Source organism: Ranitomeya variabilis, chromosome 3, assembly GCF_051348905.1.
Source record: "Ranitomeya variabilis isolate aRanVar5 chromosome 3, aRanVar5.hap1, whole genome shotgun sequence".
Taxonomy (NCBI): domain Eukaryota; kingdom Metazoa; phylum Chordata; class Amphibia; order Anura; family Dendrobatidae; genus Ranitomeya; species Ranitomeya variabilis.
Window position 1 is genome coordinate 183,505,385 of NC_135234.1, and position 144,179 is coordinate 183,649,563.

Below are 144,179 nucleotides of genomic sequence, written 5' to 3' on the forward strand. Positions count from 1 at the left end.
AAATTGTGGTATGGCAGATACATCCCCCCTCCACATGATGAGGGTATCGTCTATGTATCTGCCATACCACAAGATGTCATCCGCATATGGGTTGCCCTCAGAAAACACATATTCCAGTTCCCAGTAAGACATGACTAGATTGGCTAGGGAGGGTGAGTATTTGGCCCCCATTGCTACTCCCGTTTTCTGTACATAAAATTGACTATCAAATAGAAAAAAATTATTAGACAACAAGAATTGAATCACATCTAGCAGATAATTAGTCAAGTCCATGGAAAAACCACTAAATTTGATAAGATGGTATTGTATTGCCTTTAGAGCCAGCTGATGGGGAATGCACGTATAGAGAGAAACGACATCACAGGAAACCCATGAATAATTGTCTTGCCATATTTTGCTGTCAATAATTCTCAGGACTTCCTTTGAATCTCTTATATATCCTGGGGTCCGTTTTACTAACGGTTGAAGAAGAGAGTCAACCCACTGGCATAGTTTTTCGTTACATGCTCCTACACCCGACACAATTGGTCGCATGGGTGGAATCCCTTCTTTTTTGTGTATCTTTGGGACCCCATATATAATGGGGATAATAGGATTCTCTACCATTAAGTACTCTGTCTGTTTTTTAGTGAGTACTCCTAGGCTTTGACCCTCCTTAATGATTAAATCCCTCTTTTTAATAATTGCGTTGGATGGGTTAGATTTTAATTTCTCATAAGTTTTAGAGTCAGATAATAGTTCGATCATTTTATTGTGGTAATCTAGTGTGTTTAACACTACCACCACTCCCCCTTTATCCGACATTTTGATGGTGATATCTGTCATGTTTTTCAGTTCATTTAATGCTTTTTGAAAATTTCTAGATATGTTGTTGTTATTTCTGGTATCATTATTTTGATGTTCATTATATAGCTGTCTAAGTTCTTTTTCAACACTCTCCTGAAAACGATCCATACACTCCGATCTATTCTGGAGTGGATAGAAGTACGGGTTTTTTGTTTTAAATTCCTCGGATACATCAATTTTATTTAAATCTGATACTCCTTCATTATTAAGATCCTGTAACATGACTAATGTCAATTGCTCTGTAAAATCCATATCAGCATATTCATTCGTAATTTCAGTGGCAATAGGATCATCTATTTGTTGGGTATTCTCCTCTAGTTTTTGTTCCTGTAAAAAATGTTTTTTAATAGTCAAATTTCGGATAAATTTATTTACATCCATGATGGTTGTAAATAAATCGAAGTTTTGGTCCGGCACAAAATTGAGACCCAGAGATAATACTTGGATTTGATTCTCAGTCAAAGACCTACTAGATAAGTTTAATACATTGGTAAAATTGTCTATTTCCTGTGGAACTTTCTGTTGCGAGTTGTCATTCCTTCCTCGTTTATGTTTTCTGCCCCCCCGCCTCCTGCGTTTTTTGCCTGGCGGTAATTGTGTTTAGGGGTAGGCATCCCTTTATCATTAGAGGAAATATCTGATGTATTGCTCTGATTGTCAGATGAATCCGGGTCTGAAGATGTGAAATAAACGTGCGATTTGGTTCTTTTTCTATAGTTGCTGCGTTTTTGGTGAGACTGGCTCTGCTTCAGTATGGATTTAGGGGTTCCATTAGTGTTAGTCCATTTGCCCCATTCATAGACCATGTTTGCTTGATAATCATTAGAGTCTCTAGTAAATTTTCTTTTTTTTCTTTCCATAATTAATTCCTCCAGGGCAGCTACTTTTTCCTTTATTTTCGTCATTGATGAATCATATGATGTATTAGATTTATGTTCCATCAGCGTAGCGTTTATTTCCTCCATTTCTTGCTGTATATCCTTTAGTTTTATTTCCTCATATTTGATGATCAATTTCATGAGGTTACTGGAGCAATTACTTAGGATAGAGTTCCATTCCTCCGAAAACTGTTCAGAGTATATGGTCGTTGGTAATTTCTTAATACGTAGCCCCCTGGGGATCATCTCTTTTGATATATAATTTTTCAAAGTGGTCTGATCCCACCATACTTTAGTTTCCAACATCATAGTGGTCTCCAACTTATTCAAATTATCATACAAAGCATTATTCTTTGATATATCCATTTGCTGAATAGAAAACACTTGTGCAGCTTTTTGAAGCCGGTCTCTTGGTATATCCGTAGCCATGCTACTATATAGAGTGAACAGGCACCCTCTCGTTTATGGGAGTATAAATGAGTCCTATGTATTTATATAGTAAAATACACACATGTGCAAAGGGAGCTTAACGGGGGCACGGCAATCCAGCAATACACTAATATGAGAAAACACAAACAAGTTTGTAAGCCAGCTCACCGTTAATGAACGCAGGTGCAGGGAACTCCGCTTGCAGGAAGTCGAGTAAGATCCACAGAACAAAAGAAAAGATTGAGTTCCAGCTCCGTAAAACATCCAGAAGTTTATTTAGTCCAACATTAAAAATAAGACAGATGCTCCCTTGCAGGGCCGGACTGGCCATAGGGCACTTCTGGCAAATGCCAGAAGGGCCGGTGCCAGTGGTGGGCCGCTCAATCCGCCGCCCCCGCCGTCGCATTCAACTATACCGGCGTATAGACGCCGGTACAGTTGAATGCAATGATGGAGGAGAGAGCGTCTACAGACGCTCCTCTCCCATCATTCCCCGCTCTGCCTCTGACACTGCGGGTGCGCGATGATGTCATATCATCGCGCACCTGCTGTGTCCCGGGCAGACTGCAGCTGCTGAGACAGGAGCAGGAACCAGGAAGCAACGCTGGGCACGAGGAGAGGTGAGGAGAGTTTTTTTTTTTTCTGGACTGTGGGGCCATTCTCGGAGGAGGTGAGGGGAGGAAGAGAAGAGATGTGGGCTGTATATAGTTCTCTGTGGGCTGTGCTCTGTGCTGTATACTGCTGTGGGCTGTATATAGTTCTCTGTGGGCTGTGCTCTGTGCTGTATACTGCTGTGGGCTGTATATAGTTCTCTGTGGGCTGTGCTCTGTGCTGTATACTACTGTGGGCTGTATATAGTTCTCTGTGGGCTGTGCTCTGTGCTCTATACTGCTGTGGGCTGTATATAGCTCTCTGTGGGCTGTGCTCTGTGCTGTATACTACTGTGTGCTCTGTGCTATATATAGTTCTCTGTGGGCTGTGCTCTGTGCTGTATACTGCTGTGGGCTGTATATAGCTCTCTGTGGGCTGTGCTCTGTGCTGTATACTACTGTGTGCTCTGTGCTATATATAGTTCTCTGTGGGCTGTGCTCTGTGCTGTATACTGCTGTGGGCTGTATATAGTTCTCTGTGGGCTGTGCTCTGTGCTGTATACTGCTGTGGGCTGTATATAGTTCTCTGTGGGCTGTGCTCTGTGCTGTATACTGCTGTGGGCTGTATATAGTTCTCTGTGGGCTGTGCTCTGTGCTGTATACTGCTGTGGGCTGTATATAGTTCTCTGTGGGCTGTGCTCTGTGCTGTATACTGCTGTGGGCTGTATATAGTTCTCTGTGGGCTGTGCTCTGCTGTATACTACTGTGGGCTGTATATAGTTCTCTGTGGGCTGTGCTCTGTGCTCTATACTGCTGTGGGCTGTATATAGCTCTCTGTGGGCTGTGCTCTGTGCTGTATACTACTGTGTGCTCTGTGCTATATATAGTTCTCTGTGGGCTGTGCTCTGTGCTGTATACTGCTGTGGGCTGTATATAGCTCTCTGTGGGCTGTGCTCTGTGCTGTATACTACTGTGTGCTCTGTGCTATATATAGTTCTCTGTGGGCTGTGCTCTGTGCTGTATACTGCTGTGGGCTGTATATAGTTCTCTGTGGGCTGTGCTCTGTGCTGTATACTGCTGTGGGCTGTATATAGTTCTCTGTGGGCTGTGCTCTGTGCTGTATACTGCTGTGGGCTGTATATAGTTCTCTGTGGGCTGTGCTCTGTGCTGTATACTGCTGTGGGCTGTATATAGTTCTCTGTGGGCTGTGCTCTGTGCTGTATACTACTGTGGGCTGTACATAGTTCTCTGTGGGCTGTGCTCTGTGCTCTATACTGCTGTGGGCTGTATATAGCTCTCTGTGGGCTGTGCTCTGTGCTGTATACTACTGTGTGCTCTGTGCTATATATAGTTCTCTGTGGGCTGTGCTCTGTGCTGTATACTGCTGTGGGCTGTATATAGCTCTCTGTGGGCTGTGCTCTGTGCTGTATACTACTGTGTGCTCTGTGCTATATATAGTTCTCTGTGGGCTGTGCTCTGTGCTGTATACTGCTGTGGGCTGTATATAGTTCTCTGTGGGCTGTGCTCTGTGCTGTATACTGCTGTGGGCTGTATATAGTTCTCTGTGGGCTGTGCTCTGTGCTGTATACTACTGTGGGCTGTATATAGCTCTCTGTGGGCTGTGCTCTGTGCTGTATACTACTGTGGACTGTATATAGTTATCTGTGGGCTGTGCTCTGTGCTGTATGCTACTGTGGGCTGTATATAGTTCTCTGTGGGCTGTGCTCTGTGCTGTATACTACTGTGGGCTGTATATAGTTATCTGTGGGCTGTGCTCTGTGCTGTATGCTACTGTGGGCTGTATATAGTTCTCTGTGGGCTGTGCTCTGTGCTGTATATAGTTCTCTGTGGGCTGTGCTCTGTGCTGTATACTACTGTGGGCTGTATATAGTTCTCTGTGGGCTGTGCTCTGTGCTGTATACTACTGTGTGCTGTATATAGTTCTCTGTGGGCTGTGCTGTATATAGTACTCTGTGAGCTGTGCTGTATATAGTACTCTGTGGGCTGTGCTGTATATAGTACTCTGTGGGCTGTGCTGTATATAGTACTCTGTGGGCTGTGCTGTGTATAGTACTCTGTGGGCTGTGCTGTATATAGTACTCTGTGGGCTGTGCTGTATATAGTACTCTCTGGGCTGTGCTGTATATAGTACTCTCTGGGCTGTGCTGTATATATTACTTTGTGGGCTGTGCTGTATATATTACTTTGTGGGCTGTGCTGTATATATTACTCTGTGGGCTGTGCTGTATACTACTGTGTGGACTGTGCTGTATACTTCTACGTGGGCTGTGCTGTATACTACTGTGTGGTCTGTGCTGTATACTACTGTGTGGTCTGTGCTGAATACTGCTGTGTGGGCTGTGTTATCTACTACGCGAGCTGTGCTATAGTATGCAGGCTGTGCTGTATACTATGCGGTTTGTGCTATATAATATGCGGGCTTTGCTATATACTATGGGGAGTATATTATATTCTATGGGGGAGGCCATGTTATGTACTATGTGGCTGTGTTATATACTATTGTGGGGGTATATTATATTCTATGGGGGAGGCTGCGTTATATACTATGGGGGGCTGCATTATATTCTATGGGGGGCTACATTATATATTATGGGGAGGTGGGCTGTATTATATTCTATGGGGGTTACATACTCTGGGGTGGCTGCATTATACTCTGTGGGGTGGCTGCATTATACTCTGGGGTGGCTGCATTATACTCTGGGGTGGCTGCATTATACTATATGTGGGCTGCATTATACTGTATCGAGGACTATGGGGAATACGTTATACTATATGAAGAACTATGGGGTGCATTATACTATGGGAAGTGAATTGTACTACATGGATGACTGTGGCGGTGCATTATACTATATGGAGCACTATGAGGATTGTATTATGCTATATGGAGGACTATGAGGATTGTATTATGCTATATGGAGGACTATGAGGAGTGTATTATACTATGTGGAGGACTGAGCAGTGTATTTTAATATATGGAGGACTATAGGGAGTGTATTATACTATATGGAGGACTATGGAGCACATTATAATATATGGAGGACTATGGGGTGTATTTTACTAAACAAGTAAAATGCTGCATATTCGGATTGTTTTTGCTGGAACAAAAAGCCTTGTTGTCAGCAGCACATTGCCAGTGTAAACTGTAGATGTGCTGCTGAAAACATGATACTGTATGGTGATCTATTAGTGATCGTTCTGTCTCATCATTATTCCTCAGCTGGTGGAAAGAGGCCGGGAAACAAGCGTTGAACAACTTCAGTATTGTCGATCAAACTCGTTTAGCGGCCTGAACTCAGCGCACGTAAATACAACAGAAAGGCTTTTGTGTGATGTGCAATATGTTAGCATTTGGGGACCCATTTTAAACTTTGCCTAGGGCCCCACTTTGCCTAAAACCGGCCCTGCCTACAAGTGTACAAAGATATTATACAGTCACCATGTGACAAGTGGGCCTGTGTAACTTCAAATGCCAGGGCTGAATTTTAGTCCCAGTCCGGCCCTGCTCCCTTGCATGTGATGACTCCCAAAGAGAGGGGCACACGGCAACGCGTTTCGATCCTAAGATCTTTTTCAAAGCCATGTCTAGATCAGTTTTAGTTCCTACTATATATGGGAACCCACCAATCAGATTTGATTATTGTATCACATGATAAATTAAAACGTCATACTAAAATCATCAGTAATATATATAGACAAATATAAAATATTCACCCTATATTTAGCAATAATGCAGCATGGTCTCTACACGTTTATTGAGACCCATCGGATATCTAGTATTGAGATGAAATATCCAATACGCCTCCCTGGTAAGGAGACGTCTTCTCATATCACCGCCTCGCCGAGGCACATTGACTTGCTCTATAGCTTGGACCTGAAAGCTTACCGTACTACGTGCATGACAATTGACAAAATGTCTGGAAGCAGCTGATATATTTCTGTTGTTATTAGCTATATTATTAATATCATATAAATGTTCTCGAACGCGGGTTTTTAATTTCCTTGATGTGCACCCGATATATGATACATTACATATATTGCAATCTATTTTATATATCAAGTTTAAGGAGTTGCAATTTATATACTGCTTAATATTAAATTTAATTGTTTTTTCCATATTTTGAAAAGTTTTAGTTACTAAAGCATGTTTACATGTACTGCAGTTGTTAGTGCCGCATCTATAAAAACCCGGATAGTTCAACCATGTTTTTTTCTGTTCCCTTGTGTGCATCTGAAATAAACTGGGGGATATTTGGCTTCCTATACTTGGAGCCCTTCTAGATACTACATTGATGCCTGATTTTAAAATGCATTGTAGTTGTTGATCCTCATATAGTACCGGTAAATATCTGTGAATAATGTTTTTTAATTCATTATATTGGGGACTATATTGGAAACAAATATAGGGTTTTATAATCCTATTTGAGTCTATCTTTTTTTCCGCTGTTATAAGATTTATCCGATCTTTTTTTTCTACTATTTTTTTTGCCCTATTTATTGCCCAATTAGGATATTTCCGTTTTTTTAGTTTGTTTTCAATTTGCCTATATTCACCCTGAAGATCTTCTGCTACAGAGCAATTTCTTTTTATTCTGGTGAACTCACCTACTGGGATTGCCTTGATAGTATGCTTATTATGACTACTCCCCGCATGTAATATAGTGTTACCACTGACTGGTTTGTAGTGCGTTTTAGTGATAACCTTCTGATTGGCAACGCCACTCAATTCTAGATCCAGGAAAACAATTCTGGTGCTGTTCATTTTATATGTAAATTTAATATTATGATCGTTATTATTCAGATAATCCACAAATTGTGGTATGGCAGATACATCCCCCCTCCACATGATGAGGGTATCGTCTATGTATCTGCCATACCACAAGATGTCATCCGCATATGGGTTGCCCTCAGAAAACACATATTCCAGTTCCCAGTAAGACATGACTAGATTGGCTAGGGAGGGTGAGTATTTGGCCCCCATTGCTACTCCCGTTTTCTGTACATAAAATTGACTATCAAATAGAAAAAAATTATTAGACAACAAGAATTGAATCACATCTAGCAGATAATTAGTCAAGTCCATGGAAAAACCACTAAATTTGATAAGATGGTATTGTATTGCCTTTAGAGCCAGCTGATGGGGAATGCACGTATAGAGAGAAACGACATCACAGGAAACCCATGAATAATTGTCTTGCCATATTTTGCTGTCCATAATTCTCAGGACTTCCTTTGAATCTCTTATATATCCTGGGGTCCGTTTTACTAACGGTTGAAGAAGAGAGTCAACCCACTGGCATAGTTTTTCGTTACATGCTCCTACACCCGACACAATTGGTCGCATGGGTGGAATCCCTTCTTTTTTGTGTATCTTTGGGACCCCATATATAATGGGGATAATAGGATTCTCTACCATTAAGTACTCTGTCTGTTTTTTAGTGAGTACTCCTAGGCTTTGACCCTCCTTAATGATTAAATCCCTCTTTTTAATAATTGCGTTGGATGGGTTAGATTTTAATTTCTCATAAGTTTTAGAGTCAGATAATAGTTCGATCATTTTATTGTGGTAATCTAGTGTGTTTAACACTACCACCACTCCCCCTTTATCCGACATTTTGATGGTGATATCTGTCATGTTTTTCAGTTCATTTAATGCTTTTTGAAAATTTCTAGATATGTTGTTGTTATTTCTGGTATCATTATTTTGATGTTCATTATATAGCTGTCTAAGTTCTTTTTCAACACTCTCCTGAAAACGATCCATACACTCCGATCTATTCTGGAGTGGATAGAAGTACGGGTTTTTTGTTTTAAATTCCTCGGATACATCAATTTTATTTAAATCTGATACTCCTTCATTATTAAGATCCTGTAACATGACTAATGTCAATTGCTCTGTAAAATCCATATCAGCATATTCATTCGTAATTTCAGTGGCAATAGGATCATCTATTTGTTGGGTATTCTCCTCTAGTTTTTGTTCCTGTAAAAAATGTTTTTTAATAGTCAAATTTCGGATAAATTTATTTACATCCATGATGGTTGTAAATAAATCGAAGTTTTGGTCCGGCACAAAATTGAGACCCAGAGATAATACTTGGATTTGATTCTCAGTCAAAGACCTACTAGATAAGTTTAATACATTGGTAAAATTGTCTATTTCCTGTGGAACTTTCTGTTGCGAGTTGTCATTCCTTCCTCGTTTATGTTTTCTGCCCCCCCGCCTCCTGCGTTTTTTGCCTGGCGGTAATTGTGTTTAGGGGTAGGCATCCCTTTATCATTAGAGGAAATATCCGATGTATTGCTCTGATTGTCAGATGAATCCGGGTCTGAAGATGTGAAATAAACGTGCGATTTGGTTCTTTTTCTATAGTTGCTGCGTTTTTGGTGAGACTGGCTCTGCTTCAGTATGGATTTAGGGGTTCCATTAGTGTTAGTCCATTTGCCCCATTCATAGACCATGTTTGCTTGATAATCATTAGAGTCTCTAGTAAATTTTCTTTTTTTTCTTTCCATAATTAATTCCTCCAGGGCAGCTACTTTTTCCTTTATTTTCGTCATTGATGAATCATATGATGTATTAGATTTATGTTCCATCAGCGTAGCGTTTATTTCCTCCATTTCTTGCTGTATATCCTTTAGTTTTATTTCCTCATATTTGATGATCAATTTCATGAGGTTACTGGAGCAATTACTTAGGATAGAGTTCCATTCCTCCGAAAACTGTTCAGAGTATATGGTCGTTGGTAATTTCTTAATACGTAGCCCCCTGGGGATCATCTCTTTTGATATATAATTTTTCAAAGTGGTCTGATCCCACCATACTTTAGTTTCCAACATCATAGTGGTCTCCAACTTATTCAAATTATCATACAATTATCCACTCCAGAATAGATCGGAGTGTATGGATCGTTTTCAGGAGAGTGTTGAAAAAGAACTTAGACAGCTATATAATGAACATCAAAATAATGATACCAGAAATAACAACAACATATCTAGAAATTTTCAAAAAGCATTAAATGAACTGAAAAACATGACAGATATCACCATCAAAATGTCGGATAAAGGGGGAGTGGTGGTAGTGTTAAACACACTAGATTACCACAATAAAATGATCGAACTATTATCTGACTCTAAAACTTATGAGAAATTAAAATCTAACCCATCCAACGCAATTATTAAGAAGAGGGATTTAATCATTAAGGAGGGTCAAAGCCTAGGAGTACTCACTAAAAAACAGACAGAGTACTTAATGGTAGAGAATCCTATTATCCCCATTATATATGGGGTCCCAAAGATACACAAAAAAGAAGGGATTCCACCCATGCGACCAATTGTGTCGGGTGTAGGAGCATGTAACGAAAAACTATGCCAGTGGGTTGACTCTCTTCTTCAACCGTTAGTAAAACGGACCCCAGGATATATAAGAGATTCAAAGGAAGTCCTGAGAATTATGGACAGCAAAATATGGCAAGACAATTATTCATGGGTTTCCTGTGATGTCGTTTCTCTCTATACGTGCATTCCCCATCAGCTGGCTCTAAAGGCAATACAATACCATCTTATCAAATTTAGTGGTTTTTCCATGGACTTGACTAATTATCTGCTAGATGTGATTCAATTCTTGTTGTCTAATAATTTTTTTCTATTTGATAGTCAATTTTATGTACAGAAAACGGGAGTAGCAATGGGGGCCAAATACTCACCCTCCCTAGCCAATCTAGTCATGTCTTACTGGGAACTGGAATATGTGTTTTCTGAGGGCAACCCATATGCGGATGACATCTTGTGGTATGGCAGATACATAGACGATACCCTCATCATGTGGAGGGGGGATGTATCTGCCATACCACAATTTGTGGATTATCTGAATAATAACGATCATAATATTAAATTTACATATAAAATGAACAGCACCAGAATTGTTTTCCTGGATCTAGAATTGAGTGGCGTTGCCAATCAGAAGGTTATCACTAAAACGCACTACAAACCAGTCAGTGGTAACACTATATTACATGCGGGGAGTAGTCATAATAAGCATACTATCAAGGCAATCCCAGTAGGTGAGTTCACCAGAATAAAAAGAAATTGCTCTGTAGCAGAAGATCTTCAGGGTGAATATAGGCAAATTGAAAACAAACTAAAAAAACGGAAATATCCTAATTGGGCAATAAATAGGGCAAAAAAAATAGTAGAAAAAAAAGATTGGATAAATCTTATAACAGCGGAAAAAAAGATAGACTCAAATAGGATTATAAAACCCTATATTTGTTTCCAATATAGTCCCCAATATAATGAATTAAAAAACATTATTCACAGATATTTACCGGTACTATATGAGGATCAACAACTACAATGCATTTTAAAATCAGGCATCAATGTAGTATCTAGAAGGGCTCCAAGTATAGGAAGCCAAATATCCCCCAGTTTATTTCAGATGCACACAAGGGAACAGAAAAAAACATGGTTGAACTATCCGGGTTTTTATAGATGCGGCACTAACAACTGCAGTACATGTAAACATGCTTTAGTAACTAAAACTTTTCAAAATATGGAAAAAACAATTAAATTTAATATTAAGCAGTATATAAATTGCAACTCCTTAAACTTGATATATAAAATAGATTGCAATATATGTAATGTATCATATATCGGGTGCACATCAAGGAAATTAAAAACCCGCGTTCGAGAACATTTATATGATATTAATAATATAGCTAATAACAACAGAAATATATCAGCTGCTTCCAGACATTTTGTCAATTGTCATGCACGTAGTACGGTAAGCTTTCAGGTCCAAGCTATAGAGCAAGTCAATGTGCCTCGGCGAGGCGGTGATATGAGAAGACGTCTCCTTACCAGGGAGGCGTATTGGATATTTCATCTCAATACTAGATATCCGATGGGTCTCAATAAACGTGTAGAGACCATGCTGCATTATTGCTAAATATAGGGTGAATATTTTATATTTGTCTATATATATTACTGATGATTTTAGTATGACGTTTTAATTTATCATGTGATACAATAATCAAATCTGATTGGTGGGTTCCCATATATAGTAGGAACTCAAACTGATCTAGACATGGCTTTGAAAAAGATCTTAGGATCGAAACGCGTTGCCGTGTGCCCCTCTCTTTGGGAGTCATCACATGCAAGGGAGCATCTGTCTTATTTTTAATGTTGGACTAAATAAACTTCTGGATGTTTTACGGAGCTGGAACTCAATCTTTTCTTTTGTTCTGTGGATCTTACTCGACAAGCTCCAAACACATATTTAGCAGTAAGAACAGCCAGAGTTTATCATATACATACCGGTCAAACGTGTAGGATAACAGCATGGGATGTATAGGCGCACCACCCCCGTCCCCCCGACGCGCGTTTCGGCGAATGCCTTTCTCAAGGGGGGACGGGGGTGGTGCGCCTATACATCCCATGCTGTTATCCTACACGTTTGACCGGTATGTATATGATAAACTCTGGCTGTTCTTACTGCTAAATATGTGTTTGGAGCTTGTGCCCTTATATGCAGACATATGAACTGACCGTTATTTACTTACATCTGAGCTTTGTATGCATTATGCAGGGTCATTCTATATACTATGTTATGCGATGATAGGCAATCCCCCCTTGTCCCATGTTTGAGCGTGCTGTGGGTAGCACGGTGATCGTTCCTTATTGTTGTTAATTACCTGATATTTATCTAAATAAAGTTTTTCTATGTTTTGTATACATTGGACTTCTGACTGTGGTTCTTCTTGTGGTTCATTGTCTCACCATGTCAGATTCGTACCCAACACCAGTTAAACCCCTGAGAACAGTTTTGATACAGCACTTTTTATACATACACAGATTTATGTATATAACTGGCTATAGGGAAATGCACAAAACACGTTATATTAACAGGGAGAGATGAATCGGCTCAGAATAACAACAGCATAACAAACACTCCGCCAGTGCAGGAACGAGGCTGAGAACATTTCTATCCTACACCATACAATAGTACAAGTGATATGAATTGATTAACTACAAATAAAAGGGAACTGCATATAGTTCTAATTCATAAAAGAGTCTGATCTTTGACGGGCACAAACTGAGCTGGTTTATTGAGAGCAGGTTACAACAAAACACTTTTTTTGCATTTCACAATAGCAGTAAAGTGCTGCTTTATGAGATGATCGAGCTTTCTTGAATGCTTATTTTTTACACTGGCTTTATTTTTCAACACATTTCTTGTACGGTTTTAAAATACAATTGCATTGGTAGTAGTGTGCTAAGGCTTTTTTTTCCTTTATTAATGCATTAAACCACAGAAGAGTTTCTCAACCTGGGATTTTAGGTAGAAAATATTTTGGCTTTCGACTGACAGTAACTAGAGGTGTATAGGTATTAGAGATGAGCGAATGGCTTTGGCTTCCTCCTTATCCGAATAGCTAAAGCGCTTACCGAATAGCTGCATCGGGAACCCGAATACCTGGAGCGCTCCCGATAATGAGCTGTCCGGAGCCGCAGCTGCATGTGACGCGGCTGTGTGACAGTCACAACAAACAGGCTCTCCATGTAGGTGTTGTGACTGTGACACAGCCGCGGACACATGTACTGCGGTGCCAAACAGCTGATTATCGGGGGCGCTCCAGGTATCCAGGTTACCGATGCACCTATTCGGTAAGTGCTATATCTATTCAGATAAGGAGTTATCTGAAGCTATTCACTCATCCCTAATAGGAATCGTTAGGTAATATATTCCTAGCAACCAGATTATCAGGTACGACTAATAAATTCAGAGCTAGACTGATCACTTTCTTGCCATATGAGGAAAATGGAAATAAAACAGTTCATAGCATTCCCTTAATTATTGGATGAGGATAATCAGATTTTTTTAAAATACATTTCAACTCTTTCACAGTGATGGATATATCTCATATATACAGAGCCCTGATCTCAACATTATTGAGTCTGTGTGAGATTACATGGTGATTGAAGGGTTGGAACAAACCTACATCCAGAGAAGATCTGTGGTTGGTTCTCCACGATGTAGTTTCCTCCTTGACAATTTCTTGCATAAACTATATGCAAGTGTCCCTAAAATTGATGCTTTGGTGCTGTTTTGAAGGGAAAGAGTGATTTCCTATAATCATGGTGCTTGCTGTATGGCTATAATGCGCTTTACATACTTTCCCATCCTGTGGACACACCAGCAGGACAATTGAATGATTTAACCGGGAGGACTTAATGCAGACCAAAGCAGTCCTAGAGATACCCATACAATGAAAGATTTTGTTTGACTGAGTTTGACTTAAAAACCAATCCTAAACACCGTTGAAACACGTGATGCAGTGACAATAGCTTTCTTCACACTTTTGATACCGTTCCCTTGGGGGCCGGTGGCAATGGATTGCATGGTAGTATGGCGGAGCGGATGAGCAAGGAAGAAAGCGAAAGTCTTTTACTAAAGTAGAAGTTGAAAAGACATAATATATACCTGGCATCAGACTAGATAGTATTCACATTTGAATTTGACAGAGTTTTCATATAGATGGTTAGTGATGGCATTATTTTACATTTCATCTTCAACATGATTATCTTCAATGTGCAGACCACCATTGAATCAGATCAACCTTGTCCAAACCAGAGCAGTCTCAGGACTACTAATAACTTTGCCGTTGTTTCCAACTATGCTCCCATTTGGGCCTATCCCAGCTTCCTGCTAAGCTCTACTTACTTCCTTGATAATGCTTCTGCCACTTTTCCTGGCTTCCTCTTCCGGTAGTACAGTTTTGTTTTCTGTCTGAGTGATGGTCACTGTACTTTAACTACAGACCTCTGCAGCCCCTTACTAATTGCTAACCCTTTCCTTAACAAAACTTCTGCAGCTAGTAGTAGTTTTCACAATACACTTATAAATCAATGCAGCAATTGAGAAATGCATCAACATAACACAGTGTAATTATGAAATGATTTTTTTGGGTGCTAATCATTTTTCCACTCTCTTACAGCAGTAAACACCATGATTAAAGATGCTACAAGCAGCAGAAACACGATCGTGCTTTGTTTTTGCACTGGATGTCTTATGAAATTTTAACATGATCCTATATATCTTCAAAAATGTTATCCATGCAGTTGGATTTATCTTTACTGGTTTATTTTTTCTTCCTGCCCCAAGAAGCGGCATTGATCCGGGCTCAGGAGAACTATGGGCTTATGGGCTTATGTGGTGAACTGGAGACCTCCTATTCTCTTTTCAAAGAGTGGTCTCACCAACCTACTGATTTGATTTAGATTTCTCTGTTCATGTACTTAATATTGTGTTAATAAATATAAACTATTAAGGCTTCCATACCTGACTATTGTACATCACTATACCCTAGCGAGCACTGGTCAGTGAACAGCAAACTCCTTTTCTTAATGTTAATTGAACCTCAGTGCTGCAAGTTTCTCATTTAGATCATGTAGCTAGGCTTCAAAACGTTCAGCATGCACACATTTTGCACAGCAGTATATACTCTCAAAAGATGGTTCAAGGACAAGACAAGATGTACATTGGATAGCATTGTCAATAATGGAGTTCATCTTATTAATGACGATTGCACAAAAATAGAAATATATACAAATAAATACTACCAATCAATGAATTAAACAAGCTACTATTTTCAATTATACTAATGTTTGCGATTTAAATACCCTTTCATCCAATTAGGAAAGAGGGAAAAAATAGTTTAATAGGAATGCAATTGAGATACCAAAATGATAGCTAACAACTCAGTTTAAAAATAGCAATAAGATTGAACGTCGTTACAAGTAAAAAGGTCACAAAGTCTGTATAATAATGCTTTAGATCAACAATGAGACTATAGAGTTCAAGAATATCTAGATGAGGCAAATAATGCACAAAAGTCTTTAGTTTTGCAAAGTCATAAATCAAACTGAAGATGCATAAAGAAAGTGCACAGTGCTGAAGTTGCCTCTCGTTCACCTGTTGAAAGTGCTGTTGGGGTCGGAATCAAGGGGGTTCTACCCAAGTCCTCCTTTGTTGAAATATTTGTAGCAGCTCAGGAATATATTTCTTTGGGAGCACTGTTCCGGCCAGTGACACAGGCTCCCTGGACCTCCTCTCTGGTGGTGCGCGAGCATGGCAGACTCGTGGTCAATACCTGCGATTTAGCAAACAGCCGGCAGGACCTTGTGTGACGCCAACTGTCACGTGACCGGCAGAAGTGTTAGGCACCGTAAGGACCAATTCCTATGCGTTTTGGAGAGCACGGCCTCCTTCGTCAGTGATGGTCCATTTAAGAACAGAGCTGGCTTATATATGATGTATTCCTTTGCTGCAATTAGGCAGATGCAAATAAAGGTAAATTAGGTGAATGCAAATAACTCAACCTCACTGTTCAGACCCAATGGCTTCAGTGAGTCTCAATTAAAAATCCATCTACTTTCAGCCCGGGACATTTTTTTAATAAAATCACCTTTTCGCCAGTCTTTTTGTACGATCTCCAGAACTGTGACTACTGTGCCATTAAATAACCCATTGCGGTGATCTATATAGTGCTTGGATAATGGATGTCCAACAAACGTATTCTTGATATTCCTTAGATGTTCATTTATCCTATTATTAAATGGGTGTTTTGTGTCCCCACATAGATTTTATGACAAGGGCATTTCAAGGAATAAATCAGCCTAGTAGTGGTACAGGTAATGACATCCCAAATCATAAAATCATTTGTCCCATTTGCAATGGTATATTGTTTTAATGTCTTCAATAATTTACATGTCCTACACTTACGACATGGATAAAAACCAGATATTTTAACTCCAAAAGAAGAGGTGGATTTTTTCTTATGGTTGTAGGTAGGTATTGAGGGAGCTATAGCATTTCCCAGATTCTGGGTCTTTCTAAAAGTAAACATGGGATGTAACAGTATTTTGTCACCAATTACTTTATCCTCTTTTAGTAGATCCCAGTGTCTCCCCACAATTTTTTACAAAATATGCACATCGGCATTATACTGGGAAATAATGGGGATGTTACTCATAATGTCAAACGTTTCTTCATGTTTTTTACTACCATGTAGCGCATTTTTTCGTGGCCTACTTTGTACCGTCTGTCTAGCATTTAAAAGGTGATTTTGATCATATCCCTTATTAATAAATTTCGCTGTTAATAAATCTGCCTCTGCACATAAGTCCTGAAGACGTGAACAGTTTCTATAGGCACATGTATATTGTCTTTTTGGCACATTAACGAGCCAACTGGTTAGGTGGCAACTGTCCCTCGAAATATAGTTCTTTGAATCAGTGAGTTTAAAATAAATGTGAGTATGGATAGCGCCATCTTGTATAAAGATATTAAGATCCAGAAAATTGATTGACTCTGTACTGGTAACTGCAGAAAAATTTAAAAAATATGCATTTTTATTAATAACAGTTAAAAAATCAACCAGAGATTCTGGACCAGCAGACCAATGAAAATAATGTTGTCGATGAAATGGTGCCAGAGGACCATGCTCTCACGCAGCCCACCACCCCCATAGATGGCTGTTTCTTCCCATATTCCAACATAGAAATTAGCGTAGTTGGACGCGAACCTGGTCCCCATGGCTGTTGCCCTCTGCTGGGAGTAGTAGTTATAAATAAAATAAAATAGATACAATCTTTAATAAAGGATACTTGGTCATAAGAGAGGGAATCTGCTTTGTTTAAAAAGTACATGGCTGCTTTGAAACCTTTTGTATGGTGGATCACAGAGTAAAGGGAGGTGATATCTAATGTGCCCAAAATATAGTGCTCCTGCCAGTGGATTTTGTTTAAAATCTGTAAAATATGTGCACTATCTTTCAGATATGATGGTAGTGAAGGCACTATGCTTTGTAAATGTGTATCAACATATTTAGACATATTTGCTGTGTGGCTTTGTATGCCCGAGATTATTGGTCGACCTGGAGGATTAAATGAGTTCTTATGTACCTTCGGTAGGTAGTAAAAAATAGCAATTCTGGGAAGTGGGGTATCAATAAATTCATACTCTTGTTTATTTAATATACCCATATTAAATTCCTTCTTAATTAGTGACTGCATTTCCTTAATATAATTTACCAATGGGTCACCATCCAATTTTCTATACGTTTGTCCCTCACTAAGGAGGCGCGTTGCTTCTCTTTTATAGTCGGATGGATTTAATATAACTATCTCACCTCCCTTATTCGCCGGGCGGATTACGATCTTTATTTTCCTGTAGTTGTTTTATGGCTTTTCATTCGTTAAAGCTTACATTATATGTAAAATCGAGCATTTTTTGTCACTAATCTTCAATAACATTTTTTTTGAAGGCCTCAAAAGATTCTGAGTATTCATTGAGTGGGTTAAAATTAGATTTGTTACGTAAAATAGTATTATATAGTACTGAGCCTGATTTTTTCCTAAAATTGGTCATAGCTTCATTATTCTTTAGAAAATGTTTTTTGATAGCCAATTTTCTCATAAACAGTTTGATACCAATAAAGGCCTGAAATTTGTCGAACTTAACAGCTGGAGGAAATTTCAGTCCTTTATTAAGAAAGCTAATCTCATTCCGACTGAATTCATGATTGCTGAGATTGAACAATTTTTGTTCCTCAACACTTCTTCTGATTTTTCCTCTTTTTTTTGTGAGTTGCCCACCCCTGCAGGACCTCCTCCGTTTCGTTTTGGGTCAATTTGAAAAAATTGAATATCGCTTTGTTTCTTGCGAACTTGTTTATTTCCATCAGTGATTTTGTTAGTTATTTGTACCATATTTTCTAAATTAGGGTTACTTGTTGATTACTGGGCGTAATAGTACATTGATGTCTATTGTGCATACATTGTCAATCTTTAAGGCATGCACTACTTGTTTTGCATGGTATACCCACAATTTTTGTGGTACAGGTTTTTCATGTGGCCATTCATTCCATCTGGGTTGGTGCATCACTAGCACACTTTGATTGTGAACACCTATGTTCGTACATGCAATACATTCTGCAGTGCAATAACATTGTGTTTCTTTTTTCTACCTTTATCCCTCAGCATTTGTAGTGTGACCAGAGTTAGTGAATTATTACGTCTACTGTATAACTATTGTTTACCGTTACAATTCATGTGCATGTCCAGGGGGGCCTACCCCCTCATGGGGTGTTTTCCAGGTTTTTAAATGGTTTTATAATATGTGTGTGTTTTTTGGACTTTAATAATAAAATTTGTTATTTATTTTATCATTGGTGGTCCCTGGAATTTAGTATGTCTCTTTTTCTTTAGTCTGCATTTCCATTTTGACATACTCCAGGTGGATCCTCTATATTTATACTCATAATTGTTGATGGTGCCTTCCGTTCTCTTTTGCAAGCCAATGTCCTGTTGACTGCAACATACTGATCACTACAACGGAAGCATGCAATTTTCACTAAGCAACATTCATTGTTGCTTATTTCTGGAAAATACCCATGGAGTCAAAATCATAACTACACCTGTAGATAAATCCCCGAAGGGGAAAGTTTCCAAAATGGGGTCACTTGAGGGATGACTCTGCTATTTTAGCAATTAGGGTCTCTGTATATGGAGTCCACAAACTGTTTTAGGAAAATCTGCACTCCAGAAGGCAAATAGCGCTCTGTGCCTCCCAAGCCTCTCCTTATGGCTAAGTAGTATTGTACAGTCACATATGGGGTATCGCCACGTTCAGTAGAAATTGTGGGACAATTTTTGGTGCCATTTTTATCCACTTCTTGTGTGAAAATGTAAAATCTGGAGCTGAAACAAAATTTGGGTGGTAAAAATGTAGTTATTTTTTCTTCACTGCCCAATGGTATGAAATTATGTGACACACCCATGGTGTCAATATGATCACTGCACCCCTAGATCATTTCATTGAGAGGTGTAGTTTGTAAAATGCGCTCAATTTTGGGGGGTTCTGCTGTTTTGGCACCTAATGGGCTTTCCTACTGGTACTGGGTCATAGCACCTGCAAACCGTAACAGTAAAATCTGGCGCTACTTGCCTTCTGAGCTTTGCACTGTGTCTGAAAAACATTTCCCAACTACATTTAGGGTATTGGCACACTCTGGAAAAAATGGACCTCAGTTTTTTGTAAAAAAAAATCCTATTAGTCCTTTAAAACCTCGGAGCTAAATAACATTTTTGTGGTAAAAATGTAATTTATTCTTTCTTCACAGCTCAGCAGTATAAAATTCTGTCAGGCACATGTGGTGTCAATATGATCACTGCACCACTAGATGAATTCATTGGGGAGTGTAGTTTGTAAAATTAGTTCACAAATAGAGGGTTTCTGTTGTTCTGGCACCTCAGGGGCTCTGCCAATGTGACATGACACCCTCAAACTATTCCAGCAAAATCTGAACTCCAATATGGCACCTCTTCACTTCTGAGGTTTGCACTGTGCCTTAAAAAGAGTATCCCCCTACATACGGGGTATCGGCATACTCAGAAGAAATTGCGCAACAAATTGTATGGTGTGATTTCTCCTGTTTCCCAAATGAAAATGCAAAAATTTGTGGACGAAAATACATTTTTATAGGGAAAATGTGATTTTTTCATTTTCACTGCTCAACGTTACAAACTTCTGTGGAGCCTCTGGAGCTTCAAGGTGCTCACCACACATCTAAATACATTCATTGAGGGATCTAGTTTCCAAAATGTGGTCACTTGTGGGGGGGTTCCACTGTTTAGGAACATCAGGGGCTCACCAATTTGGACATGACATCCGCTAATAATTGCAGGAAATTTTACATTCAAAAAGCCAAATTACACTCCTTCCCTTCCAAGCCCTGTCGTGTGTCCAAACAGTAGTTTTCTACATCATATTGGACTCAGGAGAAATTGCACTACAAACTGTATGATGCAAATTTCTCATGTTACCCTTATAAAAATGCAAAATTTGGGGCTAAAATAACATTTTTGTGAGGAGGAAAATGTAATTGTATTAGTTTCACTGCTCAACATTATAAACTTCTTTAAAGCATGTGGAGGTTCAAGGTGCTTACCGCACATCTAAATACCTTGAGGGGTCTAGTTTCCAAAATGGGGTCATGTGTGGGGAGGTTTCCACTGTTTAGGCACATCCGGGACTCTCCAAATTCAAAAAGTCAAATTGTACGCCTTTCTTTCCGAGCTCTGCCGTGCACCAAACAGTGGTTTTCTCCCTCATATGGGGCATCAGCATGCGCTGGAGAAATTACACAGCAATTTTTGGGGTCCATTTTTTTTCTGTTACCCTTGTCGAAATAAAAAATTTGGATCTGAAGTAAATATTTTGTGAAAGGTTAATAAACTTCTTGAATGTAGTTTTGAGCACCTTGAGGGGGGCGGTTTTTAGAATGGTGTTACTTTTGGCTATCTTCTATCATATAGACCCCTCAAAGTGACTTCAAATGTGATGTGGTCGCAAAAAAAATGTTTTTGTAAATTTTGTTGTAAAAATGAGAAATCGCTGGTCAACTTTTAAACCTTATAACTTCCTAACAAAAGAAAATATTTCAAAAATTGTGCTGATGTAAAGTAGACATGTGAGAAATGTTATTTAGTAACTATTTTGTTTGATATGATTTAAAGGCATAAAAATAAATTTCGATATTTTCTAATTTTTCACCAAATTTCCATTTTTTCAACAAACAAACATAAGTCTTATCAAAGAAATGTTATCACTATTATGAAGTACAATATGTCACGAAAAAAAATTCTCAGAATCAGTGGGATCCGTTGAAAAATATTTAGAATTGAGAGTCCTCAGTGGTTGATACCTTTTAATGGCTAACTGAAAAGATGGTAACAAATTGCAAGCTTTCGAGACTACACAGGTCTCTTCATCAGGTTGGGATCCGTTGAAGCATTCCAGAGTTATGATCTTATAAATTGATTATAGTCAGAATTGAAAAAATGTTCCTGGTCAGGAAGATGAAAACATGCTTCTGGGTGAATTAGTTAAAAAGGGTTGGAACGTTGAAAAATTGTCATCTTTTATTATCCATGGTTACCTTAAAGTCAGAGCGTGCAGTCATCAATGCTTTGCATCAAAAGGGCTTTACCAGCAAGTAGATTGCTGCTTGAAGGTTGCCACTAAATCAAGTATTTTTTGGATTATCAATAACTTTATCCCCTTTCTGCCATCGAACGGAATCGTACGTCCGCTGACATGTGCCCGCAATAGGCGCGGGTGGAATCACGATCTGCGCTCACCAAACTCTGCCAGCGGCATTTAACTAACGCTTCCTGCCATCGAGCAGGAAATGCGCGCACCGCAGACCCCTGTCATGTAATCGGGGGTTAGTGATGCATCAGCATGACAACCAGAGGTCTCCTGAAGACTTCTATGGTTGTTGATGCCAGATTGATGTGAGAGCTACCCTGTAGTCGGCGCTCATAGCAATGCTGTAAGTCAGCTACATAGGAGCGATCTGAGCATCGTTCCTATGTAGCAGAGCTGATCAGGCTTCTCCAGCTTCTAGCCTCCCACAGAGGCTATTGAAGCATGGAAAAAGTAAAAAAGAAATGTTTAAAAAATATGAAAAAAGCAATATTGCCTTGCGCTGGCGTGTACTCCGGAGGACAGAGAATGAACTTCAATCCAATATTGCGGCCAGCATGCAGCCAGCGGGTAAGGAAAGGGTGAATCAAACACCCGAAAACCCCGCCCATATGACCCAAAACTGGTCCCGCCAAATTCAGGTGACAGGTTCCCTTTAAAATACAATAACAGGTAATCAAAAGATCGTATCTGCACCAAAATGATATCATTAAAAACATCAGCTCGGCACGCAAAAAATAAGCACTCACTTGACCCGAGATCATGAAAATTGGAGAGGCTATGGGTAACATAAAAAATAACCTTGACATGTTTGGTGTCTATGAACTTGTAATGACCTGGAGAATCATAATGGCAGGACAGTTATAGCATTTAGTGAACCTAGCAAAAGAGCCAAACAAAAAACCAGTGTGGGATTGCACTTATTTGCAATTTCACCGCACTTGAAATTTTTTTCTTGCTTTCTAGGGCACGACATGGTAAGGCTAGGTTCACATTGCGTTCTGCGTGTCTGTTAAATGGACTACGTTACACCGCGGCATAACGCAGTGTAACGTAGTCCGTTAACGCCACCATTGAATGCAATGTCAGAAGCATCACTAGCGCACGCCCACAATGGGCGTGTGCTAGCGATGTTCCGTCATTGAGTGACGGACCCTGAGACGCGGGCTGCAGCGTTTCCGGGTCCGTCACCGCTAGCGCAGATAGAGCTAGCAGATGCTCTATCTGCGCTAGCGGGCAGCCATACCGGCACTTGCGCTAACAGCAGCCCGTTAACGTATGTGTTGAATGGGCTGCTGTTAACGCTATGTGAACCCAGCCTAATGCCAATGGAGTCATTTAAAAGTACAACTCATCTCACAAAAAGTAAGTCCCACATGGCCATATTGACAGAAAAATAAAAAAATTATGGCTCTGGGAAGGAGGGGAGGGAAAAACAAAAATGCAAAACCAAAAAAAGCTCCTGCCATTCTGGGGTTAAAGAGAGAAGTTTGGTTGATGTGAAGAAGTCTTCAGGATGCCCAGGAAAGTTTATCAAATGCCAGGAGCATTTCCTAAAGCTACAGGATTAGATCAACACTAGTACAGATATTGGACTGCAGAGAACTAAAGTATTTTCTGTGATGAAGCCCTCTTCAGACAATTTGGAACATCTGGAAGATTTATTGTCCAGAGAAGAAAAGGTGAGCACTACCATGAGTCCTATGTCATGCCAATAGTAAAACATCCTGAGTACATTCATGTGTGGGGCTTTTCATCCAAGGGCGTGGACTCAATCACAATTTTGCCTAATAAAGAATGATATCTAAACATTTTCCAAGAATAGCTGCTCCAAACAGTTCAGGAGTAATTTGGTGATGAACAATGCTTTTTCCAGCATTATGGAGCACCCTGTTCTGAATGCAAAAGTGATAAATAAGTAGCTCAGTGAACAAAGCCTAAGGCTGGGTTCACATTGCGTTAATGGTGTCCGTTAGATGGACTACGTTACACCGCAGCATAAACGGGGTGTAACGTAGTCCGTTACGGCCGCCATTGACTGCAATGTTGGACGCATCGCTAGCGCACGCCGACAATGGGCGTGCGCTAGGGATGTGCCGTCATTGAGTGACGGACCCTGAGACGCGGGCTGCAGCGTTTCCAGGTCCGTCACTGCTAGCGCAGATGGAGCTAGCAGATGCTCTATCTGTTCTAGCGCGATGTAAACGTCGGCACTTGCGTTAACAGCAGCCCGTTACCGTATGTGCTGAACGGGCTGCTGCTAACACAGTGTGAACCCAGCCTTAAAACCTTGGGTCCATGTCCAGGAAACATCCAAATCTCAACCCCACTGGTCAATCGTCAAAAAGCAGGAGGATGAAATACAAAACGCTGAAATTGAATATCTAGTGTACCAGGGCAAGTTGCTGAAGACTTGAAAAATAAGGTTTAATATTGTAAATATTGTGTCTTTGCATAGACTTGATATATTTGTGAAAAAAGAGTGAAAACTCATGAAATATTTATAATTGTACTTCAGTAACCACACAAACATCTGACTAAAATATCTACAAATACTGAAGCAGTAAACTTAGTGAAAACCAAAATATGTGTCAGTCTCAAAACACCAGACTCTGTGGTATTTTTTTCTATTTTTCATATATGTTTTGTAATTTGTGTTTGAATTGACTTTTGTCTCCACATTGTGGTATATTTTTCCTTTGTACGTTGTCTATTTTTCCCCTCCTGAAAACAATGCCTGTGTTAATGTGACATCATTTTTGTGGTGCTTTTGACATTGTAAATCATGTGATTTTGAGAGAAATTTAGATACCATATGATATGTAAACAGCATGACTTGTAATGTAAAAACACGAATAAAAAACAGTCAAGCAAGAACACGTTTTTTTTTTCTAGCAAGAAAAAAAATATCTGACAAAAAATGTGCGTAGGCGGCCTAAGGCTGTGTGCACACAATGCGGAATTAGTGCGGATCCGCAGCGGATTTTTTCCGTTCAGAAATGCTGCAGTTCCGCACAGTGATTTACAGTACAATGTAAATCAATTGGAAAAAAAAAAAAGCTGTGCTAATGGTACGGAAAAATCCACATGAAAACAGCTGTGGATCAAAAGAAGTAGCATGCTACTTCTTTTGTGCGAAACTGCAGCGTTTCTGACCCCTTCCATAATAGAAATCCGCAGGGGTAAAAAATGCTGAAAATCCGCATCAATTCCACAACAAAATCCGCACCTGCGTTTTCTGCCAGGAGATGCGGATTTTGTGCCGAAAATTCTGCACCTCAATCCGCAACATGTGCACATAGATTGAATCTCCACAGGGGCAGACATAGCACTGATACAACCTGCACAGCCACACAGGGCCTCCAAAGCAGGTGGAATCATGAATTTTCATGGGCTCTTGGACTGCAAATGGCTCATACACTGTTCTTATACAGAGGCCCATTTCTGTGTGTGTCCACCATTAAATTTACATATGTAATTAGTCAAAATTCATTACAAATTAATCAAAATTAATCAAAATATGTAACTGATCAAAAGAAAAACCATTAGTGCCTGTTTCTACTGTTGACTATGCGAAAATGTTAAGTTGTCCACATTACAAATTTCTTTGGATTAAATTGATCACAACTTCATTATAATATTCAAAAATATCTTGTAGTTACTTGCTATAAGATCAGTTTCTATCTGTTCAGAACTGAACCTTTAACCTTGTTTTTGGTTGATACATGAAGACAGTTGCTTTGAAGTTAATTTTATGAGGGTGAGTGCAAGGTCCAATGGAGTAATTTACTTTTAAGAGAGTTTTGTGCACTAAAATTTTTATTGGTTTCTTTTGGTTTATTTCCACAAGGCTAACTGTTTCGAATCAAACATATGGTTAAGAGGCTTCATATTGACATTAAAGCATTTACCCTTCAACACTTTTATGTCCTTTAGAAAAATCTTAGATACTTTTTCTCAAGCTTTTTATTTCCCTTTGTTTTTTTTTCTATTTTTTTTACCTTTCAGTAGCAGAAACCAAATGGATGTTTTTCCCAGCAGCCAAATCGTATATTGTAACGGCTGGAGAAGGTCGTTGTCTTTGATGACAGAATTATTAACACGCATTTAAATGTGAGATCTTGTGGCTTGGAAACGATAAATCCACTAAATGGGCAGAGCAGCACTGCTAACTCAGCTAGTAAGAAACTTTAATATTCTCCGCTCACTTCCGTTTATGCCCCATTCCAACAGGGGTTACAAAACACTTCTCAATGAATTTTTACTGGCTAATTATAGGGTTTAATCATGGAGAATATTGGAAAGGAAAGCGGTATGATGAAGCAGGAGAGTAGAAAATAATAATAGAAGCTAGTTATGCAGGCTAGACAATGATATACCTGGTGGTCCATGTCATATCTTTCAGACTTTTATGTTCTGACTTTAGTCTGTATTGCCTAATTATCATCTATTGCCATTTGCTGAGTGTTCTCAACAGCCCAGCAAGGTCAAGCAAAGACTTGCTGTTTTCTTCCAAAACCATATGCGTTTAGTGCTTGTCATGCACGATGGCAGTTCCGTTATTGCTGAAAGTAGCTTCACAAGCTTTTTAGAGCACAGTTGTGCGAGTCAAAACAAAGATTTAGATATTCAATCAATTTTTTTTCCTCCTGAACCAAATCAGTTTTGCATGTTACAGCAGATTTGTACAGCAAATTCTTTAAATCGTCATGAACTGGTATTGTAACGTTAAAGGAAAAGAACCTCTAAAATTATTTCTGATTTAAGCTCTATAATATTGTTTTAATTAAACACCCCAAATGATGAAAAAATGCAGTGTATTATTTTTATAGTATCTAAGAAATAAAGGAAAACATTTTAACAGCTAGATCCACATCAGAATTATGGAAAAGTCATTTTTCTGTTCCGTTGTAGAAAAAGAATAATTGAATTCATCTGAGGCTGCATTGTGGACACTTTATGCAGGTTGCAGTGGCATTTAACTGTCTTATTGATGCTGGCTACTCTTGTTAAACATGTGCATTAACAATACAAACTGATTTGCATTCAATTTTTAAAGGGAACCTGTCATCAGGATTTTGCTCAGCAAACTACAGACACTGTCAGGTTGGTGCTGTTACACTGATTAAAATGATAACTTGTTTGATGAAATCCGTCTTGTGGTTGTTTCATCTTTGTTTTCTGTCTTCAATTAATGAGGTTCTCGTGCTTTGGGAGTGTCTGTGGGGGGGTCTTCATTTGGTGCTTTTCATACATATTGCTATTGTATGACACCGTATATTACCACCAATCAGGAGAGACTATCATATTCCGGGTCTCTGATGATGGAACTGCAGCAGTCAGCATTGCTTCGTCTGCATGCATTGAAAAATCACTTGCTGTGTAGATACTAGTGATGAGCGAACGTGCTCGCCACTACTCGTTACTCGCCTGAGTATCACTATGCTCGGTGTACTCGGCGAGCACCGAGCATTTCCGGGATTATTTGGCGGGAGCTCAGGTCTCTAACCTGCAATCTTAGTGCTCTTTAGAGCACCAGTGAACATGCAGAGATTGTCAGCCATTCAGTGTAATACCGCAGCCATCTTTGCTGTAGTTTTACATTGATAGGCTGGCCGCACAGAGTCATCAGGTCTATAAGAGACCGGACGCCGCCCTGCTCAGCGCATTCTGCTCCGGACTCAGCAAGTGTAGGGAGAGCTGCTGCTGATATAGGGTCATTGATTGCAGTGCTAGGTAGGGAGGGGAGTCTATGTGCGCTTATCCACATCAGTGCAAGGCATGCAGGCACTGTATGTGAGTATATACACTCACCGGCCACTTTATTAGGTACACCTGTCCAACTTCTTGTTAACACTTAATTTCTAATCAGCCAATCACATGGCGGCAACTCAGTGCATTTAGGCATGTAGACATGGTCAAGACAATCTCCTGCAGTTCAAACCGAGCATCAGTATGGGGAAGAAAGGTGATTTGAGTGCCTTTGAACGTGGCATGGTTGTTGGTGCCAGAAGGGCTGGTCTGAGTATTTCAGAAACTGCTGATCTACTGGGATTTTCACGCACAACCATCTCTAGGGTTTACAGAGAATGGTCCGAAAAAGAAAAAAAATCCAGTGAGCGGCAGTTCTGTGGGCGGAAATGCCTTGTTGATGCCAGAGGTCAGAGGAGAATGGGCAGACTGGTTCGAGCTGATAGAAAGGCAACAGTGACTCAAATCGCCACCCGTTACAACCAAGGTAGGCCTAAGAGCATCTCTGAACGCACAGTGCGTCGAACTTTGAGGCAGATGGGCTACAGCAGCAGAAGACCACACCGGGTACCACTCCTTTCAGCTAAGAACAGGAAACTGAGGCTACAATTTGTACAAGCTCATCGAAATTGGACAGAAGATTGGAAAAACGATGCTTGGTCTGATGAGTCTCGATTTCTGCTGCGACATTCGGATGGTAGGGTCAGAATTTGGCGTAAACAACATGAAAGCATGGATCCATCCTGCCTTGTATGGAGCATCTTTGGGATGTGCAGCCGACAAATCTGCGGCAACTGTGTGATGCCATCATGTCAATATGGACCAAAATCTCTGAGGAATGCTTCCAGCACCTTGTTGAATCTATGCCATGAAGAATTGAGGCAGTTCTGAAGGCAAAAGGGGGTCCAACCCGTTACTAGCATGGTGTACCTAATAAAGTGGCCGGTGAGTGTAGAGCTCACTGCATACAGCCAAAGTGTCCATTACTGTCTGGTGCTGCCTATTTTATATACACCTAGCTGCAGGTATCTGTGGCTAGGATTAAGCTTTTTGGCACCTGGATCCTGTTAATTTTTAATACAAAGCAATCGAGAGCCCCCTTTTTTTCTACTTTTATTTGCTTGGTCACACTGCAGACTACAGCCAGGTCATTTTAATACAACAGCGTGAAAATCTAGCAATTTAGAACTTTTTTTTGTCCCAGGCATCAGATGTGAGTGCACAGAAAATTCTGGCCATTTTTTTGTACTGTAGTATTTTTTGGAGTGTCTTGCAACATTTTTGGACACCATTTTGCTGACCAAAAATCTTTATCTGACCAAAAAATATGTACCTACAGTTCTTATATTTATCACTGTGTTTTGTCTGCCACACACATCACATATCATTGCGCTAAATATTTTACAATTTTAATACTCCAACATTTTAGCGTCATAGCCTATTTATTGACGCAACTTTGGTGGGCCCAAAAAATTGCAGGCCACATATTTAACAGTGTTCTATCTCCATCAGATGCCAGATCTATCTGTGCTCTACAAATAGTTGCTTTTCAGACCTATATTCCAATTTTTTTGCTGTCTGCTACCCTAGGTCTATACAGTATTTTGGGGTAAAATTTTTTTTAAAAAACTCCAGGCCACATATTGAAGAGTGTAATATCTCCATCAGACGCCTGGTCTATCTGTGTTCTACAAATAGTTGCTTTTCAGACCTACATTCCACTTTTTTGGCTGTCTGCTACCCTAGGTCTATACACTATTTTGGGGTAAAAAAATAAAAAAAACTCCAGGCCACATATTCAAGAGTGTGATATCTCCATCAGACTCCTGGTCTATCTGTGCTCTATAAATAGTTGATTTAAAGGCCTACATTCCACTTTTTTGGCTGTCCGCTACCCTAGGTCTATACACTATTTTGGGGTAAAAAAATTAAAAAATACAGGCCATGTATTGAACAGTCTGGTATCGCTGTTAGATGGCTGAGCTATTCAGGGCTACATTCCACTGTATTTGCTGTTTGTGACCCTACTTCTATACACTATTTTTTGGGACAAAATAAAAACACAGGCCACATATTTTACAGTGTGGTATCTCAGTAAAAATACTTCTGTTTCAAGTTGTTATGGCTTCTTCAGGACTGTGTCTTAAATGCACCAACTACTACCACCATCATCATCGTCTGCCTAGAGGCAGTCACTGCGCAGATAGAAAGTCTGAGGAGCAGAGAGTTAATTCTTGGATGGTGTTGTATTCTGTCTCTGGATTACGAAGACAAATTTTTCTAGATTAAATCATGACTGGAAGAGCCGAAGCAAGAGCACATGGAAGAGCACGGGGCCAGGACTCGCAACTACTGAAACCTTGTGCTCCTGGGCCAGATTCTGACAATCCATCACCTACTAATTCTGAACTTGTTGGACAAGGATGTAAGAAAGGAGCCCCTGCAGTTTCTAGAACAGAAGCTAGAGATTTTGACATTTTGGCTGAATTTCAAGAGGTGTCAATTGGAGAGTGTGGTGGTCGCAGATGTGACTTCTACTACATCAGTGTTTCCACTAGACAATCCATCCAACATGTTATTGAATCAAAATGTGTTTGCTATCGCAACTCTGTTCAGCTGTGCACAAACTATGTCAAATTGGTAGCTAGACTGCAGTGGATCTTGTCACCTTGTCATGTTGACTACAGTCCACAGATGTTATGTAGAGCCATAATCTCACCTCTACTTTACCATCATAATGAATTAATAAGAAAAGCATGTGGTATTGATGGAGCTGTTGTTTTCTTGCCAAAGAAACAAAATAAGATCAATCAGGTAGTTGGCCCCACGAAATAGTAAATATGAGAATTACATTCACATTTCAGTTAACACACACTTTACCAACTTGCTTTCACTTTTACAACATTATATTCCGAAGCCGTGAAGAAAAAGATGAATATATTGTGAAACAAATAGGTATAAATAATTATCACCCAAATGATGTTACAGAAGTCAGAACAAACACAACCTATCTGTGGGGAAATGATTTTCAACCGAAATTTTGAAGTATGAGCCTAATGTCATCTTGTGGATTGATATGAGCCACAAAGTCCTTGAAAGTGAAACTGTTCTAGATGTAATGTACAATTTGCTCTTGAAAATTTGAACATGCCTTCTATGATGCTTGCATTAAAGAACTGATTGGCCAGATATGTACAGACTCAGGATGACGTCCGTTGCCAGCTATTTCAGATTTGAATTTTTTTAAATAATTCTGCAAGAAGGTCCCTCTGGTCCTCCAACATTTTAGTACACCTGTCTGCCTCTGGAATAAGAGATATAAAGTTCTCCTTGTAATGTGGGTCTAGAAGTGTCACCAATCAGTATTGCCTGTCACATAAACTTTTGAGAACGGAAGGGTGACGAGAAAGGCAGCATAACACAAACTTAGACATGTGTGCAAGAATGGTAACAGTCAATACTTCCGTGTCCTCACCAAGAGGACGAGTGACCATGCACTCCTCCTCCATAGTCCAGCATGTTCAGGGCTTCAGAGTGATCCTTGACTCTGCCCTCTCTTTCAAGCTACATATCCAAGTCCTTGTCTCCTCCTGCCCTATACAACTCTAAAACATTTCCCGGATCCCTACATTCCAAGAAACTGCACACGCCCTCATCATCTCCCACCTCGATATTGCACTCCTCCTCTTTGTCCTCAGGCCTCCACAACTTTCGACTAACCTCAGTACTATCATTGTAAATACATCATTGTAAATACACCCCTGTAGTTTTTATATCCCCCACCTCATTGTAGATTGTAAGTTGTAAGGGGCAGGAGCTTTTTTTTTTTTTATTAATTCTTGTTATCGCAGTTACTTAGTGTAGATTGTAAGCTGTCATGAGCAGGCTCGTTTTATTTTGGTTTAATTATTGTATTATTTTCATCATTGCTACTTAGGACTGTTGTGCTTGAAACTGTTAAACTGTAAATATGCTGGTGCTATATGAATAAATATGTCCACTACAGAGATCTTATGTGCGAAGTCACAACAGAATACAGACAGCCTTGTTGATGATGGTAGTGACCAACTGCCCTCTTCTGCTCACAAATCCTTTCCAACATCTGCAGTGAAGAGTTCCAATGCGTGGGGACATCACACACCAGTCGATGAACCAGAAGCTGCAAACGCTGCTGAAGCACGCCAAGGGCATAAGAAGCTCTAGATGACTTTCTAAAATAGGTATGCAGGGCATCATACTTTCCCTAGCAGATCCGGCAGCTCCTTGTCGCTTTTCATAGACCATTGAACAATGAGGTTAATCACATGGGCCAGGCATGGCACATGTGTAAGCTCACGGCAAGGGCGGCTGATGCTGTAGCTAACTTTCTAAAATGAGCAGACAGATGGCGTACTTTTACTAGCAGATCCGGTAGCTCCGGGTAGCTTTTCAGAAAATGTTGAACGACAAGGTTAAGCACATGGGCCAGGCATGCCAGATTCCAGCCATTGTCACACAAGACCATGCCTGGCTGAACACTCAGTGGTGTCAACCACAGATTTGACTGCTCTTTCAGAGCTGTCCACAACTCTTCAGCATTGTGCGGTTTGTCACCTAAGCATATTAGCTATAGCACAGTCTGTTGCCGCTTGGATGAGGCAGTGCCGCAGTGCTTCCAGCTTGTGACTGATGTGCTACTTTTGGAGATGGAGGCTGAAGAGGAGGAGAAGGAGGAGGTGCAGGAGCTGTAGACTGTGGGGCAACCCATATTGACGTAGGGCCCACAATACTCGGGGTTGGGAGGACGTGCACCATCCCAAAGTCAGACTGGGTCCCGGCTTCCACTATGTTAACCCAGTGTGCCGTCAGCGAGATGTAACATCCCTGCCCACAAGCACTTTTCCACGTGTCTGTGGTTAGGTGGTCTTTCCCAGTAACAGCATTGTGGAGGGTGTGGGTAATGTTGTGGGACACGTGCCTGTGTAATTCAGGAAGGGCACACTGGTACAAATAGTCCAGCATGTTCAGCGCTTCAAGGTGATCCTTGACTCTGCCCTCTCTTTCAAGCTACATATCCAAGTCCTTGTCTCCTCCTGCCCTATACAACTCTGAAACATTTCCTGGATCCCTACATTCCAAGAAACTGCAAAACATTTGTGCACACCCTCATCATATCCCACCTTGATATTGCAACCTTCTATTCTCTTGCCTTCCCTCTAGCACTCTTGAACCACTCCAATCTATCCTAAACTCAAAATAAAACAATAAAAAAAGTCAAACATACACATATTTGGTATCGCCGAGTTCAGAATTGCCCGATCTATCAATAAAAAAAAGAATTAACCTGATCGCTAAATGGCATAGCGAGAAAAAAATCAAAATGCCATAATTACGTTTTTTTGGTCTCCACGAAATTGTATTAAAATGCAATAACGGGCGATCAAAAGAACGTAGATGCAACAAAATGGTATCATTAAAAACATCAGCTTAGCATGCAAAAAATAAGCCCTCACCGAACCCCAGATCAAGAAAAATGGAGACACTACGGGGATCGGAAAATTGTGCAATTTTTTTTTTTTTAGCAAAGTTTTGAATTAATTTTTACCACTTAGATCAAAAATAACCTAGATATGTTTGGTGTCTATGAACTCGTAGTGATCAAAACATCCAACACCACGGAGACACCATCACGTGTTTCTCAACGCAGTGATCCAGAACACTGCCCCCATCCCTAAAGGGAAATATGCAAATGCATGTAGAAAAGCACGTGTTTCTCAACGCAAGAAATGAATAGCCAGGTCTTTCACCGGGAAGGAACAACCACGGGAAGGGCAGCATCCAAAAAGAAAACCACCTATGCCAAAACATGGTGTCCTGTTGTGAACTCTGTTTTCGGGCTCCCTCTTGTGGTCACTGGTGGTATGGTGTGACTTTTGCTTTGGGCTCCCCCTGGTGGCTTTGTTTGTTATCCTGCTGGTCTCTGGCTATCAGCTGGTTCGTTATCCTCTGGGAGGTTCCTATATAGCTCTGTTTTACTTCCACTTGTGGCCGGCTGTCGATGTAATCAGTGCTACTCAGATTCCTTCTGACTATCTTGCTCCCAGTCCATCCAGGATAAGCTAAGTTTTGTTTGCTCATTTTTTGATCAGCAGTGTTTATCATGTTTTCTGTTCCAGCTTGCTAAAATGTAATTCCCTCGCTTGCTGGTTGCTCTAGTGGGCTGAGTTTCTCCCCACACACCGTTAGTTGGTGTGTGGGTTCTTGAAATCTCAGGATGGATATTTTGTAAGGGTTTTTTATTGATCGCATAGACCCCTGCTCTATTTTCTGCTTTCTAGTACTAGTGGGCCTCTTTTGCTGAATCTGATTTCATCCCTATGTATGTGCCTTCTTCTTACTTCACCGTTAATATTTGTTGGGGGCTTCTATATCTTTGGGGATTATTTCTCTGGAGGCAAGTGAGGTCTTTCTTTCTCTTTAGGGGTAGCTAGTTCCTCAGGCTGGCTCGAGACGTTCTAAGAATTTTTTAGGCACGTTCACCGGCTACCTCTAGTTGTTTTGGATAGGTTCAGATTTGCGATCAGTCCAGTTACCATCTCCCTAGAGCTCGTCCTTAGTTTAATCACTTGCTGATCTATTTGTGATCCTCCACCACTTGGGATCATAACAGTACAGCCGGCCAGTAAAGTGTTAATTGCATGGCAGAAGCAGGAGAAAAGAAGCCTTGAGAATTTTTTTTTTTTTTTTTGTTGCCGTGTGTCTAGCTGCTGTGGCTGCTTCTCTCCTCCTCTTAATCTTGGTGTGGCTCTGAGTTCAGCTGCTGACATGGATGTCCAGAGCTTGGCTTCCAGTCTGGATCATCTTGCTGCTAGGGTTCAAAGTATTCAGGATTTTGTTATTCACAGTCCTATGTCAGAGCCTAGAATACCTATTCCGGAGTTGTTTTCTGGAGATAGATCTAGGTTCCTGAATTTTAGGAACAATTGTAAGTTGTTTCTTTCTTTGAAACCTCGTTCCTCTGGTGATGCCGTTCAGCAAGTTAAGATTATCATTTCCTTTTTGCGTGGTGACCCCCAAGATTGGGCCTTCGCATTGGCGCCAGGGGATCCTGCATTGCTTAGTGTAAATGCGTTTTTTCTAGCCCTTGGATTGCTCTATGAGGAACCTAATCTTGAGAACCAGGCTGAAAAAACGTTATTGGCCCTCTCGCAGGGGCAAGATGAGGCAGAGGTGTACTGCCAGAAATTTCGGAAATGGTCGGTGCTTACTCAGTGGAATGAGTGTGCCCTGGCTGCAAATTTCAGAGAAGGTCTTTCTGAAGCCATTAAGAATGTCATGGTGGGGTTCCCTACGCCTGCAGGTCTGAATGAGTCAATGACTCTGGCCATTCAGATTGATCAGCGTTTGCGGGAGCGCAAACCTGTGCACCATTTGGCGGTGTCTTCTGAACAGACACCTGAATCTATGCAATGTGACAGAATTCTGACCAGAAGTGAACGGCAAAATTATAGACGGCAAAATGGGTTGTGCTTTTACTGTGGTGACTCAGCTCATGTTATCTCAGCATGCTCTAAGCGCAAAAAAAGGTTGATAAATCTGTCACCATTGGTACTTTACAGCCTAAGTTCATTTTGTCTGTTACCCTGATTTGTTCCCTGTCATCTTACCCGGTTAATGCTTTTGTAGATTCAGGTGCCGCCCTGAGTCTGATGGATTGGTCATTTGCCAGGCGCTGTGGTTTTGATTTGGAGCCTTTAAAATTCCCTATTCCACTAAGGGGAATTGATTCTACACCATTGGCTACGAATAGACCTCAGTACTGGACACAAGTGACCATGTGCATGACTCCTGTTCATCGGGAGGTGATTCGCTTTCTTGTACTGCATAATTTGCATGATGTCGTCGTGTTGGGTCTACCATGGTTGCAGACTCATAATCCAGTCCTGGATTGGAAAGCTATGTCGGTGTCAAGTTGGGGTTGTCAGGGAATTCATGGTGACGCTCCTGTGGTGTCAATTGCTTCGTCCACTCCTTCTGAAGTCCCTACGTTGTCGGTAATCGGGAGCTGTTGGCTATGAAGTGGGCATTTGAGGAGTGGCGACATTGGCTCGAGGGAGCTAAACATCGTGTGGTGGTCTTGACTGACCACAAAAATTTGATTTATCTCGAGTCGGCCAAGCGGCTGAATCCCAGACAGGCTCGTTGGTCGTTGTTTTTCTCTCATTTTGATTTCATGGTCTCGTACCTGCCGGGTTCGAAGAATGTGAAAGCTGATGCTCTTTCTAGGAGTTTTGTGCCTGACTCTCCTGGAGATTCAGAGCCGGCTGGTATCCTTAGAGAAGGGGTGATTTTGTCTGCTATCTCCCCAGATTTGCGACGTGTGCTGCAAGAGTTTCAGGCGGATAGACCTGACCGCTGTCCACCGGAGAGACTGTTTGTCCCGGATAGATGGACCAACAGAGTCATCTCCGAGGTTCATTCTTCGGTGTTGGCGGGCCATCCTGGAATATTTGGTACCAGAGACTTTGTGGCCAGGTCTTTTTGGTGGCCTTCCTTGTCACGGGATGTGCGTTCCTTTGTGCAGTCTTGTGGAATTTGTGCTCGGGCGAAGCCTTGCTGTTCTCGTGCCAGTGGTTTGCTGTTACCTTTGCCTGTCCCGAAGAGGCCTTGGACGCACATTTCCATGGATTTTATTTCAGATCTCCCTGTCTCTCAGAGAATGTCTGTCATCTGGGTGGTGTGTGATCGTTTTTCTAAGATGGTCCATTTGGTGCCCTTGCCTAAGTTGCCTTCCTCCTCCGAGTTGGTTCCACTGTTTTTTCAAAATGTGGTTCATTTGCACGGGATTCCTGAGAACATTGTTTCTGACAGAGGATCCCAGTTTGTGTCTAGATTTTGGCGGACCTTTTGTGCTAAGTTGGGCATTGAATTGTCTTTTTCATCGGCCTTCCATCCTCAGACGAATGGCCAAACCGAGCGAACTAATCAGACCTTGGAGACTTATTTAAGATGTTTTGTTTCTGCTGACCAGGACGACTGGGTTACTTTTTTACCGTTGGCCGAGTTTGCCCTTAATAATCGGGCTAGTTCTGCTACTTTGGTTTCTCCTTTTTTTTGTAATTCGGGGTTTCATCCTCGTTTTTCCTCGGGTCAGGTGGAGCCTTCTGACTGTCCTGGAGTGGATGTTGTGGTGGATAGGTTGCATCAGATTTGGAATCATATGGTGGACAATTTGAAGTTGTCACAAGAGAAGGCTCAGCTCTTTGCCAACCGCCGTCGCTGTGTGGGTCCCCGACTTCGCGTTGGGGACTTGGTGTGGTTGTCTTCTCGCTTCGTTCCTATGAAGGTCTCCTCTCCTAAGTTTAAGCCTCGGTTTATTGGTCCTTATAAGATTCTGGAAGTCCTTGGCCCTGTGTCATTCCGTCTGGACCTCCCGGCATCATTTGCTATTCATAATGTGTTCCATCGCTCGTTGTTGTGGAGGTATGTGGTACCTGTGGTTCCTCCGGTTGAGCCTCCTGCCCCGGTGCTGGTTGAGGGAGAATTGGAATACGTGGTGGAGAAGATCTTGGATTCTTGTGTTTCTAGACGGAGGCTCCAGTATTTGGTCAAGTGGAAGGGCTATGGTCAGGAGAATAATTCTTGGGTTGTCGCCTCTGATGTTCATGCGGCTGATTTGGTTCGTGCCTTCCATGTGGCTCATCCTGATTGCCCTGGGGGTTTTCATGAGGGTTCAGTGACCCCTCCTTAAGGGGGGGTACTGTTGTGAACTCTGTTTTCGGGCTCCCTCTAGTGGTCACTGGTGGTATGGTGTGACTTTTGCTTTGGGCTCCCCCTGGTAGCTTTGTTTGTTTTCCTGCTGGTCTCTGGCTATCAGCTGGTTCGTTATCCTCTGGGAGGTTCCTATATAGCTCTGTTTTACTTCCACTTGTGGCCGGCTGTCGATGTAATCAGTGCTACTCAGATTCCTTCTGACTACCTTGCTCCCAGTCCATCCAGGATAAGCTAAGTTTTGTTTGCTCATTTTTTGATCAGCAGTGTTTATCATGTTTTCTGTTCCAGCTTGCTAAAATGTAATTCCCTCGCTTGCTGGTTGCTCTAGTGGGCTGAGTTTCTCCCCACACACCGTTAGTTGGTGTGTGGGTTCTTGAAATCTCAGGATGGATATTTTGTAAGGGTTTTTTATTGATCGCATAGACCCCTGCTCTATTTTCTGCTTTCTAGTACTAGTGGGCCTCTTTTGCTGAATCTGATTTCATCCCTATGTATGTGCCTTCTTCTTACTTCACCGTTAATATTTGTTGGGGGCTTCTATATCTTTGGGGATTATTTCTCTGGAGGCAAGTGAGGTCTTTCTTTCTCTTTAGGGGTAGCTAGTTCCTCAGGCTGGCTCGAGACGTTCTAAGAATTTTTTAGGCACGTTCACCGGCTACCTCTAGTTGTTTTGGATAGGTTCAGATTTGCGATCAGTCCAGTTACCATCTCCCTAGAGCTCGTCCTTAGTTTAATCACTTGCTGATCTATTTGTGATCCTCCACCACTTGGGATCATAACAGTACAGCCGGCCAGTAAAGTGTTAATTGCATGGCAGAAGCAGGAGAAAAGAAGCCTTGAGAATTTTTTTTTTTTTTTTTGTTGCCGTGTGTCTAGCTGCTGTGGCTGCTTCTCTCCTCCTCTTAATCTTGGTGTGGCTCTGAGTTCAGCTGCTGACATGGATGTCCAGAGCTTGGCTTCCAGTCTGGATCATCTTGCTGCTAGGGTTCAAAGTATTCAGGATTTTGTTATTCACAGTCCTATGTCAGAGCCTAGAATACCTATTCCGGAGTTGTTTTCTGGAGATAGATCTAGGTTCCTGAATTTTAGGAACAATTGTAAGTTGTTTCTTTCTTTGAAACCTCGTTCCTCTGGTGATGCCGTTCAGCAAGTTAAGATTATCATTTCCTTTTTGCGTGGTGACCCCCAAGATTGGGCCTTCGCATTGGCGCCAGGGGATCCTGCATTGCTTAGTGTAAATGCGTTTTTTCTAGCCCTTGGATTGCTCTATGAGGAACCTAATCTTGAGAACCAGGCTGAAAAAACGTTATTGGCCCTCTCGCAGGGGCAAGATGAGGCAGAGGTGTACTGCCAGAAATTTCGGAAATGGTCGGTGCTTACTCAGTGGAATGAGTGTGCCCTGGCTGCAAATTTCAGAGAAGGTCTTTCTGAAGCCATTAAGAATGTCATGGTGGGGTTCCCTACGCCTGCAGGTCTGAATGAGTCAATGACTCTGGCCATTCAGATTGATCAGCGTTTGCGGGAGCGCAAACCTGTGCACCATTTGGCGGTGTCTTCTGAACAGACACCTGAATCTATGCAATGTGACAGAATTCTGACCAGAAGTGAACGGCAAAATTATAGACGGCAAAATGGGTTGTGCTTTTACTGTGGTGACTCAGCTCATGTTATCTCAGCATGCTCTAAGCGCAAAAAAAGGTTGATAAATCTGTCACCATTGGTACTTTACAGCCTAAGTTCATTTTGTCTGTTACCCTGATTTGTTCCCTGTCATCTTACCCGGTTAATGCTTTTGTAGATTCAGGTGCCGCCCTGAGTCTGATGGATTGGTCATTTGCCAGGCGCTGTGGTTTTGATTTGGAGCCTTTAAAATTCCCTATTCCACTAAGGGGAATTGATTCTACACCATTGGCTACGAATAGACCTCAGTACTGGACACAAGTGACCATGTGCATGACTCCTGTTCATCGGGAGGTGATTCGCTTTCTTGTACTGCATAATTTGCATGATGTCGTCGTGTTGGGTCTACCATGGTTGCAGACTCATAATCCAGTCCTGGATTGGAAAGCTATGTCGGTGTCAAGTTGGGGTTGTCAGGGAATTCATGGTGACGCTCCTGTGGTGTCAATTGCTTCGTCCACTCCTTCTGAAGTCCCTACGTTGTCGGTAATCGGGAGCTGTTGGCTATGAAGTGGGCATTTGAGGAGTGGCGACATTGGCTCGAGGGAGCTAAACATCGTGTGGTGGTCTTGACTGACCACAAAAATTTGATTTATCTCGAGTCGGCCAAGCGGCTGAATCCCAGACAGGCTCGTTGGTCGTTGTTTTTCTCTCATTTTGATTTCATGGTCTCGTACCTGCCGGGTTCGAAGAATGTGAAAGCTGATGCTCTTTCTAGGAGTTTTGTGCCTGACTCTCCTGGAGATTCAGAGCCGGCTGGTATCCTTAGAGAAGGGGTGATTTTGTCTGCTATCTCCCCAGATTTGCGACGTGTGCTGCAAGAGTTTCAGGCGGATAGACCTGACCGCTGTCCACCGGAGAGACTGTTTGTCCCGGATAGATGGACCAACAGAGTCATCTCCGAGGTTCATTCTTCGGTGTTGGCGGGCCATCCTGGAATATTTGGTACCAGAGACTTTGTGGCCAGGTCTTTTTGGTGGCCTTCCTTGTCACGGGATGTGCGTTCCTTTGTGCAGTCTTGTGGAATTTGTGCTCGGGCGAAGCCTTGCTGTTCTCGTGCCAGTGGTTTGCTGTTACCTTTGCCTGTCCCGAAGAGGCCTTGGACGCACATTTCCATGGATTTTATTTCAGATCTCCCTGTCTCTCAGAGAATGTCTGTCATCTGGGTGGTGTGTGATCGTTTTTCTAAGATGGTCCATTTGGTGCCCTTGCCTAAGTTGCCTTCCTCCTCCGAGTTGGTTCCACTGTTTTTTCAAAATGTGGTTCATTTGCACGGGATTCCTGAGAACATTGTTTCTGACAGAGGATCCCAGTTTGTGTCTAGATTTTGGCGGACCTTTTGTGCTAAGTTGGGCATTGAATTGTCTTTTTCATCGGCCTTCCATCCTCAGACGAATGGCCAAACCGAGCGAACTAATCAGACCTTGGAGACTTATTTAAGATGTTTTGTTTCTGCTGACCAGGACGACTGGGTTACTTTTTTACCGTTGGCCGAGTTTGCCCTTAATAATCGGGCTAGTTCTGCTACTTTGGTTTCTCCTTTTTTTTGTAATTCGGGGTTTCATCCTCGTTTTTCCTCGGGTCAGGTGGAGCCTTCTGACTGTCCTGGAGTGGATGTTGTGGTGGATAGGTTGCATCAGATTTGGAATCATATGGTGGACAATTTGAAGTTGTCACAAGAGAAGGCTCAGCTCTTTGCCAACCGCCGTCGCTGTGTGGGTCCCCGACTTCGCGTTGGGGACTTGGTGTGGTTGTCTTCTCGCTTCGTTCCTATGAAGGTCTCCTCTCCTAAGTTTAAGCCTCGGTTTATTGGTCCTTATAAGATTCTGGAAGTCCTTGGCCCTGTGTCATTCCGTCTGGACCTCCCGGCATCATTTGCTATTCATAATGTGTTCCATCGCTCGTTGTTGTGGAGGTATGTGGTACCTGTGGTTCCTCCGGTTGAGCCTCCTGCCCCGGTGCTGGTTGAGGGAGAATTGGAATACGTGGTGGAGAAGATCTTGGATTCTTGTGTTTCTAGACGGAGGCTCCAGTATTTGGTCAAGTGGAAGGGCTATGGTCAGGAGAATAATTCTTGGGTTGTCGCCTCTGATGTTCATGCGGCTGATTTGGTTCGTGCCTTCCATGTGGCTCATCCTGATTGCCCTGGGGGTTTTCATGAGGGTTCAGTGACCCCTCCTTAAGGGGGGGTACTGTTGTGAACTCTGTTTTCGGGCTCCCTCTAGTGGTCACTGGTGGTATGGTGTGACTTTTGCTTTGGGCTCCCCCTGGTAGCTTTGTTTGTTTTCCTGCTGGTCTCTGGCTATCAGCTGGTTCGTTATCCTCTGGGAGGTTCCTATATAGCTCTGTTTTACTTCCACTTGTGGCCGGCTGTCGATGTAATCAGTGCTACTCAGATTCCTTCTGACTACCTTGCTCCCAGTCCATCCAGGATAAGCTAAGTTTTGTTTGCTCATTTTTTGATCAGCAGTGTTTATCATGTTTTCTGTTCCAGCTTGCTAAAATGTAATTCCCTCGCTTGCTGGTTGCTCTAGTGGGCTGAGTTTCTCCCCACACACCGTTAGTTGGTGTGTGGGTTCTTGAAATCTCAGGATGGATATTTTGTAAGGGTTTTTTATTGATCGCATAGACCCCTGCTCTATTTTCTGCTTTCTAGTACTAGTGGGCCTCTTTTGCTGAATCTGATTTCATCCCTATGTATGTGCCTTCTTCTTACTTCACCGTTAATATTTGTTGGGGGCTTCTATATCTTTGGGGATTATTTCTCTGGAGGCAAGTGAGGTCTTTCTTTCTCTTTAGGGGTAGCTAGTTCCTCAGGCTGGCTCGAGACGTTCTAAGAATTTTTTAGGCACGTTCACCGGCTACCTCTAGTTGTTTTGGATAGGTTCAGATTTGCGATCAGTCCAGTTACCATCTCCCTAGAGCTCGTCCTTAGTTTAATCACTTGCTGATCTATTTGTGATCCTCCACCACTTGGGATCATAACAGTACAGCCGGCCAGTAAAGTGTTAATTGCATGGCAGAAGCAGGAGAAAAGAAGCCTTGAGAATTTTTTTTTTTTTTTGTTGCCGTGTGTCTAGCTGCTGTGGCTGCTTCTCTCCTCCTCTTAATCTTGGTGTGGCTCTGAGTTCAGCTGCTGACATGGATGTCCAGAGCTTGGCTTCCAGTCTGGATCATCTTGCTGCTAGGGTTCAAAGTATTCAGGATTTTGTTGTTCACAGTCCTATGTCAGAGCCTAGAATACCTATTCCGGAGTTGTTTTCTGGAGATAGATCTAGGTTCCTGAATTTTAGGAACAATTGTAAGTTGTTTCTTTCTTTGAAACCTCGTTCCTCTGGTGATGCCGTTCAGCAAGTTAAGATTATCATTTCCTTTTTGCGTGGTGAACCCCAAGATTGGGCCTTCGCATTGGCGCCAGGGGATCCTGCATTGCTTAGTGTAGATGCGTTTTTTCTAGCCCTTGGATTGCTCTATGAGGAACCTAATCTTGAGAACCAGGCTGAAAAAACGTTATTGGCCCTCTCGCAGGGGCAAGATGAGGCAGAGGTGTACTGCCAGAAATTTCGGAAATGGTCGGTGCTTACTCAGTGGAATGAGTGTGCCCTGGCTGCAAATTTCAGAGAAGGTCTTTCTGAAGCCATTAAGAATGTCATGGTGGGGTTCCCTACGCCTGCAGGTCTGAATGAGTCAATGACTCTGGCCATTCAGATTGATCAGCGTTTGCGGGAGCGCAAACCTGTGCACCATTTGGCGGTGTCTTCTGAACAGACACCTGAATCTATGCAATGTGACAGAATTCTGACCAGAAGTGAACGGCAAAATTATAGACGGCAAAATGGGTTGTGCTTTTACTGTGGTGACTCAGCTCATGTTATCTCAGCATGCTCTAAGCGCAAAAAAAGGTTGATAAATCTGTCACCATTGGTACTTTACAGCCTAAGTTCATTTTGTCTGTTACCCTGATTTGTTCCCTGTCATCTTACCCGGTTAATGCTTTTGTAGATTCAGGTGCCGCCCTGAGTCTGATGGATTGGTCATTTGCCAGGCGCTGTGGTTTTGATTTGGAGCCTTTAAAATTCCCTATTCCACTAAGGGGAATTGATTCTACACCATTGGCTACGAATAGACCTCAGTACTGGACACAAGTGACCATGTGCATGACTCCTGTTCATCGGGAGGTGATTCGCTTTCTTGTACTGCATAATTTGCATGATGTCATCGTGTTGGGTCTACCATGGTTGCAGACTCATAATCCAGTCCTGGATTGGAAAGCTATGTCGGTGTCAAGTTGGGGTTGTCAGGGAATTCATGGTGACGCTCCTGTGGTGTCAATTGCTTCGTCCACTCCTTCTGAAGTCCCTACGTTTTTGTCAGACTACCAGGATGTATTTGAGGAGCCCAAACTCAATTCTCTACCTCCTCATAGGGACTGTGATTGTGCTATAAATTTGATTCCTGGTAGTAAGTTTCCTAAGGGACGACTTTTCAATTTATCTGTGCCGGAGCATGCTGCCATGCGGAGTTATATAAAGGAGTCTTTAGAGAAGGGACATATTCGCCCGTCCTCATCCCCTCTTGGTGCAGGATTCTTTTTTGTGGCTAAAAAGGATGGTTCCCTGAGACCCTGTACTGATTATCGCCTTTTGAATAAAATCACGGTCAAATTTCAGTATCCTTTGCCATTGTTAACTGATTTGTTTGCTCGCATTAGGGGGTCTAGTTGGTTCACCAAGATAGATCTTCGTGGTGCGTATAACCTTGTGCGTATAAAACAGGGTGATGAATGGAAAACTGCATTTAATATGCCTGAAGGCCATTTTGAGTACTTGGTGATGCCTTTTGGACTTTCTAATGCTCCTTCAGTCTTTCAGTCCTTTATGCATGACATCTTCCGTGAATATGTGGATAAGTTTATGACTGTGTATCTGGATGATATTCTGTTTTTTTCGGATGATTGGGAGTCTCATGTTAAGCAGGTCAGGATGGTCTTTCAGGTCCTGCATGACAATGCTTTATTTGTGAAGGGCTCAAAATGTCTTTTTGGAGTCCAGAAGATTTCTTTTTTGGGTTTCATTTTTTCTCCTTCTACTATTGAGATGGACCCAGTCAAGGTTCAGGCTATTCATGACTGGACGCAGCCTACATCTGTTGAGAGTCTTCAGAAGTTCTTGGGTTTTGCTAATTTTTACCGTCGCTTCATAGCTAATTTTTCTGGCGTTGTTAAGCCTTTGACGGATTTGACCAAGAAGGGTTCTGATGTGACTAATTGGTCTTCTGCGGCTGTGGAGGCCTTTCGGGAGCTGAAGCGTCGGTTTTCTTCGGCTCCGGTCTTATGTCAGCCAGATGTCTCACTTCCCTTCCAGGTGGAGGTTGATGCTTCCGAGATTGGAGCGGGGGCTATTTTGTCGCAGAGAAGCCCCGATGGCTCTGTGATGAAGCCATGTGCTTTCTTTTCAAGAAAGTTTTCACCTGCCGAGCGGAATTATGATGTCGGTAATCGGGAGCTGTTGGCTATGAAGTGGGCATTTGAGGAGTGGCGACATTGGCTCGAGGGAGCTAAACATCGTGTGGTGGTCTTGACTGACCACAAAAATTTTATTTATCTCGAGTCGGCCAAGCGGCTGAATCCCAGACAGGCTCGTTGGTCGTTGTTTTTCTCTCATTTTGATTTCATGGTCTCGTACCTGCCGGGTTCGAAGAATGTGAAAGCTGATGCTCTTTCTAGGAGTTTTGTGCCTGACTCTCCTGGAGATTCAGAGCCGGCTGGTATCCTTAGAGAAGGGGTGATTTTGTCTGCTATCTCCCCAGATTTGCGACGTGTGCTGCAAGAGTTTCAGGCGGATAGACCTGACCGCTGTCCACCGGAGAGACTGTTTGTCCCGGATAGATGGACCAACAGAGTCATCTCCGAGGTTCATTCTTCGGTGTTGGCGGGCCATCCTGGAATATTTGGTACCAGAGACTTTGTGGCCAGGTCTTTTTGGTGGCCTTCCTTGTCACGGGATGTGCGTTCCTTTGTGCAGTCTTGTGGAATTTGTGCTCGGGCGAAGCCTTGCTGTTCTCGTGCCAGTGGTTTGCTGTTACCTTTGCCTGTCCCGAAGAGGCCTTGGACGCACATTTCCATGGATTTTATTTCAGATCTCCCTGTCTCTCAGAGAATGTCTGTCATCTGGGTGGTGTGTGATCGTTTTTCTAAGATGGTCCATTTGGTGCCCTTGCCTAAGTTGCCTTCCTCCTCCGAGTTGGTTCCACTGTTTTTTCAAAATGTGGTTCATTTGCACGGGATTCCTGAGAACATTGTTTCTGACAGAGGATCCCAGTTTGTGTCTAGATTTTGGCGGACCTTTTGTGCTAAGTTGGGCATTGAATTGTCTTTTTCATCGGCCTTCCTGTCATGATCTCTGCAGGCAGAGATCATAGCAAGCCTATAGAGGGACAAGCTCTCGGAAGATGGAACTATACTGACCATGAACTAAGCCTGCCGCGCAACTAGAAATAGCCAGGTAGCATTTCCTATTTATCGCTAGATGCCCAGCTCTGGCCTAAGACCTAAATAGCTAGCAGAGGGAAATATAAGACCTGGCTCACCTCTAGAGAAATATTCCAAAGAAGACAGTAGCCCCCCACATATAATGACGGTGAGTTCAGATGAAACAACAAACGCAGCAGGAAAATAGTCTTAGCAAATTTGAGGTCCGCTTACTAGATAGCAGAAGACAGATAGTATACTTTCATGGTCAGCAGAAAAACACTAACAAAACACCATCCAGAGATTACCTTAAACTCTGGCATTAACTCATAACGCCAGAGTAGCAATCCCTGATCAACGAGAGCTTTCCAGACACAGTAACAAAACTTCAGCTGTGAACTGGAACAAATAGGCAAAACAAAACATGGACAAAAGTCCAACTTATCTAGTAGTTGTCTAGAAGCAGGAACAAGCACTGAGAGGCATCAGATAACATTGTTGACCGGCAAGAAACCACCAGAGAAATGAGCTTAAATAGCGACACCCACTACTGATGGAACCAGGTGAAACAGGAAAGAGGATGACAAGTCCAATTCCACAAGCGGCCACCGGGGGAGCCCAGAATCCAAATTCACAACAGTACCCCCCCCTCAAGGAGGGGGCACCGAACCCTCACCAGATCCACCAGGGCGACCAGGATGAGCCCTATGGAAAGCACGAACAAGATCAGAAGCATGAACATCAGATGCATTGACCCAAGAATTATCCTCCTGGCCGTAACCCTTCCAGTTGACCAGATACTGGAGTTTCCGTCTGGAAACACGAGAGTCCAAAATTTTCTCCACAACGTACTCCAACTCACCCTCAACCAACACCGGAGCAGGAGGCTCAACTGAAGGTACAACAGGTACCTCATACCTGCGCAATAACGACCGATGAAAAACGTTATGAATGGAAAAGGACGCAGGGAGGTCCAAACGGAAAGAAACAGGATTAAGAATCTCCAATATTCTATAAGGGCCGATGAACCGAGGTTTAAACTTAGGAGAAGAGACCCTCATAGGGACAAAACGAGAAGACAACCACACTAAATCTCCAACACAAAGCCGAGAACCAACACGACGATGACGGTTGGCAAAACGCTGAGTCTTCTCCTGGGACAACTTCAAATTGTCCATAACCTGCCCCCAGATGTGATGCAATCTCTCCACCACCGCATCCACTCCAGGACAATCCGAGGATTCCACCTGACCGGAGGAAAATCGAGGGTGAAACCCCGAATTACAGAAAAACGGGGACACCAAGGTGGAAGAACTGGCCCGATTATTGAGGGCGAACTCTGCCAATGGCAAAAAAGCAACCCAATCATCCTGGTCAGCAGAGACAAAACACCTCAGATATGTCTCAAGGGTCTGATTAGTCCGCTCGGTCTGGCCATTAGTCTGAGGGTGAAAAGCAGATGAAAAAGACAAATCTATGCCCATCCTAGCACAGAATGCCCGCCAAAATCTAGACACAAATTGGGTACCTCTGTCAGAAACAATATTCTCAGGAATACCGTGCAATCGGACAACATTCTGAAAAAACAGAGGAACCAACTCAGAAGAAGAAGGCAACTTGGGCAGAGGAACCAAATGGACCATTTTAGAGAAACGGTCACAGACCACCCAGATGACAGACATCTTCTGGGAAACAGGCAGATCTGAAATAAAATCCATCGAGATGTGTGTCCAAGGCCTCTTAGGAATAGGCAAGGGCAACAGCAGTCCGCTAGCCCGAGAACTACAAGACTTGGCCCGAGCACAAACGTCACATGACTGCACAAAAACTCGCACATCTCGTGACAGGGAAGGCCACCAGAAGGATCTTGCCACCAAATCCCTGGTACCAAAAATTCCGGGATGACCTGCCAATGCAGAAGAATGTACCTCAGAGATGACTCTGCTGGTCCAATCATCCGGAACAAACAGTCTATCAGGCGGACAACGATCCGGTCTATCCGCCTGAAACTCTTGCAAGGACCGCCGCAGATCAGGAGAAACGGCCGACAAAATTACTCCCTCCCTAAGGATACCTGTGGGTTCAGAATTACCAGGAGAGTCCGGGTCAAAACTCCTAGAAAGGGCATCTGCCTTAACATTCTTAGAACCCGGTAGGTATGACACCACAAAATTAAAGCGAGAAAAAAATAAAGACCAGCGCGCCTGTCTAGGATTCAGGCGTCTGGCAGTCTCAAGATAAATCAAATTTTTGTGGTCAGTCAATACCACCACCTGATGCCTAGCCCCCTCGAGCCAATGGCGCCACTCCTCAAACGCCCACTTCATGGCCAAAAGCTCCCGATTCCCAACATCATAATTCCGCTCTGCGGGCGAAAATTTGCGAGAAAAGAAGGCACAAGGCCTAATGACGGAGCAGTCGGAACCTTTCTGCGACAACACTGCATACTTTCTGGCGTCTTTTCCATAGACACCGCCAGATGGTGCACCGGTTTGCGCTCCCGCAGACGCCTATCAATCTGAATAGCCATTGTCATGGACTCATTCAGACCTGCAGGCAAAGGGAACCCCACCATAACATCCTTAACGGCATCAGAGAGACCTTCTCTGAAAGTTGCCGCCAAGGCGCACTCATTCCACTGAGTAAGCACAGACCATTTACGGAATTTTTGGCAGAAAACTTCAGCTTCATCTTGCCCCTGAGATAGTGCCATCAAAGTTTTTTCTGCCTGAAGTTCCAAATGAGGTTCCTCATAAAGCAAGCCCAAGGCCAGAAAAAACGCATCCACATCGCGTAACGCAGGATCCCCTGCTGGCAATGAGAAGGCCCAATCTTGAGGGTCACCCCTGAGCAAGGAAATCACAATCCTAACCTGCTGAGCAGGGTCTCCAGCTGAACGAGACTTCAGGGACAAATAAAGCTTACAATTATTTCGGAAATTCTGGAAGCTAGCTCTATTCCCTGTGAAGAACTCCGGCAAAGGAATTCTCGGTTCAGATACCGGAGCATGTACCACAAAATCTTGTAAATTTTGTACTTTCGTGATGAGATTATTCAAACCCGCATTTACACTCTGGAGATCCATTATTGTCAGGTGCACACAGAGCATACAGAGATTAGGAGGAGAGAGAGAAAAAAGACTGCAGCAAGGCAGACTGGAGGAAAAAAAAAAAAAAAAAAATTCCAGCAGACTTCTTATAACTCTCCTTTCTCAACCTGGGTCTTTAACACTTTAGGGGCCGGTCAAACTGTCATGATCTCTGCAGGCAGAGATCATAGCAAGCCTATAGAGGGACAAGCTCTCGGAAGATGGAACTATACTGACCATGAACTAAGCCTGCCGCGCAACTAGAAATAGCCAGGTAGCATTTCCTATTTATCGCTAGATGCCCAGCTCTGGCCTAAGACCTAAATAGCTAGCAGAGGGAAATATAAGACCTGGCTCACCTCTAGAGAAATATTCCAAAGAAGACAGTAGCCCCCCACATATAATGACGGTGAGTTCAGATGAAACAACAAACGCAGCAGGAAAATAGTCTTAGCAAATTTGAGGTCCGCTTACTAGATAGCAGAAGACAGATAGTATACTTTCATGGTCAGCAGAAAAACACTAACAAAACACCATCCAGAGATTACCTTAAACTCTGGCATTAACTCATAACGCCAGAGTAGCAATCCCTGATCAACGAGAGCTTTCCAGACACAGTAACAAAACTTCAGCTGTGAACTGGAACAAATAGGCAAAACAAAACATGGACAAAAGTCCAACTTATCTAGTAGTTGTCTAGAAGCAGGAACAAGCACTGAGAGGCATCAGATAACATTGTTGACCGGCAAGAAACCACCAGAGAAATGAGCTTAAATAGCGACACCCACTACTGATGGAACCAGGTGAAACAGGAAAGAGGATGACAAGTCCAATTCCACAAGCGGCCACCGGGGGAGCCCAGAATCCAAATTCACAACACCTTCCATCCTCAGACGAATGGCCAAACCGAGCGAACTAATCAGACCTTGGAGACTTATTTAAGATGTTTTGTTTCTGCTGACCAGGACGACTGGGTTACTTTTTTACCGTTGGCCGAGTTTGCCCTTAATAATCGGGCTAGTTCTGCTACTTTGGTTTCTCCTTTTTTTTGTAATTCGGGGTTTCATCCTCGTTTTTCCTCGGGTCAGGTGGAGCCTTCTGACTGTCCTGGAGTGGATGTTGTGGTGGATAGGTTGCATCAGATTTGGAATCATGTGGTGGACAATTTGAAGTTGTCACAAGAGAAGGCTCAGCTCTTTGCCAACCGCCGTCGCTGTGTGGGTCCCCGACTTCGCGTTGGGGACTTGGTGTGGTTGTCTTCTCGCTTCGTTCCTATGAAGGTCTCCTCTCCTAAGTTTAAGCCTCGGTTTATCGGTCCTTATAAGATTCTGGAAGTCCTTGGCCCTGTGTCATTCCATCTGGACCTCCCGGCATCATTTGCTATTCATAATGTGTTCCATCGCTCGTTGTTGTGGAGGTATGTGGTACCTGTGGTTCCTCCGGTTGAGCCTCCTGCCCCGGTGCTGGTTGAGGGAGAATTGGAATACGTGGTGGAGAAGATCTTGGATTCTTGTGTTTCTAGACGGAGGCTCCAGTATTTGGTCAAGTGGAAGGGCTATGGTCAGGAGGATAATTCTTGGGTTGTCGCCTCTGATGTTCATGCGGCCGATTTGGTTCGTGCCTTCCATGTGGCTCATCCTGATTGCCCTGGGGGTTTTCATGAGGGTTCAGTGACCCCTCCTTAAGGGGGGGGTACTGTTGTGAACTCTGTTTTCGGGCTCCCTCTTGTGGTCACTGGTGGTGTGGTGTGACTTTTGCTTTGGGCTCCCCCTGGTAGCTTTGTTTGTTTTCCTGCTGGTCTCTGGCTATTAGCTGGTTCGTTATCCTCTGGGAGGTTCCTATATAGCTCTGTTTTACTTCCACTTGTGGCCGGCTGTCGATGTAATCAGTGCTACTCAGATTCCTTCTGACTACCTTGCTCCCAGTCCATCCAGGATAAGCTAAGTTTTGTTTGCTCATTTTTTGATCAGCAGTGTTTATCATGTTTTCTGTTCCAGCTTGCTAAAATGTAATTCCCTCACTTGCTGGTTGCTCTAGTGGGCTGAGTTTCTCCCCACACACCGTTAGTTGGTGTGTGGGTTCTTGAAATCTCAGGATGGATATTTTGTAAGGGTTTTTTATTGATCGCATAGACCCCTGCTCTATTTTCTGCTTTCTAGTACTAGTGGGCCTCTTTTGCTGAATCTGATTTCATCCCTATGTATGTGCCTTCTTCTTACTTCACCGTTAATATTTGTTGGGGGCTTCTATATCTTTGGGGATTATTTCTCTGGAGGCAAGTGAGGTCTTTCTTTCTCTTTAGGGGTAGCTAGTTCCTCAGGCTGGCTCGAGACGTCTAAGAATTTTTTAGGCACGTTCACCGGCTACCTCTAGTTGTTTTGGATAGGTTCAGATTTGCGATCAGTCCAGTTACCATCTCCCTAGAGCTTGTCCTTAGTTTAATCACTTGCTGATCTATTTGTGATCCTTCGCCACTTGGGATCATAACAGACAGCTGTTTTGGGGTATTTGCCCCTCAGTTTGGAGTAGGAAACTGGCTATTAGGAGCAGTGCCTAGTGAAAAGACTATAAACATAAGGATGAATGACCTCGGGGAGATCAAAACATCCAACACCGCAGAGACACCATCACGTGTTTCTCAACGCAGTGATCCAGAACACTGCCCCCATCCCTAAAGGGAAATATGCAAATGCATGTAGAAAAGCATGTGTTTCTCAATGCAAGCAATGAATAGCCAGGTCTTTCACCGGGAAGGAACAACCACGGGAAGGGCAGCATCCAAAAAGAAAACCACCTATGCCAAAACATGGTGTCCATCCACAGACAGCTGTTTTGGGGTATTTGCCCCTCATCAGTGTGGAGTAGGAAACTGGCTATTAGGAGCAGTGCCTAGTGAAAAGACTATAAACATAAGGATGAATGACCTCGGGGAGATCAAAACATCCAACACCGCAGAGACACCATCACGTGTTTCTCAATGCAGTGATCCAGAACACTGCCCCATCCCTAAAGGGAAATATGCAAATGCATGTAGAAAAGCCGCGGAGACACCATCATGTGTTTCTCAACACAAGCAATGAATAGCCAGGTCTTTCACCGGGAAGGAACAACCACGGGAAGGGCAGCATCCAAAAGGAAAACCACCTATGCCAAAACATAGTATCCATCCACAGACAGCTGTTTCGGGGTATTTTCCCCTCATCAGTGTGGAGTAGGAAACTGGCTATTAGGAGCAGTGCCTAGTGAAAAAACTCTAAACATAAGGATGAATGACCGCGGTGTTGGATGTTTTGATCTCCCTGCACTGCTCCTAATAGCCAGTTTCCTACTCCACACTGATGAGGGGCAAATACCCCGAAACAGCTGTCTGTGGATGGATACCATGTTTTGACATAGGTGGTTTTCCCTACTCCACACTGATGAGGGGCAAATACCCCGAAACAGCTGTCTGTGGATGGATACCATGTTTTGACATAGGTGGTTTTCCCTTTGGATGCTGCCCTTCCCGTGGTTGTTCCTTCCCGGTGAAAGACCTGGCTATTCATTGCTTGCGTTGAGAAACACGTGATGGTGTCTCCGCGGCTTTTCTACATGCATATGTACTCATAGTGACCTGGAGAATCATAATGGCAGTTTTAGCATTTAGTGAACCTAGCAAAAAAGCCAAACAAAAAACAAGTGTGGGATTGCACTTTTTTTGCAATTTCATCGCACTTGGAATTTTTTTCCCGTTTCTAGTACCCAACATGCTAAAACCAATGATGGTGTTCAAAAGTACAACTCATTCTGCAACAAATAAGTCCTCACATGGCAATTTTGATGGAAAAATAAAAAAATTATGGCTCTCGGAAGGAGGGGAGCGAAAAACGAAAGCACAAAACCAAAAAAATCTGGGGTAATTAAGGGGTTAACAGTGTTCGTTACACTTGAACAAATAATTTTCGGCTGTGACATTTGGATATTATTGGTAATATGTATGGGTGAAGATGAAGAACCTTGTGCCACGGGTGTGTTGATAGTTACAGACAGTGCACTCCTCTTTAAACTTAGTTTTTCAAGAGCATCCATCACTTTGTTAAGTTTTCCTCCAACACTGATCTGCTTTCGCTAATTCAGCATCTCACTAACATGTTGCACTTTGCCCTTTATACGGACACGTGCATCTTTGGCAACATATTTTTAGGGGCATTTTTTATGCCGAACTTCACACGTCCATCTGTTACACCGATCTTCTGATGGGCATAAAACACATTCTGGCAATTGGTGGTGAGCCGGCTAAATGACTAATCATTGTAGGCTGTAACCTGGATGTCATACCTCCCATAGCCATCGCTGTTTTTGGTCCTGTATGTTATAATTCCTCCCGTCACCATGCCCCTTTTCTTGATCACGTCATCCAACGATTCGTTCGCCATATTTTTAATAAAAGTCTGCAACTTCCCAGGAGCCACTGTGTAGGAAACCACGTTACTGTTTTCCAAGTTGTTTATGATACCTCTAAAAAAAAATCTGTACACACTATGTTGATATGTACCCCCAGGGGGAAATGTTTGTCAGCCCATACACTTAGTGTGTGGGCATTCCAAGTATAGGGGAACTGCTCCTTTGTAATGTGAACATTTTTTTATGAAACACTCCTCCTCATTTCTTCCAAAGGGTTGTGGTGCGTGCAAATAAGGGCCAGGTCTAGCATTCACTTCATGGACAAAGTTTATGGTAATAAACAAAAAAGAATAATGGAAAATTTTGCTTCATGTGGCCATCCAGTATGTGGTTATTGGGGTGCATGTAACATTGGTGCAGGCCAGGCTTTGTAATCAGTGCATAAGCAAACAGTATGGGAGACACGCTTTCTTCTATTGGGAACAATGTTTTCCTGAGGCACTCAAGTACGTCTGCTGAAACAGTTATTGGGGTGCATGTAACTTTGGGTCAGGCCAGGCCTTGCATTCAATGCAACATTTATTCAGGAGGCCCCTCCTGTACGTCTTGTGAAAGCAGTATTGAGGTGCATCCTAATTTTTGGCACTTACTGCATAGGCAATAACAGTTGTTTAATGGCCCTTTAAGAAGATTAATGCCACCTGATGCCCCTCTAAAAATAGGATCTGTGAATTTCAGAGTCCCTCCTTCATTAATGAAATAAGTTGTGTCTGCTTATGTGTCACACAACTCATGGCCAGGTAGGGTTGTTAAATGTTACAATGACATTTTCCAGTGAATGCATTTGTATTGGTTGAAAGCAATGTAAAAGTTGAAAAATGCATCAAAAACGCTGCGTGTGAACATAGCCCAAATAGTGGAGGAACATTTTTGTTTAGGGTTAATTATTTTGCCTTATATATAAGTCATTACCCTGGAAAGGATGTTCCTTAACATATTTCCCAGCAAAATCCATTTGGGTTTTCAGTTTTGTATGTTTTTTGGTGCACTTGTAAAAATGGAGTGAAACTCTGACAACATTGTTTACAGCTGTGACCTAGGAGTCAGAAATGCTTCCAGGGACATTTGACATGATGTTCCCGTGTCATTTGAGCAGTGTTTCCATCATTTTCAGACTTTTTCAACCTTAAAAGGATCCCCAGGGGGGATCGCGGTAAAAATGCTCGGGTCTCCCGTAGACTTACATTGGCTCGTTGTTCTGTCCGAGTAGCTGAGTATTACAAATTGTTCGACCCGAGCAACAAGCACCTGAGCATTTTAGTGCTCGCTTATCACTAGTGGCGACTGAAGTTTGATCACCTTATCTATCTCTCATTACTAACTGCTTGATTACCACTACTTCTAGAATCAGCTCTAGATTCTCAATTAACATATTAAAATGAATTGTGCATGCTCCTAGGAGACCTCAGACTGTTAGACACTAGAGTTGAGCGATTTTTACTTTTTTCGGATCGAGTCGGGTTTCGCGAAACCCGACTTTGTCAAAGGTCGGGTGGGGTGAAATTGTCCGATTATTGCGAAAAGTCGAGGGCCGACTGAAACACGAAACCCAATGCTAGTCAATGGGGAATCAAAGTCAGCAGTAAGTGGAGGACAGGAAAACACCTACAGTGCCCATTTTAATGCCAAAAATATAAATTCTTATTACTTAAGCTTGTCAATCTTAATTTACTTTAGAATAATAGTTAGGCATTAAAAACTGGGGGTCATTTGGCTAAAGTTGTGGGGGGTAGGGCTGGCTCAAGATTTTCGTGGGCCCAGGAACGCGGAATACATCACGGCTGTGGAGCAGGGAGAGGTAAGTATTTCAACTTTGCAAGTGCTGTGATCCTGAGCAAGCAGGGGGGGCACACTCGTTGGCACTGGCACAGGGCTCCTCATAGTATGGCAGTGTGTTTGACGGCGGGTGGCGCCTCCCACTGGCAGAGACACTTTTGCGTACTATGAGGGGCCCTGTGCCAGTGACGTCGCCAATGACTATGTCCTCCCACCTGATGAAGGAACCTACACTTTCAACTGCACCTTCCTCTTTGTCCCCGTGTAAGGTGGTATAGTATGTGGGAAGGGGAACCTGACTTTTAGCAGGGTCAGATTCTGGCTGTGTAGAGTGCAAGGGGAATGTAGTGGTCTGGGTCAATGTACCAGCAGACTCATCTAGCAGTGGCTGGGCAATGGGCAGGATGAGGAGGAAACACAGATATAGGCCCAAATAATAAAGTAGGCTAATGCAGTTCAAAATTGGTAACAGGACTAAACAGGCGGCATTGCTTTGTTCAGTGGAGGAAAACTGTAATGAGTGGCAGACACAGTTAGTAGGCCCAAATAATAAAGTAAGCTAAACGCAGTTCAAATGTGGTAACAGGACTAAACAGGCGGCATTGCTTTGTTCAGTGGAGGAAAACTGTAATGAGTGACAGACACAGTTAGTAGGCCCAAATAATAAAGTAGGCTAAATGCAGTTCAAATGTGGTAACAGGACTAAACAGGCGGCATTGCTTTGTTCAGTGGAGGAAAACTGTAATGAGTGGCAGACACAGTTAGTAGGCCCAAATAATAAAGTAGGCTAAATGCAGTTCAAATGTGGTAACAGGACTAAACAGGCAACATTGCTTTATTCAGTGGAGGAAAACTGTAATGAGTGGCAGACACAGTTAGTAGGCCAAAATAATAAAGTAGGCTAAATGCAGTTCAAATGTGGTAATAGGACTAAACAGGCGGCATTGCTTTGTTCCGTGGAGGAAAACTGTAATGAGTGGCAGACACAGTTAGTAGGCCCAAATAATAAAGTAGGCTAAATGCAGTTCAAAATTGGTAACAGGACTAAACAGGCAACATTGCTTTATTCAGTGGAGGAAAACTGTAATGAGTGGCAGACTGTTGTGAATTCTGCTCTTGGGTTCCCTCCGGTGGTTGTTGGTAGTAATGCAGTTGTCCCTGGGTTGCAATCCTGGGCAGGTGTCCCTGCTGATTGCAGCTCTGACTGGGATATTTAGGTGTGCAGGATTCATTAGCCCTTGCCAGTTGTCCATTGTTCTTGGAGGTTTTGCATCTCTGTCTGGTTCCGCCTGCCCTGCTTCCAAATCAGCAAAGATAAGTGTCTGGTTTTGTTTCCACAGCACACATGCTGTGTGCTTTACAATTCAGTACTATTCAATGTTTTTTCTTGTCCAGCTTAGGCTGGTTTCACACTTGCGTTTTTGTCTGCAGCGTTTTTTGCACAAAAAATGCATGCGTTTTTTCCCCTATATTTAACATTGAAAACGCATGCGTTTTTTTTGTACGCGTTTGGTCGCGTTTGTAAATGCATGCGTTTTTTTTCTGCATGCGTTCATTTTCAAAAATGCAACCTGCAGCATTTTCTTGCGCGTTTTTTTTGCCGCGAAAAAACGCATGCTGTCTATGTAAACGCATGCGTTTTTAAGCACATGCGTTTGTTTGCGTTAAAAACGCATGCGTTTTTATAGAAAAAAAAACAGAAAACACACTGAAAAGCCACCCACCACCATCAAGGTGATAAAGGGATCCAAACCCTAACCCTAACGCTACCCCTAACCTCACCCCTAACCGTTTAATGAACATTTTCTGACAGTCATAGTGCCACGTATTTAAGTGCCACGTATCACGTATTTCAGTGCCACGTATTTAAGTGCCACGTATTTAAGTGCCACGTATTTCACTGCCACGATATTTCAGTGGCCACGTATATCAGTGCCACGTATTTAAGTGCCACGTATTTCACGTAAATGCCACGATATTTCAGTGCCACGTATTTAAGTGCCACGTCTTTCAGTGCCATGATATTTCAGTGCCACGTATTTAAGTGCCACGTACTGTAAATACTATAACTACGTGGTTATATGTGGCACTGAAATATCATGGCACGTAAATACGTGGCACTTAAATGCGTGGCACTGAAATACGTGGCACTGAAATATCGTGGCATTTACGTGAAATACGTGGCACTTAAATACGTGGCACTTAAATACGTGGCACTGATATACGTGGCCACTGAAATATCGTGGCACTTATATACGTATATACGTATATAAACGTATTTCAGTGCCACGCATTTCAGGTTAGGGTTAGGGTTAGGGGTAGGGTTAGGGTTAGGGTTAGGGGTAGGGTTAGGGGTAGGGTTAGGGTTAGGGTTAGGGTTTTTTGTTTTTTTCTTGTTTTCTTGTGTTTTTCTATAAAAACGCATGCGTCTAAAAAATGCATGCGTTTTACCGCGTATACATGCGTTTTTTCACACATGCGTTTTTTTAAAAAACGCATGCAGATAAAAACGCAAGTGTGAAACCAGCCTTAGACTGTGTTTGGTTATTTCGGTCAAGTTGGATTCTCAGGAGATGCAGATATACATTCCATGTCTTTAGTTAGATGGTGGAATTTTTGTATTATCTGCTGTGGATATTTTTAGGGTTTTAATACTGACCGCTTAGTATTCTGTCCTATCCTTTCCTATTTAGCTAGTGTGGCCTCTTCTGCTAAATCCTGATTTCTGCCTGCGTGTGTCTTTCCTCTAATACTCACAGTCAATATTTGTGGGGGGCTGCCTATCCTTTGGGGTTCTGCTCTGAGGCAAGATAGAATTCCAATTTCCATCTATAGGGTTATTTAGTCCTCCGGCTGTGTCGAGGTGTCTAGGATGTGTTAGGTACACCCCACGGCTACTTCTAGTTGCGGTGACAGTTTAGGGTTTGCGGTCAGTACAGGCTCCACCTACTCCTGAGAAAGTCTCATGCGGCTCCAAGGTCACCGGATCATAACAGTACAACTGGCCAGCAATGAGTTAAATGCATCTCAGAAGAAGGGAAGAAAGAGCCATTTTTTTTCTCTGTAGCCTGCTTTGTCTTTTCTTCCCTCTTTTTCTCTGGGTGGCTGAGGAGTCTTGTGCTAGCATGGATGTTCAGGGATTAGCTTCTCGTGTAGACCAGCTTGCTGCTAGGGTACAGGGTATTTCTGATTATATTGTTCAGACTCCAGTTTTAGAGCCTAAGATTCCTACTCCTGATTTGGTTTTTGGGGACAGGTCCAAATTTTTGAGTTTTAAAAACAACTGTAAACTGTTTTTTGCTCTGAGACCTCGATCCTCTGGTGATTCCATTCAGCAGGTTAAAATTGTCATCTCCCTGCTGCGTGGTGATCCTCAGGATTGGGCATTTTCCCTGGAATCTGGGAATCCGGCCTTGCTTAATGTAGACGCTTTTTTTCAGGCTTTAGGATTATTAAATGATGAACCAAATTCTGTGGATCAAGCAGAGAAGACCTTGTTGGTCCTGTCTCAGGGTCAAGAAGCGGCAGAATCGTATTGTCAGAAATTTAGAAAATGGTCTGTGTTGACTAAATGGAATGATGATGCTTTGGCGGCAATTTTCAGAAAGGGTCTTTCTGAATCCGTTAAAGATGTTATGGTGGGGTTTCCCACGCCTTTCGGTCTGAGTGATTCTATGTCTCTGGCCATTCAGATTGATCGGAACAGAACTGTGCGCGCTGTGGCGTTGTCCTCAGAGCAGATGCCTGAGTCAATGCAGTGTGATAGGATTCTGTCTAGAACGGAACAACAGGGATTCAGGCGTCAGAATAGGTTGTGTTTTTATTGTGGCGATGCTTCTCATGTCATTTCAGTCTGTCCTAGGCGTACAAAGAGGATCGCTAGTTCAATTACCATCAGTACTGTACAACCTAAATTTTTATTATCTGTGTCCTTGATCTGCTCATTATCATCATTTTCTGTCATGGTGTTTGTGGATTCAGGCGCCGCCTTGAACTTAATGGACTTTGAGTTTGCCAGGCGTTGTGGTTTTCCCTTGCAGTCTTTGCAGAACCCTATTCCTTTAAGGGGCATTGATGCTACACCTTTGGCTAAAAATAAGCCCCAGTTCTGGACGCAGGTGACCATGTACATGGCGCCAGCCCATCAGGAAGATTGTCGTTTTCTGGTGTTGCATAATTTACATGATGCTATCGTGCTGGGTTTTCCATGGTTGCAGGCACATAATCCTGTGTTGGATTGGAAGTCTATGTCTGTGACTAGTTGGGATGTCAGGGGGTTTATAATGATGTTCCTTTGATGTCAATCTCCTCTTCTTCCACTTCTGAAATTCCAGAGTTTTTGTCTGATTTTCAGGATGTATTCGATGAGCCCAAGTCCAGTTCCCTTCCACCGCATAGGGACTGTGATTGTGCGATTGACTTGATTCCAGGCTGTAAGTTTCCTAAGGGCCGACTTTTTAACCTGTCTGTGCCTGAACATACCGCCATGCGGAGTTATGTTAAGGAGTCTTTGGAGAAAGGGCATATTCGGCCATCTTCTTCTCCATTAGGAGCAGGTTTTTTTTTTGTTGCCAAGAAGGATGGCTCCTTGAGACCCTGTATTGATTATCGCCTCTTGAATAAGATCACGGTCAAATTCCAATACCCTTTGCCTTTGCTTTCTGATTTGTCTGCCAGAATTAAGGGGGCTAGTTGGTTTACTAAGATTGACCTTCGGGGGGCATATAATCTTGTTCGTATTAAGCAGGGTGATGAATGGAAAACTGCGTTTAATACGCCCGAAGGCCATTTTGAATACCTTGTGATGCCATTCGGGCTCTCTAATGCTCCATCTGTTTTCAGTCCTTCATGCACGATATCTTCCGGACTTATCTTGATAAATTCATGATTGTATATTTGGATGACATTTTAATTTTTTCCGATGATTGGGAGTCTCATGTGAAACAGGTCAGGATGGTATTTCAGATCCTTCGTGATAATGCTTTGTTTGTGAAGGGGCCGTTTTGTCTCAGAGGGATCATGTTGGTTCCCTGATGAAACCGTGTGCCTTCTTTTCCCGTAAGTTTTCGCCCGCTGAACGCAATTATGATGTCGGCAATTGGGAGTTGTTGGCAATGAAGTGGGCGTTTGAGGAGTGGCGACATTGGCTCGAGGGAGCTAAGCACCGTATTGTGGTCTTGACCGATCATAAAAATCTGATTTACCTCGAGTCTGCCAGGCGGCTGAATCCTAGACAGGCTCGATGGTCCTTGTTTTTTTCCCGTTTTGATTTCGTGGTCTTGTATCTTCCGGGTTCTAAGAATATTAAGGCTGATGCCCCCTCTAGGAGTTTTTGCCAGATTCTCCTGAGGTCCTTGAACCGGTCGGCATTCTGAAAGAAGGGGTAGTCCTTTCTGCCATTTCCCCTGATTTACGACGGGTTCTTCAGGAATTTCAGGCTGACAAACCTGACCGCTGTCCAGTGGGGAAACTGTTTGTTCCTGATAGATGGACTAGTAGAGTGATTTCTGAGGTTCATTGTTCTGTGTTGGCTGGCCATCCTGGTATTTTTGGTACCAGAGATTTGGTTGGTAGGTCCTTTTGGTGGCCTTCTTTGTCGCGTGATGTGCGTTCTTTTGTGCAGTCCTGTGGGACTTGTGCGCGGGCCAAGCCTTGTTGTTCCCGTGCTAGTGGGTTGCTTTTGCTTTTGCCGGTCCCTGAGAGGCCTTGGACGCATATTTCTATGGATTTTATTTCTGATCTTCCGGTTTCCCAGAAGATGTCTGTCATCTGGGTTGTTTGTGACCGGTTCTCTAAGATGGTCCATTTGGTGCCTTTGCCTAAATTGCCTTCCTCTTCTGATTTGGTTCCGTTGTTTTTTCAGCATGTGGTTCGTTTGCATGGTATTCCAGAGAATATTGTGTCCGACAGAGGGTCCCAGTTTGTTTCTCGGTTTTGGCGGGCCTTTTGTGCCAAGCTGGGCATTGATTTGTCTTTTTCTTCCGCATTTCATCCTCAGACAAATGGCCAGACCGAGTGAACTAATCAGACTTTAGAAACTTATCTGAGATGCTTTGTGTCTGCTGATCAGGATGATTGGGTGGCTTTCTTGCCATTGGCCGAGTTTGCCCTTAATAATCGGGCTAGTTCGGCTACCTTGGTTTCGCCCTTCTTTTGTAATTTTGGTTTTCATCCTCGTTTTTCTTCGGGGCAGGTTGAGCCTTCTGACTGTCCTGGTGTGGATTCTGTGGTTGACAGGTTGCAGCAGATTTGGGCTCATGTGGTGGACAATTTGGTGTTGTCTCAGGAGGAGGCTCAACGTTTTGCTAACCGTCGTCGGTGTGTTGGTTCCCGGCTTCGGGTTGGGGATCTGGTCTGGTTGTCTTCCCGTCATGTTCCTATGAAGGTTTCTCCCCTAATTTAAAGCCTCGCTTTATTGGTCCTTATAGGATTTCTGAGATTATTAATCCGGTGTCTTTTCGATTGGCCCTTCCGGCTTCTTTTGCTATCCATAATGTCTTCCATAGATCTTTATTGTGGAAATATGTGGTGCCCGTTGTTCCCTCTGTTGATCCTCCGGCCCCTGTGTTGGTTGATGGGGAGTTGGAGTATGTGGTTGAGAAGATTTTGGATTCTCGCTTTTCGAGGCGGAGGCTTCAGTACCTTGTTAAATGGAAGGGTTATTGCCAGGAGGATAATTCTTGGGTTTTTGCCTCTGATGTCCATGCTGCTGATTTGGTCCGTGCCTTTCATCTGGCTCGTCCTGATCGGCCTGGGGGCTCTGGTGAGGGTTCGGTGACCCCTCTTTAAGGGGGGGGGTACTGTTGTGAATTCTGCTCTTGGGTTCCCTCTGGTGGTTATTGGTAGTAATGCAGTTGTCCCTGGGTTGCAATCCTGGGCAGGTGTCCCTGCTGATTGCAGCTCTGACTGGGATATTTAGGTGTGCAGGATTCATTAGCCCTTGCCAGTTGTCCATTGTTCTTGGAGGTTTTGCATCTCTGTCTGGTTCCTCCTGCCCTGCTTCCAAATCAGCAAAGATAAGTGTCTGGTTTTGTTTCCACAGCACACATGCTGTGTGCTTTACAATTCAGTACTATTCAATGTTTTTTCTTGTCCAGCTTAGACTGTGTTTGGTTATTTCGGTCAAGTTGGATTCTCAGGAGATGCAGATATACATTCCATGTCTTTAGTTAGATGGTGGAATTTTTGTATTATCTGCTGTGGATATTTTTAGGGTTTTAATACTGACCGCTTAGTATTCTGTCCTATTCTTTCCTATTTAGCTAGTGTGGCCTCTTTTGCTAAATCCTGATTTCTGCCTGCGTGTGTCTTTCCTCTAATACTCACAGTCAATATTTGTGGGGGGCTGCCTATCCTTTGGGGTTCTGCTCTGAGGCAAGATAGAATTCCAATTTCCATCTATAGGGGTATTTAGTCCTCCGGCTGTGTCGAGGTGTCTAGGATGTGTTAGGTACACCCCACGGCTACTTCTAGTTGCGGTGACAGTTTAGGGTTTGCGGTCAGTACAGGCTCCACCTACTCCTGAGAAAGTCTCATGTGGCTCCAAGGTCACCGGATCATAACAGCAGACACAGTTAGTAGGCCCAAATAATAAAGTAGGCTAAATGCAGTTCAAATGTGGTAACAGGACTATACAGGCGGCATTGCTTTGTTCAGTGGAGGAAAACTGTAATGAGTGGCAGACACAGTTAATAGGCCCAAATAATAAAGTGGGCTAAATGTCTGCCAAAAATTTGTTCATAAATACACAGGTGGCATAGCTAGGTACAGGGGTGGGCTCCTCTGCTGAGTAGCAGACAGTGGTAGTAGGCGCAAAGTATTAACTGGTCTAAATGGAGGCCAGGGCCCCTGTATATTTTAACTATCATCTATCATTTCAAAAAATTTGTATTGGCAGTGCCATTAACGGATTTAACAGCACAGACTACACAGTGGTGGAGCAGGAAGAGGTAAATATTACAAGTGGTAGAGCACTGTTCGAGCTAGGGGGGAACACTCTCTCGTGGGCGGTGGTACTGGCACAGGTCCCCTCATATTACGACGGTTTGTCTGACGTTGGTTGTGCACCACCACCATCAGAGACACTTCATTGTATTATGAGGGACCCTGTGCCAGTGCCGTCGCTCAAGAGTGGGCCCACCAACCTGTCCAGGCAAATGGCACTCACACAGGTGCTTGCGCCAGGTGGTGACCACGGCCCTGTGGGGGGAGTCAGCCCATTTAGGGAGGTATAAAAATGGCCTATGGTGGGCATTCAGCAGCTGCAAATGGAGGAATTGGAGAAGTCAGTAAGAGGAAGCCAAAAGCAAGACATTTTTCAGGCAAGCTACGTGTCAGCAGGAGAAGGTGGGGCAAAATAACTTGAAATCTATGATTGGTTCATTTTTATGAAGGTTAGATCATCAACATTTTGGGTAGCCAGACGTGTCCTTTTTTCGGTCAGTATTGAACCAGCAGCACTGAAGACTCTTTCTGATAGCACACTAGCAGCAGGGCAAGCAAGCTCCTGTAATGCATATTCTGCCAATTCAGGCCAGGTGTCTATTTTAGACAATGACGCTGGCTCAACACCTCCAGCCTTAAGGCCCCGTCTCACTTAGCGACGCTAAAGCGATCCCGGCAACGATACGACCTGTCAGGGATCGTTGCTGCGTCGCTATGTGGTCGCTGGTGAGATGTCAAACAGTGAGAACTTCCCAACGATCGCTGCTGCGATCTCACTGTTTGACATCTCACCAGCGACCTGTAGCGACCTGTACAACGATGTCACATGGGAGCTATTATGACGATTCAGTGTCTGAGTCGTCAATGAGGTCGTTGGTAAGGTGTCAAACACAGCGATGTGTGCTACCCAGCGGGACCTCAATGATCAAAAAAAGGTCCAGGCCATTCTGACACGACCAGCGATCTCACAGCAGGGGCCTGGTCGCTGCTACGTGTCACACATAGCGAGATCGCTACTGAGGTCGCTGTTGCGTCACAAAACTTGTGACTCAGCAGCGATCTCGCTAGCAATCTCGCTTTAGGTGTTATTGTGCTTTTGCCACTACCACCAGATGCACCACCACCACCACTACCATCAGTACCAGCTGGCAACCACCGCCCACGGGCTCTTCCACCAGACTTCCTAATTTTTTGGAAAATTTAACCAAAATAAGAACCGTTATATGGTACTGTAAAACAAGTTGAAGGTGTATATAAACTTGTTGAGAATTTAAATCTACCTTTTTTTGGGGAGACTGAACCAAAACTCAGGCCCTTTGCATAAAACAACACAATGTAAGTGGCAGAAAGTGGCTGGCTGATATACGACAAACTAACAGGACTGAAGTATATCCACTTTGTGAGAATTTGAATCTCACTTTTTTGGGGGGGAGACTGAACCTAAACTCAGGCCCAGTGTATAAAACAACGCAATTCAAGTGGCAGAAAGTGACTGGAAGATATATGAAAAAATACAAGGACTGTAGTACAATTTCAATCTCCCTACAATGATCTCAGGACAAGTATGGCAGCAATAAAGAGGACTGCTGCACACAAAAGTGTGGACAAATAAACAAGATAACTGTGCAGAAAGGAGCAACAGGATTTTTTCTTTGAAAAAAGCAGTTGGTTTGCACAGCAGGGTGCAAACAGCAATGCAGCTATCAGGGAGCCTTATAAGGCAGCCTAATAAGCTACAGAGCTCATGCACAAAAAAATAGCCTCCACTGTCCCTGCAAAAAAAAGGTGGTGTTGGACAGTGGAAATCGCTACAGCACAAGCAGTTTGGGGGTTAATCTTCCCTCCCTAACTATATCCCTTCTTCTGATGAAGCTGCAGCAACCTCTCCCTATGCTCAGATCGGCAGCAGTAAGATGGCGGTCGGCGTGCACGCCCCTTTATACCCCCTGTGACACCGCAGAAAGCAAGCCAATCACTGTCATGCCCTTCTCTAAGATGGTGGGGACCGAGACCTATGTCATCACGCTGCCCACACTCTGCGTCCTCCTTCATTGGCTGAAAAATGGCGCTGAAAGCGTCATATGAAATGCGACTTTTGCGCGCAGATCGGCCCACACTAGGATCGGGTCGGGTTTCATGAAACCCGACTTTGCCGAAAGTCGACGATTTTTGAATTTGTCCGATCCGTTTCGCTCAACTCTATTAGACACAACTGTTCACAAAAATTGAACTACTTGCCATTTGGCACAAATTTATTCAAGACAAATTGATTTTTTGGGAGAAAATTGCTGAAGCTGGAAAATTTGAATTTGCAACAGTTGGAGCATCTCTACTTGCTGGTAATTTTTTACAAACAACACCTGATGATGTGTCACTATGCAGTGCTGCTGCGCTATTATCTGTGGTACTGATGGAGACTTTACTCACATTACCACGTGAGTAATGTATTTCTGCAGGAATTGTGAAGTATATTATCCCGTAGGTAGCTTTTCGATTGTGTGCAGTGTTAGTGAAATCACAATAAGACTGGATTCATACATAGCATTTATTTTACTGGGAATTCTGCAACTAGATATTTGCTAGTTTCTAAAAATGTGTAAATACCTTTACAGAGAGAGGGGCTATTAAATAGATTACATGAATTGTGTATAGTAGAAAAGCTGAATTTTTTTTCTTCTCTGCCTTGTTGAGGGCAGAGCACAGTACTGCAGTGCGCAGGTATCGGGACTCTTTGACCTTTTCTGGCATCTGCACACTGCAGTACTTTTCATCTGCCCTCAACAAGGCAGAGAAGTATGCCTGCCCAGCACCGCAATGCCGGGGAGCCTGTGTGGATGATGCAGGGTTGCGCCTTCCACATGAAGCAAGCAGGAGGGCGACGATCATAAGAAGATGGGAGGCGCCAGACAAAGACCAGTGACACCCATCAGACCTGACCGCCTCGCTGTTGAGTATAATAAAACTTTTTTTTCAGTTCTTCCAGGTCGGGTTGGGCATTTTTATACAGCATTATAGAATGCAGTATATAAGCCCTGAAAGGTGATGGCCGTATCTTATATCGGCCAAAACTACTGACTGGTGCACTTTAATACTGAAAAAGACAGTAAGTATATTAACACACTAACTTTTACGTATGTTAAGGGTAAAAAAAAGTTAATGAGATTGCTTTTTAAAACAAAAAAAAATTATCTTTAATTAATGTGGAAAGTAAAAGTATTTATCAGGGTGTAACCTATACAGGGGCCCAAGGAGTAAGGGGGCTCACTTTCCTTTCCAAAATAATGCATACAATTCTGAATTGTTATGAGCTATTTGACTGTAAAGGGTCCACATACTGTTCTTGTACAGGGGCCCTCTTCTGTCTCTGACTTTTCCTGCTTTTCATGCTATCATTTTTGAAACTTACACACAGACTTGTAAAACCACTATTTTTTTCTTTCCAAAGTGCATTCCAATAAATGAGACAAGATGTTCCTGGATTTAAAGCTGGCATTCTATATGTAAATGCCCTTCTGTGTCATAAGCACTTTGACAGCTTCATAAGTCTCAGCAACAGCACTTCATCAATCATCAATGTTGATTCATTTTCCTTCCTTTTCCCACAGCAAGAAGAAAAACAAGATTTAAACTCTGATGATATCTTAGATTAGGTAAAATGGTCAGCATATCACAAATGTATTGGTTTTAATCCTTATTTCCTAGGGCTAATCTACTTCCCAAATGGTCTCTTGTCACTATGAAATTGCTTCCAGTTCAACAAAATAGAGGAAACAAATCTAGATGACTATTATTAATCACAAAAATGTAAGAAATCTGCATGAAACAATGCAATAGTACAGGGTATCATACAGGATTATGTTTCCTTCTTTAAAGCCTGTGGGTAGTGGACCCACTGTGCTTCAAACGAGCTTACCCTGGAGGGGCTTAAGTAAGCAGCTATCTGGTATTCACTGGGGCCTCTGATGGTAAGGTCAGGCTTGTGTGACAGGTAACTGCCAGGTACCACTGTGATAGAAATATATATATCATGTAGATCTCACTTGCATGTATACTCCTCTATAATCAAATATATACTTATATGCTCACAGCTAATATATATATTATAATCAATGGTTTAAAATGGCTGACAAACTGATATAACCCAGACAGATCATATGGGGTTTTCCACCCCTAAAAGCAGAAGAGAGTCAGATGTTTGGTGACTGCTGGTCAGGTGTCTCCACTTTGTCCTAGACAGAGAACTCGAGTTTAGTTGCTTGATCAGCAGTCATATGAGCATTAATCACAATATTCCATATATGTTTAGATAACCAATGACAGAGGAGCTAGACAATATGATAATTAACTAACCACCCCTGACAACCCCTAACCACTCCTTTCTATGTGAAAATATAAAACTATGTATGTACAATAAAGTATCAGTATTGATGGAATGTTGTTCTGACACAATGGTGTTGCAGTCTCATTCCTTTGAGCGCTCAAAATACTCAGTCTAATTGGGAGCGGCCACAGCACACACAGGGATATATTTATCCAACCCTAATATTTCCATAACAGAATGGCGCCCAACAGCGAGGCCCGGATGAAAAGCTTGTGATCCTTCTTACCGGAGATACGGAAGTTGTAGCGTGGCCTGGCACAGGGGCAGGAGACTGCGCAGCTCCATAAGTAAGGTAAGAAAATGTTATCATCTTACCTGAAAGTCCCCTGTGCCCAGTCCTTGTCTATGCTTCTTGCCGGTAAGATGTGGTCACAAATTCCCAGGTAGTGTAAAAAATCCGGAGCCACGAATCCACCCTGGGAGGTGTCTGCTGTGAGCCGTGTATATGTATTTGTGTAAAATCCGAGAGAAGAAGGAAAAAGTGACTTTTGTTTGTGGTTGCTGAGAAACAGACCGCAGGAAGTCAAATCGCTCGATAAGTTATTGCAGGATCCCCGTGCATAGGAGGAACACGCAGAGTTCCGGGGCAGGTGGTCCCATGATCCAGGCACGGGTAGTGATAACTTAGAGGGGCTACTGCAGATTCCCGTAGTGCCGGCGATCCAGTCAGGACGTCCGGACCGGGGTGGTAGAACCCGGGCGCAGGTGCGTCCAGTGCGATTGGCAGTAGTCTGTTCCCAGCGCAACCTGCATGTGTCACAGAATTTAAAAGGGCGTCTCTCGGATTGTCTATCTGTGTCTGTTTGTGTCATGTACTATTGCCGCTTTAAGAAGCATGAAATAGTGAAAAGAAAGTTTTGGGTTTTTTTTCCTTCTTTCATGAACTTCCTCTTTTTCAGCTGAGAGGAGAGATATGCATTGTAAATCACACTGTCATATCTGTTTTTTTTTTTTTTTTTCTTTTTCTTTTGCAATGCTGGCTATGTGTAGCTTTTTGTGAAGAAGTTAAATTGTATCCATCATTTTTGATGTGACATACGTGATTTTAGTGACATTTGATATTATTACAATGGCATACGGAATAAAGAGGAAGTGTGTCTCTGACTGACAGCCGTTTTAATTTTTAATTTTTTTTACTCTCTTAAAGGGTCTTTTTCTTTTTTAAAGTTTTTAATTAAGTTTTCCTCAATCTTCAATCTCTTTACCTTTTTATTTTTTTTTTTTTTTTTTATTTGTTTTATTTTTGGAAAAAATTTTTTTTTTTTTTTCCTCTTGTATCAAAGTTTTGAGTTTTTGGTTGTAAACTAAGTTTTTGAAGGTTTTTCTTATCGTTTTGAGTTTTTCTTAGTGTTTTATATACTCATTTTTAGAAGTTTTTTTTAGTACTGTTTTCTTTTCTCATTTTTGTGTGTTTTTCATTTTCATTTTTTACTCTTGCCATGGGGAATAGAGTGGCCGAGCAACAGGAAAGTCTTTTTATTTCCTGATGAGCAAACAGCCCCTAGATAGTGGCAGAACACGAAGGTGTTAAGTATGTGAAGATTTTGGAAGGTATTAAGTATGTGAAGATTTTTGGAAGGTATAAAGTACGTGAAATTCATTAGAATGGCAGACTTCAAGCTGCGGAATGGCATGATGTAGAAAGGAAAATAAGGGAGGTTACAGTAGCTGATGTTAGATTGCTGAATGCCAATACATGGTATGAAGTAGCAGCAGAGCTTACATCGTTTAGGTGGAACAGAAAGTTATGTGAGCAAATCAGGAAGTGATTTTTGTGGGTATGAGACAGGAGAATCTGCGCAGTCTGCTTTTAGCAGAATCCATGGTATAGGTAGTTTTTTTTTTTTTTTTGCACAGTATGTGGTGCGCCCCGTCTCTCCCTACAGGGAGAAGGCATAATTGCTCCTCTCTATTATTCTTGTTGTTCTCATCTATCCTCTTTTTCCTCTGTCAGTCTTTTCTCTCCGCACTCTCTCTCTCTCTCTCTCTCTCCCTTCCTACTATTCCTTTGTCTCACTCCTCAACCCCTCCCCCTTCTTGTTCCTCTTTTTTCCCTCCGTGGTGCCGGCTGGGCCAACGCCCAATTCAAGCAATATGGTGCTTACAGCACAAGGTGTCCCTGGCACAGTCCAGCCATTGCCAGTTGTGATATCGGGGAAGGAAGGTGAAAGCCCCCCCTACAGTGGGCAGCCCCAGACATATCAGGCAGCAGTCAGCTCAGCCCTGGGTGCAGAGGGGGGAGGAATGATATCAGAACGAGCTCACTGACAGATCCTCCGTTACCTCATTTCACAGTCAACAATATTGTAACCCTTAAGGTTTTACATGAACTTTGATATCACCATGTATTGATAATGTACAGCTTCAGCACCGGTCAGAGCTGCCTACATCCACATTCACACCAACATGAAACTATAAGCCTAATCCATCATAGCTTCAGCAAGGGGGGAGACATCCTCACACAAAAAAGCAACTTCTAAGTCCAAAATCAGTCAGTGTATGACCCCGGTACAAGCCATCACAACTATTCCTCTGATGAAGATGAAGAGGGAACATCATACATGCTGTCCAGTACTAGAAAAGAAGCCCACAGGCACCAAGAATGCAGGGGCAGATAGAGGCACCACCATTACACTATGTGCACTGCACTTCAAGTCAGGTGACAATAGTCCAGACCCAGGGATGCATCCAATGCCATTTTACCGAAGAGAGTAGCAGAAGCAGCAAACATATGCAGCCAGCTGGAATGATCTCTGGGCCATGAATGAAAATAGAAGCAGGTGATGCACTCTGGCCAATCATGAAGGAACAATTCAAACTTCCAGCAGAATCAGACGTACACGCTTGGGAGTCAGGGCCACAGCTAATTGAACAACTCAGAGAGTGGGCCAAAGGCAGGCTGGCCGGACAGGCCCTCAGCTTACATGACATGAGCCAAGAAAAGACAGAGTCTGTAAAGAAGTTTCATTGCAGAGTAATGCAAGTATTCCAAGACTTGGGCTTCATCATTCATGACCAGATACACAGGCCTATGGGCATGGACTGAGACAGCCAATCAGGAAACCACTGATAGTGGCTAGGCCTAGGAACAGGTCAATAGCAGTGGACTGACCCAGAAAAAAACGTTTTATGTGCGCCTAGGAGACTGTTTATTGCCGATTGTCACCAAAACTGCCGCTATTATAGCACCACAAAGAGCGCGAAGAAGGAAGCGGGTGCCGTGCTGCTGAGAACGCTGGAAGGGGAGCCAGAGGTGAAGACGCTGCAAAGTGCCGACCAACACACCAGAAGAACCGCTGCAGACTCCAGAGAGGAGACACCGACCTCAATAAGGTTAGCAAAGGGGAGAAGCTATGTCGGAGCAGGGGGAAGAAGTGATGGCAGATGCAGCCGCAGCCCCTGTAATGCCCCAAGACCTTGGGTTGGATGCAGCCGCCGGTCTCATGGCACCCCCGGGCCTCGTCACTGATGCACCTGCAGGCCCCGTCTTACCACCGCAGCTTCAATCAGCAGGCCGGACCCCGCTGCCGCTACAGTACCCATCATGCCGTTGTCCACAGTAGCCAAAGGGATTGAGTCCCAACCAGGGGTGCAGAAGACAGCCCCTCTCATGGTGACCACTGACCTGAAAGCACAACCACCCTACAAAGACAGAAAAAGTGTCAAGTGTTACATCTGTGGCAAGTTTGGCCATTTCCAGAACCAGTGCAGGGCACCCACGCCCCCCGAAGAGACTGGACCCATGCAACTCAAGAGTTGGTCCAGAGAAACAGGTCAAGGAGGAAGTGCAGAAAGCAGTGAAGTACCCCGTCCATAGGACAGAGGCAAGCAAGCCAGGTCCGCAAGACACTACGCTCCTGACATGTAAAACTTCATCTGCAAGACCACTACCTCAAATTACCCTTAAAATGGATGGCGTTGTCAGATCCAAAGTGGTGCAGCCAGAAGTGTGATGACACCTGTGGAACTCGCTGATCCCACCTGCCTATCAGAATCCTCTGTGTCTCGCATGGGCATTGATGGTCAAGTCAGACATTCTCAGCTTACAAAGCCACTGAGCGTGTGCACTCAGCCAGGACACTCTATCCTGTCCCAGTTTGTGGTGTAAAGGACCTGCCACTCAACCTGCTGGGAGCGAACCTACTGCAGAAGCTGAAGGCAACCACAGTGTTCCACGAAGATGGGACAGTGACACTTTCTTCATCCCTGACCCAAGAAGAGTCATGCTGGCGGCCCTACAAGAACAGTAAACAATCGATGAGGCCTACCCAAGGAGGTACTGGATGTAGTACCAGAAAGTCTATGGTCTAAGGGACCCCAGCACATGAGAAAACCTCAAGTTGCCCCAGTACGGGTGTCACTCAAGCCATGTACCCCGTACCCTCGTAAGGCCCAGGCCAGGCCTAGAGTCAAGCTGCCTCTGACCAACTGAAGGTCTACCTGGAAATAGGAATCATTGTTCCTCGCACATCGCCTTGCAATACCCCGCTTTTCCCCGTCAAGAAAAAGACTGTAAAAGGAGAGCCAGCCAAGTTCAGAATGGTATATGACCTGAGAGCTGTGAATGACGCCACGGTGTTTGAAACTGCAATTATGCCGAATCCGCACACTCTGCTCTCAAATGTGCCTGCCACAGCAAAAGTGTTCACAGTGACCGACCTGGCTAATGTTTTCTCCAGTGTTCCCCTTCATCCGAAAGACCAGTTCCTGTTTGCCATAATGCACCAGGGGGGACACAACACATGGACAGTGATGCCACAGTGGGCCCAGAACAGCCCTTCACAGTTCACCAAAGCAATGTCCACAGTTCTCACCAACTGAGTCACAGAACAAGCAGAAGTAACCCTGCTACAATACATGGACAATCTACTCCTTTGTGCAGTTGACTTTGACACGTGTAAAGCCCATTCCTTGTATCTCCTACTCTACCTGGCGGAGCAGCACTGCAAGATCTCAAAGAACAAAGTCCAGTGGTGTCTGAAGCAAGTTACGTTCCAGAGACACTGTATTGCTCACCAGGCGAAACACCTGACAGATGACCGGAAGACCACAGTGGAGAAGATGGTCCCTCCGACAACTCCAAAGGTGCTACAGGCCTTCCTTGGTCTAGTTTCATATTGCAGAGCCTGGATCCCTGATGCTTCCGTCCTAATGCAGCCTCTGTGTGAATACGTCAGCGTGACCCCGTTCCTCCAGAGAGATGTGGCCTTCAGTTCGTTCAAGAAGTTAAAAGGCTCTGTAGTCTCTGCCAGCACTAGGCCTATCTGACTACAAGAAGCCAGTCCGTCTCTACTTGATGAGAAGAGGAGGCCTTGCTACTGGAGTCCTGACACAGCTTCAGGGGGGAAAGCAGAGACTTTCGGACTACTTTTCAGCTTGCCTGGATCCAGTTGCAATGGAAGCCTCTTCCTCCCGCATGAGAGCAGCAGTTGCAGCACACGCCCTCCTGGACAGGACTACTGACATCATGGGAAAAACCATTGGAAATCCTGGCTCTGCATGACATCTCAGCAATCCTCAACCAAACCCAGCTAAAACATCTCTCCACCGCCAGGCATCTTCGCCTTCAGTGCTCTCTACTCCTGCCCAACAATGTCACCATCTCCAGATGCACAGTCCTCAATCCGCCCACTCTACTCCCACTCCCAAGGGGGGATACAGATACGGATCCTCAGATAAAAAGTCTGATCAAAATCTGCATCAGCATCATGCAACAGGAAACAGCAGGACTACCCAAGGTAGCAGAAGAGCCACTGACCAACTCAGAGTTGATCCTCTATGTGGATGGCTCCAGATTTGCAGATGATGAAGGAAGATTCCACACGGGAGGTGCAGCGACCAGCAATCAAGAGATCCTGTGGTCCAGAAGTCTGCCGCCCAGTCTGTCAGCCCAGGAAGCAGAACTGATAGCGCTGATGAAGGCCTACCAGATGGCAGAAGACAAGACTGAGAAAATGTATACCGATTCAAGGTACTTGCATGGCATAGCACACGACTTCGGACCCATCTGGGCTGCAAGGGACTTCCTCACAGCAAGCGGAACAACCGTGAAGCATCATGGAGCCATTAAGGACCTGCTGAACACACTTCAACTTCCAAAAGTGGTGACAATGCTAAAAGTCAAAGCGCATGGAAAACTGAACACAGTAGGGGCACGAGGCAACAACATGGCGGATATGGCAGCCAAAGAAACAGTCAAGGGAAGACAATATGGACAAGTGGAAGAGGTCGTAGAGCCGGACGGCTACTACAGGACGGCTGAAGACAGGAAACCTGACAAGATGACATCCTGGGATCTGCTCAAAAAAGTTGCAAGAGCAAGCCCCAAAGGACAAGAAGGAATGCTGGGTGCAGAAGTGAGCAACACATGAAGAAGGAAGGGTATACTAAATGGACTACAAACCCTGTTTACCCCGAAGCATGTACCCTATGGTGGTCCAGTGGGCACATGGGCCCACACACAGATTAAAGACACAGATGAATGATCCGATTGGTGCTTACTGGTTCACTCCAGAAATCTCCACCCTAACAGCCAAGTTCATAAACAGCTGTCTGACCTGTGGCAAATGCAACCCTGGGAGAATGAAGAAAGTTCCCACACATCGTCTTGCCAGACCACTGTACCCCCTTCCAGAGGATCCAGATAGACCACATCCAGATGCCGCCAAGTGGAGGATTCGAATATGTCCTTGTGGTCGTGGACGTGTTCTCAGGATGGCCAGAAGCTTTCCCAGTGAGGAACCAGTCAGCAAAGACTACTGCAAAGAAGCTACTCTCAGAGATGAGATATGCAGCTATGGGGTCCCAGAAGTGATAGAGAGTGACCAGGGACCTGCATTCACAGCAAACCTCACATGAGAGATCTAGTCAGCAGTAGGATCAGACTTAGGCCTACACACTCCCAATCACACTACTCAGTGTTAGGCACACTCCCAGAGGCCCAGGAAAGCTGTTACCATATGAAATTTTGTTTGTGTCTAGTCCCAGGTTAGGGGTATCCTTTCCCTTAGCAGCTGATTATGCAATATGATACTTTGTCTGCTTATGTAATTGAAATCACCAAGAAACTTGCTAACATCCATTCTCGAGTTTTTTTCTTCATTGCCAGATCCAGATTCAGTGTCCGGTATGCACTCCTAGAAGCCAGGAGACTGGGTGTTGGTGAAAAAGCTTGTAAGGAGAACACCACTCGATCCCAGATTTGATGGTCCTGCTCAAGTGCTGCTGATGACACCAAACTCTGTGAAACTGGAGGGAAGACTCGCTTGGATCCACTCATCGCATGGCAAGAAAGCTCCCCTACCAGAAGATGACACCCAAGCCAGAATGATGTCGTGGATGCCCTGCCTGACCGAACAGATGACCTACCTGATAAAGACTGCACATCGCTCACTACACCTGCTATTGACTAAGAGACTGATTGCAACGAACCCCCGTTAGGGACAGATCTCCTGACCGCCCATTTGCGAAAAGTCTGTATGGAGTGGGGCACAGGCGTTAGGCTTGTGTCAGTTCGCCAACAGCACAAAAGAGTTGCAGCGCTTTGGGACAGGAGGCTAGGATTAGGGCAAGTGATATCTAAGGGGGGCTTGTGATAGAAATATATATATCATGTAGATCTCACTTGCATGTATACTCCTCTATAATCAAATATATACTTATATGCTCACAGCTAATATATATATTATAATCAATGGTTTAAAATGGCTGACAAACTGATATAACCCAGACAGATCATATGGGGTTTTCCACCCCTAAAAGCAGAAGAGAGTCAGATGTTTGGTGACTGCTGGTCAGGTGTCTCCACTTTGTCCTAGACAGAGAACTCGAGTTTAGTTGCTTGATCAGCAGTCATATGAGCATTAATCACAATATTCCATATATGTTTAGATAACCAATGACAGAGGAGCTAGACAATATGATAATTAACTAACCACCCCTGACAACCCCTAACCACTCCTTTCTATGTGAAAATATAAAACTATGTATGTACAATAAAGTATCAGTATTGATGGAATGTTGTTCTGACACAATGGTGTTGCAGTCTCATTCCTTTGAGCGCTCAAAATACTCAGTCTAATTGGGAGCGGCCACAGCACACACAGGGATATATTTATCCAACCCTAATATTTCCATAACACCACTCCAGAGCAGTGCCCGAAGCAGTAGCAGCTGACCCCAATGGTCAGAGAAGCTGGTTGAGATTGTGTGTCCCAGCAGGACAGGATGGCCACTGGCACAGGTTCAGACTGCGCAGCTTCTAGATATCAGACAGGATGGCCACTTGTATGGGTTCAGACTGTGTGGCTTCTGTATAGCAGACAGGACAGCTACTGGATCTGGTTCAGATTGTGCGCATTCTGGAAAGCAGATAGGATGGCCACTGGTAAGGTTCAGACTGTGTAGCCTCAGAATAGAAGTCAGGGCGACCACTGGTACTGGTTAGCAGACAGGTCAGGAATGCAAGTGGGATACATCTTAGACAAACTAGGATCAGGATCAGACAAAGTGGGCAAGGGGACCTAACAGCAGCCAGGCAAGTATTAACTAACTTTGCACAAGCGATGCTCAGGCACCTCCCAACAGGCTGTGCGCTGTCCTTTTAAATGCACTCCCAGAAGATCTGTCAGGCGTGTGTAGACCGTGGGTGCGGAAGCAAAGGCAGGGGAAATGGACGGGCTGCAGGAGCAGTAAGAAAGTCTGCTGTGGGGAGGGAGCGGAGGCATGCAAGGACACCAGCACTACAGTACCCTCCCTTTATGCCCCCTTCTATTCAAACCGTGAGGAATTTTTCTAGCAGAAGGGGGGCTTGAATATTATCCTTGGGTTCCCACGGGATGTAATCCCTTCCAATCCACTTAAAAAAGGTATTTCCTCATACCCTCTTAGTGGCCAAGATGCTCTCTACCTTAAAGACATCCTTAGAGTTGACAGGTTCAGGGTGGTATCCAGATCCTCAAAGAAAGGTCTTAAGATGACTGGTTTGAGGAGAGATATGTACAGTGACTTAGCCATGTGTAATGAAGCTGGCAGCTTCAACTTGCAGGATACTGGCATGATCGGTTTAAGGACCTCGAATGGACGGATGAAACAGGGACCAACTTATGGTACTCTCAGGTGGATGTACCTAAATTAGAGCCATATCTTATCTCCTTGCTGAAAGGTTGGTGGATCCAGGTGTCTCTTGTCGGCATGTCTTTTGATCCGTCGGGAGGATCTATCTAGGGGGGCTTTGGTATTCCACCAGATCTCCTAAATTTCCTCAATGAGAGCTTCGGCTCCCTGAACACTATGGTGACCATAAACAATGAAAAACAGATTTTGTGGAGGCCAACTTATGTGGTTATTATAAGACATCTGATTAGCTTTCTCCACCTGACTATTGGACTGAGGATGGTAAGCTGAGAAGAAGTCCAAGAACACATTCAACAGCTTACAAGTAGCTTTCCAAAACCTAGACGTGAACTGGACGTACATGTTGGACACAATGTGGAAAGGAAACCCATGAAGGTGGAAGATGTCCTGTATGAACTTCTCATTGAGCTCAGCAGTGAGGTCCACTATGTCCCAGATGACAGCTCAGCCAGAGGATACAAGGAGGTTTGTAATAAAGTCCATAGCTATGTGCTGTCAAGGGTCAAAAAGGACAGGAAACAGTAGAAGGTACCCAGACAGAATATGTTTAGGGGTTTTGTTTCGAGCACAGGAAGGACATGCAGAAACAAACTCCATAAATGTCTTTTCTCATTGTAGGGAACCAATAATGATGAGAACTGAGTTGAGTAATCTTCTGCCCGGCATGGCCAGCCAACATAGAGGAGTGCCCCTACTGTAGAACTCACTTCCTATCCGATTCTGTCCCTTAATTCTTCCTGGGAGGAATCATAGACACATGACAAGTTCACATGAGCCTACACACCATTCTGGAAGGATCAATAATATCGTTGAGTACATACTCTTGATTAGGGTGTAGAAAGGACCTAGAGAGTGTGTCAGTTTTGACATTCTGGTTTGCCGGGCGAAAATGTAAGACAAAGTTAAAGCGTGCAAAGAACAGCGACCACCTAACATGGCATGAATTCTGACTTTGCGCAGACTGTATGTGGGTCAGGTTCTTAAGGTCGGTGTATATGATGACAGAATGAACTGCTCCTTCAAGTAAATAATGCCATTACTCCAGAGCCATCTTGATCGCCAGCAACTTTCGATCTCCAATCGAGTGGTTTCTTTCGGGGTAGAGATATCTTGGAGAAGAAACTGCAGATTACTATACAACCAAAGAAAGATTTTTGCATGTGATCGGTCTCTGCTCCAGATGAAGAAGCATTCACCTCCAGGAAGAATTGCTTGCTACTTTAGGGAGGGTAAAGCACAGGAGATGAAGGGAAGGCCTGTTTCAGAGAGATACATGCCTCTTCAGCCTCTGGAGTCTAAACCATCTAATTGGAGACTGTTACCGCTGCTGTGCCTGCTCTTCCGGCTGGTGCCCGGGTCTCTGCTCCTGGATCTTGTCGCACTGTCCTTGCTCATCCTACTGCTGTGCCTGCTCTTCCGGTCGGTGATCGTCCCCTCTGCTCTGCTTCCAGGTCACGGTGTGCTGTCCTCGAATGTCCCCGCTGTGCTTCTTCTCCACTTCCAGTTTCTCGCTCTGCCGGAGGATCCCGGCATCTGCGCAGGGATCCTTAGCGGGCGCATGCACACAGCTTCAGTCTCTCTTGCCCTCAGATACCCGGACCCAGAAATCCAGTACAGCCAATCCGGGTAATGCGTACGGTATTTCAGGTTGCCTCCCCTGCCTGGAGGTGCCTGATCATCATTTAGCTTTCCGCTAGTGTATCTGGCCGGTACTCGCTTCCTCGTGCTCTGTGTCCTTCGTGCTGGTGCTCTCTACTTGTTTAGTACATTGCTCTTCACGCTCGAACCTAGTGCCCTGTTTTGCCAGTACCCTGTACTTCCGTTTCACTGTGTGCTTTTCTGACCCCTTTTCCCCCTGTTTCATATAACACTCTGTCTCTCCACAGTCTCCTTCCATCGCAGCTCTTTTGCAGTCCTGGTCTGACTGGTATCTGCTACTGTGGTGTAATGACCTCTGGGCTTGCCCCTGACGATCCCTGTATAGGGGTCAGTCTCCACTAGGTCAGCTCGCCCAGGGGTAGGTCTTTTCCACGGGCCAGAGGGTCCACTCTTGATCTCGTCCCCAAGTAGCATAATAGTACAATTAGGCCATGGACCCTGTTGTGAATTCTGTTGTGGGTTCTGCTCTTGGGCTCCCTCCGGTGGTTATAAGTGGTAGTGCTGCTGTTTGTCCTTCACAACAGTCATCAGCTGCTTCCACTTTGGACGGGGCTATTTAGTCTGGCTCCTTCCTTTAGTGAGTGCCAGTTGTCCATTGTTTTCTAGGGATCCACATCTCTGCTTGGTTTCTCCTTCTGGATTGTCCAAATCTTCAAAGATAAGTCCTGGCTCTGTTTTTGCAGTCCACATGACTTTATAGTTCAGTGAATTGCTATGTTTTTTCTTGTCCAGCTTTGTCTGTGTAAAGATTTATTCAGCCAAGTTGGAAGCTCTGGAGTCACAGAGTTACCCTCCATGCCTTTAGTTAGGTGTGAAGATTTTTGTATTCTCTGTGGTGGATTTTGTAGTAGTTTTTATACTGACCGCACAATACTCTATCCTGTCTTTTCTTTCTAGGTAGCGTGGCCTCCTTTGCTAAATTCTGTTTTCAGTCTGCGTTTGTAATTTCCCTCTCCTCTCACAGTCAATATTTGTGGGGGGCTGCCTTTCCTTTGGGATTTTTCTCTGAGGCAAGATAGTATTCCTGTTTCTTTCTTTAGGGGTAATTAGTCCTCCGGCCGTGACGAGGTGTCTAGGGAGTGACAGGAACATCCCACGGCTACTTCTAGTTGATGTGTTAAGTTCAGGGTCTGTGGTCAGTATAGAGGCCACCTACTCCAGAGCTCGTCCATGCTGCTCCTAGGCCACCAGTTCATAACAGTACAACTGGCCAACAATGAGTTAACCGCATCTCAAAAGAAGGGAAAGAAAGTGCTGAGCCATTTTTTTTTTCTGTACTCTGTTGTGTTATTTTTTCCCTCTTCACTTTTGGGTGGCTCAGGAGTTAGGCATTGACATGGATGTTCATGGACTTGCTTCTCGGGTGGATCAACTTGCTGCTAGAGTACAGGGTATTTCTGATTATATCGTGCAGACTCCTGTTTTAGAGCCTAGAATTCCTACTCCTGATCTGTTCTTCGGGGACAGGTCCAAATTTTTGAGCTTTAAAAATAACTGTAAACTGTTTTTTGCTCTGAAACCCCGTTCCTCTGGTGATCCCATCCAGCAGGTAAAAATTGTCATTTCTCTGTTGCGTGGTGACCCGCAGGATTGGGCATTTTCCCTGGAATCTTGGAATCCGGCCTTGCTTAATGTAGACACCTTTTTTCAGGTGCTTGGGTTATGAGAAAACACTTTTGGCCCTGTGTCAGGGTCAAGAAGCGGCAGAGTCATATTGCCAGAAATTCAGAAAATGGTCTGTGCTTACTAAGTGGAATGAGGATGCTTTGGCGGCAATTTTCAGAAAGGGTCTTTCTGAATCTGTTAAAGATGTTATGGTGGGGTTCCCCACGCCTGCAGGTCTGAGTAATTCTATGTCTCTGGCCATTCAAATTGATCGGCGCTTGCGTGAGCGCAGATTTGTGCACACTATGGCGTTGTCTTCCGAGCGGAGTCCTGAGCCTATGCAGAGTGATAGGATTGTGTCTAGAGCGGAACGCCAAGGATTCAGACGTCAGAATAGGTTGTGCTTTTACTGCGGTGATTCTGCTCATGTTATTTCTGATTGCCCTAAGCGTGCCAAGAGAATCGCTGATTCTGTTACTATCAGTACTGTACAACCTAAATTTCTGTTATCTGTGACCCTGATCTGCTCATTATCGTCATTCTCTGTCATGGCATTTGTGGATTCAGGCGCCGCTTTAAATTTAATGGACTTAGAATTTGCCAGGCATTGTGGTTTTTCCTTACAGCCTTTGCGGAGTCCTATCCCTTTGAGGGGGATTGATGCTACACCATTGGCTAAAAATAAACCTCAGTTTTGGACACAGTTAACCATGTGCATGGCGCCAGCCCATCAGGAAGATTGTCACTTCCTGGTGTTACATAATTTGCATGATGCTGTTGTGCTGGGGTTTCCATGGTTACAGGTACATAATCCGGTGTTGGATTGGAAATCTATGTCTGTGACTAGTTGGGGTTGTCAGGGGGTTCACGATGACGTTCCTCTGATGTCAATTTCCTCCTCCCCCTCTTCTGAAATTCCTGAGTTTCTGTCAGATTTCCAGGATGTTTTCGATGAGCCCAAGTCCAGTTCCCTTCCACCGCATAGGAACTGTGATCGTGCTATTGATTTGATTCCAGGCTGTAAGTTTCCTAAGGGCTGACTTTTCAACCTGTCTGTGCCTGAACTTGCCGCCATGCGGAGCTATGTAAAGGAGTCTTTGGAGAAGGGGCATATTCGGCCATTTTCTTCTCCATTAGGAGCAGGTTTTTTTTTTGTTGCCAAGAAGGATGGCTCCTTGAGACCCTGTATTGATTATCGCCTCTTGAATAAGATCACGGTCAAATTCCAATACCCTTTGCCTTTGCTTTCTGATTTGTTTGCCAGAATTAAGGGGGCTAGTTGGTTTACTAAGATTGACCTTCGAGGGGCATATAATCTGGTTCGTATTAAGCAGGGTGACGAATGGAAAACTGCGTTTAATACGCCCGAGGGCCATTTTGAGTATCTTGTGATGCCATTCGGACTCTCTAATGCCCCATCTGTGTTTCAGTCCTTCATGCATGATATTTTTCGGAATTATCTGGATAAATTCATGATTGTATATTTGGATGATATTTTGATTTTTTCAGATGATTGGGAGTCTCATGTGAAACAAGTTAGGATGGTATTTCAGGTCCTTCGTGACAATGCCTTGTTTGTGAAGGGGTCTAAGTGCCTCTTTGGAGTACAGAAGGTTTCTTTTTTGGGCTTCATTTTTTCTCCATCATCTATAGAAATGGATCTGGCTAAGGTTCAGGCCATTCATGATTGGATCCAGCCCACATCCATGAAGAGCCTTCAGAAATTTTTGGGCTTTGCAAATTTTCATCGCCGTTTCATTGCCAACTTCTCCAGTGTGGTTAAACCCCTGACCGATTTGACGAGGAAGGGCGCTGATGTAGCTAATTGGTCCTCTGAGGCCGTTTCTGCCTTTCAGGAGCTTAAGTGCCGATTTACTTCTGCCCCTGTGTTGCGTCAGCCGGATGTTTCTCTTCCTTTTCAGGTTGAGGCTGACGCTTCTGAGATTGGGGCAGGGGCCGTTTTGTCTCAGAGGAATTCTGATGGTTCATTGATGAAACCGTGTGCCTTCTTTTCTCGAAAGTTTTCGCCTGCGGAACGCAATTATGATGTCGGCAATTGTGAGTTGTTGGCTATGAAGTGGGCATTTGAGGAGTGGCGACATTGGCTTGAGGGGGCCAAGCACCGTATTGTGGTCTTGACCGATCATAAGAATCTGATTTACCTCGAGTCTGCCAAACGGCTGAATCCTAGACAGGCCCGATGGTCCCTGTTTTTCTCCCATTTTGATTTTGTTGTCTCGTATCTTCCAGGTTCTAAGAATGTTAAGGCTGATGCCCTCTCTAGGAGTTTCTTGCCTGATTCCCCTGGGATTCTTGAGCCGGTTGGTATTCTTAAGGAGGGGGTGATTCTTTATGCCATCTCCCCTGATTTGCGACGGGCTCTTCAGGAGTTTCAGGCTGATAAACCTGATCGCTGTCCAGCGGGGAAACTGTTTGTTCCTGACAGATGGACTAGTAAAGTGATTTCTGAGGTTTACTGTTCGGTGTTGGCTAGCCATCCTGGGATTTTTGGTACCAGAGATTTGGTTAGTAGGTCCTTTTGGTGGCCTTCTTTGTCACGGGATGTGCGTTCTTTTGTGCAGTCCTGTGGGACTTGTGCGCGGGCCAAACCTTGCTGCTCCCGTGCCAGTGGGTTGCTTTTGCCTTTGCCGGTCCCTGAGAGGCCTTGGATGCATATTTCTATGGATTTTATTTCGGATCTTCCTGTTTCCCAGAGGATGTCTGTTATATGGGTGGTCTGTGACCGGTTTTCTAAGATGGTTCATTTGGTACCTTTGCCTAAGTTGCCTTCCTCTTCTGAGTTGGTTCCGTTGTTTTTTCAGCATGTGGTTCGTTTGCATGGCATTCCGGAGAATATTGTGTCCGATAGAGGTTCCCAGTTTGTTTCTAGGTTTTGGCGGTCCTTTTGTGCTAAGCTGGGCATTGATTTGTCTTTTTCTTCCGCATTTCATCCTCAGAAAAACGGCCAAACCGAGCGAACTAACCAGACTTTGGAAACTTATTTGAGATGCTTTGTGTCTGCCGATCAGGATGATTGGGTGGCTTTCTTGCCATTGGCCGAGTTTGCCCTTAATAATCGGGCTAGTTCTGCTACCTTGGTGTCACCATTCTTTTGTAATTCTGGGTTTCATCCTCGTTTTTCTTCAGGGCAGGTTGAGTCTTCTGATTGTCCTGGGGTGGACTCTGTGGTTGACAGGTTGCAGCAGATTTGGGCTCATGTTGTGGACAATTTGGTGTTGTCTCAGGAGGAGGCTCAGCATTTTGCCAACCGTCGTCGGCGTGTGGGTTCCCGGCTTCCGGTTGGGGATTTGGTCTGGTTGTCTTCTCGTCATGTTCCTATGAAGGTTTCTTCCCCGAAGTTCAAGCCTCGGTTTATTGGTCCTTATAGGATTTCTGAGATTATCAATCCAGTCTTTTCGTTTGGCCCTTCCAGCCTCTTTTTCCATCCATAATGTTTTTCATAGATCTTTGTTGCGGAAATATGTGGTGCCCGTGGTTCCCTCTGTTGATCCTCCTGCCCTGGTGTTGATTGATGGGGAGTTGGAGTATGTTGTGGAGAAGATCTTGGATTCTCGTTTTTCTAGACGGAGGCTTCAGTATCTTGTCAAGTGGAAGGGTTATGGCCAGGAGGATAATTCTTGGGTTGTTGCCTCCGATGTTCATGCTGACGATTTGGTTAGTGCCTTCCATTTGGCTCGTCCGGATCAGCCTGGGGGCTCTGGTGAGGGTTCGGTGACCCCTCCTGAAGGGGGGGTACTGTTGTGAATTCTGTTGTGGGTTCTGCTCTTGGGCTCCCTCCGGTGGTTATAAGTGGTAGTGCTGCTGTTTGTCCTTCACAACAGTCATCAGCTGCTTCCACTTTGGACGGGGCTATTTAGTCTGGCTCCTTCCTTTAGTGAGTGCCAGTTGTCCATTGTTTTCTAGGGATCCACATCTCTGCTTGGTTTCTCCTTCTGGATTGTCCAAATCCTCAAAGATAAGTCCTGGCTCTGTTTTTGCAGGCCACATGCGGTGGACTTTATAGTTCAGTGAATTGCTATGTTTTTTCTTGTCCAGCTTTGTCTGTGTAAAGATTTATTCAGCCAAGTTGGAAGCTCTGGAGTCACAGAGTTACCCTCCATGCCTTTAGTTAGGTGTGAAGATTTTTGTATTCTCTGTGGTGGATTTTGTAGTAGTTTTTATACTGACCGCACAGTACTCTGTCCTGTCTTTTCTTTCTAGGTAGCGTGGCCTCCTTTGCTAAATTCTGTTTTCAGTCTGCGTTTGTAATTTCCCTCTCCTCTCACAGTCAATATTTGTGGGGGGCTGCCTTTCCTTTGGGATTTTTCTCTGAGGCAAGATAGTATTCCTGTTTCTTTCTTTAGGGGTAATTAGTCCTCCGGCCGTGATGAGGTGTCTAGGGAGTGACAGGAACATCCCACGGCTACTTCTAGTTGATGTGTTAAGTTCAGGGTCTGCGGTCAGTATAGAGGCCACCTACTCCAGAGCTCTTCCATGCTGCTCCTAGGCCACCAGTTCATAACAGGACCCCACCGGTACCACATTTTCTGCCCAGAAGGAACTGGCGCACTTGCACGATAATCAGCAGCGCTTTATGACATTTACGAAGGCTATGGAGTCTCGTCTGACTTCATTACAGGCCGCCGACCTGGTAAATGCTACCCAACTTGTGGCCTTCAGCAGGAGCTTTACCAGCAGTGAGACGTGCAGGCTTGCATGCTGAGCTATATGGTTTCAGTAGATGACCATCTGTATAACTTGCAGTCTGCTGCTGCGGCCTCTGCTTAGGTAGCTTCCCAAGACCCCAGCTAGGTTCCCCTGCCTCATCCACCGCCTCATCTTGGCAAGCCTCCCAGGTTTAGTGGGGATCCCAAACTTTGCAGGGGGTTCCTGAACCAGTGTCGCCTCCATTTTGAGCTTCTTCCCCAGCAATATCCCACCGACCTGGCTAAAGTGGAATTTATAGTGTCCCATCTGGAGGGGGAGGCTTTGACTTGAGTTAATCCCCTGTGGGAGCATGATGATCCCATAGTCTCCCAGTTGACGGGCTTCCTGGAGACCTTTCACAGAATTTTCAATGAGCCTGGACAGTTTACCTCTACAACTGAGTCCCTCATTAACCTTCATCAGGGCTCTCTGTCGGATGGCCAATATGCCATTCGCTTTCGCACCCTGGCCTCCAAATTGGGATGGAATAATGATGCGCTAGTTGGCGCTTTCTGGCATTGTCTGTCGGGCCAGATAAAGGATGAGTTCACAGGACAGGATACCCCAACCTCCCTAGAGGATCTTATCTCCCTGTCCACACGCATCGACCTACGCTTTCAGGAGCGATCCTGTGAATCAGCTAGAGAATGGAGATCTATTCGTTTCACACCTCTAGTTCACAGGCCTGGTAGTCTGCGACTCTGTGTCCCCATCTGCATCCGCATCTGAACCAATGCAAGTGGATCGTGTCAAGATGGGGGAACAGTGTCATAGAGAGAGACGTGCTCAGGGTCTCTGTTTTAACTGCGGAAGCACCTCCCACTTGCTGCAGGGCTACCCTGAAAGGCCAGGAAACTCCTCTGCCTAGGACAAGAAGGAGAGACCTCCCTAGGTGTCCCTGATTCCTCTACTCCTGACCCTGTCTGTCCTATTAATTATCAATCAGAGGCACTTTTCCAAGATCACCTATGTGGATTCGGGCACAGCAGGTAATTTTGTCAGTCTTGAGGCGGTTCGGAGGCTGCGTATTCCAGTTCTCACTTTAGACAGTCCACGTCTGATTGCATCTGTAGATGGGAGATCTTTGCAAGAGGCCATCACCATGGTAACTGAAGAGGTGGAACTATGGATTGGGGCTCTACATCGTGAAAGGATTGCCTTGTACGTACTGCCGAACCTTTCCCATGCTCTGTTACTCGGGTTATCTTGGCTCCAGATCCATGAGCTTACCCTTGATTGGCGCTCAGGAGACGTGCTCCATTGGGGTTAAACTTGCCAGAAACAGTGGCTACAGCCAGTTTGACCAATCGTCCCTCCACAGTCTATCTCAGTTCCCTCTTGATTACCTTCTCCTTATTGGTCCTTTGTAGATGTCTTTAATAAGAAAAAGGCTGAGAACCTTCCTCCGCATCGTTCCTACGACTGCCCGATTGAGCTCATTCCTGGTTCCACACTGCCGAGAGGTAGAATCTACCACCTGTCTCCTGCAGAGACCCAGGCCATGTCCGAGTATGTCCAGGAGAATTTGGCCAAAGGATTCTTTTAGAAATCCTCCACTCTCGTCAGAAGGCTAATGAATACAAATTTCAAAAAACTGACCGTCACATCCAAACATAGAATAAGCGTGAACAGGTTCTGAACCTAGAGTCACCAACTCATATACAGTTAAATAAATAAGGCAGCACACTGCAGCGCTAAAACATGCAAACATGAAAATTGAACTGCATTAATGCACAAGAAATATGAAAAAATGAGAGCTAGGAGGCGGAGTGCTCAGTCAGAAGGCTAATGAATACAAAATTTCAAAAAACTGACTGTCACATCCAAACATAGAATAAGTGTGAACACCTGTTCACACTTATTCTGTTTGGATGTGACAGTCAGTTTTTTTGAAATTTGTATTCATTAGTAGTGTTGAGCGATACTTTCCGATATCGGAAAGTATCGGTATCGGAAAGTATCGGCCGATACCGTCAAAATATCGGATCCAATCCGATACCGATACCCGATCCCAATGCAAGTCAATGGGACGAAAATATCGGAATTAAAATAAACCCTTTATAAACTTGTAGGTTCATTCTACATGAAGGAAAACAACTAAGAATAATGTAGGATGTATTGGGGGACGTGGCGGAGACATTAAAGGCACAGAGGTTTAGCCCAATGTAATAGAATAGCAGGATTTTGGGGTTTTTTTATGACGTTCGGCGGTAGAAAGATTTTGACTATGTTAATTTTTTTTTTTATTTTGTCAGATATTGATGTTTCACTACTTCCACGCCCTTCACCTTCTTTTTTACTTCTCCCACACTTTCTTCTTCATTATCCTCATCATCAGCTTCTTTGACATCAACTTCTTCACCTTATTCATCTTCTTCTTCATCTTCTACCTATTATTTTTTTGGTTACATTGTTCATATTCTTTTTATTTTACTATTATCTTCATCATATTCTACTTCTTCATCATATTCTTATTTGTGACAGGCATTCCCGTAGTTGTTATCTATAAAAGTTTGAAGATTACACCTTCCGTTCTGCCTGTCACAAAAGAGTTACATTTGTCCGCGTTCAGTTTGGCCTGCAGCATCAGGCTTTATCCAGGGGCACCACGAGGAGGAACGGACTCACCCCCATACACTGCTTAGTCTTCTTCTGCTTATAATTTAGATAATATTTTTTGCTCTGATATTTAGTGTTATGCTTAATGTTCTTCTGCTCTTTGTTCTGCAGCCTCTTGTTCTTCTGCTTCTCGGTCTTCCAGGTCGTCGTCGTCTCCAGGGTCGTCGTCTCCGGGGTCGTCGTCATCGGGGTGGTCTTCAGGGTCGTCGTCTCCGTGGTCGTCGTCATCGGGGTGGTCTTCGGGGTCATCGTCTCCAGGGTCGTCGTCATCACGGTGGTTGTCGTCTCTGGTGTCGTCGTCATCTTAGGGGTGGTCTTCCGGGTCATCGTGTTTAGTCTCTTGAACTTGGAAATGTAGCAGAAGGTACAAGAAGGCTGAGAAAATGCCGAGAACCAGCTGATGGAACTGGAACTCGGATGGCTACCCGAAGGTCCAAGAGCCAATGGAACTACCGAGGACCAGCTGACGTTACTGGAACCCGGTTACTAAGCAGGAGGTACCCGTGCCTGAAAGCACTACCAAGGACCACCTGACGTTGGTGAAACTCGGATACCCAGAGGGAGGCACCTAAGCCAAAGGCTCTGCCCGGAACAAGCTGACGGTACTGGAACCAGGATGGGGAGCAGAAGGTACAAGAGCAAAAGACACTGCCGAGAATCAGCTGACGGTGCTGGAACCCGGATGGGTAGCCGAAGGTCCAAGAGCCAATGGAACTACCGAGGACCAGCTGACGTTACTGGAACCCGGTTACTAAGCAGGAGGTACCCGTGCCTGAAAGCACTACCAAGGACCACCTGACGTTGGTGGAACTCGGATACCCAGAGGGCGGCACCTAAGCCAAAGGCTCTGCCCGGAACCAGCTGACGGTACTGGAACCAGGATGGGGAGCAGAAGGTACAAGAGCAAGTGTCTGCGTGGCTTTTGCAGGACACGATGCCGGCTGCACAGCAGGGGAACAGCTGGCGGTGCTGAACCCCACTGACACATTGGCTGGTGTTTTTCTCTGTGCAGCTAGCAGTACCGGGCCCCAACTGGCGGTGTTGGAGCCCGGGGTCAGCAGGAGGAGGAGATGGAGCAGAGTGTAGGCCGAAGCCTGCACTGGCGGCAGCTTTTGGGTCTGTTGTGCCTGCGTGGCAGTTGCAGGACACGTTGCCGGCTGCACAGCAGGGGAACAGCTGGCGGTGCTGAACCCCACTGACACATTGGCTGGTGTTTTTCTCTGTGCAGCTAGCAGTACCGGGCCCCAACTGGCGGTGTTGGAGCCCAGGGCTCTGCAGGGGGAGCAGAGTGTAGGCCGAAGCCTAATTGAACCAATTTCAAAGGTAACCTTTAACCCCCCCTCAGGGGTTACAAAGTAGAAGAGCCACAGCTTATGCAGCAGTAGTGCTGCACAAGTCAAAGGTTGCTCTTTTAATTTCGCTCCTTGCACACGCTGAATGAAACACGTATAACATTTAGCCCTTTAAACAGTCAAACTGTGTTGGAGGCGCGAGTTCCCTTTGTAATGAGACGCAGCACAGATGTCAAGAATCCCACCTTGGTGCTGGGTGCAGCCTCCTGAGCGTTGTTATTTGCTGTACAGGAGTCTGCGCTGTCGTGTGATCCCCTGGCCTAGCGCTGTTAGCGCTGCCCATGTTCGGGCATCATTTAATGTCGGCCGGTGCGGTTCGCGATGACCATGAATCCCAGCCCCGCAGTGTCTTAACATTGTTAAAACACTGCGGGGCTGGGATTCAGGGCCTGGCGCAGCACATATGTTCGCCTCTCACACTCGGGTCCTTACACCCGCTTCAGACTGTGCGGCGTCATCTGATCCCTTATCGCATGCCACGGCCATGAAGCCGCACAGTCCGCAGAAGGCGGAAGGAGATGAGGGACAGGCGAACTGATGCACTGATCATGCCCGTCAATCACACCCTCGCAGTCCCAATAAATAAGACAACGAGGGGCGTTGTGTGGGTCAGGGCGGCCGCAGAGGCGCAGGCAGCCAAACAATGATGCCAGAAGACGGGCAGCGCTACCAAGGGGGTTGCAGCGTGTCATTACAAAGGAAAGTCACACCACCGGGACGGTTAAATGGTCACACAGAGGACACATTTTAGACGTGTTTTCAGTTCCACATGTGCGAGGAGAATACGTTTATGAGCCACCTTGCACACATGCAGCATTACCGCTGTACAAGGTGGCCTTTAAAACGTACAAACGCCTGGGGGAGGGGGGACAGGTTCCCTTCAATTTCAGTTCTTGTGTCTGCGTGGCTTTTGCAGGACACGATGCCGGCTGCACAGCAGGGGAACAGCTGGCGGTGCTGAACCCCACTGACACATTGGCTGGTGTTTTTCTCTGTGCAGCTAGCAGTACCGGGCCCCAACTGGCGGTGTTGGAGCCCGGGGTCAGCAGGAGGAGGAGATGGAGCAGAGTGTAGGCCGAAGCCTGCACTGGCGGCAGCTTTTGGGTCTGTTGTGCCTGCGTGGCAGTTGCAGGACACGTTGCCGGCTGCACAGCAGGGGAACAGCTGGCGGTGCTGAACCCCACTGACACATTGGCTGGTGTTTTTCTCTGTGCAGCTAGCAGTACCGGGCCCCAACTGGCGGTGTTGGAGCCCAGGGCTCTGCAGGGGGAGCAGAGTGTAGGCCGAAGCCTAATTGAACCAATTTCAAAGGTAACCTTTAACCCCCCCTCAGGGGTTACAAAGTAGAAGAGCCACAGCTTATGCAGCAGTAGTGCTGCACAAGTCAAAGGTTGCTCTTTTAATTTCGCTCCTTGCACACGCTGAATGAAACACGTATAACATTTAGCCCTTTAAACAGTCAAACTGTGTTGGAGGCGCGAGTTCCCTTTGTAATGAGACGCAGCACAGATGTCAAGAATCCCACCTTGGTGCTGGGTGCAGCCTCCTGAGCGTTGTTATTTGCTGTACAGGAGTCTGCGCTGTCGTGTGATCCCCTGGCCTAGCGCTGTTAGCGCTACCCATGTTCTGGCATCATTTAATGTCGGCCGGTGCGGTTCGCGATGACCATGAATCCCAGCCCCGCAGTGTCTTAACATTGTTAAAACACTGCGGGGCTGGGATTCAGGGCCTGGCGCAGCACATATGTTCGCCTCTCACACTCGGGTCCTTACACCCGCTTCAGACTGTGCGGCGTCATCTGATCCCTTATCGCATGCCACGGCCATGAAGCCGCACAGTCCGCAGAAGGCGGAAGGAGATGAGGGACAGGCGAACTGATGCACTGATCATGCCCGTCAATCACACCCTCGCAGTCCCAATAAATAAGACAACGAGGGGCGTTGTGTGGGTCAGGGCGGCCGCAGAGGCGCAGGCAGCCAAACAATGATGCCAGAAGACGGGCAGCGCTACCAAGGGGGTTGCAGCGTGTCATTACAAAGGAAAGTCACACCACCGGGACGGTTAAATGGTCACACAGAGGACACATTTTAGACGTGTTTTCAGTTCCACATGTGCGAGGAGAATACGTTTATGAGCCACCTTGCACACATGCAGCATTACCGCTGTACAAGGTGGCCTTTAAAACGTACAAACGCCTGGGGGAGGGGGGACAGGTTCCCTTCAATTTCAGTTCTTGTGTCTGCGTGGCTTTTGCAGGACACGATGCCGGCTGCACAGCAGGGGAACAGCTGGCAGTGCTGAACCCCACTGACACATTGGCTGGTGTTTTTCTCTGTGCAGCTAGCAGTACCGGGCCCCAACTGGCGGTGTTGGAGCCCGGGGTCAGCAGGAGGAGGAGATGGAGCAGAGTGTAGGCCGAAGCCTGCACTGGCGGCAGCTTTTGGGTCTGTTGTGCCTGCGTGGCAGTTGCAGGACACGTTGCCGGCTGCACAGCAGGGGAACAGCTGGCGGTGCTGAACCCCACTGACACATTGGCTGGTGTTTTTCTCTGTGCAGCTAGCAGTACCGGGCCCCAACTGGCGGTGTTGGAGCCCAGGGCTCTGCAGGGGGAGCAGAGTGTAGGCCGAAGCCTAATTGAACCAATTTCAAAGGTAACCTTTAACCCCCCCTCAGGGGTTACAAAGTAGAAGAGCCACAGCTTATGCAGCAGTAGTGCTGCACAAGTCAAAGGTTGCTCTTTTAATTTCGCTCCTTGCACACGCTGAATGAAACACGTATAACATTTAGCCTTTTAAACAGTCAAACTGTGTTGGAGGCGCGAGTTCCCTTTGTAATGAGACGCAGCACAGATGTCAAGAATCCCACCTTGGTGCTGGGTGCAGCCTCCTGAGCGTTGTTATTTGCTGTACAGGAGTCTGCGCTGTCGTGTGATCCCCTGGCCTAGCGCTGTTAGCGCTGCCCATGTTCTGGCATCATTTAATGTCGGCCGGTGCGGTTCGCGATGACCATGAATCCCAGCCCCGCAGTGTCTTAACATTGTTAAAACACTGCGGGGCTGGGATTCAGGGCCTGGCGCAGCACATATGTTCGCCTCTCACACTCGGGTCCTTACACCCGCTTCAGACTGTGCGGTGTCATCTGATCCCTTATCGCATGCCACGGCCATGAAGCCGCACAGTCCGCAGAAGGCGGAAGGAGATGAGGGACAGGCGAACTGATGCACTGATCATGCCCGTCAATCACACCCTCGCAGTCCCAATAAATAAGACAACGAGGGGCGTTGTGTGGGTCAGGGCGGCCGCAGAGGCGCAGGCAGCCAAACAATGATGCCAGAAGACGGGCAGCGCTACCAAGGGGGTTGCAGCGTGTCATTACAAAGGAAAGTCACACCACCGGGACGGTTAAATGGTCACACAGAGGACAAATTTTAGACGTGTTTTCAGTTCCACATGTGCGAGGAGAATACGTTTATGAGCCACCTTGCACACATGCAGCATTACTGCTGTACAAGGTGGCTGTAAAACATAGAAACACCTGGGGGAGGGGGGACAGGTTCCCTTCAATTTCAGTTCTTGTGTCTGCGTGGCGGTCGCAGGACACGTTGCCGGCTGCACAGCAGGGGAACAGCTGGCGGTGCTGAACCCCACTGACACATTGGCGAGTTGTTTTTCTCTGTGCAGCTAGCACATCTGGGCCCCAACTGGCGGTGTTAGAGCCCAGGGTCAGCAGGAGGAGCAGGGGGAGCGGAGTGTAGGCCGAAGCCTGCACTGGAGCAAGTTGAAAGGAAACCTTTAACCCCCCCAGGCGTTTGTAGCTGGAAGAGCCATCGTGTACACCACTAATGCTGGAAAAGGTAAACTTAGCTCTTTTAATTATGGTCCTTGCAGATGCTGAACCTAACACTTATGAAATGTGTCCCCTCACAGCGTTCAACCGTCCGGTAGGTGGAACTTTCCTTTGTCATGTGACGCAGCACAGCCGTCAATTTTACCCCCTTGGCGCCGTGCGCCGCCTCCTCAGTGTTGTTTGAATCTGTCCCGGAGCCTGCGCTGTTAGGTTACCCCTTGGCCATGCACACATTTTGCGCTGCCCGTCTTCTGACATCATTTGCTGTCAGGCTGGCTGCGCCTGTGTGGGTGCGCTGTCCGAGATTCAGCCTCGCGGTGTCGTCTAATGTAATCCCACCGCGGGCCTGGGATCCGTGGCCATGCGCAGTGCATATCCTCACCTCTCACTCCCCTCCCTACGGCTTCTTCAGACTGTGCGGTGTCACGGCCGTGGCATGCTATTAGGGATCAGCTGACACCGAACAGTCTTTAGAAGCCGTAGGGAGGGGAGTGAGAGGCGAGGATATGCACTGCGCATGGCCACGGATCCCAGGCCCGCGGTGGGATTACATTACACGACACTGCGAGGCTGAATCTCGGACAGCGCACACACACAGGCGCAGCCAGCCTGACAGCAAATGATGTCAGAAGACAGGCAGCGCGAAATGTGTGCATGGCCAAGGGGTAACCTAACAGCGCAGGCTCCGGGACAGATTCAAACAACGCTGAGGAGGCGGCGCACGGCGCCAAGGGGGTAAAAATGACGGATGTGCTGCGTCACATGACAAAGGAAAGTTCCACCTATCGGACGGTTGAACGCTGTGAGGGGACACATTTCATAAGTGTTAGGTTCAGCATCTGCAAGGAGCACCACGAAAAGAGGCACTTTTTCCCTTTGCATCATTACTGCTGCACAAGGTGGCTCCTTCAGTAACAAACGCCTGGGGGGGGACAGGTTCCCTTAAATTTAACTTGTTGTGCCTGCGTGGCGGTCGCAGTACACGTTGCCGTATACACAGCAGGGGAACAGCTGGCGGTGCTGAACCCCACTAACACATTTGCGAGATGTTTGGCTCTGTGCGTACAGCACTTCTGGACGGCAACTGGCGGTGTTGGAGTCCAGGGACAGGTGGAGGAGGAGGAGGTTGGAGGAGGTAGGAGGGATTGCCACACACACAGCAGGGGAACAGCTGATGTTACTGAACCCCAATAACAGAGGAGGGACTGTTGACTGTGCGTACAGCACTTCTGGACGGCAACTGGCGGTGTTGGAGCCCAGGGACAGGTGGAGGAGGAGGAGGTTGGAGGAGGTAGGAGGGATTGCCACACACACAGCAGGGGAACAGCTGACGTTACTGAACCCCAATAACAGAGGAGCGACTGTTGACTGTGCGTACAGCACTTCTGGACGGCAACTGGCGTTGTTGGAGCCCAGGGACAGGTGGAGGAGGAGGAGGTTGGAGGAGGTAGGAGGGATTGCCACACACACAGCAGGGGAACAGCTGACGTTACTGAACCCCAATAACAGAGGAGCGACTGTTGACTGTGCGTACAGCACTTCTGGACGGCAACTGGCGGTGTTGGAGCCCAGGGACAGGTGGAGGAGGAGGAGGTTGGAGGAGGTAGGAGGGATTGCCACACACACAGCAGGGGAACAGCTGACGTTACTGAACCCCAATAACAGAGGAGGGACTGTTGACTGTGCGTACAGCACTTCTGGATGGCAACTGGCGGTGTTGGAGCCCAGGGACAGGTGGAGGAGGAGGAGGTTGGAGGAGGTAGGAGGGATTGCCACACACACAGCAGGGGAACAGCTGACGTTACTGAACCCCAATAACAGAGGAGGGACTGTTGACTGTGCGTACAGCACTTCTGGACGGCAACTGGCGGTGTTGGAGCCCAGGGACAGGTGGAGGAGGAGGAGGTTGGAGGAGGTAGGAGGGATTGCCACACACACAGCAGGGGAACAGCTGACGTTACTGAACCCCAATAACAGAGGAGCGACTGTTGACTGTGCGTACAGCACTTCTGGACGGCAACTGGCGGTGTTGGAGCCCAGGGACAGGTGGAGGAGGAGGAGGTTGGAGGAGGTAGGAGGGATTGCCACACACACAGCAGGGGAACAGCTGACGTTACTGAACCCCAATAACAGAGGAGCGACTGTTGACTGTGCGTACAGCACTTCTGGACGGCAACTGGCGGTGTTGGAGCCCAGGGACAGGTGGAGGAGGAGGAGGAGGTTGGAGGAGGTAGGAGGGATTGCCACACACACAGCAGGGGAACAGCTGACGTTACTGAACCCCAATAACAGAGGAGCGACTGTTGACTGTGCGTACAGCACTTCTGGATGGCAACTGGCGGTGTTGGAGCCCAGGGACAGGTGGAGGAGGAGGAGGTTGGAGGAGGTAGGAGGGATTGCCACACACACAGCAGGGGAACAGCTGACGTTACTGAACCCCAATAACAGAGGAGGGACTGTTGACTGTGCGTACAGCACTTCTGGACGGCAACTGGCGGTGTTGGAGCCCAGGGACAGGTGGAGGAGGAGGAGGTTGGAGGAGGTAGGAGGGATTGCCACACACACAGCAGGGGAACAGCTGACGTTACTGAACCCCAATAACAGAGGAGGGACTGTTGACTGTGCGTACAGCACTTCTGGACGGCAACTGGCGGTGTTGGAGCCCAGGGACAGGTGGAGGAGGAGGAGGTTGGAGGAGGTAGGAGGGATTGCCACACACACAGCAGGGGAACAGCTGACGTTACTGAACCCCAATAACAGAGGAGGGACTGTTGACTGTGCGTACAGCACTTCTGGACGGCAACTGGCGGTGTTGGAGCCCAGGGACAGGTGGAGGAGGAGGAGGTTGGAGGAGGTAGGAGGGATTGCCACACACACAGCAGGGGAACAGCTGACGTTACTGAACCCCAATAACAGAGGAGCGACTTTTGACTGTGCGTACAGCACTTCTGGACGGCAACTGGCGGTGTTGGAGCCCAGGGACAGGTGGAGGAGGAGGAGGTTGGAGGAGGTAGGAGGGATTGCCACACACACAGCAGGGGAACAGCTGACGTTACTGAACCCCAATAACAGAGGAGCGACTGTTGACTGTGCGTACAGCACTTCTGGACGGCAACTGGCGGTGTTGGAGCCCAGGGACAGGTGGAGGAGGAGGAGGTTGGAGGAGGTAGGAGGGATTGCCACACACACAGCAGGGGAACAGCTGACGTTACTGAACCCCAATAACAGAGGAGGGACTGTTGACTGTGCGTACAGCACTTCTGGACGGCAACTGGCGGTGTTGGAGCCCAGGGACAGGTGGAGGAGGAGGAGGTTGGAGGAGGTAGGAGGGATTGCCACACACACAGCAGGGGAACAGCTGACGTTACTGAACCCCAATAACAGAGGAGGGACTGTTGACTGTGCGTACAGCACTTCTGGACGGCAACTGGCGGTGTTGGAGCCAAGGGACAGGTGGAGGAGGAGGAGGAGGTTGGAGGAGGTAGGAGGGATTGCCACACACACAGCAGGGGAACAGCTGACGTTACTGAACCCCAATAACAGAGGAGCGACTGTTGACTGTGCGTACAGCACTTCTGGACGGCAACTGGCGGTGTTGGAGCCCAGGGACAGGTGGAGGAGGAGGAGGTTGGAGGAGGTAGGAGGGATTGCCACACACACAGCAGGGGAACAGCTGACGTTACTGAACCCCAATAACAGAGGAGGGACTGTTGACTGTGCGTACAGCACTTCTGGACGGCAACTGGCGGTGTTGGAGCCCAGGGACAGGTGGAGGAGGAGGAGGTTGGAGGAGGTAGGAGGGATTGCCACACACACAGCGGGGGAACAGCTGACGTTACTGAACCCCAATAACAGAGGAGGGACTGTTGACTGTGCGTACAGCACTTCTGGACGGCAACTGGCGGTGTTGGAGCCCAGGGACAGGTGGAAAAGCAGAGGAACACAATGTAGGCTGAAGCCTGAGAAAGTCGAAAGGGAACCTTTAACCCCCCCCAAGGCGTTTGTAGCTGAAAGAGCCAGCTTGTGCAGCACAAAAGATGCAAAAGGAAAAGGTGGCTCTTTTCATCATGCTCCTTGCAAACACAGAACTAAACACTTATAAAATGTGTCCCCTGCAACCGTAAAACCGTCCTGGAGGTGGGACTTTCCTTCGTAATGTGACGCAGCACAGCCGTCATTCCTACCCCCCCGGCGACGCGCACTGGCTCCTCAGCGTTGTTTGATTCCGTCCCGGAGCCTGCGCTGTTATGTTATCCCGTGGCCAGGCACACTTAGCGCTGCCCGTCTTCTGGCATCATTTGGTGTCAGGATGGCTGCGCCTGTGCGGCCGCGCTGGCCGAGAGCCCGCCTCGCAGTGTCTTCTGATTTAATCCCACTGGGGGCCTGGGATCCATGGACATGCGCAGTGCATATCCTCGCCTCTCACTCCCCTCCCTACGGCTTCTTAAGACTGTGCGGTGTCACGGCCGTGGCATGCTATTAGGGACCAGCTGACACCGAACAGTCTGAAGAAGCCATAGGGAGATGAGTGAGAGGTGGAGGTTCAGATATGCACTGCGCATGTCCATGGATCCCAGGCCCCCAGTGGGATTAAATCAGAAGACACTGCGAGGCGGGCTCTCTGCCAGCGCGGCCGCACAGGCGCAGCCATCCTGACACCAAATGATGCCAGAAGACGGGCAGCGCTAAGTGTGCCTGGCCACGGGATAACATAACAGCGCAGGCTCCGGGACGGAATCAAACAACGCTGAGGAGCGGGTGCGCGGCGCCGGGGGGGTAGGAATGACGGCTGTGCTGCGTCACATTACGAAGGAAAGTCCCACTTCCGGGACGGTGTTACGGTATCAGTGGACACATTTTATAAGTGTTAAGTTCTGCGTGTGCAAGGTGCTAAACAAAAATAGCTACCTTTTCCTTGTGCAGCATTACTGCTGCACAAGGTGGCTCTTTCAGTAACAAACGCCTTGGGGGGGGGGGACAGATTCCCTTACATTTCAGTTGTTGTGTCAGCGTGGCGGTCGCATGACACATTGCCGGCTACACAGCTGGGGATCAGCTGACGTTACTGAAACCCAATAACACTGGGTCGTATGTTTTGACTGTGCAGACGGCAATTCTGAGCCTCAACTGGCGGTGTTGGAGCCCAGGAATTTAAGTTCAGGTGGTAGAAAGATGAACACAACAGGAGACCTGGATAACGTATACAGTGACCTAATTATTTAATCAGGAGGAGGAGTGGCAAATTCCTGCGAGATCCAGGCCTTGTTCATTTTCAGGAAAGTAAGCCGGTCAACGTTATCGGAGGATAGTCGCATGCGACGGTCAGTTAGTACACCACCTGCAGCACTAAAGACACGTTCCGATAATACACTGGCCGCAGGGCAAGACAGCACCTCCAATGCATACTGGCTTAGCTCTGGCCATGTATCCAGCTTTGAGACCCAAAACTTGAAAGGGGAAGAGCCGTCTGGGAGTACAGCAAGAGGGCAAGACATGTAGTCTGTCACCATCTGACGGAACCGTTGCCTCCTGCTGACTGGAGCCGTCTGTGATGGTGTAGACTTTTGTGGGGGGCACAGAAAACTGTGCCACAGTTGGGCCATACTGGTCTTGCCTTGGGCAGAGGCACTACTTCTGCTCCCTCTTTGTGCAGAGCCTCCACCACTGCCTGGACGCACTGAGCTGCTTTGGAATGCACTAGCAGAACTTCTCTCAGTTGGAATGGAGAAGATGATGGAATTGACCAGTGTGTCTTGGTACTCCCGCATTTTTCGCTCCCGGTTCAACGGTGTGATGAGGCTTTCTACGTTGTCCCGGTAGCAAGGATCGAGGAGGGTGAACACCCAATAATCAGACATGTTGAGAATGTGGGCGATGCGGCGGTCGTTTCTCAGGCACTGCAGCATGTAATCCACCATGTGCTGCAGACTGCCAACTGCCCAAGAAACGCTGTCCCCTGCTGGAGGCGTGATCTCTGCCTGCTCGTCATCACCCCACCCTCGCTGTACACACTGAGTACTGGACAATTCGGTAACTCCCTCCTCTGGACGGACGTCTTCCTCCTCCATTGACTCCTCCTCATCCTCCTCACAAACTGTCCCCTGCCTACGCGTTTGTGAGGAACCACGTGGCGCTGACTGTCCAGAAGATGATGGAAATGGTGAATCCTCATCCTCCACCTCTTCCACAACATCATCCCTTAGCGCTTGCAGTGATTTTTCAAGCAGGCAGATAAGGGGGACAGTCATGCTGACTAGTGCATCATCTGCACTCGCCATCCGCGTGGAATAATCAAAGGGACGCAAAACCTGGCAGACGTCATTCATAGTGGCCCACTCTGTGGTTGTGAAGTCTGTACGGCGCTGACTGCGACTTTTTTGCGCCTGAAGCAGCTGGTACTCCATTACAGCTTGCTGCTGCTCACACAACCGCTCCAACATATGTAACGTGGAATTCCACCTGGTAGGTAGGTCACATATGATGCGATGTTCCGGCAGGCGGTGTCGGCGCTGCAGAGCCGCAATGCGCGCTTTTGCCGTGCTGGAACGCCGCAAGTGAGCACACTCTAGGCGGACCTTGTGCAGCAGTGCATCAAGATCCGGATAGTCCCTCAAAAAGCTCTGCACGACCAAATTGAGCACATGTGCCAGACATGGGATGTGAGTGAGGTTGCCGAGGCCCAGAGCTGCCACCAGATTTCGGCCATTATCACACACTACCATGCCTGGCTGGAGATTCGCTGGCACAAACCACACATCGCTCTCCTGCTTGATGGCATTCCAGAGCTCCTGCGCTGTGTGGCTACGATTCCCCAAAAAAATTAATTTCAACACGGCCTGTTGACGTTTGGCCACGGCTGTGCTCATGTCGGTCGTAACAGGTACACGTTCATCACGGGTCCATGTGGAGGTGGACTGTGACGGCTCCTGCAGCGATGATTCTGAGGAACTGGTGTAAGAGGAGGAGTCAATGCGTACAGAATGGATTCCTGCAATCCTTGGAGTGGGCAGGACACGTCCTGCGCCACTCGCACGGTCTGTACCTGGCTCAACGACATTAACCCAATGGGCAGTGAGGGAAAGGTATCGCCCCTGTCCATGTTGACTGGTCCACGCATCGGTGGTGAGGTGGACCTTGCTACTGACGGCGTTCAGTAGCGCGTGTTTTATGTGTCCCTCCACATGCTTGTGCAGGGCAGGGACGGCTTGCCTGCTGAAGTAAAAGCGGCTGGGCACATTGTACTGTGGGACTGCCAATGACATCAAGTCACGGAAGCTGTCAGTCTCCACCAGCCTGAATGACAGCATTTCCAGTGACAGAAGTTTGGCAATGCCTGCAGTCAGAGCCTGTGCTCGTGGGTGGTTTGACGAGAAAGGCCGCCTTTTCTCCCATGCCTGTACTACCGATGGCTGTAGACTGGGCTGGGAGTGTGTGGATGACTGGGAAAGTGGTGCTGCGGGTGGAATTACAGCGGGTCTCTGGACAACAGGGCCAGAGGTTCTTCCACGGCGATCCTGGGAGGAAGCCGAACCAGCTGCGTGTGAGCTAGAGGAAGAGGCAACACGAGCTGAAGAGGTGGTAGCTGCCGCTGTTGGTTGGCCTACCTCTTCAGTGTGTTTTTCTAACTCCGCCGGGTGCCTGTTGCGCACATGTTTCCACATGTTGGAGGTATTGAGGTTGCTGACATTTTTCCCTCTTTTGACTTTTTGATGACACACCTTGCATCTGACATAGCAAATGTCATCTGCAACTGTGTCAAAAAAGGACCAGGCACTGCAAGTCTTGGGAGCGCCCTTTTTGGCTTTTGGAAGAGACATGCTCCTAACGGGTGCCAAAGCGGAGGCTGCAGGATCCGCAGTCTTCCCCCTCCCTCTCCCTCTTTGGGCCGTACGGGGAATCTCTTCCTCAGAGCTGCTCCCACCACCTTCCTGTCCCTCACGCCAAGATGGGTCGAGGACCTCATCATCTACACTACCCTCTGCCCCCAACTGCTCCTCCTGGGTAGGCTCAGCAGCAGAGCACGCACCAGTAAGTGGCACCTGAGTGTCATCATCAGCTGATGCGGCCTGCGATGTGGTGACCGGAGCCACTGGCCCACCCGCCTCTTCAGAGGAAGACAGAAAAAGCTGTTGGGCATCACTGCACCCTGCCTCTTCTTCCATTTCTCCAATGCTGCTTGGCTGGCCCCCTGTTTCCAAGCCAAGAGATTCAGAGAACAGAAGTAGAGACGGCTCCTGTCCTGGGCTCTCTGTCTGCCTGGGCAATTTGGCAGGTGGTGAAGAGACAGATGGCTGCTCTCCAGTGCTCTGTGTCTGAGAGGATGTGGCACTAATGGAAGTTGATGCATTAGCTGCCATCCATCCGACAACAGCTTCAATTTGTTCTTCACGCAGCAGCGGTGTACGGCGCTCTGACACAAAGCTGCGCATGAACGACTGTTGCCTGGTGAAAGTGGGTGCTGATGAGTCACCGGTGCCCGCAGCAGGCACAGAATCCCCACGTCCCCTCCCTGCTCCGCGCCCACGCCCACGCCCACGTGCCTTACTCACTGCCTTCTTCATCTTGGTTGACTGATAAAGATAAGCAGAAAAGTACTAACGGATTTGTGTGCTTATTCCTGAGCAACTCCTCCTAACAGGTATAAGAAACACTAATTTTCTAAAGTGTGGACTAGACTTTAATATGAGCTAATGTGGCCTACACAAATGTAAAGTGGTGTAACTGGTGTATTTGGTGAACTTTATTATTTATTTATTTTTTGGGGGCTGAACTGACAACAGATAGAGCTGCAGTCACACGGAGACCGTGCAGACAGACGTAAACGGCGCTGCAAGGCCCAAAAACCCTCCTCTACGTTATCCTATGTAGTGTTTTTCCACAAGTTAGCTGGAGACGGGTGGAAAGACACTAATAGGATTTTTTTAAATAAATTAGCAGCAACCTACACTACTTGAAAAAAAAAGAAAATTGATTTGGCGGTATGACGCAGTGAACAACCCTGAGCTGGAGACAACCAGGCTATGGCTGCTCACAGACTACAGGGCGAGCTGCAATCACACGGAGACCGTGCAGACAGCCGTAAACGGCGCTGCAAGGCCCAAAAACCCTCCTCTACTTTATCCTATGTAGTGTTTTTCCACAAATTAGCTGGAGACGGGTGGAAAGACACTAATAGGATTTTTTTAAATAAATTAGCAGCAGACTACACTACTTGAAAAAAAATTAAAATTGATTTGGCGGTATGACGCAGTGAACAACCCTGAGCTGGAGACAACCAGGCTATGGCTGCTCACAGACTACAGGGCGAGCTGCAGTCACACGGAGACCGTGCAGACAGCCGTAAACGGCGCTGCAAGGCCCAAAAACCCTCCTCTACTTTATCCTATGTAGTGTTTTTCCACAAATTAGCTGGAGACGGGTGGAAAGACACTAATAGGATTTTTTTGAATTAATTAGCAGCAGACTACACTACTTGAAAAAAAAAAAAAAAAAAAAGAACAGTATGAGGCAATGAACCACCCTCCCTGAACTGAATACAACCAGCTATGGATGGCCTATGTGGCTGCACTCAGACTAGAGAGTGGGCTGCACTCACACACACACACACACAGACCTTGCAGATCGCTGTGAAAACAGCGCTACAAGGCAAAAGCAAGGTGAATAGTAGGTGAACACAGCGGTTGCTAAATTAGCCTTTGGAAAGCACAAAGAAGCAAATCGCTATCTCTAAACTGTCCCTCAGTCAGCAAACAGCGTCCTGTCACTAACTGAATTCACAGCAGAGTGATCGCAAAATGGCGCCAGCGACTTTTAAACTGCAGCATGACATCATTTCAGCAGCCAATCACAGCCTTGCCAGTAGTTTCATGCCCTCCATGCTAAACAGGATGTGCCCACACTTGGAATCATTCTCATTGGCTGAATTTATGCATTTTGAATCTTGGAACTTCTGATTCCGGTATCCGATACGCGGCAAGTATCGGAATCCCGGTATCGGAATTCCGATACCGCAAGTATCGGCCGATACCCGATACTTGCGGTATCGGAATGCTCAACACTATTCATTAGCCTTCTGACTGAGCACTACGCCTCCTAGCCGCAGGTGTTTTAATAGCAACAGGTCCATTACCCCTCCACAGAGAGGTATACGAGAGATGCCCTAATGTGGCTACCAGGTACACATGAATTGGCCAATTTATGCGTTAAACGCTGTCATTTTTTCATATTTCTAGTGCAGTAATGCAGTTCAATTTTCATGTTTCATGTTTGCATGTTTTAGCGCCGCAGTGTTCTGCCTTATTTATTTAACTGTATATGAGTTGGTGACTCTAGGTTCAGCACCTGTTCACACATTCTATGTTTGGATGTGACGGTCAGTTTTTTGAAATTTAAAATCGCTACTATTGGTGGCCTACTTTGCATCTGGATGTCAAATAATTTTTTGCTTCATGTCCATCTTGTGCCAAGAACAAGGTCCCTAGACAGTTACCTTGTGGAACCCTGATTCCTCTTCCAGTTCTGTCTGTGCCGTGGCAGCATATTGCCATGGACTTCATTACCGACCTACCGAGTTCCTCTGGCTGTGAAGTCATCCTTGTGGTGGTGGATTGGTTCTCAAAAATGGCTAGTTTTGTTTCCCTGCCCGGGTTACCCTCTGCTCCTGAGTTGGCAAAGATTTTTATTGTGAACATCTTCAGACTCCAAGGATTCCCACAGCACATCGTGTCCAACAGGGGGGTTCAATTTATGTCTCGCTTTTGGAGGGCTTTGTGCAAACTCTTGAAGGTGTCTCTGGATTTCTCTTCAGCCTACCACCCTAAAACCAATGGTCAGGCAGAGCAGACTAACCAGATCTTGGCCGCCTATCTTCGACACTTCACCAATGCTCATCAAAATGATTGGGTCAGTCTACTCCCTTGGGCTGAGTTTGCTTACAATAGTCATTACAGTGAGTCCTCTGCCAAGTCCCCTTTCTTCATCATCTTTGGAAAACATCCGGGTATGCCTCTTCCGGTATCACCAGCCTCAGGGGTACCAGCAGCTTACTCTGAGATTTTCCACGATCTGGAGGGATGTTAAAGAGGCACTCAATAAGGCATCTGTAAGGATGAAAAGACATGCTGACAAGAGGCATTTAGATTCTCCTCCTTTTAAGCACGGAGACAAGGTGTGGCTTTCCTCGAGGTGCATCAGACGCAATATACCATCTTATAAACTAGGTCCACGCTACATTGGTCCCTTTGAGATTCTGAGTCAGGTCAACGATGTTGCCAACAAGCTGAGATTGCCTGCCTCGCTCCGTGTTCCCAACACATTCCATGTATCTCTGCTCAAACCCGCTATCTTTAACCGTTTCCATCCTTAGTACCTCTCCTCAATAGTGATGAGTGAACGTGCTCGCCAGTATTCGTTACTCGCAGTGGGCATTTCAGGGATTATTTGGCGGTAACTGGTGTCTCCATCCAGCGTTTTGGCGGACTTTAGAGACCCAATCATGGTGCAGAGATTGTCTGCCATTCCATGAAACACCGCAGCCATCTTTGTTGTGGTCGTGCAGTGATTGGCTTGGCCACACAGCATCATCCCGAGTATAAAAGACCTGGCGCCGTCCTGCTCGCCGTATTCGGTTCCTGTTTCAGCGAGAGTAGTGAGAGCTGGTGCCGAGATGGGGTCAGAATCATGGTTTTTAGAGTTAGTGTAGGTCTGCAACTCTTAAATCCACAACTCCTCAGAAACCAAAAGTCCTTTTTAGGGCTAATTCGTGGGTCCCAATATTGCAGCACTAGGTAGGCAGGGCACAGCATATCCACATCAGTGCAAGGCCTGCAGGCACTGTATGTGCATCCATTGCTACCACTGCATCCCTCCCAAAGCTCCATAACTGTCTGCTGCTGCAGCTTCTTTACTATATAACTAATTGCATTTTTTTCCAAAAATTCACCCCAAAAAAACAAAAATATACGGTCTGTTCTGTCAGACTGAGGCCTGTTGAAAAATCATAGTTTGTCAGGCATACGTAGCATTGTTGTGTGTGCTAGCCTTGTGCCACATTTTTTGTTTTAAATTAACCAAAAAAGGTCTCATATATCTGCGTGCTCCATCTTTGGGCACTGAAGGCCGGTGGACCCCTTTTTTTGCTGTCTGAGACTATAATTCTATACAGCACTATTTAGCTTCCAAAATTACAAAAAGGCCACATATTTGCCAGTGTGGTATTTCCGTGAGAGCCCTCATATATCTGCGTGCTCCAAGTTTGGTCATTGTAGTCTGGAGGACCACTATTTTGCTGTCTGTTACTGAAATTATATACAGCACTATTTAGCATAAAAAAAATATAAAAAGGGGAACATATTTTCCAGTGTGGTATTTCCATGACAGCCCTCATATATCTGCGTGCTTCAAGTTTGGTAATTATAGGCCGGATGACCACTTGTTTTGTTGTCTGTTACTGAAATTATATACAGCACTATTTAGCATAAAAAATACTAAAAGGATACATATTTGACAGTGTGGTATTTCCGTGACAACCCTCATATATCTGGTGCTCCAAGTTTGGTCATTGTAGGCCGGAGGACCACTTTTTTGCTGTCTGTTACTGAAATTATATACAGCATGGGCACGGGGGCTGTGAAGGCACTATTTTATTTTGTAAAAACAGGAACCGCTTTCAGGAACTGGGCATTACATTACATTGGGCCTACTTCTTTAGTCTGTCTCCTGCAATGTGTCCTTTACCTACCACTAGATGATTAGGGTGAACGTGCTCAGTACTTTTATAGGCCGGTGAATTTTGAGCAAAGGGCCTGCGATGGCACTAGTCTATTTGTTAAAAAGGTACCCCCATTGGGAATTGTTTGGCAGCTCATGCACTGCATTACAAGTTTAAGAGACACACACCACTACATTGGGCCTACTTCTTAACTCTGTCTCCTGCATTGTGTCCTTTACCTGCCACTAGATCACCAGGATGAATGTGCCCTTGTACGGTGCATTTTGGGGAAGGGGGCTATGATGGCACTTTTTTATTTTTTTAAAAAAGGACCCCACATTGTGGAATTGGGCATGACATTACATTGGGCCTACTTCTTCATTTTGTCTACTGCAATGTGTCCTTTAACTGCCCCTAGATCACGAGGGTGAACGTGCTCTGTACGGTGCATTTTGGGCAAGGGGGCTGTGATGGCACTCTTTTATTTTTTTAAAAAAGGACCCCACATTGGGAAGTTGGGGATGACATTACATTGGGCTTACTTATTCATTCTGTCTCCTGCAATGTGTCCTTTAACTGCCACTAGATCACCAGGGTGAACATGCTCAGTACTGTTATATGCCGGTGAATTTTGGGCAAGGGGCCTGCATGGCACTAGTCTATTTGTAAAAAAGGTACCCCCATTGGGGAATTGTTTGGCAGTTCATGCACTGCATTACAAGTTTAAGAGACACACACCACTACATTGGGCCTACTTCTTAACTCTGTCTCCTGCATTGTGTCCTTTACCTGCCACTAGAAGACCAGGGTGAACATGCTCTGTACTGTTATAGGCCGGTGATTTTTGGGCACCGGGGCTGTGAAGGCACTATTTTATTTTGTAAAAACAGGACCCCACATTAAGGAATTGGGCATGACATTACATTGGGCCTACTTCTTCATTCTGTCTCCTGCAATGTGTCCTTTAACTGCCACTAGATCACCAGGGTGAACCTGCTCACTACTGTTATAGGCCGGTGAATTTTTGCAAGGGGCCTGCAATGTAACTAGTCTATTTGTAAAAAAGGTACCCCCATTGGGGAATTTTTTGGCAGCTCATGCAGTCCCTTTTAAGTCTCACTGACCCACACCACTACATTGGGCTTACTTCTTAACTGTCTCCTGCAATGTCTCTTGTTTAACTGCAATTAGATCACGAGGGTGAACATGCTTTGTACTGTTATAGGCCAGTGAAATTTGGGCAAGGGGCCTGCGATGTCACTAGTCTATTTTTAAAAAAGGTACCCCCATTGGGGAATTGATTAGCAGATCATGCACTGCATTACAAGTCTCAGAGACACACACCATTACATTGAGCCTAATTCTTAACTCTGTCTCCTGCAATGTCTCTTCTTTAACTGCTACTAGATCACCAGGGTGAATGTGTTTTGTACTGTTATAGGCTGGTGAAGTTTTGGCAAGGGGGGCTGTGATGGCAATAGTATATTTTTAAAAAAGGTACCCCACATTGGTGAAACCACATCCTTGTTGGCAAACATTTCATAACATTTGTGTACCTTAAAGAGCTCACTTGAAAAGCTCCTTTTTGTGTTGCCTGGTTGCGCACATTGGACACAATACACTTCATATAAATTTGATAAAGCAATGCTGTTAGTTTGGCTCAGTAGTTCATTAAAAATATAGGTTTGTCCACTATATTAGTTTCTGCCCTTGAGAGCCATAACTTTGGCTGCCTCAAATGTACAAATGGTGAATAAACAAATGGCGATTTGTAAAGAAGATTGAAATACTGTATACCGAATGCATTCAGAAAATCACATAGCTGCATTTCTTGTATAACATTTAGAGATGTGACAGACAATGCTCATAGCGACACAATCTTGATAAATGTTTGTTTATTCACTTCACAAACAGTTTTAAGCCTCTATATGTTTGCTGCTTGTCATTGTAAAACATTAAGGTTTACTGAAACTATCCCTGTGGTGGTTTCATCTAAATCCTTGTGGCTTTTATTTTCTAGGAGTTTATGACCCCTCGTCTGATGATTCCATGATATCTCAGTTTCATCCAACCTTGAAAAGTAGCCACTTGAAGGTCTGGGTGAAACTAGAGTTACAACATAGTGTAAATCACTATATAAGACCAGAGAAACATGACTAAGACAGATGCCAAAACTGGGGTACCTGTACATGTACAGTGTGCTGATACCTGCATAACTGGGGACGCCCATGCAGTGTAGGTAATCTCCCAGGGGTTCTTTGTCTTGGTGTTGCTTCTCTGATATTCCAGATGGATGATGTTTAAAAGCTTCTTGGTGATAATCTAAGTATACTGTATGTAGTTGTTAATCTAAATATATACGTAATCACTATATTTATGTAATCCTTATATGTATTCATTAACCTTTGTATGTTAACATATACAAAAGTGTACGCACTCACACTATTCAATCATACTATTCCTTGAATTTTGCAGTTTGAAATAAAATTGCATTGCATTGCAAGTATTAGCTTTTTTAAAGCTGTATCTGAACGTTAGTGTTAAAAACATGGTAAATAAAATTGCCAAATTCTCCTGTAAATAATTCTGCAGAGGGAACCATCATACCATTAAAAAATGCGAGTGGATTTTCATGGGCCCATCCAGTATGTGGGTTCCAAGGCCTATTGGGGTGCATATGACTGACTATGCAGTAGGGCTGGCCTTGCTGCCAATGTGTAAAAAAAAAAAAGGAGTACGGGAGTACAAAATGCATATTGTGAAGTGGATTTTCCTGGGCCCATCCAGTATGTGGGTTCCAAGGCCTAATGGGGTGCATATGACTGACTATGCAGCAGGGCTGGCTTTGCTGCCAATGTGTAAAACAAAGGAGTAAGGGAGTACAAAATGCATATTGTGAAGTGGATTTTCATGGACCATCCAGTATGTGGGTTCAAAGACTTATTGGGGTGCATATGAATTGGTAGCAGGGCAGGCCTTGAATTCCATGCAACACTTTTTCAGGAGTCCCCCTTGATATCTTATGACAGGGGTATTGTGGTGTGTCGAAATTCTTGGCAGCCCATCCACTCACAGCATAGGCTACAACAGCTTAGGAGACCCACTGTTTTATAATGGCCCTTTAAGAAGATTAATACCGCCTGATGCACCAGTAAAAATAGGCTCTGTGACTTTAAGAGTCCCTCCTTCATAAATATAATAAGATAGGTCTGCTTATGTGTCACACACCACATGGCCAGCTAGGGTTGTTACATTTTACAATGACATTTCCCAGTGAATGAATTTGTAGTCGTTGAAAGCAATGCTAAAGTTGAAAAATGCTTCAAAAATGCTGCGTCTGAACTAAGCCTAAGTGGGGGAGGAAATTTTTGGTCTGGGGTTAAATATTTGGCCTGACAGGCAAGTCATTAACCTGCAAAGGATGTACCTTGACATATTTCCAAGTAAATCCCATTTTGGTTTCATTTTAATGTGTTTTTTGTGGCACTGGGAAAAATGGCATGAGTCTCAGAAAAAATGGTTTAACCCCTTAAGCCCCAAGGTGTTGTGAATTCTGCTCTTGGGCTCCCTCCAGTGGTTGTTAGTGGTAGTGCAGTTGTCTTGGGGTTGTAATCCAGGGCAGGTGTTTCTGCTGATTGCAGCTCTGCTAGGTATTTAGGTGTGCAGGATCCATTACTCCTGGTCAGTTGTCCATTGTTCTTGGAGGGATTGCATCTCTCTCTGGTTCCTCATGCCCTGCTGCCAATTCAGCTAAGATAAGTGTCTGTTTTTTTGTCTCTGTGCACACATGCAGTGTGCTTTGCAATTCATTGTGTTTTTGTCCAGCTTAGACTTTGTTTGGATTTTTCAGTCATGCTGGATTCTCAGGAGATGCAGATATACTTTCTATGTCTTTAGTTAGATGTAGAATATTTGTATTATCTGCTGTGGATATTTTTAGGATTTTAATACTGACCTCTTAGAATTCTGTCCTATCCTTTTCTATTTAGCTAGAACTGCCTCTTTTGCTAAATCCTGTTTTTCTGCCTGCATGTGTCTTTCCTCTTATACTCACAGTCAATATTTGTGGGGGGCTGCCTATCCTTTGGGGTTCTGCTCTGAGGCAAGATATGAACCCAAGAGAAAAAGGAATAAACGGAAACACTCACGAAAGAGATGAAGTAAAACTCTTTTTATTAATTATACAAACCACAACAAAATTAACCCATTAAATAAAAGGAAACAGATAAAAATAAGGAGGAAACAATGCCAGTAGCCAGAGGAGATCAAAGCGATCGCTAGTAAGACCTGGGTAGAATGTATATAGCAGTGCTTAGGCGTATATTAAGCATATATATATAAGGGTCACTGCCCGAAACAAAGCACCATATTGGCATACATATAAAGTGCGTTACAGTACTTATCCATAGTACATCCTAACCAATATGACACAGGTAAAATGTATGCAACAGTGCCTAGGCATATATTAAGCTTGCATATATACAAATCACTGCCCAAGAATAGTACCATACTATACGCCCATATAGGACTGCCCCCACAATGGAGCATACATGTAAAGTGCATTACATTGCTTACCCATAATGCGTCCTGATCTGCAGCGATCTCCCCGCAACCCCTGACGCGCGTTTCTCGTGCCCGCTTTTTCAAAAGGGGACATAGCATGCTAATCCCATCCAAAACCCCCATTTATAGGGCTATGGCATGCCAATATCCTGTGGCGCATGTGCACATGACCCCACGCACAATGAATGAGTCTCCTCCGCCGCCGTCAGACTCACACAGCGCATGCGGGTGACCAATCACCCCATGACGTCATTTGACATGCGCAGTGCGAGTACTCAAGACGGCAGATGAAGAGACAGTGCGCTCTATCGGCAGCCATATTCTTGAAGACCAAACAGGTAAAATACTGCGGGAATTGATTCCCAGTCCCAGGGCTCAATCATAAAACATACAAATTAGTAACCAAAAAAGTGATAGAAAATAAAAAATATAACGGGACATAAAAAAGCAACATGGAAAAAAAAAACAAATGAAAGTGAGGGAATATAAAATGTAAAACTGGGTATCAAAAACCTCCAAATATGGACAATACAATAAGTGTCACAGGTGAATAAGTGACAATGTGACTATAACACGGTATACAACTATGTACATACATTGTAGTTAGTGAAGAATACAAGTACACAGTACTAATAGATCCTCGTTCAAACGAGAAAGCCAGGATAAATCTCTGGCACGAAAATCCATGTGCTTAGGATTAGATACTGTGAAAAACACAGAAAAGACACAAATGAATAACAGAATCAAATAGCACGTACTAAGAATCTGGGCTGAGAGCATGTTTAAGTCTCAAACTCTCCCCATCTCATATATCTAGTGTTAGACTTCAGTGTAGTACTGCAAAATACATATGAACCCAAGAGAAAAAGGAGTAAACGGAAACACTCACAAAAGAGATGAAGTAAAACTCTTTTTATTAATTATACAAACCACAACAAAATTAACCCATTAAATAAAAGGAAACAGATAAAAATAAGGAGGAAACAATGCCAGTAGCCAGAGGAGATCAAAGCGAGCGCTAGTAAGACCTGGGTAAAATGTATATAGCAGTGCTTAGGCGTATATTAAGCATATATATATGGGTCACTTATGGAGTCCATAAGTCAAAGAAACTTCAGAGAGATAATCTCGACTTTCAGGAAAATAGGGTATATAGATCGAAGGGACGTAAGGCATATAACCGGTTCACATCACAGACAAGATCAGGCTCCATTTCCTCGATGACATCGGCTGATGAATCGAGTGTAGCCTCCGGACAGACGAAAGGATCTGGGGGAGATGGACCTGGAAATGTACGGAGTTTGAGGAAACGTACAAACAACAAAAAGAGAAAACAGTACTCACCTCCTGTCTATGAAAGGAAGGCCCGAAACACTAATCTTGAGGTGATTAACCTTTCCTCACATCCGTTATCCAAGTCCCAATGTGAACTTTTTAAGTTAGGTTTAAATTTTGAGCTGTAAAGGACGTCCATCTCTTTTGTCGCAAGCTGGTTTTGAAGAAGCTACATAGCCAAACTGGTTTGCATCCCGGCCTTACGAGTGTGGCTGAGCAACAGGCCCTGGGGGCCCTGGAGGATTTACTTAGAGAACAACAACCAGAGAATGCAGGTACTTTTCCTTCTTCGGTTATGCCTAGATCGTCGACGTTCCCCGCCTTGTCTGTCTGCCCACAGGTGGAAATATTTTGTAGGTTGGTAATGGAGGACCTTAAGAAGATATCACAATATAGGTATAATGATAACCTGACCCCCCAACAAAGACTGGCACTGAGGGAGTTGCAGTCTTTGGATGGGGTGGTGATTAAGCCAGCGGACAAGGGGGGGAACGTCGTCATCTGGCCGACTGAAAAATATGAAAGGGAGGCATTCAGACAGCTTAGAAATAAAGATACCTACCAGATTCTTCCTCAAAACCCTATGCAGAGTTATTTCAATAAATTGGAGTCTATTTTGACTTATGCATATGAGTCAGGTATTGTCCCAAAGAAGATCTTTGAGGGTCTTCTACCCAAATTTCCAGGGGTAGCTACATTCTACCTTTTGCCAAAAGTGCACAAGGATGCAAAAAATCCTCCCGGCCGTCCCATTGTCTATGGCATAGGAGGGCTTTGTGATAATGTTTGCAAGTTTATTGATTTTTATTTAAAACCTTTAGTTGAGACACTCCCCTCCTATGTCAGAGACACCACGGACGTGCTTACTAATGGTACCTTCACACGAAGTGATGCTGCAGCGATAGCGACAACGATGCCGATCGCTGCAGCGTCGCTGTTTGATCGCTGGAGAGCTGTCACACAGACCGCTCTCCAGCGACCAACGATGCCGAGGCCCCCGGGTAACCAGGGTAAACATCGGGTTGCTAAGCGCAGGGCCGCGCTTAGTAACCCGATGTTTACCCTGGTTACCAGCGTAAAAGTAAAAAAAACAAACAGTACATGCTCACCTGCGCGTCCCCCAGCGTCTGCTTCCTGACACTGACTGAGCTCCGGCCCTAACAGCACAGCGGTGACGTCACCGCTGTGCTTTCACTTTCACTTTAGGGCCGGCGCTCAGTAAGTATCAGGAAGCAGACGCTGGGGGACGCATGTAAGTATGTACTGTTTGTTTTTTTTACTTTTACGCTGGTAACCAGGGTAAACATCGGGTTACTAAGCACGGCCCTGCGCTTGGTAACCCGATGTTTACCCTGGTTACCAGTGTAAAACATCGCTGGTATCGTTGCTTTTGCTTTCAAACACAACGATACACAGCGATCGGACGACCAAATAAAGTTCTGGACTTTATTCAGCGACCAGTGACATCACAGCAGGATCCTGATCGCTGCTGCGTGTCAAACGAAACGATATCGCTAGCGAGGACGCTGCAACATCACGGATCGCTAGCGATGTCGTTTCGTGTGAAGGTACCTTAAGATCGACGGGGTCTGTATTGATGATAGGATGATGCTTGTCACTATTGACATTGAAATAAACCAAAAAGCACCAACACCAGCTTTTTTGTCCAAAATAGCAAATAATACTTTATTAAAGATAATAGAATAAAAACAGATAAACGGGGAATATGGGGAAGCATGCAACAGTGCAGCACAAACCGTGCCCACTAAGAGCCGTGGACGGCATATCTCTATAATATAAATGAACAATGCATAGATGGAATAGGCATATTACAGCATAGACAGATATATAGCCACTGTTGGCTCTATTCAGATGCCATAAGGATATAGGGCATTTACCATAAATACATAGGGGGCATTTGGTAATATAACATACAAACTGACGTAAAAAACATACCCAGGTATATGTGCCCGTCACCACGCCGTACACCGCTGACCCCCGACTATTGACATTGAATCATTATACACGTCAATAAGACACTCAGATGGCCTAAGGGCTGCCCGATTTTTACTTGAGACGGCCAACTGGGATGGCCATTTTTCAGATTTTATTTTGGACTTACTCAAATTTGTTTTGACACATAATTTTTTTGTTTTCAAAGATCGTTTTTTTCTGCAAATACAGGGTACTGCGATGGGCGCGGCGTGTGCTCCGTCGTATGCAAACCTGTTTCTCGGTTTTTGGGAGAGGCAGGTTTTCCAGGGCGACAGAGCACACGCCGCCGACCCAGTGGTGGGCTGGTTTCGTTACATCGATGATGTACTGATGATTTGGGAGGGTGACGAGACCAGCCTACTTACCTTTATGCAGCAACTTAATATGAATTCTTTTAATTTAAAATTTACTTTCAAATATCACAAAAAAAGTATTGATTTTTTGGACATTAAATTGTGTGTCGGGGAGGATGGAAATGTGGAGACTGACTTGTATAGAAAAGAAACCTCTGTCAACTCTCTCCTACATGCCACATCGGCACACAATTATTCAGTTATAAAAGCCATCCCAGTTGGCCAGTTTCTTAGGAATAGGAGGGTATGCTCTACGGAAGCGAGGTTTGAAGAACAATCCAAGATCCTCACAGATAGGTTCAAATCTAGGGGATATAGCGCCAGGTGCATTAGGGCCGGATACAAAAGAGCCAGGGCAAGTAGAAGGAGTGACCTTCTAATGCCATTCAAAAAGAAGGCTGAGACAGGGGCATATGAACTGAGCTTCATCTCCACCTCTAACTGCCGCTGGGAAAGGATCCGTGACATCCTGAAGAAACATTGGCCCATTCTACACACTGACGCCACTCTGGCCGCGAACATACCCCTTGCTCCACGTGTGACACAGAGGAGAAGCAAAAATCTAAAAGACCACCTGGTAAGAAGCCACTATGTGGCAAAACAAAAGACCTTGTTTAATTCAGGTGGTCCCAGACATGGTTGCTTCCCCTGTGGTTCATGCGTTGCATGCCCAAATATACTGAGATGTGAGACCTTCATATCATCTGATGGGAGCAGGGAGTATAAAATTCGGGATTATATTTCTTGTAACACATCATGTGTTATTTATTACGCAACCTGTCCCTGCCCCCGGATATATATTGGTCTCACATCCAGAGAACTAAAAATCAGAACTCGGGAACATGTACGGGATATCTTGGTGGCAAAGGAGGTGTCGGATGTGTCTGTATTAAAAACTATACCGAGGCACTTCAGGACTTGTCACGGATCTGACCCCGGCGGCTTGAGGGTTAAAGGAATTGATCACATTCACGTTGGCATTAGAGGGGGTGATGTTCGGCAAATTCTGGCCCAGCATGAATGTAAATGGATCACTATCCTGGATACTATGTCCCCGAAGGGACTAAACGAAAAGCTGAGCTTTGCACCCTTCCTCTGAGTAATCTTAGTGATGGATATATATAAGATGCGACCCCACAGTCTCGTGCGCTTCCAGATTTATTATTTTTTCTGGATGTATAGATGCACCTTGAAATTAATCTCTTGAGTCCGTGCTAGTTTTTGCTATATTTCCTGTTTTTAATTATTTCTGTTTTTCCTGTCCTTTTTTTAGTTGTTGCATATTTTAATGTGGAGATGTCGTCTCATTGGAGATTCTATCGTACCCATTTGGGGACCCTATTTGGCAGACCAATATGAAAATCTGCGGATCTGGATGTACATTCTTTCTAAGAACCTGGACTCTTTTTTATATGCACCATTGGATATTCTGTTCACACATTCACGTACTGTGTACTTGTATTCTTCACTAACTACAATGTATGTACATAGTTGTATACCGCGTTATAGTCACATTGTCACTTATTCACCTGTGACACTTATTGTATTGTCCATATTTGGAGGTTTTTGATACCCAGTTTTACATTTTATATTCCCTCACTTTCATTTGGTTTTTTTTCCATGTTGCTTTTTTATGTCCCGTTATATTTTTTATTTTCTATCACTTTTTTGGTTACTAATTTGTATGTTTTATGATTGAGCCCTGGGACTGAGAATTAATTCCCGCAGTATTTTACCTGTTTGGTCTTCAAGAATATGGCTGCCGATGGAGCGCATGTACGATATGTTCCCCTAGCACTGTCTCTTCATCTGCCATCTTGAGTACTCGCACTGCGCATGTCAAATGACGTCATGGGGTGATTGGTCACCCGCATGCGCTGTGTGAGTCTGACGGCGGCGGAGGAGACTCATTCATTGTGCGTGGGGTCATGTGCGCATGCGCCACAGGATATTGGCATGCCATAGCCCTATAAATGGGGGGTTTTGGATGGGATTAGCATGCTATGTCCCCTTTTGAAGAAGCGGGCACGCGAAACGCGCGTCAGGGGTTGCGGGGAGATCGCTGCAGATCAGGACGCATTATGGGTAAGCAATGTAATGCACTTTACATGTATGCTCCATTGTGGGGGCAGTCCTATATGGGCGTATAGCATGGTACTATTCTTGGGCAGTGATTTGTATATATGCAAGCTTAATATATGCCTAGGCACTGTTGCATACATTTTACCTGTGTCATATTGGTTAGGACGTACTATGGATAAGTACTGTAACGCACTTTATATGTATGCCAATATGGTGCTTTGTTTCGGGCAGTGACCCTTATATATATATGCTTAATATACGCCTAAGCACTGCTATATACATTCTACCCAGGTCTTACTAGCGATCGCTTTGATCTCCTCTGGCTACTGGCATTTTTTCCTCCTTATTTTTATCTGTTTCCTTTTATTTAATGGGTTAATTTTGTTGTGGTTTGTATAATTAATAAAAAGAGTTTTACTTCATCTCTTTTGTGAGTGTTTCCGTTTACTCCTTTTTCTCTTGGGTTCATATGTATTTTGGAGTACTACACTGAAGTCTAACACTAGATATATGAGATGGGGAGAGTTTGAGACTTAAACATGCTTTCGGCCCAGATTCTTAGTACGTGCTATTTGATTCTGTTATTCATCTGAGGCAAGATAGAATTCCCATTTCCATCTATAGGGGTATTTAGTCCTCCGGCTGTGTCGATGTGTCTAGGACGTGTTAGGTACATCCCACGGCTACTTCTAGTTGCGGTGTTAGTTTAGGGTTTGCGGTCAGTACAGGTACCACCTACTCCTGAGAAAGTCTCTCATGCGGCTCCAAGGTCACCGGATCATAACAGTACAACTGGCCAACAAAGAGTTAAATGCATCTCAGAAGAAGGGAAGAAAGGTGTTGAGCCATTTTATTTTCTGTAGCCTGTTTTGTCTTTCCTTCCCTCTTTTCCTCTGGGTGACTGAGGAGTCTTGTGCTAGCATGGATGTTCAGGGATTAGTTTCTCGTGTAGACCAGCTTGCTGCTAGGGTACAGGGTATTTCTGATTATATTGTTCAGACTCCGCTTTTAGAGCCTAGGATTCCTACTCCTGATTTGTTTTTTGAGGACAGGTCCAAATTTTTGAGTTTTAAAAACAACTGTTAACTGTTTTTTGCTCTGAAGCCTCGTTCCTCTGGTGATCCCATTCAGCAGGTAAAAATTGTCATCTCCTTGCTGCGTGGCGACCCTCAGGATTGGCCATTTTCCCTGGAATCTGGGAATCCGGCCTTGCTTAATGTAGATGCCTTTTTTCAGGCTCTAGGATTATTATATGATGAACCAAATTCTGTGGATCAAGCGGAGAAGACCTTGTTGGCCCTGTCTCAGGGTCAAGAAGCGGCAGAATTGTATTGTCAGAAATTTAGAAAATGGTCTGTGCTGACTAAATGGAATGAGGATGCTTTGGCGGCAATTTTCAGAAAGGGCCTTTCTGAATCTGTTAAAAATCTTATGGTGGGGTTTCCCACGCCTGTTGGTCTGAGTGATTCTATGTCTCTGGCCATTCAGATTGATTGGCGCTTGCGGGAGCGCAGAACTGTGCGCGCTGTGGCGTTGTCCTCAGAGCAGATGCCTGAGCCTATGCAGTGTGATAGGATTCTGTCTAGAAAGGAACAACAAGGATTCAGACATCAGAATAGGTTGTGTTTTTATTGTGGCTATGCTTCTCATGTCATTTCAGTCTGCCCAAAGCGTACAAAGAGAATCGCTAGTTCAGTTACCATCGGAACTGTACAACCTAAATTTCTGTTATCTGTGACCTTGATCTGCTCATTGTCGTCATTTTCTGTCATGGTGTTTGTGGATTCAGGCGCCGCTTTGAACTTAATGGACTTTGAATTTGCCAGGCGTTTGCAGAACCCTATTCCTTTAAGGGGCATTGATGCTACACCTTTGGCTAAAAATAAACCCCAGTTTTGGACACAGGTGACCATGTGAATGGCGCCAGCCCATCAGGAAGATTGTCGTTTTCTGGTGTTGCATAATTTGCATGATGCTATTGTGCTGGGTTTTCCATGGTTGCAGATACATAATCCTGTGTTGGATTGGAAGTCTATGTCTGTGACTAGTTGGGGTTGTCAGGGGGTTCATAATGATGTTCCTTTGATGTCAATCTTCTCTTCCTCCTCTTCTGAAGTTCCAGAGTTTTTGTCTGATTTTCAGGATGTATTCGATGAGCCCAAGTCCAGTTCCCTTACACCGTATAGGGACTGTGATTGTGCTATTGACTTGATTCCAGGCTGTAAGTTTCCTAAGGGCCGACTTTTCAACCTGTCTGTGCCTGAACATACCGCCATGCGGAGTTATGTTAAGGAGTCTTTGGAGAAAGGGCATATTCGGCCATCTTCTTCACCGTTGGGAGCGGGATTTTTTTTGTTGCTAAGAAGGATGGCTCCTTGAGACCCTGTATTGATTATCGCCTCTTGAATAAGATCACGGTCAAGTTTCATTACCCTTTACCTTTGCTTTCCAATTTGTTTGCCAGGATTAAGGGGGCTAGTTGGTTTACTAAGATTGACCTTCGGGGGGCATATAATGTTGTTCGTATTAAGCAGGGTGACGAATGGAAAACTGCGTTTAATACGCCCGAAGGCAATTTTAAATACCTTGTGATGCCATTCGGGCTCTCTAATGCTCCATCTGTTTTTCAGTCCTTCATGCATGATATCTTCCGGAATTATCTTGATAAATTCATGATTGTATATTTGGATGACATCTTAATTTTTTCCGATGATTGGGAGTCTCATGTGAAACAGGTCAGGATGATATTTCAGATCCTTCGTGATAATGCTTTGTTTGTGAAGGGGTCTAAGTGTCTCTTTGGAGTGCAGAAGGTTTCTTTTTTGGGCTTCATTTTTTCTCCCTCATCTATAGAGATGGATCCGGTTAAGGTTCAGGCCATTCATGATTGGATTCAGCCCACATCCGTGAAGAGCCTTCAGATATTTTTGGGCTTTGCTAATTTTTATCGCCGTTTCATTGCTAACTTCTCCAGTGTGGTTAAACCCCTGACCGATTTGACGAAGAAAGGCGCTGATGTATCGAATTGGTCCTCTGTGGCTGTCTCTGCCTTTCAGGAGCTTAAACGCTGATTTACTTCTGCCCCAGTGTTGCGTCAGCCAGATGTTTCTCTTCCGTTTCAGGTTGAGGTTGACGCTTCTGAGATTGGGGCAGGGGCCGTTTTGTCTCAGAGGAATTCTGATGGTTCCTTGATGAAACCGTGTGCCTTCTTTTCCTGTAAGTTTTCGCCTGCTGGATGCAATTATGATGTCGGCAATCGGGAGTTGTTGGCTATGAAGTGGGCGTTTGAGGAGTGGCGACATTGGCTTGAGGGAGCCAAGCACCGTATTGTGGTCTTGACCGATCATAAAAATCTGATTTACCTCGAATCTGCCAAACGGCTGAATCCTAGACAGGCTCGATGGTCCCTGTTTTTCTCCCGTTTTGATTTTGTGGTCTCGTATCTTCCAGGTTCTAAGAATATTAAGGCTGATGCCCTCTCTAGGAGTTTTTTGCCTGATTCTCCTGAGGTACTTGAGCCGGTCGGCATTCTGAAGGAAGGGGTGGTCCTTTCTGCCATTTCCCCTGATTTGCGACGGGTTCTGCAGGAATTTCAGGCTGACAAACCTGACCGCTGTCCAGTGGGGAAACTGTTTGTTCCTGATAGATGGACTAGTAGAGTGATTTCTGAGGTTCATTGTTCTGTGTTGGCTGGCCATCCTGGTATTTTTGTTACCAGAGATTTGGTTGGTAGGTCCTTTTGGTGGCCTTCTTTGTCGCGTGATGTGCGTTCTTTTGTGCAGTCCTGTGGGACTTGTGCGCGGGCCAAGCCTTGTTGTTCCCGTGCTAGTGGGTTGCTTTTGCCTTTGCCGGTCCCTGAGAGGCCCTGGACGCATATTTCTATGGATTTTATTTCAGATCTTCCGGTTTCCCAGAGGATGTCGGTTATCTGGGTGGTTTGTGACCGGTTCTCTAAGATGGTTCATTTGGTGCTTTTGCCTAAATTGCCTTCCTCTTCTGATTTGGTTCCGTTGTTTTTTCAGCATGTGGTTCATTTGCATGGTATTCCGGAGAATATTGTGTCCGACAGAGGTTCCCAGTTTATTTCTAGGTTTTGGCAGGCCTTTTGTGCTAGGCTGGGCTTTGATTTGTCTTTTTCTTCCGCATTTCATCCACAGACAAATGGCCAGACCGAGCGAACTAATCAGACTTTGGAAACTTATTTAAGATGCTTTGTGTCTGCTGATCAGGATGATTGGGTGGCTTTCTTGCCATTGGCCGAGTTTGCCCTTAATAATCGGGCTAGTTCGGCTACCTTGGTTTCGCCCTTCTTTTGTAATTTTGGTTTTCATCCTCGTTTTTCTTCGGGGCAGGTTGAGCCTTCTGATTGTCCTGGTGTGGATTCTGTGGTTGACAGGTTGCAGCAGATTTGGGCTCATGTGGTGGACAATTTGGTGTTGTCTCAGGAGGAGGCTCAGCGTTTTGCTAACCGTCGTCGGTGTGTTGGTTCCCGGCTTCAGGTTGGGGATTTGGTCTGGTTGTCTTCCCGTCATGTTCCTATGAAGGTTTCTTCCCCTAAGTTTAAGCCTCGGTTTATTGGTCCTTATAGGATTTCTGAGATTATCAATCCGGTGTCTTTTCGTTTGGCCCTTCCGGCCTCTTTTGCCATCCATAATGTTTTCCATAGATCTTTATTGCGGAAATATGTGGTGCCCGTTGTTCCCTCTGTTGATCCTCCTGCTCCTGTGTTGGTTGATGGGGAGTTGGAGTATGTGGATGAGAAAATTTTGGATTCTCGCTTTTCGAGGCGGAGGCTTCAGTACCTTGTCAAATGGAAGGGTTATGGCCAGGAGGATAATTCTTGGGTTTTTGCCTCTGATGTCCATGCTGCTGATTTGGTCCGTGCCTTTCATCTGGCTCGTCCTGAACGGCCTGGGGGCTCTGGTGAGGGTTCGGTGACCCCTCTTCAAGGGGGGGTACTGTTGTGAATTCTTCTTTTGGGCTCCCTCCGGTGGTTGTTAGTGGTAGTGCAGTTGTCTTGGGGTTGTAATCCAGGGCAGGTGTTTCTGCTGATTGCAGCTCTACTAGGTATTTAGGTGTGCAGGATCCATGAGTCCTCGCCAGTTGTCCATTATACTTGGAGGGATTGCATCTCTCTCTGGCTCCTCATGCCCTGCTGCCAATTCAGCTAAGATAAGTGTCTGGTTTTTTGTCTCTGTGCACACATGCAGTGTGCTTTGCAATTCAGTGCAATTCATTGTGTTTTTGTCCAGCTTAGACTTTGTTTGGATTTTTCAGTCATGCTGGATTCTTAGGAGATGCAGATATACTTTCTATGTCTTTAGTTAGATGTAGAATATTTGTATTATCTGCTGTGGATATTTTTAGGATTTTAATACTGACCGCTTAGAATTCTGTCCTATCCTTTTCTATTTAGCAAGAAGTGCCTCTTTTGCTAAATCCTGTTTTTCTGCCTGCGTGTGTCTTTCCTCTTATACTCACAGTCAATATTTGTGGGGGGCTGCCTATCTTTTGGGGTTCTGCTCTGAGGCAAGATAGAATTCCCATTTCCATCTATAGGGGTATTTAGTCCTCCGGCTGTGTCGAGGTGTCTAGGATGTGTTAGGTATATCCCACGGCTACTTCTAGTTGCGGTGTTAGTTTAGGGTTTGCGGTCAGTTCAGGTACCACCTACTCCTGAGAAAATCTCTCATGCGGCTCCAAGGTCACCAGATCATAACACCAAGGGTAGTTTGCACGTTAATGACCAGGCCAATTTTTACAATTCTGACCACTGTCCCTTTATGAGGTTATAACTCTGGAACGCTTCAACCGATCCCGGTGATTCTGACATTGTTTTCTCGAGACATATTGTACTTCATGATAGTGGTAAAATTTCTTTGATATTACCTGCGTTTATTTGTGAAAAGAAAACGGAAATTTTCCAACTTTGAATTTTTATGCCCTAAAATCACAGAGATATTTCACACAAAATACTTAATAAGTATCATTTCCCATTTCTCATTTTTACAACACCATTTTTTTTATGGACCACATCACATTTGAAGTCATTTTGAGGGGTCTATATGATAGAAAATACCCGAATGTTACACCATTCTAAAAACAGATCCCCTCAAGGTGCTCAAAACCACATTCAAGAAGTTTATTAACCCTTCAGGTGTTTCACAGGAATTTTTGGAATGTTTTAAAAAAAATAACATTTAATTTTTTTTCACAAAAAATGTACTTCAGCTCCAATTTGTTTTATTTTACCAAGTGTAACAGGAGAAAATGGACCCCAAATGTTGTTGTACAATTTGTCCTGAGTACACGGATACCCCATATGTGGGGGTAAACCACTGTTTGGGCGCATGGCAGAGCTCGGAAAGGGAAGGAGTGCCGTTTGACTTTTCAAAGCAAAATTGGCTGGAATTGAGATGGGACGCCATGTTGCGTTTGGAGAGCCACTAATGTGCCTAAACATTGAAACCCCCCACACGTGACACCATTATGGAAAGTAGACCCCCTAAAGAACCTATCTAGATGTGTGGTGAGCACTTTGACCCACCAAGTGCATCACAGAAATTATAATGTAGAGCCGTAAAAATGAAAAATAATATTTTTTCACAAAAATGAAATTTTTGCCCCCAATTTTTCATTTTCCCAAGGTTACTAGAAGAAATTGTTTCCCAAATGTTATTGATCAATTTATCCTGAGTACAGTGATACCCCATATGTGGGGGTAAACCACTGTTTGGGGGCATGGCAGAGCTCGGAATGGAAGGCGCGCCGTTTGACTTTTCAATGCAAAATTGGCTCCAATTGAGATGGGACTCCATGTTGCGTTGGGGAGCCCCTGATGAGCCTAAACATTGAAACCTCCCACAAGTGACACCATTTTGGAAAGTAGACCCACAAAGTAACTTAGCTAGATGTGTGGTGAGCACTTTGGCCCACCAAGTGCTTCACAGAATTTGATAATGTAGAGCTATAATAATAAAAAATCATATTTTTTTCACAAAAATGATATTTTTGCCCCCAATTTTTTATTTTCCCAAGGGTAACAGAAGAAATTGGACCACAATATTTGTTGTGCAATTTGTGCTGAGTACGCTGCTACCCCATATGTGGGGGTAAACCACTGTTTGGGTGCATGGCAGAGCTCGGAAGGGAAAGAGCGCCCTTTGACTTTCCAATGCAAAATTGACTGGAATTGAGATGGGACGCCATGTCGCGTTTGGAGAGCCCCTGATGTGCCTAAACATTGAAACCCCCCACAATTGACACCATTTTGGAAAGTAGAACCCCTAATGAACTTATCTAGATGTGTGGTAAGCACTTTGAACCCCCAAGTGTTTCACTACAGTTTATAACACAGAGCCGTGAAAATAATTTTTTTTTTTTTAACGAAAATTATATGTTAGCCCCCAGTTTTGTATTTTCCCAAGGGTAACAGGAGAAATTGGACCCCAAAAGTTGTTGTCCAATTTGTCCTGAGTAGGGTTGAGCGAAACGGATCGGACAAATTAAAAAATCGCTGACTTTCGGCAAAGTCGGATTTCATGAAACCCGACCCGATCCTAGTGTAGGATCGGCCATGCGGTCGGCGATCTTCACTCCAAAGTCGCGTTTCGTATGACGCATTCAGCGCCATTTCTCAGCCAATGAAGGAGGATGCAGAGTGTGGGCAGCGTGATGACATAGGTCTCGGTCCCCACCATCTTAGAGAAGGGCATGACAGTGATTTGCTTGCTTTCTATATAAATGGGCATGCACGCCGACCGCCATCTTACTTCTGCCGATATTAGTATAGGGAGAGGTTGCTGCAGCTTCGTCAGAAGGAGGGATATAGTTAGGGAGGGAAGATTAACCCCCAAACCGCTTGTGCTGTAGCGATTTCCACTGTCCAACACCACCTTTTTTTGCAGGGACAGTGGAGGCTATTTTTTTGCGCATCAGCTCTGTAGCTTATTAGGCTGCCTTATAAGGCTCCCTGATAGCTGCATTGCTGTTTGCACGCTGCTGTGCAAACCAACTGCTTTTTTAAAAGCAAAAATCCTGTTGCTCCTTTCTGCAGTTATCTTGTTTATTTGTCCACACTTTTGTGTGCAGCAGTCCTTTTGGTTGCTGCCATACTTGTCCTGAGATCATTGTAGGGAGATTGAAATTGTACTACAGTCCTTGGATTTTTTCAGATATCTTCCAGCCACTTTCTGCCACTTACATTGTGTTGTGTTATACACTGGGCCTGCGTTGCGGTGCAGTCTCCCCCCAAAAAAAAGGGTGTTTCAAATTCTCACAAAGTGGATATACGTCAGTTCTGTTAGTGTGTCGTATATCAGCCAGCCACGTTCTGCCACTTACATTGTGTTGTGTGATACACTTTTTGGAAGTGCATTTGAACAGCAAGGTGGATTGCTGTTGAGCGGAAATAGAGAAAAAAAAAATCTATAAATCTTCAGCATAGCGAGTGTGAGCGAGCTGAGTGTGACCTGAGCGTAAGTGTGAACGGCGGTAAGTGTGACTTGTGATTCAGTGAAGAGGTATTTGGAAAGCCTTTAACAAATACCTGTGTGAATTGGTGTGAGTTGCTGAATTGGGAGTAGCTATATTCACAAGGGGTTAACTTATGGTGGGGGCTCATAATTAAGGGGTTATAAGGGGCAGCTGTTTGGGGCTCAAGTCCTTTTTGGAAGTGCATTTGAACAGCAAGGTGGATTGCTGTTGAGGGGAAATAGAGAAAAAAAATCTATAAATCTTCAGCTTAGCGAGTGTGAATGAGCTGAGTGGTGTGACCTGAGTGTAAGTGTGAACGGCGGTAAGTGTGACTTGTGATTCAGTGACTTTGGAATCAGGGAGTTTCCAAGGGAGGAATTGCTGTCTGTTTTTTATTAATACTTTGTGTTTATTTTTTTATTTAATGTTTCTGTGTGGTGCAATCCCCATTAGGAAATGTGCTCCACTATTGTTAATGCCATCCAGTGCACATCTTGCCACATGTATGCAATCCTTGATCAGCCGGTCGAGGGTGCATACTGCTGTGCGAGATGTGAGCACATTGAGCATTTGGAAGCCCAGATTCTGGATCTAAATGTGCAGCTGGCAACACTGAGATCCATTGACAACATGGAAAGGAGTCTTCTGCTCACTGAGCAGACGCTCAATGGGATAGCTGAGGGGGGATGGTAGGATGGAGCTGCAGGACAGTGAAGTAGCAAGCTGGGTGACATTTAGGAAGCGGGGTAGAGGGAAGAGTGCCAGGGAGGCTAGTCCTGATCTGGCACACCCTAACAAGTTTGCTAAGTTGGCAGATGAGGGGGATGCCAGTACAGAGGTAGCACTGCTGCAGCCAGGCATGTCCTCTGAAAGCCGGAGGAGTGACTGCTCCAGTAGAGAGGGAAATAGGAGAGCAGGGCAGGCCAGACAGGTACTGGTAGTGGGGGACTCAATTATTAGGGGAACAGATAGGGCAATCTGTCACAAAGACAGGGATCGTCGAACGGTGTGCTGCCTACCTGGCTCTCGAGTCCGACACATCGCTGATCAGGTGGACAGATTACTGGGAGGGGCTGGTGAGAACCCAGCGGTCAGGGTGCACATTGGCACAAATTACAAAGTTAGAGGCAGGTGGAAGGTCCTTAAAGATGATTTCAGGGAAATAGGCTGCAAGCTGAAAGCAAGGACCTCCAACGTGGTATTTTGCCTGTACCACGTGCCACGCCAGAGAGGCAACGGGAGATTAGGGAGGTTAATAAGTGGCTCAAGAATTGGTGTAGGAAGGAGGGGTTTGGGTTCCTGCAGAACTGGGCCGACTTCTCAGTTGGCTACAGGCTCTACGCTAGGGACGGGCTGCACCTCAATGGGGGTGGGGAAGCTGTGCTGGGGGAGAAAATGGCTAGAAGGTTGGAGGAGTGTTTAAACTAGGGATTGGGGGGGAGGGTATTCAATTTATAGGAGAGGAAGATAGTGCAGATAGAGACCTGGGCACAAATAAGTAAGTTGGGGGTGGCGGTGGCATGGGAGATGGGGTTAGAACAGTTAATAATTTAAAAAGAATAGAGGTACAGAGAGGAACATCAAGTGCATGTATACTAATGCCAGAAGCCTCGCCAACAAAATGGACGAATTAGAATTAATGTTGTTGGAGCATAATTATGACATGGTGGGGATATCTGAAACATGGCTGGATGAGAGCCATGACTGGGCTGTTAACTTGCAGGGCTATAGTCTGTTCAGAAATGACCATACAGATAAGCGAGGGGGAGGGGTGTGTCTATATGTAAAATCATCCTTAATACCCATCCTGCGTGATAATACAGGTGACTCTAATGAAAATGTAGAGTCCCTGTGGGTGGAGATAAGGGGAGGGGGAAAAAATAATAAATTACTGATAGGGGTTTGTTATAAATCTCCAAAAATAATGGAAGCAGTGGAGAATATCCTCGTAAAGCAAATAGATGAAGCTGCGACTCAAGGAGAAGTCATTATTATGGGGGACTTCAACTACCCTGAAATAGATTGGGGAACAGAAACCTGCAGTTCCAGCAAAGGTAATCGGTTTTTGACAACTATGAGAGACAATAACCTTTCACAACTGGTTCAGGACCCAACAAGAAGGGGGGCACTGCTAGACCTAAGGGTATGTGCACACGTCAGGATTTCTTGCATAAATTTCCTGAAGAAAAATGGAAATTTTCTGCAAGAAATCCGCATTTTTTTTTTGCGTTTTTTTCCCGGTTTTTACGCGGTTTTTTTTAGCATTTTGCAGGCGAAATTAGCTTGCAGAATGCTAAAGTTTTCCAAGCGATCTGTAGCATCGCTTGGAAAACTGACTGACAGGTTGGTCACACTTGTCAAACATAGTGTTTGACAAGTGTGACCAACTTTTTACTATAGATGCAGCCTATGCAGCATCAATAGTAAAAGATAGAATGTTTAAAAATAATAAAAAAAATAAAAAAAATGGTTATACTCACCTGCAGACAGCCGATCTCCTCAGCGGCGTCCGTTCCTATAGATGGTGTGTGTGTGCAGGACCTGCGGTCACGTGAGCGGTCACATGAGCGGTCACGCGACCAATCACAAGACCGTAACATCAGCGCAGGTCCTTCACACACACCATCTATAGGAACGGAAGCGGCAGCGTGCACCTGAGAGGCGGGAAGACTCCGGGGCCATCAGAGGGTGAGTATATGACTATTTTTTATTTTAATTCTTTTATTTTTACCAATTATATGCTGCCCAGTCCATGGTGGAGATTCTCCTCTCCTCCACCCTGGGTACCAACCGCACATGATCTGCTTACTTCCCGCATGGTGGGCACAGCCCCATGCGGAAAGTAAGCAGGTCAATGCATTCCTAGGTGTGCGGAATCCCCGCAATTCCACAAATGTAATGAACATGTTGCTTTTTTTTCCGCGATGCGATTTTTTTCGTGAAAAAAAATGCAACATTTGCACAAGAAATACAGAATACACTGTAAATAATAGGAGGCATATGTAAGCGTTTTTTTTCGCGTTTTTTTCGCATTTTTATCACGTTTTTATAGCGAAAAAACGTGAAAAATACTGAACGTGTTATATTAACCAACAGGCCAGACCGCATATCAAATATAAGAGTTGGGGGTCACTTGGGGAATAGTGATCACAAAATAATAAGTTTTCATGTATCCTTTAATAAGATGTGTAGTAGAGGGGTGACAAGGACACTAAACTTCAGGAGGGCAAATTTCCAATGGATGAGAGAGGATCTTGGTGCAATTAACTGGGACGATATCCTGAGACATAAAAGTACACAAAGAAAATGGGAGACGTTTATTAGCATCCTGGATAGGACCTGTGCACAGTATATACCGTATGGGAATAAACATACTAGAAATAGGAGGAAAACAATATGGCTAAATAGAGCTGTAAGGGGCGCAATAAGTGACAAAAAGAAAGCATTTAGAGAATTAAAGGAAGTAGGTAGTGAGGAGGCATTAAATAAATACAAAACATTTAATAAATTCTGTAAAAAGCAAATCAAGGCAGCAAAGATTGAGACAGAGAGACTCATTGCCAGAGAGAGTAAAAATAATCCCAAAATATTCTTTAACTACATAAATAGTAAGAAATTAAAAAATGATAGTGTTGGCCCCCTTAAAAATAGTCTGGGTGAAATGGTGGACGAGGATGAGGAAAAAGCCAATATGCTAAATGACTTTTTTTCATCAGTATTTACAAAAGAAAATCCCATGGCAGACAAAATGACTAGTGATAAAAATTCCCAATTAAATGTCACCTGCTTAACCCAGCAGGAAGTACGGCGGCGTCTAAAAATCACTAAAATTGACAAATCTCCGGGCCCGGATGAGATACACCCTCGAGTACTGCAGGAATTAAGCACAGTCATTGATAGACCATTATTTTTAATCTTTAAAGACTCCATAATAGCAGGGTCTGTACCACAGGACAGGCGTATAGCAAATGTGGTGCCAATATTCAAAAAGGGAACAAAAACTGAACTCGGTAATTATAGGCCAGTAAGCTTAACCTCTACTATGGGTAAAATCCTGGAGGGCTTTCTAAGGGATGCTATACTGGAGTATCTTAAGAGGAATAACCTCATAACCCAGTATCAGCACGGGTTTACTAGGGACCGTTCATGTCAGAATAAATTGATCAGCTTCTATGAAGAGGTAAGTTTCGGACTGGACCAAGGGAGCCCCGTGGATGTAGTGTATATGGACTTTTCAAAAGCTTTTGATACGGTGCCACACAAAAGGTTGTTACATAAAATGAGAATAATGGGGATAGGGGATAATATGTGTAAGTGGATTGAGAGCTGGCTCAGGGATAGGAAACAAAGGGTGGTTATTAATGGAGCACACTCGAACTGGGTTGCGGTTAGCAGTGGGGAACCACAGGGGTCAGTATTGGGCCCTCTTCTTTTTAACATATTTATTAATGACCTTGTAGGGGGCATTCAGAGTAGAATTTCAATATTTGCAGATGACACTAAACTCTGCAGGGTAATCAATACAGGGGAGGACAATTTTATATTACAGGATGATTTATGTAAACTAGAAGCTTGGGCTGCTAAATGGCAAATGAGCTTTAATGGGGATAAATGTAAGGTCATGCACTTGGGTAGAAGCAATAAGATGTATAACTATGTGCTTAATTCTAAAACTCTGGGCAAAACCGTCAATGAAAAAGACCTGGGTGTATGGGTGGATGACAAACTCATATTCAGTGGCCAGTGTCAGGCAGCTGCTACAAAGGCAAATAAAATAATGGGATGCATTAAAAGAGGCATAGATGCTCATGAGGAGAACATAATTTTACCTCTATACAAGTCACTAGTTCGACCCCACTTAGAATACTGTGCACAGTTCTGGTCTCTGGTGTATAAGAAAGACATAGCTGAACTGGAGCAGGTGCAGAGAAGAGCGACCAAGGTTATTAGAGGACTGGGGGGTCTGCAATACCAAGATAGGTTACTACACTTGGGGCTATTTAGTTTGGAAAAACGAAGGCTAAGGGGTGATCTTATGTTAATGTATAAATATATGAGGGGACAGTACCAAGACCTTTCTGATGATGTTTTTAATCATAGACCAGTGACAGGGACAAGGGGGCATCCTCTACATCTGGAGGAAAGAAGGTTTAAGCATAATAACAGATGCAGATTCTTTACTGTAAGAGCAGTGAGACTATGGAACTCTCTGCCGTATGATGTTGTAATGAGTGATTCATTACTTAAATTTAAGAGGGGACTGGATACCTTTCTGGAAAAGTATAATGTTACAGGGTATATACACTAGATTCCTTGATAGGGCGTTGATCCAGGGAACTAGTCTGATTGCCGTATGTGGAGTAGGGAAGGAATTTTTTTCCCCAAGGTGGAGCTTACTCTTTGCCACATGGGTTTTTTTTTGCCTTCCTCTGGATCAACATGTTAGGGCATGTTAGGTTAGGCTATGGGTTGAACTAGATGGACTTAAAGTCTTCCTTCAACCTTAATAACTATGTAACTATGTAACACTGGGCTTGAGTTGTGGTACAGTCTCCCCCCCAAAAAAGGGAGATACAAATTGTCACAAAGTTCATATATGTCAGTTCTGTTAGTTTGTCGTATATCAGCCAGCCACGTTCTGCCACTTACATTGTGTTGTGTTATACACTGGGCCTGAGTTGCGGTGCAGTCTCCCCCCAAAGAAAGGGTGTTTCAAATTGTCACAAAGTGGATATACGTCAGTTCTGTTAGTTTGTCGTATATCAGCCAGCCACATTCTGCCTCTTACATTGTGTTGTGTTATACACTGGGCCTGAGTTGCGGTGCAGTCTCCCCAAAATAAAAAGGGAGATTTAAATTCTCAACATGTTTATATACACCTTCTACCTTGTATTACAGTACCATATTACGGTTGTTATTTTGGTAACATTTTCCCAAAAATGAGGAAGCCTGGTGGAAGAGGCCGTGGGCGGTCGTTGCCAGCTGGTACTGATGGTGGTGGTGATGGTGGAGCATCTGGTGATGATTGTGGGAAAAGCAAAATAGCACCTAAGTCTGGAGGTGTTGAGCCAGCGTCATCGTCTGGCTACACAAGGCCTCAAAGGCTCCCTTATCTTGGAGTAGGAAAACTGTTTTTAAAGCCGGAGCAGCAGGAAAAAGTTTTGGCTTTCCTTGCTGACTCAGCGTCTAGCTCTTTCGCCTCCTCTTCAGAAAGTTCAAAATATAAAAGCAGCGAGTCGTCAGTGGATGCTCCCGGTCAGGAACAAGACATTTCCTTGTGTTCTTCACCCAAACCAAAAGTGAAGGATGCGTCAGGCTACACTACAGGTTACTCCATGGAGCTCATTACACATACCGTGCCTGGGTTACAAAGAGAAATTGTTAACTGCCCATTACAAGATGAATCGGACATGGAGTGCACTGATGCACAGCCACAGCTAGATTATTATGCTGTTCCATTGACTCAGATCACTAAATTGCCCTCGCAGTGTATACAGCCAGAATCTGACCCTGATGAGACTATGGTGCCCCGTCCCGAACGCTATAGCACCTTACACGGTGACACAGAGGAAAGTGCACATGACATTGAAGAGGAGGTGATAGATGACCCAGTTGTTGACCCAGATTGGCAGCCATTGGGGGAAGAGGGTGCCTCTGCCACTAGCTCAGAAGTGGAGGAGGATGATCCGTCGCAGCCATCTACATCGCAACATCTGTCATCTGGCAGGTCCGTATCAGGCCAAAAACGTGTGTCAAAAACAAAAACACTTTTAGGACAGCGTGGCCATGCAATGCCTGAAAAGGTATTCGATAGTGAGAAGAGTGCAGTGTGGCAATTTTTTAACCAAGATCCGAATGATCAGTCAAAAGTTATCTGTAAGAAACGCTCAAAGACCTTTAGCAGAGGGAAGAATCTTCAAAATTTAAATACAATGTGCATGCGTAGACATTTAACCAGCATGCACTTGCAAGCCTGGACTAACTACCAAACGTCCCGTACCGTTGGTGCACCTGCTCAGAATGAAGGTAGTCAGCAACGGTACATTGCTTTCCTCACTGTAAGCCCACCGGTTAGGACACCACCAGCAGCAAATGTGGAGGTATCGTCGCAAGGCCAAAGCAGTCAGGGAATTACAAGGTTTTTGATAGGAAACACTGTATGTAGGCCAACATCACGAATACCATCACCAACCCTCTCTCAATCCACCATGTCCACCACCACCACCGCTAGTTCCAACATATGCAGCTCTCCAGTCCAGCTCACCCTACAAGAGACTCTCGATAGGAAAAGAAAGTACTCATCCTCTCATCCACGTACACAGGGTTTGAACGCCCACATTGCTAGACTAATCTCGTTAGAGATGATGCCCTACCGGTTGGTTGAAAGCAAAGCTTTCAAAGACCTGATGGCCTATGCAGTACCACGCTATGACCTACCCAGTTGGCACTTCTTTGCGAGAAAAGCCATTTCAGCCCTCCACCAGCATGTCAAAGACCGCACTGTCCATGCACTCAGGCAATTAGTCAGTGGAAAGGTGCACCTCACAACAGATGCATGGACCAGTAGGCATGGCCAGGGACGTTATGTGTCCATCACGGCACACTGGGTTAATGTGGTGGATGGGTCCACTGGGGACAGCCATATTGGGACAGTTCTGCCTAGCCCACGGTCTAGGAAACAGTTGGCTGTAGGCGTTCGCCACCCCTCCTCCTCCTCCTCCAGAAGCAAAAGCTCGTCCACAGAGCGCAGTCGCATGACAACTCCATCCGCAGCTGCCAGTGTTGCACACGAGGTGTCCCATTATTGAACAGCTAGTGGTAAGCCTCAGCAGGCTGTCTTACAAATTAAGTGTTTGGGCGACAACAGACACACCACGGAAGTACTGGCCGAGTACTTGCAGCAAGAAACTCAATCATGGCTGGGCAGTGTACATCTTGAGGGAGGCAAGGTAGTCAGTAATAATGGAAGGAATTTTATGGCTTCCATAGCCCTTTCAGAACTGAAACACATACCTTGCCTGGCTCACGACTTGAACCTGGTGGTGCAGTGCTTCCTGAAAAATTATCCGGGGTTACCAGCCCTGCTCCTGAAGGTACGAAGACTTTGCTCGCACATCCACTGGTCGCCCATACACTCAAGCCGTATGCTGAACTATCAGCGATCGCTGAATCTTCCCCAGCACCGCCTAATAATCGACGTTGCAACAAAGTGGAACTCCACACTGCACATGCTACAGAGGCTGTGCGAACAGAGGTGTGCTGTAATTTATTTGTGGGAGGATACACATACACGGGCAGGCACTTGGATGGCAGACAAGGAGTTGTCTGGTGTGCAGTGGTCGAAGCTACAAGACCTCTGTCAAGTCCTTCAGTGTTTCAAGGAATGCACACGACTGGTAAGTGCAGACGATGCCATTATTAGCATGAGCATCCCACTAATGCTTCTGCTGATGCAAAGTTTGATGCACATTAAGGAGCAGGCGTCTGCAGCTGAGGAGGAGGGAAGCCTTGATGACAGTCAGCCATTGTCTGCTCAGGGAACTGTCCTGGACGAGGTGGCAGACGAAGAGGAGGAGGATGATGGGGAAGAATGTTTATGGGAGGATGCTTCTCAGGGGGCAATAGAAACTGGTGGCGTTGCAAGGTCAGGTACTGGGTTTTTGTGGGACACAAGTGATGTTGATTTGCAAGAAAGTGCTCCTCAACCCAGCACAAGCAGTGAATTGACACCTGGAACATTGTTCCACATGGCTGAGTATGCTTTGCGCATCCTAAAAAGGGACCCCCGCATTATCAAAATGATGACTGATGACTAGTGTTGAGCATTCCGATACCGCAAGTATCGGGCATCGCCGATACTTGCGGGTATCGGAATTCCGATACCGAGATCCGATACTTTTGTGGTATCGGGAATCGGTATCGGGATTAATATCAATGTGTAAAAGAAAGAATTAAAATAAAAAATAGGGATATACTCACCTCTCCGACGCAGCCTGGACTTTACCGCCGTAACCGGGAGCCGTTGTACCTAAAAATGCGTGCTTGAAGGGTGTAAGATGACGTCACGGCGCTCTGATTGGTCCGTAGCGGTCGCGTGACCGCTACGCGACCAATCACAAAGCAGTGACGTCACCTAAGGTCTTTCAATCGGAGGGTGAGTATATCCCTATTTTTTATTTTAATTCTTTCTTTTACACATTGATATGGATCCCAGGGCCTGAAGGAGAGTTTCCTCTCCTTCAGACCCTGGGAACCATACAGGATACCGTCCGATACTTGGTGTCCCATTGACTTGTATTGGTATCGGGTATCGGTATCAGATTAGATCCGATACTTTGCCGGTATCGGCCGATACTTTCCGATACCGATACTTTCAAGTATCGGACGGTATCGCTCAACACTACTGATGACAGTTACTGGTTGGCCTGCCTCCTGGATCCACGATATAAAGGAAAATTACAAAATATCGTGCCACATTAGAACCTTGAGCAAATATTGGCTACCAAACAAGCAACTCTTGTAGACCTTTTGGTTCAGGCATTCCCAGCACACAGCGGCGGTGATGGTTCTCACATGAGCCGTAGGGGGCAACATAGCAGAGGTGTTAGAGGTGCACAAATCCGAAGTGGTGTTGGACAGAGGGTTTTGATGACAAGGTTGTTGAGTGATTTCGCAATGACCGCTGACACGACAGGTACTGCTGCATCGATTCAAAGTGACAGGAGACAGCATTTGTCCAGTATGGTTGCGAACTACTTTTTCCTCTCTCATTGATGTTCTTCCTCTCTCATTGATGTTCTTCCTCACAGGTCATTCCCCTTTGATTACTGAGCATCTAAAATAGACACCTGGCCTCAATTGGCAGAATATGCATTACAGGAGCTCGCTTGCCCTGCTGCTAGTGTGCTATCAGAAAGAGTCTTCAGTGCTGCTGGTTCAATACTGACCGAAAAAAGGACACGTCTGGCTACTAGTGTTGAGCATTCTGATACCGCAAGTATCGGGTATCGGCCGATATTTGCGGTATCGGAATTCCGATACCGAGATCCGATACTTTTGTGATATTGGGAATCGGTATCAGGATCGATATTAATGTGTAAAATAAAGAATAAAAATAAAAAATATTGATATGCTCACCTCTCCGATGCAGCCTGGACCTTACTGATGTAACCGGCAGCTTCCGTTCCTAAGATTGAGCGCTTGAAAGACCTTAGATGACGTCGCGGCTTGTGATTGGTCGTTCTTAGGAACGGAAGCTGCCGGTTACATCGGTAAGGTCCAGGCTGCATCGGAGAGGTGAGTATATCAATATTTTTTATTTTTATTCTTTATTTTACACATTAATATGGATCCCAGGGCCTGAAGGAGAGTTTCCTCTCCTTCAGACCCTGGGAACCATACAGGATACCTTCCGATACTTGGTGTCCCATTGACTTGTATTGGTATCGGGTATCGGTATCGGCGATATCTGATACTTTTCGGGTATCGGACGATACTATCCGATACTGATACTTTCAAGTATCGGACAGTATCGCTCAACACTACTGGCTACCCGAAATGTCGATGATCCAACCTTCATTAAAATGAACCAATCTCATGGATTTCAAATTATTTGGCCCCACCTTCGCCTGCTGACTAGTGTTGAGCATTCCGATACCGCAAGAATCGGGTATCGGCCGATACTTGCGGTATCGGAATTCCGATACCGGTATTCCGATACTTGCCGCGTATCGGATACCGGAATCGGAAGATCCAAGATTCAAAATTCAGAAATTCAGCCAATGAGAATGATTCCAAGTGTGGGCACATCCTGTTTAGCATGGAGGGCATGAAAGTACTGGCAAGGCTGTGATTGGCTGCTGAAATGATGTCATGATGCAGTTTAAAAGTCGCTGGCGCCATTTTGCGATCACTCTGCTGTGAATTCAGTTAGTGACAGGACGCTGTTTGCTGACTGAGGGACAGTTTAGAGATAGCGATTTGCTTCTTTGTGCTTTCCAAAGGCTAATTTAGCAACCGCTGTGTTCACCTACTAGTCACCTTGCTTTTGCCTTGTAGCGCTGTTTTCACAGCGATCTGCAAGGTCTGTGTGTGTGTGTGTGTGAGTGCAGCCCACTCTCTAGTCTGAGTGCAGCCACATAGGCCATCCATAGCTGGTTGTATTCAGTTCAGGGAGGGTGGTTCATTGCCTCATACTGTTTTTTTTTTGTTTTTTTTTTTCAAGTAGTGTAGTCTGCTGCTAATTTATTAAAAAAAATCCTATTAGTGTCTTTCCACCCATCTCCAGCTAATTTGTGGAAAAACACTACATAGGATAAAGTAGAGGAGGGTTTTTGGGCCTTGCAGCGCCGTTTACGGCTGTCTGCACGGTCTCCGTGTGACTGCAGCTCACCCTGTAGTCTGTGAGCAGCCGTAGCCTGGTTGTCTGCAGCTCAGGGTTGTTCACTGCGTCATACCGCCAAATCAATTTTAATTTTTTTTCAAGTAGTGTAGTCTGCTGCTAATTAATTTAAAAAAATCCTATTAGTGTCTTTCCACCCGTCTCCAGCTAATTTGTGGAAAAACACTACATAGGATAAAGTAGAGGAGGGTTTTTGGGCCTTGCAGCGCCGTTTACGGCTGTCTGCACGGTCTCCGTGTGACTGCAGCTCGCCCTGTAGTCTGTGAGCAGCCGTAGCCTGGTTGTCTCCAGCTCAGGGTTGTTCACTGCGTCATACCGCCAAATCAATTTTTATTTTTTTTCAAGTAGTGTAGTCTGCTGCTAATTAATTTAAAAAAATCCTATTAGTGTCTTTCCACCCGTCTCCAGCTAATTTGTGGAAAAACACTACATAGGATAAAGTAGAGGAGGGTTTTTGGGCCTTGCAGCGCCGTTTACGGCTGTCTGCACGGTCTCCGTGTGACTGCAGCTCGCCCTGTAGTCTGTGAGCAGCCGTAGCCTGGTTGTCTCCAGCTCAGGGTTGTTCACTGCGTCATACCGCCAAATCAATTTTAATTTTTTTTCAAGTAGTGTAGTCTGCTGCTAATTAATTTTAAAAAATCCTATTAGTGTCTTTCCATCCGTCTCCAGCTAATTTGTGGAAAAACACTACATAGGATAAAGTAGAGGAGGGTTTTTGGGCCTTGCAGCGCCGTTTACGTCTGTCTGCACGGTCTCTGTGTGACTGCAGCTCTATCTGTTGTCAGTTCAGCCCCCAAAAAAGAAATAAATAATAAAGTTCACCAAACACACCAGTTACACCACTTTACATTTGTGTAGGCCACATTAGCTCATATTAAAGTCTAGTCCACACTTTAGAAAATTAGTGTTTCTTATACCTGTTAGGAGGAGTTGCTCAGGAATAAGCACACAAATCCGTTAGTACTTTTCTGCTTATCTTTATCAGTCAACCAAGATGAAGAAGGCAGTGAGTAAGGCACGTGGGCGTGGGCGCGGAGCAGGGAGGGGACGTGGGGATTCTGTGCCTGCTGCGGGCACCGGTGACTCATCAGCACCCACTTTCACCAGGCAACAGTCGTTCATGCGCAGCTTTGTGTCAGAGCGCCGTACACCGCTGCTGCGTGAAGACCAAATTGAAGCCGTTGTCGGATGGATGGCAGCTAATGCATCAACTTCCATTAGTGCCACATCCTCTCAGACACAGAGCACTGGAGAGCAGCCATCTGTCTCTTCACCACCTGCCAAATTGCCCAGGCAGACAGAGAGCCCAGGACAGGAGCCGTCTCTACTTCTGTTCTCTGAATCTCTTGGCTTGGAAACAGGGGGCCAGCCAAGCAGCATTGGAGAAATGGAAGAAGAGGCAGGGTGCAGTGATGCCCAACAGCTTTTTCTGTCTTCCTCTGAAGAGGCGGGTGGGCCAGTGGCTCCGGTCACCACATCGCAGGCCGCATCAGCTGATGATGACACTCAGGTGCCACTTACTGGTGCGTGCTCTGCTGCTGAGACTACCCAGGAGGAGCAGTTGGGGGCAGAGGGTAGTGTAGATGATGAGGTCCTCGACCCATCTTGGCGTGAGGGACAGGAAGGTGGTGGGAGCAGCTCTGAGGAAGAGATTCCCCGTACGGCCCAAAGAGGGAGAGGGAGGGGGAAGACTGCGGATCCTGCAGCCTCCGCTTTGGCACCCGTTAGGAGCATGTCTCTTCCAAAAGCCAAAAAGGGCGCTCCCAAGACTTGCAGTGCCTGGTCCTTTTTTGACACAGTTGCAGATGACATTTGCTATGTCAGATGCAACGTGTGTCATCACAAAGTCAAAAGAGGTCGAAATGTCAGCAGCCTCAATACCTCCAACATGTGGAAACATGTGCGCACCAGGCACCCGGCGTTGTTAGAAAAACACACTGAAGAGGTAGGCCAACCAACAGCGGCAGCTACCACCTCTTCAGCTCGTGTTGCCTCTTCCTCTAGCTCACACGCAGCTGGTTCGGCTTCCTCCCAGGATCGCCGTGGAAGAACCTCTGGCCCTGTTGTCCAGAGACCCGCTGTAATTCCACCCGCAGCACCACTTTCCCAGTCATCCACACACTCCCAGCCCAGTCTACAGCCATCGGTAGTACAGGCATGGGAGAAAAGGCGGCCTTTCTCGTCAAACCACCCACGAGCACAGGCTCTGACTGCAGGCATTGCCAAACTTCTTTCACTGGAAATGCTGTCATTCAGGCTGGTGGAGACTGACAGCTTCCGTGACTTGATGTCATTGGCAGTCCCACAGTACAATGTGCCCAGCCGCTTTTACTTCAGCAGGCAAGCCGTCCCTGCCCTGCACAAGCATGTGGAGGGACACATAAAACACGCGCTACTGAACGCCGTCAGTAGCAAGGTCCACCTCACCACCGATGCGTGGACCAGTCAACATGGACAGGGGCAATACCTTTCCCTCACTGCCCATTGGGTTAATGTCGTTGAGCCGGGTACAGACCGTGCGAGTGGCGCAGGACGTGTCCTGCCCACTCCAAGGATTGCAGGAATCCATTCTGTACGCATTGACTCCTCCTCTTACACCAGTTCCTCAGAATCATCGCTGCAGGAGCCGTCACAGTCCACCTCCACATGGACCCGTGATGAACGTGTACCTGTTACGACCGACATGAGCACAGCCGTGGCCAAACGTCAACAGGCCGTCTTGAAATTAATTTTTTTGGGGAATCGTAGCCACACAGCGCAGGAGCTCTGGAATGCCATCAAGCAGGAGAGCGATGTGTGGTTTGTGCCAGCGAATCTCCAGCCAGGCATGGTAGTGTGTGATAATGGCCGAAATCTGGTGGCAGCTCTGGGCCTCGGCAACCTCACTCACATCCCATGTCTGGCACATGTGCTCAATTTGGTCGTGCAGAGCTTTTTGAGGGACTATCCGGATCTTGATGCACTGCTGCACAAGGTCCGCCTAGAGTGTGCTCACTTGCGGCGTTCCAGCACGGCAAAAGCGCGCATTGCGGCTCTGCAGCGCCGACACCGCCTGCCGGAACATCGCATCATATGTGACCTACCTACCAGGTGGAATTCCACGTTACATATGTTGGAGCGGTTGTGTGAGCAGCAGCAAGCTGTAATGGAGTACCAGCTGCTTCAGGCGCAAAAAAGTCGCAGTCAGCGCCGTACAGACTTCACAACCACAGAGTGGGCCACTATGAATGACGTCTGCCAGGTTTTGCGTCCCTTTGATTATTCCACGCGGATGGCGAGTGCAGATGATGCACTAGTCAGCATGACTGTCCCCCTTATCTGCCTGCTTGAAAAATCACTGCAAGCGCTAAGGGATGATGTTGTGGAAGAGGTGGAGGATGAGGATTCACCATTTCCATCATCTTCTGGACAGTCAGCGCCACGTGGTTCCTCACAAACGCTTAGGCAGGGGACAGTTTGTGAGGAGGATGAGGAGGAGTCAATGGAGGAGGAAGACATCCGTCCAGAGGAGGGAGTCACCGAATTGTCCAGTACTCAGTGTGTACAGCGAGGGTGGGGTGATGACGAGCGGGCAGAGATCACGCCTCCAGCAGGGGACAGCGTTTCTTGGGCAGTTGGCAGTCTGCAGCACATGGTGGATTACATGCTGCAGTGCCTGAGAAACGACCGCCGCATCGCCCACATTCTCAACATGTCTGATTATTGGGTGTTCACCCTCCTCGATCCTCGCTACCGGGACAACGTAGAAAGCCTCATCACACCGTTGAACCGTGAGCGAAAAATGCGGGAGTACCAAGACACACTGGTCAATTCCATCATCTTCTCCATTCCAACTGAGAGAAGTGCTGCTAGTGCATTCCAAAGCAGCTCAGTGCGTCCAGGCAGTGGTGGAGGCTCTGCACAAAGAGGGAGCAGAAGCAGTGCCTCTGCCCAAGGCAAGACCAGTATGGCCCAACTGTGGCACAGTTTTCTGTGCCCCCCACAAAAGTCTACACCATCACAGACGGCTCCAGTCAGCAGGAGGCAACGGTTCCGTCAGATGGTGACAGACTACATGTCTTGCCCTCTTGCTGTACTCCCAGACGGCTCTTCCCCTTTCAAGTTTTGGGTCTCAAAGCTGGATACATGGCCAGAGCTAAGCCAGTATGCATTGGAGGTGCTGTCTTGCCCTGCGGCCAGTGTATTATCGGAACGTGTCTTTAGTGCTGCAGGTGGTGTACTAACTGACCGTCGAATGCGACTATCCTCCGATAACGTTGACCGGCTTACTTTCCTGAAAATGAACAAGGCCTGGATCTCGCAGGAATTTGCCACTCCTCCTCCTGATTAAATAATTAGGTCACTGTATACGTTATCCAGGTCTCCTGTTGTGTTCATCTTTCTACCACCTGAACTTAAATTTCTGTGCTCCAACACCGCCAGTTGAGGCTCAGAAGTGCCGTCTGCACAGTCAAAACATACGACCCAGTGTTATTGGGTTTCAGTAACGTCAGCTAATCCCCAGCTGTGTAGCCGGCAATGTGTCATGCGACCGCCACGCTGACACAACAACTGAAATGTAAGGGAATCTGTCCCCCCCCCAAGGCGTTTGTTACTGAAAGAGCCACCTTGTGCAGCAGTAATGCTGCACAAGGAAAAGGTAGCTATTTTTGTTTAGCTCCTTGCACACGCAGAACTTAACACTTATAAAATGTGTCCCCTGCAACCGTAAAACCGTCCCGGAGGTGGGACTTTCCTTCGTAATGTGACGCAGCACAGCCGTCATTCCTACCCCCCCGGCGCCGCGCACCGGCTCCTCAGCGTTGTTTTATTCCGTCCCGGAGCCTGCGCTGTTATGTTATCCCGTGGCCAGGCACACTTAGCGCTGCCCGTCTTCTGGCATCATTTGGTGTCAGGATGGCTGCGCCTGTGCGGCCGCGCTGGCAGAGAGCCCGCCTCGCAGTGTCTTCTGATTTAATCCCACTGGGGGCCTGGGATCCATGGACATGCGCAGTGCATATCTGAACCTCCACCTCTCACTCATTTCCCTATGGCTTCTTCAGACTGTTCGGTGTCAGCTGGTCCCTAATAGCATGCCACGGCCGTGACACCGCACAGTCTTAAGAAGCCATAGGGAGGGGAGTGAGAGGCGAGGATATGCACTGCGCATGTCCATGGATCCCAGGCCCCCAGTGGGATTAAATCAGAAGACACTGCGAGGCGGGCTCTCTGCCAGCGCGGCCGCACAGGCACAGCCATCCTGACACCAAATGATGCCAGAAGACGGGCAGCGCTAAGTGTGCCTGGCCACGGGATAACATAACAGCGCAGGCTCCGGGACGGAATAAAACAACGCTGAGGAGCCGGTGCGCGGCGCCGGGGGGGTAGGAATGACGGCTGTGCTGCGTCACATTACGAAGGAAAGTCCCACCTCCGGGACGGTTTTACGGTTGCAGGGGACACATTTTATAAGTGTTTAGTTCTGTGTTTGCAAGGAGCATGATGAAAAGAGCCACCTTTTCCTTTTGCATCTTTTGTGCTGCACAAGCTGGCTCTTTCAGCTACAAACGCCTTGGGGGGGGTTAAAGGTTCCGTTTCGACTTTCTCAGGCTTCGGCCTACATTGTGTTCCTCTGCTTTTCCACCTGTCCCTGGGCTCCAACACCGCCAGTTGCCGTCCAGAAGTGCTGTACGCACAGTCAACAGTCCCTCCTCTGTTATTGGGGTTCAGTAACGTCAGCTGTTCCCCTGCTGTGTGTGTGGCAATCCCTCCTACCTCCTCCAACCTCCTCCTCCTCCACCTGTCCCTGGGCTCCAACACCGCCAGTTGCCGTCCAGAAGTGCTGTACGCACAGTCAACAGTTGCTCCTCTGTTATTGGGGTTCAGTAACGTCAGCTGTTCCCCTGCTGTGTGTGTGGCAATCCCTCCTACCTCCTCCAACCTCCTCCTCCTCCACCTGTCCCTGGGCTCCAACACCGCCAGTTGCCGTCCAGAAGTGCTGTACGCACAGTCAACAGTTGCTCCTCTGTTATTGGGGTTCAGTAACGTCAGCTGTTCCCCTGCTGTGTGTGTGGCAATCCCTCCTACCTCCTCCAACCTCCTCCTCCTCCACCTGTCCCTGGGCTCCAACACCGCCAGTTGCCGTCCAGAAGTGCTGTACGCACAGTCAACAGTCCCTCCTCTGTTATTGGGGTTCAGTAACGTCAGCTGTTCCCCTGCTGTGTGTGTGGCAATCCCTCCTACCTCCTCCAACCTCCTCCTCCTCCACCTGTCCCTGGGCTCCAACACCGCCAGTTGCCGTCCAGAAGTGCTGTACGCACAGTCAACAGTCGCTCCTCTGTTATTGGGGTTCAGTAATGTCAGCTGTTCCCCTGCTGTGTGTGTGGCAATCCCTCCTACCTCCTCCAACCTCCTCCTCCTCCACCTGTCCCTGGGCTCCAACACCGCCAGTTGCCGTCCAGAAGTGCTGTACGCACAGTCAACAGTCCCTCCTCTGTTATTGGGGTTCAGTAACGTCAGCTGTTCCCCTGCTGTGTGTGTGGCAATCCCTCCTACCTCCTCCAACCTCCTCCAACCTCCTCCTCCTCCACCTGTCCCTGGGCTCCAACACCGCCAGTTGCCGTCCAGAAGTGCTGTACGCACAGTCAACAGTCCCTCCTCTGTTATTGGGGTTCAGTAACGTCAGCTGTTCCCCTGCTGTGTGTGTGGCAATCCCTCCTACCTCCTCCAACCTCCTCCTCCTCCACCTGTCCCTGGGCTCCAACACCGCCAGTTGCCGTCCAGAAGTGCTGTACGCACAGTCAACAGTCCCTCCTCTGTTATTGGGGTTCAGTAACGTCAGCTGTTCCCCTGCTGTGTGTGTGGCAATCCCTCCTACCTCCTCCAACCTCCTCCAACCTCCTCCTCCTCCACCTGTCCCTGGGCTCCAACACCGCCAGTTGCCGTCCAGAAGTGCTGTACGCACAGTCAACAGTCCCTCCTCTGTTATTGGGGTTCAGTAACGTCAGCTGTTCCCCTGCTGTGTGTGTGGCAATCCCTCCTACCTCCTCCAACCTCCTCCTCCTCCACCTGTCCCTGGGCTCCAACACCGCCAGTTGCCGTCCAGAAGTGCTGTACGCACAGTCAACAGTCCCTCCTCTGTTATTGGGGTTCAGTAACGTCAGCTGTTCCCCTGCTGTGTGTGTGGCAATCCCTCCTACCTCCTCCAACCTCCTCCTCCTCCACCTGTCCCTGGGCTCCAACACCGCCAGTTGCCGTCCAGAAGTGCTGTACGCACAGTCAACAGTCCCTCCTCTGTTATTGGGGTTCAGTAACGTCAGCTGTTCCCCTGCTGTGTGTGTGGCAATCCCTCCTACCTCCTCCAACCTCCTCCTCCTCCACCTGTCCCTGGGCTCCAACACCGCCAGTTGCCATCCAGAAGTGCTGTACGCACAGTCAACAGTCCCTCCTCTGTTATTGGGGTTCAGTAACGTCAGCTGTTCCCCTGCTGTGTGTGTGGCAATCCCTCCTACCTCCTCCAACCTCCTCCTCCTCCACCTGTCCCTGGGCTCCAACACCGCCAGTTGCCGTCCAGAAGTGCTGTACGCACAGTCAACAGTCCCTCCTCTGTTATTGGGGTTCAGTAACGTCAGCTGTTCCCCTGCTGTGTGTGTGGCAATCCCTCCTACCTCCTCCAACCTCCTCCTCCTCCACCTGTCCCTGGGCTCCAACACCGCCAGTTGCCGTCCAGAAGTGCTGTACGCACAGTCAACAGTTCCTCCTCTGTTATTGGGGTTCAGTAACGTCAGCTGTTCCCCTGCTGTGTGTGTGGCAATCCCTCCTACCTCCTCCAACCTCCTCCTCCTCCACCTGTCCCTGGGCTCCAACACCGCCAGTTGCCGTCCAGAAGTGCTGTACGCACAGTCAACAGTCGCTCCTCTGTTATTGGGGTTCAGTAACATCAGCTGTTCCCCTGCTGTGTGTGTGGCAATCCCTCCTACCTCCTCCAACCTCCTCCTCCTCCACCTGTCCCTGGGCTCCAACACCGCCAGTTGCCGTCCAGAAGTGCTGTACGCACAGTCAACAGTCCCTCCTCTGTTATTGGGGTTCAGTAACGTCAGCTGTTCCCCTGCTGTGTGTGTGGCAATCCCTCCTACCTCCTCCAACCTCCTCCTCCTCCACCTGTCCCTGGGCTCCAACACCGCCAGTTGCCGTCCAGAAGTGCTGTACGCACAGTCAACAGTCCCTCCTCTGTTATTGGGGTTCAGTAACGTCAGCTGTTCCCCTGCTGTGTGTGTGGCAATCCCTCCAACCTCCTCCAACCTCCTCCTCCTCCACCTGTCCCTGGGCTCCAACACCGCCAGTTGCCGTCCAGAAGTGTTGTACGCACAGTCAACAGTCCCTCCTCTGTTATTGGGGTTCAGTAACGTCAGCTGTTCCCCTGCTGTGTGTGTGGCAATCCCTCCTACCTCCTCCAACCTCCTCCTCCTCCACCTGTCCCTGGGCTCCAACACCGCCAGTTGCCATCCAGAAGTGCTGTACGCACAGAGCCAAACACCTCGCCAATGTGTTAGTGGGGTTCAGCACCGCCAGCTGTTCCCCTGCTGTGTATACGGCAACGTGTACTGCGACCGCCACGCAGTCACAACAAGTTTACTTTAAGGGAACCTGTCCCCCCCCCCCAGGCGTTTGTTACTGAAGGAGCCACCTTGTGCAGCAGTAATGATGCAAAGGGAAAAAGTGCCTCTTTTCGTGGTGCTCCTTGCACATGCGGAACCTAACAGTTATGAAATGTGTCCCATCACAGCGTAAAACCGTCCGGTAGGTGGAACTTTCCTTTGTCGTGTGACGCAGCACAGCCATCATTTTTACCCCCTTGGCGCCGTGCGCCGCCTCCTCAGCGTTGTTTGAATCTGTCCCGGAGCCTGCGCTGTTAGGTTAGCCCTTGGCCATGCACACATTTTGCGCTGCCCGTCTTCTGACATCATTTGGTGTCAGGCTGGCTGCGCCTGTGCGGGTGCGCTGGCCGAGATCCCGCCTCGCAGTGTTGTCTAATGTAATCCCACCGCGGGCCTGTGATCCGTGCCCGTGCGCAGTGCATATCCTCGCCTCTCACTCCCCTCCCTACGGCTTCTTCAGACTGTGCGATGTCAGCTGGTCCCTAATAGCATGCCACGGCCGTGACACCGCACAGTCTGAAAAAGCCGTAGGGAGGGGAGTGAGAGGCGAGGATATGCACTGCGCACGGGCACGGATCACAGGCCCGCGGTGGGATTACATTAGACAACA